The sequence below is a fragment of the Mesoplodon bidens genome (assembly GCF_964165515.1).
Source record: "Mesoplodon bidens genome assembly, contig: HAP1_SCAFFOLD_178, whole genome shotgun sequence".
NCBI lineage: Eukaryota > Metazoa > Chordata > Mammalia > Artiodactyla > Ziphiidae > Mesoplodon > Mesoplodon bidens.
In genome coordinates this window covers 768,904-913,082 of record NW_027671948.1, presented here as the reverse complement: position 1 = coordinate 913,082, position 144,179 = coordinate 768,904, and the positions used below count along the sequence as shown (strand labels likewise).

The 144,179-nt window shown below is 44.0% G+C and overlaps 3 protein-coding genes across 3 annotated transcripts; 1 reads left to right on the top strand and 2 right to left on the bottom strand.

The window, feature by feature from the left end:
• The first annotated feature begins 55,147 nt into the window (after positions 1-55,147).
• LOC308610757 (transcription initiation factor TFIID subunit 7-like) lies at positions 55,148-57,234 on the top strand. The gene has a single exon (XM_081259774.1). It carries the CDS (start codon positions 55,319-55,321, stop codon positions 56,366-56,368), a length of 1,050 nt encoding a protein of 349 aa, XP_081115900.1. The 5' UTR covers positions 55,148-55,318; the 3' UTR covers positions 56,369-57,234.
• Positions 57,235-68,613: 11,379 nt separating this feature from the next.
• On the bottom strand, positions 68,614-89,707 carry LOC308610772 (BCL-6 corepressor-like; the record flags this gene model as incomplete). The annotated part of the gene is given in 19 exon segments (XM_081259783.1): positions 68,614-68,891; positions 70,042-70,208; positions 75,099-75,332; positions 75,336-75,353; positions 75,684-75,704; positions 75,708-75,865; positions 76,349-76,615; positions 76,618-76,695; positions 76,698-76,775; positions 77,130-77,375; positions 83,039-83,225; positions 83,697-83,721; positions 83,723-83,748; positions 84,408-85,043; positions 85,047-85,955; positions 85,957-87,195; positions 87,197-87,250; positions 88,191-88,269; positions 89,589-89,707. Coding segments are annotated over 19 exon segments (4,728 nt in total), but the record flags the coding sequence as incomplete, so codon positions are not given.
• A 1,852-nt stretch (positions 89,708-91,559) lies between these two features.
• On the bottom strand, positions 91,560-124,192 carry LOC308610771 (uncharacterized protein; the record flags this gene model as incomplete). Its single annotated transcript, XM_081259782.1, has 5 exons — positions 91,560-91,932; positions 92,206-92,306; positions 92,843-92,923; positions 109,497-109,862; positions 123,996-124,192. 4 exons carry the CDS (start codon positions 124,190-124,192, stop codon positions 92,216-92,218), a joined length of 735 nt encoding a protein of 244 aa, XP_081115908.1. The 3' UTR covers positions 91,560-91,932; positions 92,206-92,215.
• Between the last annotated feature and the right edge of the window lie 19,987 nt (positions 124,193-144,179).

The window sequence follows — 144,179 nt, the reverse complement described above, 5'->3', positions numbered from 1 at the left end:
CGCCACCAGGGAAGCCCGATCCGGATACTTTAAGGTGAGATCTCCACTGGAGGCAAAGTATATTAGCCCTTTTAAGTTCGAAAAGAGATCTCTACTTAATAGATTAACTTTAGGTTATTCAAAACCTTTTACTTTATTTGTGCATGAAAGGCATAATCCGGCCGTGCAGAACTGTGTGAGCATGGTAGTAAACACAGGCCTATTGCCTGGTATAGCATACAACTTGATTCAGTTGCTTTTGCCTGTCTCAGGTGTCTTAAGGTTATAGCCACAACTGCAAATTTAGTGGAAGCCTTGGCAGATTTGACTCTAGGAAATGAAGTTTATTTGCAAACTCCACACCTTGTCCACAGTCTTCTTAACGCTGAATTGACAACATTTCTCCGCAAGTATCACTGGATTAACGTCCTGTGAAATCCTGCTTTCACCACCTAATCTTTAAACGTCACACCGTTCTCAGTCCTGCTACACTACTACCTCTGCCTCACAAAGGTGAGGGCCGTGACTGCCAGGTAACAGTGTCCCATGGGAATTCCCTGGGAGTCCATTGGTTAGGACTCCGAGCTTCCACTGCAGGGAGCGCGGGTTGGATCTCTGGTCGAGGAACTAAGATCCCACAAGCCACATGGCGCGGCCCAAAACAAAAACAAAACAAACAAACAGAAAACAGTGTCCCGTTTTGTGACACCGTGTCCTGAGTAAAGATGTTACCAAGTCCAAGCTTGCTCTGCTTGCCGCACGACAGGCCATAAATCGGAGATGAGGTGTTGAGGCAAGGAATATGACTTTATTCAGAAAGCCAGCAGACCGAGAAGATGGCAGAGTAAAGTCTCAAAATAACCATCTTATCGGGGTTTGGGTGCCAGTTTCTTTTATAATACAGAGATGGGGAGGAGATGAGGAGGTAAAGTAAGAAGGCCATAAGTTTTGCGAATAGCCCCTGGAATGGCCAGCCTCGGGGAGGAGATGTGTTAATTTCTTCTTAATTGTAGCCATCCACAGGTGGAAGGAGTCCATATGTTTCCCTGAACAAAGGCACTTTGGTTTAACATTCAGACAGAGGGACAGGGTTCCCCGAGGCAGGCCATTATGTACAGGTACAGACAGTATCCTTGTAGTGAACAAAAGCAGCAGAAGGCAAAGGTTAAAGTAAAAGGAACAGATCCCATGTGGAGTCCGATTTGGCTCTTCCCTGTTACAATTCCCTACTGTCAATGTCCATTCCACAGTCTTGTGGATAAAAGGGGGTGACGGCCCTTCTAATTGCTTCATCAGATGGATCTTTCCGGGAGTGTCCACCATTGGTGCCGGTGTTCCAAACGCTGGGTTTTTGGTTTTTTTGTTCCTCTCTGGAAAGTGTGTCCTTTACACCTGTAGCCTTAAAAAAATATTCTCAGCCTAAAAGTTGAGAGTTACGACCTCTTTGATGGGAATTTTGAGGGCTTCAAGCCTGGGAGGCAGCATCTCAAGTTAAGGAATTCAGCACTTTTCCATGTATGGGAAGATGCAAGGGTCTGGGCTCACTGAAATCGGTCATTTGATATGTACCTCAGCTGTCTGGGGCCTGTGTCCTATATTCTCATATCCTGAATTTCGTCAGGGCTCACCGGCTCACGTTGGGGGGCTGCAGTCGCTAATGACTGATGTGTCAGGAAATATTCCATTTCTCAGATCCTCTCCTCTTGGTCAGGATTTTGACCCATATTTGGGAGACGTTTCAGGATCAAATTTTGTCCCACGGCGCTGGGAGGCTCATCCCAGGTCAGGGGAGAATTCTTGATATGCCACTCCAGGTGCTAGTTTTTGGATTAGGCCCTATTGCTAATTAAAGATCTTCTGGATCCTCTATCTAATTATGATCCAGGAGACATTTTCCCTTGTTGCTTCCTCCTGTACCTAGAATCACACTATTACAATTATTTCATGTTATAAATGTGGTCTATTTTCTCAAGATGTTTAGCCACTGAAGTATTGTTGGAGGCCTGGTTCCATACTGGGTACTGTAAGAGACGCCAGTCTTATAAAGTAGACAGGATATAAGTAATGCAGCTAGTAACGTTAACAAAGACACAGTACAGCAGGGAGACACAAAGAGCAAACAATCTGGAAACAAAGAACAATGATCAGTATAACTACTTGTAATCCAATTGCAATAGCGAGCGACCAGAGGTACCATAACTGATTTAGTGAGCCATCCGCTGTTTCAGTGTACCAGCAGTGCGTACTTAGACGTGCATGGCTTAATCTTTGGGACAAGCATATGCTACTGGCAGGATCACCCAGGTAGAGAGAAAAAGATAAATGTTTCAATTCTGCTTACAAGGGTATAATTTAACAAATGACTGTAAATCATAATGAGTTGAAGGGGAGCGTTTTGCTTACACCTGGAAAACACAGAGTTAAAACAGTCATTTTTCAGATAGAAACCATAAAAATTATAACCATAATTATAACCAAAATTATAACCATAAGTATAACCCTTTTACCCAGGCATGTGCAACTAATCGTTTTTGTTAACAGCTTTATGAAGCCATCAGGTTTCCCATTTAGAATTCTTCAAGTTCTTACCCAGTTCACCTTTATGGTTTGAAAATCAGAAACTTGTATTTATGCAAAGGTCCTTTCTATAAATCTTCTTGAAGAGGAAGCATTTTTGCAAAGGCATCAGAGTGAAACCATGACTGTGTACAATGGTGAAAGACTTAAGAAGGCACGTTTCAATCTGATTACAGTGCAATTGAGAAAGTAACGTGGTTACTGCGGTGACATGCAACACTTTCAGACAATAAAGAGAATTCTGACTGGTAACATTTTACCAGGACATACCAGATTTTAGGAACTCCATATAATCTGTAGAATACCTGTGTCATTTGGCATACAATAGAACCTAAGAAGATTTATTGCTTATTTGACAACACTTCCTGTGTCATTCAACCTAATTAGTTAATATCTCTCTTTGGGGTGTTTCAGGGGCCCTTTGAAGCACCCCAAAGTTAGCTAGAGGTCAAAGGAACTTCATTATAATTTGATTTGGGAAGTTTTGTCAAAAAAATAAGGGTTTAAAACAGATAGGATCCCATGTCACTGTGAAACAATAGTTATTCACTTAGCCAAAGTAACAATAAAAGATTTCAAAGGCAAGTACAGAACAGATCTCTTAAAAGGTAGAAAAACTTAAAATCTGGTATCAAAGGCAGTCCAAAATCTTAAGAAACCTTGTCTTCTTAACAGAGAGAAAAGCGAAATTCAAGTTGTGCACCAGCTTACTTTTAAAACGTATTTACCCAATTAAACTTATTTTAAACTTAGTCCTGACCACGTACAGAACTCTTTTTTTCAGGGTCCACTTTCCATAAACCTTCTGTCACTTACTTTAGCACAATTCTGACTTTCAAGTGGTCAAATATCTGGAGAGATTAATTTTAGATAGACCTTCCTAAAAGATAAGTATTTTAAAAAGTTCACCTAAAGCTCTTACCTCATTTGCCTTTTCTTTCCTTAAAAGTTTCTTCACATCAAGTTATTTCCTTGCTGACAAATTTGCAACAGATATAACAAGATTTTATTTAGCTTATATTAAACCTAGGCACAATAAAAGTATTATACTTAATGTTGATGACTCTAACAGCATGTCTATATTAATTAGATCAACAAACGAACGTTAATACCAGGTCTTAATTAATACTGACTATTTCCCAGTTCACATGAACCTGAAGCTCATTTAGCTCAGTTTCTCTTGTATTTAGAATAGTTTGGTGTGTAAGTGCTTACTTTTCTTTAAGCCAATTAAATAGAGCTCATCCACAAATCAACCTCAGCAATGTTATCCAAAGACAAAGACACATACAAGGACACAAACATACAGAGACGTCATGGTTGTCATTTCAGAATTTCAGCACTGAGTCAGGTACAGCCATGTGAAGCCCATCAGTTTAGAAAAAGAGGTTGGATTCAAATTAGGTTTCTGGCAGATGGAACAAATCCAACTCACTTGTCTAGATGGCTGAATTTTTACAGAAAAGACACTTAGGTTTTTGATTTATCCTTGATAAGTCAGTTTCTAAATTACTTTACCCTCTTTCAAAAAGGTGCATTTTAGAAAGATGGCAGAGATGAGAGTTCCTGAGAAGACCAGAAAGGACATTTGCATCTCAAAGATACAGGCAAGTTTTTCCTAGGATGACTTTGTTTCCCCTTTGTTTAATATTTACAAGCCTCTTAAGATAAACAGGGAGGGTTTGGGGAGTGGTATCTATTGGAGAGTCAATCAACTCGTTCCCCACTGTCAAAGTTCCCTGGGGCTCCTGTGGGGAAATTAGAATCGGACGCCTCAAGGCCAAGGGAGTCCCCTGGCCTCTTATAGGATGTCCGCACAAGGGAACTTGCCCTGCTGTGGATGTGGCTCCCAGTCCAAATTGGGTGGCTTGTGGAGTCTTAGATGGTGATACTAAATCAGGCTCCTGTCCTCTGGGGGTTAACACAGAAACTTCTATTTGATCCCCGTGGGTAGGGGAAACAGGAGGTGGTGAATATGATGGCGGCATAGGGGGAGGGTGAGCAGGTGGAACAACTGCCGGTGCAGCTTGCTGTTTTGCAAAACACTTCTAACTGCGAGATCCTATAAAAATTGAGTGAGCCATTTAGGGGCTACCGCCCTTGTGATCTTATATTTTGGGTCCACACCCTATTACAATAGTATACATGTCTTTCTTAGTCATAGGCTCAGGGCTATGTTACACCCATTTATCTACTATAGGCCCCACCCAAAGGGCTCTCCTTCAGGGTTGATGGAGTATTTCCCATTTTGTACACCCAAACGCAAAAGACGCAAACAAATTCTGGCATCAGTGCACACAAAACCAAGACCAAAACCAAGGAACCAGTTCCCAAATCGGTTCTGAGGGGGTGTAGTGGTGTGGAGAGCAGCCGTCTGGTGCAGAAGCCCACAGGCAGCTAGGAGGAACTGTGTTAGTCCAAAGGGTCCGGGACACATAGTCCATTCTCAGCCCAGAAGGAGCAGCCAGGGGGAACCAGTGGGAGGGCTTGACTAATTGAGCTTTGTGCCTGCTATAAAGCTTATTGTTTAGCTCTTGGCCAGTAAACTATGGAGGGTTTGTACGTGGCTGCATAAATGGGTCTAAGAATGATGGACAAGTGTGGTATTCGTTGCCTCCAAAGTGTGGAGAGACCTAAGTAAGATGTGTTGGGCTTGCTATAGTGTGTTGGGGGGCTGAATAGTTAACAGCTGAGGTTTAGCTGCAAAAGGAATTTTCTGGCTTTTAGAGGATCAGTTAATGCCCAGAAATTTAATAGTTGTGGACAGCCCTTGAATTTTATGTGGGGCAATAAATAGCCCACCTGTATGTTATAGATGGGTCACCAACCATGTTAGGGCCTTGTGCACCAGTCTCCTGAGGGGCTGTGGATTAGAACCTCAGTATAGTGCCAGACGGTGCAAGGGGACCCCAGGTCTTGCCAGCAAAGACTGTGGGCAATAGCTGGGCTGTTAAGATAGCCAGTAGGCAGACAGGTTAAAACATACTGGGTGCCTTCTGAAGTAAAAGTAGACTGCAGCTGGGACTCCTTAATAACTGGTACTGAATAGAACATAACAGCTAGATTGTCACAGCAAAGTAATTCCCTGGAGCCCTTTGGATATCCTTAATGAACTGGACAATGTTGGAAATGGGAGCCTTAATAGTGGGGAGCAGCACTTATATTTCGGTAGTTGATTATAAGTCACCACTCATTAATAGCAGGCTTTAATAGCAGCCAAATGGGGAAATTGAAAAGGAGAAATGGTGTGTTTAATGACTTCTTCTTTTCATAAATTCTGAATTATGGGCTGCAATCCCACAGCCCCCTGTCATACATGTTATTGGGGGATATTTACTGTCTTAGGTGGCAGTCTTATGGGCTCCCAGTTTCAGCTTCCACCAGGAAGGCCAGGAATTTGGGTTTGTTCCAAATGGCGTTGCAGTACATCAAGGCATCCATAGCTGTAACGGGAAAGGGTAGGGCCAAAGGGGCTACCACCACTAAAAGATTTCTAATAAAGATTGTTTCAATAGTGACATTCAATGGAAGTTGAATGCTTTCTACTCCCCTGACTACTATGCCTTGTAATCTAAAGTGTGGCCCTTGCTTATAATTGGAGGGGTTCCCAGGAGGCACTGTAATTTGAGCTCCCGTGGTCAATGAGAGCCATAAGAAAATTTGTTTATGTGTGTCCCAAGGAAAATTAGAGAAGTATATGGGCAAGTGTCCCAGAGGAGGGCCACGCTCCAGGGATCTGCCAGGTCCCTAAGGCAGAGGCGTTGGCAGAGGTCAGGGTAGAGGATTCGGAGAGGTGACGGCTACCCATCACTCCAGTCTCCTGAAGAGTCTGCAGCGCCTGAGCAAAAATTTCTAACTTGTGCTTGGGCGGTCTCAAGTTGACATCATTAGGGACCCCCGATCTCCAGAGCTGCCAATACAGGGAGGTCTGTTAGTCATCTCATGAAGGATGGAGCTGTGTGATGGCACCACCCCTTGGTGGAGCTCAGTAAGGGTCCCAGAAGTCCCTATATCCCTTAAGGGTCCTCTGCTGGGTTCCTGGCCAATGGGGCAGCGGGGCCCATGTGCCTTTACTGGCAAGCGAGATTTGGGGCTTCCGAAAACTTATCTTTTTCGTATCCAGCTACAACATGGATGCAGTCCCACGCCTGTTGGACTGTATCTGCCGTTTCTTTGAATCGTAACTGCATGGCTTTAGAATTAGGGGGAACACCCTTCTCCCCCTTCCCTTGGACAAATGTTTTCTAGAAAAATTTGCCTTTCAACCATGGTATAGTTACATGTCTCTGTTTCTTGTTCATGCTGGTCATCTGATGTTTTGGTGCAATGGATGGTGACAGGGAACACCTGGAATGGAGTTTCCTCTTCCTGACTCATACGCTGCCACTTCCTGTTTAGGGTGTCCCAGTCAGCCTGGGTGGGGTCAAGGGATGACTTGCAACAGCAGCAAGAAATGCAGCAACATAGGAGGCACTTACCTCAGCGGCATTTGCCCGTTCAGGGTACCGTGATGCCCCTGGTACAGCTGCCTCTATCATCGGTTAGGGCTGTGTGGGGAACTCTTGGATGTATGTTTAGGGCATAGGATGGTTTGGGATAATAGTAAAGCTGTGTAGAGACTGTGTATGTGTGATCTGGGGAGAGATGAGGGGCATGAGTGCCTTTGTGAGTGTACGGTTGGTGTAGCATGGTGTGGCTGGGTGGTGGGCTGCTTCTGGGTGTTTTGAGGCTATGTGTGCAGGCATTTGAGAAGAGGTAGGGGTATGCATTTTAATGCTTTGTGTGTTGGATCTGTGTGTATTCAGAGTGCAGGGGTTATACACATGCTCATCCTGTAGGGTAAGAGTTCAGGGAGTGTATTTTTGATGTGGAGGAATTTGCAGAGATTGGGGTTGTCAGTGTAAATTGGGGCTGCTAGCTGTGTGTGTATAATCAGGGGATGTGTCAGAGGCTGTTTATAGTATCTCAAGAGGGAGATGGGTGTATGTTTGTATTGGGGGTGTGAGGTCATGATGTGTTCTGGGGGGAGTATTTAGGAGAAGGTTGGAAACATTGTGTCTCTCTAATGGTATTTTGTGTTTGTCTCAGCTTCTGAGGCATTGTACATACGTGGATGTTGACATCTGTGTGGGACTGTATGTGTTCTACTTGGATTTGGGGGGTTGTGTCTTATATTAAGAAGTCTGGGCTTCCCTGGTGGCGCAGTGGTTGAGAGTCCGCCTGCCGATGCAGGGGACACGGGTTCGTGCCCCTATCCCGGAAGATCCCACATGCCGCGCAGCGGCTGGGCCCGCGAGCCATGGCCGCGGAGCCTGTGTGTCCGGAGCCTGTGCTCCGCAACGGGAGAGGCCACAGCAGTGAGAGGCCCGCGTACAGCAAGAAAAAAAAAAAAAAAAAAAAAAGAAGTCTGTGAGTTTGGTTTGAATATATTTGGCTATTGTTGAAGGGTTTGTGTGTTTGCATTGAGGGGTTATATGGGGTTGGGTGGATTTTTGTGGGGTATGAGGATTTAGGTGTTTGATTATCAGGGGCCGTTGGGGGTGTGTTTTTGTATTCAAGACTGTGGCTGTGATTTTATTGGGGTTTGTAGTGCATGTATATTGGAGCAGGAGGGTTCTGGGCACACAGTCAGGCATTTGCTCATAAGTAGGGAGTTTGTGTGTTTGAGGATGTTTGGAGCTCTGTGGGGCTCTGTGATGGTGGCACAGGTGACTGTGGGCAGGTGGAGTGTGTGTTGGGCTGGAAGGGAAACTCGAGGGCCTGTTGGGGACTGTGAGGCACCCATGTGAACTCCCACGTGGACTGACCTTTGTTCCTTCTGATCTTCTGTGGCTTGTCCGCATCCTGATCTTCTGTGGCATCTACTCCCCTGGAATGGTCAGCGATCCTCTGCTCATTCTTAGCCAGATGAGTCAGGAAATGTCACTTCCTCTGGCAGCTGGATGTGCCTTTTGCAAGTGAGTGGTCCTGGAGTCCAGGGTGCAGGACTGGTGGACAGATGCAGAGTGAAGCTGATTCCCCCATGAGCCCTCTCCTCAGTGAGGTGGCCAGGAGGTCAGGGCTGTATCTCCAGAAGGTCAGACCTGGCCAGTCCTCTCTAGAATGTGCTGGAGCGGCCAACTCGTTGAACGCACCCTGCCAGGAGATAAACAGACCCTGAGGACAATTCCTAAGGGAGAAGTCTATACCTACCCATCTTCCACTTTCTCCTTTGGATGGCCTCTACCACAAGGTAAAAGCTAAGCCCCCTCACACGGCCTTTCTTGGCCTGGTCTTACTGAGCGGCCAGTCTCTCCCCACATCCTGGCTCACTATGGGCCCTCTGGTGATACCAGCAAGAGGGCTCCCTGCATGTCAGTTTTCACCTCCTTCCCTTGGCCCATGCTGTCCTTGCTGTTTGTCCTGCTCTTACTCTCCCAAGGCTAAGTCACCCTGTCCAGGTGGGAAGGATCCACTGAAAATGCACATTTGAGTAATTACTGCATCACCTGAGTCTCTAGCATGTACCAGGCACTATGACGCTTGCCAAATCCCTAAAAACCCCACAAAGCGGATATGCTATTAGTTGAACTTTGCAGGTGATGAAGCTGAGGTTCAGAGGTGAGCAACCATGACCAAGTACCCTGTATGTACCAGAATATCAATCAGACTGGTCAACGTATCCAATAAAGCCAAACATTAGTCTGATCAGTACGCCTAGATGCAAGGCTGTAAAGGCGCAAAATATGTCCCAGCACGAGAAAGAGCAGTGCCAAGTACCCCAGCAAAGAAGCAGTGTTCATATCTTGCTTTCTTAATCGAAATAACTGCACATCAACCCACAATTTCCTACTCTGTTAATAGGAGAAAAATACCAATGTGCGTTGTCCTGTAAAACTACCTTAAAAGAATATGTATGATCCTGAGTGCTTTAGTAATGACCCCAAATCACCATCATGAAGTTGGGATACTTCTTAAAACACTGCAAGTCTTACACACTGGCATATAGAATCTGTAAAGTTAGTTCTTTGGGTAATGATGGTAGATAGAAGTGGCCCAGAAGGACAGAAGACAGGAAATAGAGCAGAAACGATTTGTCCAGAGGTGACAATGGGTCATAGCCAAGGTTCAAGCATTACGAGGGAGGTGGTGAAAATAGTAATGGGCATAGAGTGTAATAAGTCAAGGATATCTAATGTAGTTTCTAATGAATGTTTGTGAAAGACATATAACTAAAAAGATAATAGGCTGGGAGGTGAAATAATACAAAACATTTGATATATTTTTTACAAGGATAAAAGAAGATAGAAATGAACATTAAGGAAGTAGGTCTTTAGAAATAGAAATAGAATATAGAAAAACTATAAGATGGTTACTAACCTCACAATATGATGAGGCAACTTAGATTTATTTTGTTTAAATAAATTGGTAGACTATATTTACAGTAGTTTTAAGTTTAAAGAGAATTTTTTTTTTTTTTTTTTTTTTTTTGCTGTACGCGGGCCTCTCACTGCTGTGGCCTCTCCCGTTGCGGAGCACAGGCTCCGGACACACAGGCTCCGCGGCCATGGCTCGCGGGCCCAGCCGCTCCGCGGCACGTGGGATTTTCCGGGATAGGGGCACGAACCCGTGTCCCCTGCATCGGCAGGCGGACTCTCAACCACTGCGCCACCAGGGAAGCCCTAAAGAGAATTTTTGAGCAGAGTATTGAGTTCCCATACACCCCCTCACATCTATTCCCCAAACCACACTTTCCCCTATTATTAACGTCTTGCATTAGTGTGGGGCATTTTTTTACAATTGATGAGCCAATGTTCATACATTATTATTAACTAATATCCATAGTTTACATTACAGTTTACTCTGTTGTATATCCTATGGGTTTTGACGAATGTATGACAAGCATTGACCATTACAGTGTCATACAGAATAGGTTAAGTGCCCTCCGTTTTCCAGGATGTCCTATAGCTGAAATCATACAGCATGTATCCATTTCAGTTTGGCATCTTTCATTTAGCAATATGCGTTTAGGGTTCCTCCATGTCTCTTCCATTTAGTACTCTTATAGCTCAAGCTGCCATAACATAATACTATAGGCTTAGTGACTTTAACAACTCACAGTTCTAGAGGCTTGGAAGTCTAAGATCATGGTGCTGGCCAATTCAGTGCCTGGTGAGGGCTCTCTTGCTGGCTTGCAGACAACTGTCTTTTCACTGTGTCCTCACATGTTGGAGAGAGACAGAAAAAATTCTCTGGTTTCTTCTTTTTTTTTTTTTTTTTTTTTTTTTTTTTTTGTGGTACGCGGGCCTCTCACTGTTGTGGCCTCTCCCGTTGCGGAGCACAGGCTCCGGATGCGCAGGCCCAGCGGCCATGGCTCACGGGCCCAGCCGCTCCGCGGCACATGGGATCCTCCCAGACCGGGGCACGAACCCGTATCCCCTGCATCGGCAGGCGGACTCTCAACCACTGCGCCACCAGGGAGGCCCTGGTTTCTTCTTATAGGGGCACTAATAGAGCCTAATCCTCATGACATCATTTAATCCAATTACCTGCCAAAGGTCCCATCTCCAAATACCATCACTTTCTTAGAGCTTGAATATATGAATTTTGGGGGAACAGAATTCAGTTGACAGTCTCATTCTTCTAACAGTATAAAATATGACTAATAAAGAAAGCTCATCATTAAATTATCTCTTTTCTAGCAATACATAGATATTTACGTGCTGTTTTAAACCATTTATATATATTTTTTACATCTTTATTGGAATATAATTGCTTTACAATGGTGTGTTAGTTTCTGATTTATAACAAAGCGAATCAGTCATACATACACACATGTTCCCATATCTCTTCCCTCTTGCGTCTCCCTCCCTCCCACCCTCCCTATCCCACCCCTCTAGGTGGTCACAGAGCACCGAGCTGATGTCTCTGTGCCACGTGGCTGCTTCCCACTAGCTATCTATTTTACGTTTGGTAGTGTATATATGTCCATGCCACTTTCTCGCTTTGTCACAGCTTCCCCTTCCCCTTCCCCATATCCTCAAGTCCATTCTCAAATAGGTCTGTGTCTTTATTCCTGTCTTACCCCTAGGTTCTTCATGACATTTTTTTTTACATATTAATTGGAGTATAATTGCTTTACAATGGTGTGTTAGTTTCTGTTTTATAACAAAGTGAATCAGTTATACATAAACATATGTTCCCATATCTCTTCCCTCTTGCGTCTCCCTCCCTCCCACCCTCCCTATCCCACCCCTCCAGGTGGTCACAAAGCCCCGAGCTGATCTCCCTGTGCTATGCGGCTGCTTCCCACTAGCTAGCGACCTTATATTTGGTAGTGTATCACAGCTTACCCTTCCCCCTCCCCACATCCTCAAGTCCATTCTCTAGAAGGTCTGTGTCTTTTTTTTTTTTTTTTTTGCAGTACGCGGGACTCTCACTGTTGTGGCCTCTCGTGTTGCGGAGCACAGGCTCCGGACGCGCCGGCTCAGCCGCCATGGCTCACAGTCCCAGCCGCTCCGCGGCATGTGGGATCTTCCTAGACCTGGGCACGAACCCGTGTCCCCTGCATCGGCAGGCAGACTCTCAACCACTGCGCCACCAGGGAAGCCCCAGGTCTGTGTCTTTATTCCTGTCTTACCCCTAGGTTCTTCATCACATTTTTTTTCTTAAATTCTATATATATGTGTTAGCATATGGTATTTGTCTTTCTCTTTCTGACTTACTTCACTCTGTATGACAGACTCTAGGTCCATCCACCTCACTACAAATAACTCAATTTCATTTCTTTTTATGGCTGAGTAATATTCCATTGTATATATGTGCCACATCTTCTTTTTCCATTCATCTGATGATAGACACTTAGCTTGTTTCCATCTCCGGGCTATTGTAAATAGAGCTGCAATGAACATTTTGGTACATCACTCTTTTTGAATTATGGTTTTCTCAGGGTATATACCCAGTAATGGGATTGCTGGGTCATATGGTAGTTCTATTTGTAGTTTTTTAAGGAACCTCCATATTGTTCTCCATAGTGGCTGTACCAATTCACATTCCCACCAGCAGTGCAAGAGTGTTCCCTTTTCTCCACACCCTCTGCAGCATTTATTGTTTCTAGATTTCTTGATGATGGCCATTCTGACTGGTGTGAGATGATATCTCATTGTAGTTTTGAGTTGCATTTCTCTAATGATTAATGATGTTGAGCATTCTTTCATGTGTTTGTTGGCAGTCTGTATATCTTCTGTGGAGAAATGTCTATTTAGGTCTTCTGCCCAGTTTTGGATTGGGTTGTTTGTTTTTTTGTTATTGAGCTGCATGAGCTGCTTATACATTTTGGAGATTAATCCTTTGTCCGTTGCTTCATTTGCAAATATTTTCTCCCATTCTGTGGGTTGTCTTTTGGTCTTGTTTATGGTTTCCTTTGCTGTGCAAAAGCTTTTAAGTTTCATTAGGTCCCATTTGTTTATTTTTGTTTTTATTTCTATTTCTCTAGGCGGTGGGTCAAAAAGGATCTTGCTGTGATTTATGTCATAGAGTGTTCTGCCTATGTTTTCCTCTAAGAGTTTGATAGTTTCTGGCCTTACATTTAGATCTTTAATCCATTTTGAGCTTACTATTATGTATGGTGTTAGGGAGGGATCGAATCTCATACTTTTACATGTCCCTGTCCAGTTTTCCCAGCAACACTTATTGAAGAGGCTGTCCTTTCTCCACTGTACATTCCTGCCTCCTTTATCAAAGATAAGGTGACCATATGTGTGTGGGTTTATCTCTGGGCTTTCTATCCTGTTCCATTGATCTATCTTTCTGTTTTTCTGCCAGTACCATACTGTCTTGATTACTGTAGCTTTGTAGTATAGTCTGAAGTCAGGGAGCCTGATTCCTCCAGCTCGGTTTTACGTTCTCAAGATTGCCTTGGCTATTCGGGGTCTTTTGTGTTTCCATACAAATTGTGATATTTGTTGCTCGAGTTCTGTGAAAAATGCCAGTGGTAGTTTGATAGGGATTGCATTGAATCTGTAGATTGCTTTGGGTAGTAGAGTCATTTTCACAATGTTGATTCTTGCCATCCAAGAACATGGTACATCTCTCCATCTATTTGTATCATCTTTAATTTCTTTCATCAGTGTCTTATAATTTTCTGCATACAGGTCTTTTGTCTCCTTAGGTAGGTTTATTCCTAGAAATTTTATTCTTTTTGTTGCAGTGGTAAATGGGAGTGTTTTCTTGATTTCACTTTCAGATTTTTCATCATTAGTGTATAGGAATGCCAGAGATTTCTGTACATTAATTTTGTATCCTGCTACTTTACCAAATTCATTGATTAGCTCTAGTAGTTTTCTGGTAGCATCTTTAGGATTCTCTATGTATAGTATCATGTCATCTGCAAACAGTAACAGCTTTACTTCTTCTTTTCCGATTTGGATTCCTTTTATTTCCTTTTCTTCTCTGATTACTGTGGCTAAAACTTTCAAAACTATGTTGAATAAGATTGGTGAGAGTGGGCAACCTTGTTTTGTTCCTGATCTTAGTGGAAATGCTTTCAGTTTTTCACCATTGAGGACAATGTTGGCTGTGGGTTTGTCATATATGGCCTTTATTATGTTGAGGAAAGTTCCCTCTATGCCTACTTTCTGCAGGTTTTTTATCATAAATGGTTGTTGAATTTTGTCAAAAGCTTTCTCTGCATCTATTGAGATGATCATATGGTTTTTCTCCTTCCATTTGTTAATATGGTATATCACGTTGATTGATTTGCGTATATTGAAGAATGCTTGCATTCCTGGAATAAACCCCACTTGATCATGGTGTATGATCCTTTTAATGTGCTGTTGGATTCTGTTTGCTAGTATTTTGTTGAGGATTTTTGCATCTATGTTCATCAGTGTTATTGGCCTGTAGTTTTCTTTCTTTGTGACATCCTTGTCTGGTTTTGGTATCAGGGTGATGGTGGCCTTGTAGAATGAGTTTGGGAGTGTTCCTCCTTCTGCTATATTTTGGAAGAGTTTCAGAAGGATAGGTGTTAGCTCTTCTCTAAATGTTTGATACAATTCACCTGTGAAGCCATCTGGTCCTGGGTTTTTGTTTGTTGGAAGATTTTTAATCACAGTTTCAATTTCAGTGCTTGTGATTGGTCTGTTCATATTTTCTATTTCTTCCTGATTCAGTCTTGGCAGGTTGTGCATTTCTAAGAATTTGTCCATTTCTTCCAGGTTGTCCATTTTATTGGCATAGAGTTGCTTGTAGTAATCTCTACTGATCTTTTGTTTTTCTGCAGTGTCAGTGGTTACTTTTCCTTTTTCATTTCTAATTCTATTGATTTGAGTCTTCTCCCTTTTTTTCTTGATGAGTCTGGCTAATGGTTTATCAATTTTGTTTATGTTCTCAAAGAACCAGCTTTTAGTTTTATTGATCTTTGCTATCGTTTCCTTCATTTCTTTTTCATTTATTTCTGATCTGATTTTTATGATTTCTTTCCTTCTGCTAACTTTGGGTTTTTTTTGTTGTTCTTCTTCTTCTTTCTCTAATTGCTTTAGGTGCAAGTTTAGGTTGTTTATTCGACATGTTTCCTGTTTCTTAAGGTAGGATTGTATTGCTATAAACTTCCCTCTTAGAACTGCTTTTGCTGCCTCTCCTAGGTTTTGGGTTGTGGTGTCTCCATTGTCATTTGTTTCTAGGTATTTTTTGATTTCCTCTTTGATTTCTTCAATGATCACTTCATTATTAAGTAGTGTATTGTTTAGCCTCCATGTGTTTGTATTTTTTACAGATCTTTTCCTGTAATTGATATCTAGTCTCATAGCGTTGTGGTCAGAAAAGATACTTGATACAATTTCAATTTTCTTAAATTTACCAGGGCTTGATTTGTGACCCAAGATATGATCTATCCTGCAGAATGTTCCATGAGCACGTGAGAAAAATGTGTATTCTGTTGTTTTTGGATGGAATGTCCTATAAATATCAATTAAGTCCATCTTGTTTAATGTATCATTTAAAGCTTGTGTTTCCTTATTTGTTTTCATTTTGGATGATCTGTCCATTGGTGAAAGTGGGGTGTTAAAGTCCCCTACTATGAATGTGCTACTGTCGATTTCCCCTTTTATGGCTGTTAGTATTTGCCTTATGTATTGAGGTGCTCCTATGTTGGGTGCCTAAATATTTACAATTGTTATATCTCCTTCTTGGATTGATCCCTTGATCATTAGGTAGTGTCCTTCTTTGTGTCTTCTAATAGTCTTTATTTTAAAGTCTATTTTGACTGATATGAGAACTGCTACTCCAGCTTTCTTTTGATTTCGATTTGCATGGAATATCTTTTTCCATCCCCTTACTTTCAGTCTGTATGTGTCTCTAGGTCTGAAGTGGGTCTCTTGTAGACATCATATATATGGGTCTTGTTTTTGTATCCATTCAGCCAATCTGTGTCTTTTGGTGGGAGCATTTAGTCCATTTACATTTAAGGTAATTATTGATATGTGTGTTCCTATTCCCATTTTCTTAATTGTTTTGGGTTCGTTATTGTAGTTCTTTTCCTTCTCTTGTGTTTCTTGCCTAGAGAAATTCCTTTAGCATTTGTTGTAAAGCTGGTTTGGTGGTGCTGAACCCTCTCAGCTTTTGCTTGTCTGTAAAGGTTTTAATTTCTCCATCAAATCTGAATGAGCTCCTTGCTGGGTAGAGTAATCTTGGTTGTAGGTTTTTCTCCTTCATCATTTTAAATATGTCCTGCCAGTCCCCTCTTGCTTGCAGAGTTTCTGCTGAGAGATCAGCTGTTAACCTGATGGGGATTCCCTTGTGTGTTATTTGTTGTTTTTCCCTTGCTGCTTTTAATAGGTTTTCTTTGTATTTAATTTTTGACAGTTTGATTAATATGTGTCTTGACGTGTTTCTCCTTGGATTTTTCCTGTATGGGACGCTCTGTGCGTCCTGGACTTGATTAACTATTTCCTTTCCCATATTAGGGAAGTTTTCAACTATAATCTCTTCAAATATTTTCTCAGTCCCTTTCTTTTTCTCTTCTTCTTCTGGAACCCCTATAATTCGAATGTTGGTGCGTTTAGTGTTGTCCCAGGGGTCTCTGAGACTGTCCTCAGTTCTTTTCATTCTTTTTTCTTTCTTCTGCTCTGCAGTAGTTATTTCCACTATTTTATCTTCCAGGTCACTTATCCGTTCTTCTGCCTCAGTTATTCTGCTATTGATGCAATCTAGAGTATTTTTCATTTCACTTATTGTGTTGTTCAAAAAGAGGAAAAGAGGAGAAAATCATAAATCTTGCTCTCAAAGTCCACCTCCTCAAGTTGGGCTGATTCCTTGTCTATTCATGTATTCCACAGATGCAGGATACAAGTTGATTGTGGAGCTTTAATCCGCTGCTTCTGAGGCTGCTAGGAGGGATTTTCCTTTCTCTTCTTTCTTCGCACAGCTCCCGGGGCTCAGCTTTGGATTTGGCCCCGCCTCTGCATGTAGGTCGCCGGAGGGCGTCTGTTCTTCGCTCAGACAGGACGGGGTTAAAGGAACAGCTGCTTCGGGGACTCTGACTCACTCAGGCCTGGGGGAGGGAGGGGTACGGAGTCCGGGGCGAGCCTGCAGCGGCAGAGGCCGGCGTGATGTTGCACCAGCCCGAGGTGTGCCGTGCACTCTCCCGGGGAAGCCGTCCCTGGATCCCGGGACCCCGGCAGTGGCGGGCTGCACAGGCTCCCTGGAAAGGGAGTGTGGACAGTGACCTGCGCTCGCACACAGGCCTCTTGGCGGTGGCAGCAGCAGCCCCAGCGTCCCACGCCCATCTCTGGGGTCCGCGCTTTTAGCCGCGGCTCGCGCCCGTCTCTGGAGCTCCTTTAAGCAGCACTCTTAATCCCCTCTCCTCGCGCACCAGGAAACAAAGAGGGAAGAAAAAGTCTCTTGCCTCTTCTGCAGGTCCAGACTTTTTCCCGGACTCCCTCCCGGCCAGCCGTGGTGCACTAACCCCTTCAGGCTGTGTTCAGGCTGCCAACCCCAGTCCTCTCCCTGTGCTCCCGACAGAAACCTGAAACCCGAGCCTCAGCTCACAGCCCCGCCCGCGCCGGTGGCCGAGCAGACAAGCCTCCGGCTGGTGAGTGCCGATCGGCACCCATCCTCTGTGCGGGAATCTCTCCGCTTTGCCCTCCACACCCCTGTTGCTGTGCTCTCCCCCGCTACTCCCAAGCTTTCCCCCTCTGCCACCTGCAGTCTCTGCCCTTGAAGGGGCTTCCTAGTGTGTGGAAACCTTTCCTGCCTCACAGCTCCCTCCCACTGGTGCAGGTCCCGTCCCTATCCTTTTGTCTCTGTTTATTCTTTTTTCTTTTGCCCTACCCAGAGTGCATGGGGAGTTTCTTGCCTTTTGGGGGGTCTGAGGTCTTCTGCCAGCGTTCAGAATGTGGTCTGTAGGAGCTGTTCCACGTGTAGATGTATTTCTGGTGTATCTGTGGGGAGGAAGGTGATCTCCGTGTCTTACTCTTCCGCCATCTTCCCCCAGGCCCCTAAGGAGTTTTATTAGCAACTAATCAAGATGTTTTTTCACAAGGCTCCCGATTAGCTGTTGGTATACTAAGAGTGAATCAGAGTTAGCGTAGTTTCTGATTTCTTTACATTGTCTATGTGGATGATCATATTTTTACTGCTGGGGGTGGCGGTGGTGGGGAGTGAGGGAATGTTGCTTTCCTGCTCCTGATGTTTCAGTCCTGTCAAGAGAGCTCGTAGGGTCCTATCAGCGCTGCTTCATTACTGACTCTGCCCCAGGGTGATCAAGTGACTTATATAGAAAGCTTGAAAAGAATTAAGTGAGCATGCTTGCCTTGACTAATTCTGTTCTCTCCCTTGAGAGTGTGAGTGTCTTCTGTTTCTCTCATTCTGTGTATTACTAGTTAGTAAATCTGCCCAATTCTGCGGTTCAGTTATGTGATCATTTCATTCAAACTGGATTCTCAAGCCAGGGTTATCAAGAGTAACAGGAATATTCGGCCCTCCATCTTTTCTCTTTTATCTTATTTCCTAATTTATTCCAAACCAAATGGAATTAAGGCATTGTACTTGCTGAAAGGTAATTAGAAGTTCCTGACACTTGGTGCATTACCTGGGAACACTGAGAAATAAAAAGAAAGGAGCAGACATTTTGGAGAGGAAAATGTCCATGTGGAAAATCTTTTGTTACTGCCAAGGAAGGTAGTCTACTGCCTTGGTCTTTAATGTATGGTGGGATGTTGAAACCTTTGACTGTTTGAAAATATTTAGGTTTGTGCAGTAAACTGCTGAAGCTTAGAAAACGTTTAATGCATGCTGTATAAATGTGCCGTGCTTGCTGGGAGACTAATAAACTTGGAGGCTGAACACAATAGAAATTTACGATCTCACAGTTGTAGAGGCCAGAAGTGTGCTGTCAAGGTGTCAGCAAGGCTGCTCTCCCTACTGATGCTCTAGGGGAGATTCTATCCCTTGCCTCTTTCAGCTTCTGGTGGTTGCCAGCTTCCTTGGCTTGAGGCCACGTCACTCAGTTTTGGTCTGTGTCTTCACATCACCCCCTTTCTGTGTCTGTATCTTCTCTTTTGTGTGTCTCAAATATCCCTCTGCCCTTCTTGTATATTAAGGACAATTGTCATTCTATTTAGGACCCATCCAGCTAATATAGGATGGAAATCCCATCTCAAGATCCTTAATGACGTTTGCAAAAACCTTTTTTTTTCAAATGAGGTAACAGTCAAGGCTTAGGACATGGATATATCCTTTTGGGGGCCACCATCCAACCCACTACACCAGCCATAAGATACTTTGATTTTGGCTGATGGCTGCAGCTTATGGTGTGGGAGAGTGGCTGTTTCTTTCGAGCCACTTAAGTAAAGGTCTGATATAAAGAAAAGGGGCATTAGGGAGTTGCAGGTGACTGAGCAATACCTGGAGCGGAATGAATAAGGCACCTGGAGGGTCTTTAGTATACAGAGACCTTTACCTGGCACTTGACTTGAGAGTGTGCAGGAGTTTACAGGGCAGGAAAGTCTCAGGCAGCCATCCACCTTGCCTTACTCTTCAGGTACAGTTTTTCCCAAGCAGGCTTGACTGAGACAAAGACTCAATTATAAGGAAAACATGTTTTATAGAACTTGTCGGCACTGACACATATGGTCTACCGTAGGCTCAAGTGACGCCCTTCACATGTGGACCCAAGCTGACACTGGATTTGTCAATTATATTGGAGAAAGAAATGTTGTCCTAAAGGCAGCCGCCTTTGGTCTATGTAGTTCCATAGCAGGAGGCAGTGAAAATGGCCATGGCGGCATAGGACTGTCAAATCTACGCCTCAGACCTGGAGGTGTAATGTCACTCGACAGAACCCATAAACAGTTCAGTACTGCAGTGTAAACAACAAGGTCATCAAAGAGGAAGGATAACGCAAGAGTCCATGTGTGACAGATGCTCAGGGCTGTGCACTGCACATGGCAAATTCATAGTGACAAATCAATGTCAAGCTAAAAGTTTCCTCTTGGTTCGAAGTTCGCAGTTCAGAAATTTCAGTTAAATGGCATAGACTAATGGACATTCTAGTGAGGCTAAAACCAAAGAGACTTTATCTTTCTCTCAAATGCCATTGAGTTTCCGCTATGTTCTTTGATCAAAGTCTTTACTGGATTCCGGGAACAAAAATGTGCCTAGTTTCACTCTTCTAAGAGTGGGGGATTGGCTTGCTTTTGAGATTGTTTTTTTTTTTTTTTTTTTTTTTTTTTTTTTGCGGTACGCGGGCCTCTCACTGTTGTGGCCTCTCCCGTTGCGGGGCACAGGCTCCGGACGCGCAGGCCCAGCGGCCATGGCCCACGGGCCCAGCCGCTCCGCGGCATATGGGATCCTCCCAGACCGGGGCACGAACCCGTATCCCCTGCATCGGCAGGCGGACTCTCAACCACTGCGCCACCAGGGAGGCCCTTGAGATTGTTTTTAAATGTTGGGGATAGTGCTGTAAAATCAAATTGTATCTTAGTAACTCTTTAGACTCTTTAAAAGCATGGTTCATGAGAGGGTTGATAAACTGATAAAACAGCCAAGGCCCTGAGAGACCCACACCCGTGTCAGTGACAGAAGTCCAAGCTACAGATACTGAAGGAGCCCTCAGTCCCATTCAGGCAATGAAAGCCCTGTCACTGAGAATGAACCAAATGTACATTTGGGAGGATTGTTTATGGACATTTAGGACTTCGGATTTTTAACCCACAGTAACAAGGAAACTTGATTTCAAAATTGGGATTTAATACTTTGGAACCTTAATTCATAAGAGCGTGTCATGTGTGCCCTTTTAATTTGTCTGTGAAGAATTTGATACTGGCAAAGATGTACTTACAAATTTGCAACATTTCTATGATTTCTGAATTGTATTACTGGATGCTTTTCTGTATTTAATCTTAGTTTGTCATTTGACCTCATCAAATGTCTATGGTTAGCTATGTTGTGGATGGCTGGTAGAACAAAAAGTTGTTTCTGATCATTGGATATGAGTAGCCTTGGAGTTCATTTGAATTAATGCAATTTCTCACCCATATCAGAGACTTCTGGGATGAAACTCTAAGGCATCCACCAGCAGTTCCTGGAGGCCACTCAAACGAGTAGCCCCATAAAAGTGTGAGCAGGGCTGTCCTGATAAAGGTCTATTCTTTCCTGAAGGGAGAGCCATATTCCATTAATTATAGGCTTAAAAGCATCGTTGAGTGGGTTAAGAGATTGAAAACACCAGGGGAGCATTAGTGACAGTTTCCCTTCTCATTCTTACGGGTACCAGCATGTGAAGGGAATTTGATTAGTGTAACTTTTAACCTCCCTGCTCTTATGTTCACTGACACTGGCTAGGTGAGGTGACCTACCTGACGGGCAAAGTTGGGAAGAATAACTGGCCATGCTTTGCTAAGCTCTTCTTTCCTTCATTTTGGGAGTGAGTCTGGTGATAGAGAGACAGAAGTTCTCTGCTCCACTGTGGACATGCCCCTCTCACCTGGCTTTGCCTGGAACCAACTTGCTGCAACAAAGTGGGTAAGTCTGGATAACTCTAGAATTCAGTTGACAGACTCACTTGGCTATGTCATGAAGCCCCATTTTCCAACATGGGCTCTAACGGTAACAAGTGACATAATGTGTGGGCTCCAGTGCAAAATGAAAATATAGTGCCTCTTGTTCAAACTGCAAAGAAAAAGTCTTGTTGAAAGTATTTGCACTGGGGTGCATAGTGTCCTCCCCAAATTCATGTTCACCTGGAACCTGTGAATGTGCCCAAGTAAATTCTTCTTTCAGATAGAATCGAGATAAGATGACATCATACTAGATTAGGATGAGTTCTAAATGGGTTCTGTGGGTTGTTCTCTCTTCTCTTTTTCATACATGTCATCTTTTTCAGCAGACTGTTTGGCTAATATTGGGAAGTAACACGAGTAAGAAAGGATATGATAAGATTCCTTGGACATTCTTGTTTCTTAAAAAACAACACTTTCTTTCTGTGTTAGAAGTAAGTTCAGATTCAAATGGAAAGCATGGCCTCCACATCTGTTAACACCTTCACTTAGTCTTGGATGTGACCAGTAGCACAGAATTCTGGTGGAACACAGCAAGACTCCAAATGGGTACCAAATAAGCATGTCATGGAAAGCACACCATAAGCAGGGTGAAAACTAGATGTGAATGGGGCAGCAGGAATGGTGGCAGACACACATATTGCACACGTCTCCTCTGCTCATGCGTATATTTTATTGTCCCATAAACTTTACTTACAGAACGTAAGTTCAAAGATAAAATCATTAAGAATATTAAGACAGCAATATCAGAGCATGAAACCAAGCAAGTGTGGGGCCCTTCTGAGCATGGTTCATCTGGGACTTGATAAACTGGTAAAAACAGCCAAGGCTGTGAGATACCCACACCATGTCAGTGACAGGAGCCCAAGCTACAGATATTGAAGGGGCCCTCAATACCACTCAGGCACTGAAAGCCCTGTCACTGAGAATGAACCAAAATATAAATTTAGGAGGATAATTTATGGACACTTAGGACTGGATTTTTAACCCACAATAACAAGAAAACTTCATTTCAAAAGAAAGTGTGAGGTCTTCAAGTTTGCTTTCGTTATTGAGGGTCCTTTGTGGTTACATATCAATTTTGGAGTGGTTTCTTCTATTTCTGCAAAAACAGGGGATTTTGATAGGCATTGCATTAAATCTGTAGATAGCTTTGTGTAACATGGACATTTTAACAATAGTTCTTGAACATGGGATGTCTTTCCATTTATTTATGTCTTCCTTAATTTCTCTCAATACTGCTGTAGTTTTCAGTGTACCAGTGTTTCATGTCTTTGGTTAAGCTTATTGCTAAGTATTTTATCCTTTTAGATGGTATTGTAAATGGAATTGTTCTCCTAATTTCTTTTTCAGATTGTTCATTGTTAATGTACAGAAATGCAAGTGATGTGTGTATGTTGATTTCATATTCTGCAAACAAACTTTGCTAAGTTTATTCTAATACATTTTTTGTTCTAATAATTTTTTGTGAAATATTTAGCACTTTCTACATCTTTTTCAATAGTTTCCCTTTCAGCCTAAATGTATCCTTAAATCTAGGGGCCATTTTGACCTCCATCTTAGGCTTTCATCTTATTTCTCAACTTATTCAGTCTTAGTTATTGAGTGTTCTCCTTATTGTTTGCCACTTTGGAGAATCCAACAAAATGTTCTACTCAAGGTGAGACGTCTTTTCTCTTCCGCCTCTGAACCTGAATATCACTTATTACTTACTTCATTCTCTTAGCACTTAGCATTCGAAGTTTAACGGGTGATCTTTCTTAAAGGAGGCCAATATGCTCACCGAATTCAAGACCTCTGGTGAGTTGTGTCAAGTGTATAGGAATCATATTAACTTGTTGGCTGTTAGCACCCCTGGAAACATTTCTAAAGTGGCCTTTGACATTGATATCCAGGTATATTGAGCACCACATTAAAGAGTTTAACAGAATAAGAGTAGGCTGGTCTTTCCTAAAGCAGAGTTTATTCAAGGGTGACCTTTTCGTAACCTGCATCAGGCTCATCCGCATTGAGTCATTGAGTGCCCTCAACCCCCCTAAACTGTAAACTTTTTTTTTTCTTTTTCTTTTTTGTGGTACGCGGGCCTCTCACTGTTGTGGCCTCTCCTGTTTCGGAGCACAGGCTCCAGACGCGCAGCACAGGTTCCAGACATGCAGGCTCAGCGGCCATGGCTCGCGGGCCCAGCCGCTCCGCGGCATGTGGGATCCTCCCGGACCGGGGCACAAACCCGTGACCCCTGCATCAGCAGGCGGACTCTCAACCACTGTGCCACCAGGGAAGCCCCTGTAAACTTCTTATACACAAGAATTATGTTTTATAGCTCTTGTTCCCCTTCCCTATACCTAAACATACCTGGAATAGAAGGTGCCTCTACGAACAGGTGTTGCTTTAGTTTAAACTACATTAAGTACATGTATATGTTCATTTCCCTCTGGGAAAGGAGGCTACTTTCCACAGGATTCAAATATCAAGCCTTTAAACTTCCTTGAACCCATAGATATATAAATAGTTGCATAACTATCCTCCCTCTATACAACTCTAAGATGATCATATCAAAGTATGGTCATTAATTGTTTTTAATTGCAAACAGATAATAAGCAAAGTGTAAGGAATTTCTTCCACCAAAGTAAAGGCCAAAGTTCAAAAAGTCAAATTAATATGGGATTTGTTACTATTCTAAATAGTAAAGAACACTGACAAGAAATAGCACAGTGCTGGTTGCTATTATCATCTTTTCATTTTCCATGACTGTTGTTTATATTATCTTCATGAGATTTCACTGAAATTATCAAGGTTTTTTAATAGTCACTAAAAAACAAAATGCCTTGAAATGCCAATACAAAGAAAAATGAGTCAGAACATGAAAAAGTGTTTTAGACAAGTTGACGACATATATTCTTTGCTCATTTCTCTTTTTGAGACAACTTCCATCTTCTTCACACCCACATGTACAATACACTGAATAAAATACAAGCCCATCACTCGATGGTGATAAGAAAAGGAAAGATAAGCCGGTTCCAGAAAATCCCTCTATTCCTAGTATCTTGTTGCATCTGGCAAAAAAGAGCATTTTGAAATATTCTCTAAAGTTTTGTATTTTATTTTATAATAATTTACTTATTTATCTCAATGTAAATATTAAAAACGCATGAGAAATATGTTAACATTCGGCATTTGACTATTCTTATCTACTTCCTTAATGTTTCCTTTGCCTCCTATGATGATCTTTTGGGATAGACAGCACATACCACTCTCATACTCCCCAGACTCTACAGCCCCATACACATGCAAAATAGCTTGTGTGGGGATGTGTTAACATACACTTGGTTGAGGCAGGAAGGCTGTAGAGTACATCGTTTTTACACCTCAACATTTTAAGAGTTTTTGGAAAGTAACCCTAGTTTGAGTGCAAGTTCCATCGATTTATCAAATGCATTTCAGGTATACCTAGGTATGTCCAGTCAAATGGTAAGGCTATATCACTGGGAGACTATTTACATGCGCAAGTGAAAAGAAATCAGTGAAAGAATATATTATAACCAAGAGTCAGATATAATAGGTCAATCAAATAGAATGTAGATCCCAGGAACATATCCACACATATAAGGACAATTGATTTTTCAACAGAGGTGCAAAGCCAATTTTGAGGAGAAAGGATAGTCTTCTTGACAAATGGTGCTGGAAGCATGTAGTACATGGATATAGTGCCTAGTTCACCATATGCAAAAGTATGACCTTTGATCCCTACTTCACACCATATAAAGAATTAACTAAATGTAGATCAAAACATAAATCTCTAAAACTTGGACACAATCTTTTTGACCTTGGGTTAAGCAAAGATTTCCTAGAGATGACACCAAAAACAAGATCCATAAAAGAAAAAAAGTAATAAATTGGGTTTCATCTTTGGAAGCCATTATTAATAAAAGAAAAGCCACAGGTTGGAAGAAAATATTTACAAATTATATACCTGAAAAGACTTGTGTCTCTAACACGTAGAGAACTCTCAAAACTCAGTAATTAGAAAAACATTTTTTAATTAACAATATGGGTAAGAATATTTAAAAAGAGATCCTGCCAAGGAGATGTACGGACGCAAATAAGCACATGACGTTGCTCAATGTAATCCATTATTAGCTCTATGGAAATGAACGCCCCAGGAGATACCACTACACACCTACTGAATGGCTAAAATTAGAAAAGTCCAACCACACCAAGTACTGGTGAGGCAGTGTAGGAACTGCGCGGCTTTTACATGCTAGTGGGAGGGCAAGAGTGCAGTCACTTCAGTCCGCAGTTCGGCCGTTTCTTCATAAGTTGAACGTACACCTACCGTATGACCCAGCCTTTCTGCACCTGGATATTTACGCAAGAAAAATGAAAGCATATGTGCACACAAAGACTTGTACATGGATCATCATAGCATCTTTATTTCTAATAGACAGAATTGAAACAACCTCGAGCACCCATCAACAAGAGAATGAATAAATATACTGTGGTATACCCATACAGTGAAACACTATTCAGCAAAACAAAGTGATAAACTATTGACACCCACCACAATATGAATTACTCTCCAAATAATTACATTGAGTGAAAGAAGCCAGATAAAAGAGTCCTCAGTGTGTGAATCCCTTTATCTAAATTTCTAGAAAAATGCAAACACGTCTCTAATGAAAGAAAGCATATCAGTGCTCACTTGGGGATGTGGAGGGCTGGAATGTGAGGGGAAAAAAGGGGCTTTATGAATGAGGCATAAACACTTGCAAGTGATGGATATGTTCCTTTTCTTGATTGTGTTGGCAGTTCCATGGGTATATGCATATTTCAGAATTTAAATTGTGTTTTTAAGTATGTGCAGTGTACTGTGTCCATTCTATTTAACAGAGCCATTAAAAAAAGACTAAGAACAGACGTTTGTCTCAACGAATAAATGTAACAAAGAACAGAAAAGTCAACTACAGTATGATCTCTGTCAGTTGAATTTTCCTGTAGTTTATTTCCTCAAAAAATATATCCCAGTTCTTAAAAGAGGTGGGACTCTTAATAAATGGTTAAAAAAACCCAGCAAAGCCATCAGCAGGGTGAGCTCCGGCTACTTTTCAATTGTGAGACACTAGGTGCACAGTGCAGACATGCTAGGGTGTTTGTTCTTCCTGCCCAATATTTTATTTATTTTTTATTTTTTATTTTTATTTTTTTTGCGGTACACGGGCCTCTCACTGTTGTGGCCTCTCCTGTTATGGAGCACAGGCTCCAGATGCGCAGGCTCAGTGGCCATGGCTCATGGGCCTGGCCGCTCCGCGGCATGTGGGATCTTCCCGGACCGGGACACGAACCCATGTCCCCTGCATCGGCAGGTGGACTCCCAACCACTGCGCCACCAGGGAAGCCCCCTGCCCAATATTTTAGAGAGGATATGAAACACCCCCGTTAAATGCCTGCAAGTGATGCCCAGAGTGGAGTTTGGAGAATGATGGCTGTGATCTTTAATATGGTTGTGCCTTTGTAAAGAATCTCACTCAGAATTTCCAGGGTAATTTTGGAGTCCATTTTTTGTGTGTTTTTTGGATGATATATATGTAACTCACCTGAAGAATATACCCACGTAGACTTGAAGTTAGGGACCAGCTGGTGTAAATCTGTGTGGTTATCTCCTGACCTAACCTTTTAGCTTCTTTTTGCTCCTTGATTGTAGTTAAGCTTCATCTTGCCTCAGGGACTTTGTATTCGCTGTTCCCATGTTTTGGAAATATTATTTCCAGAAAAATTTTCCATAACTGATTCCTTTCTATTCTTTGGCACTCATCTCTTAAAGATATTTTTTCCTTGATTGTCCTACTAGCCTAACTCAGTCCCAACTTAACAGATTACCTTACTTCTTTCACAGAATAATAATCAAACCAAATATTATCTTTGGTGTCTCTTTGTATTTAGATGAACTTCTTCCCAAAGAACTCAAGCCCCCCAGTGACAGAGGTTGTTACCTTTCTTATCCCTTATTCTGGGTCTTAGAACTGTGTCTGGCATGTAGTAATCACTCGAGGTCTGTTGACTGTGTAAAGAATATGTGAGTAGATGAAGAGATTTGGAGTTATTTGAGGTCGCTCTTAATGATGGCTGGTGTTGGTGATTAAAGTTGTAGGTTTTAGAGTTGGAAGTGATCTTGCTGAGTCTCACAGTTATGGCAAATCTCTCCCTACTGTAGCATCCCTGACAGATGATCAAGTCTGAGCTTGAATAACTGTATATGAAAGACCCTAACCAGGGCACCCTCCTAGCTCTGCCAGGTCAGATAGAATTTTGGACTATTCTCTTTCTCTTGTAGACAGCCACTGTCATTTGGTAAGCCATAAGCCTTCCTTTGCTTTGACTGTGGTTAGTGTGTTTGCTGGATTTCTAAAATATATTTTTAGTGTTTACTTGTTTAGATTGAAAAGATTGGGCTATATTTTTAAAAGTTTATCCCTCCATTTTGGAAGGCCTTTTAAGTTGAGATATTGCATGCAAGAGAGCTAAGGGAATTCTGGACTCCATATTTTCGTTTTTACCTTTTTTTTTTTTCTCAGACTTTGAACTAACAATGGCTAAGAATGAGAGGCACTCAGACCCGAATATTTTTTCCCTTGTCAAGCACAGAGAATATGGGAAAGAATGAAATTGGGAAATTGTTTTGCTCCTCTTCCTTTCCTCCTTTTTGGTCAGTTACCTTAGTCGTCCACCTCACTTTGTATTTCTAGCCTGGCTTCAGAAGACCTGAATTTGATGAACTACACACTGATGGAGTAGTAGATTGCTAGAAGGAATGGCGGCTTCACAGAATTATTTTCAAGAAGGATGGTCCAGCCAATTTCCTCACTTCCACTGTGAAAGGAGTTCCCTATTCCTAAGAAAATGGACCTATGTCCGACTGACACAGAAGATGGAGATGTATCCCAGTGCATGTATATATGTATATCTATTAAATTTATGTATATATATATAATGCCTAATGGAAACATCTCAGATGTTCTCTTTGGTATTTTTCTTTAATTTTACTTATAAAATTGTGACCATTTTTTAACTCAAAAGAGGAGAACCTTAAAAATTAATTAAAAAGACATCCTCAGTAGTCTAAGGTTCAGAGTGACTTGGCAGAGAAAATTGCTGAATGGTTAGATAATAGTGCTGGTATGCTTGGCTATTGTAACACTTTACATTTGAGTTTCTCTTCCTTGAAATTACAAGAACTATATGACTCAAGAGAAAGATTGATAATTAGGAATATTCTGCTTGCTTTTTTTTTATTATTATTATTTTTGTTGTCGCAGTACACGGGCCTCTCACTGCTGCGGCCTCTCCCGTTGCGGAGCACAGGCTCCGGACGCGCAGGCCCAGCGGCCGTGGCCCACGAGCCCAGCCGCTCCGCGGCATGTGGGATCCTCCCGGACTGGGGCACGAACCCGTGTCCCCTGCATCGGCAGGCAGACTCCCAACCACTGTGCCACCAGGGAAGCCCCTCTGCTTGCTTTTTATATAGCGTATTGAAGAACATTTTAATTATTTGGAGGTCATAGGAAGGAACCTTCATGATCTAAGTTTTGAACAAGTAGTGTTGCAACACAAAGCTATGACTTAAAAAGGAAATTTGAAATGACCTATTTCTTTTGGCATCTCAATCCAGATATCTGTCAGTAAAATGAGTCACTTTTCAGTCAAATGGGTGGTCAGCAATATAATTTTTTATTGGGAAGCTGAAAGACACCATTGCCAAGCAGAGCACCTGCAGTGTTAACATCTATATTTGAGCATCTTTCGTTTTCCCAAGGGGTGCAAGTGAAGAGAAGGCAGGCAGAGAAATGGCACTTGAATAAAGTTTTTCAAGATGGATATAACAGAGAGCATTCCCAGAGGCAGGTCAAGTCCAACCCAAGAACAACTCTCTCAGTGCTTTCACAACTAGGTAAAATACAAGACCAGTAGTAACTCAGCTCTCAAATCAGTGCTGAAATCCAGTGGAAGGTTGTTAATATTGATACGGTTAACATACATCAAATAGGATTACTGAATTTTCTGAATCCAACTGAACTCCCAGGATTGTTTGGTTTCATAGGCTGTTGGGCTCAAGACGCATTTGGTTTTAAATAATCCTTCCTAAAATGTTCAGCTTTCAGTCTAATATGATTGAAACCCAGCTTGAGTGTGTCTTATAATACACTGGACAGGAAAGACTATGGGCATTGAATTATTCAAAACATGGCAGGCGAAGGAGTGATATGTGGGGAGGATGTGATCATAGAAATGAGTGAGACTTGATATGTCTTGTTATCTCATTTGATTTACCTGTTAGAACTCTTCCAAATATTAGAGGAAAGAAATCAATATCAATTTTCACCTGTCACGTTCCACACTTCAATGATGAATGAATGTCAAATTTGACCACAGTTTTCTGTACCACCTGCTCTGAAATAATATTTCTGGGCCTTTATTAAAAAGGTAAAATTTTCATTGAATTTCCAAATATGATTCTGCAGTGGCTAATTCAGCTTGTTTTATTAGTAAGCAAGTTCTGATGAGTAATACTAATTTAATAAGCCTGCATGTGAGGTTAAAGTGTCAACTATTCCTGCCGAAGGTGATGAGATATGACTGTGATGAGGTGGTAGGACACTCACCTTCCTGAACGAACCCTGCGAGCACACAGTTCTTGGGAGAAACCAGTACTGCATATAGTAGCAAATCTGATATCATTTTGCATGTCTCCTGTAGCAGTGGAATGCGCACACATACAAACATGATCATGGGTGAAAAAACACACATGCGCACCTTAGAGGCTTACATTAATTTCTGAATATAGTTCTCCGGAAAGAAAAAGCTTTACTGATGATTTGTATTTTTATAGTTTATTGTTTTATCCATACTAAAACACTTCATGAAATCACTTCCTGTTTTGTTGTCCATGGAATCCTTTCCATTTTGAGATGCTAAATATAAATCGAAATAATGATTATAGTCCTTGTCCATGAAAGACTAAGTTACAGAGAACCCGGTGACTGGAGGTCAGAGCTGCCACGGAATTATTCTCTGCTCCAGAGACCATCAGAATATCACTGTGTACCCACTTAAGGATAGAATGCTGCTATTGAGAAACGAGCTCTCTTTTATTTCTACTAAAAGGAGAGAACAGTAGGGGACCTTGGCTGCGCGAGTGTATGAGACTTTCTCTGTTTTGTACAATAAGCCAAAAACAATACATGAAATAGCCTCACGCCTTTTGTCTTTTGTACCCAGCTCCTTCCTGTATTGCTCCTGATCCATTACACTTAAATCAACAAGAGTTGCTTGAACATTTTGACAGTTATGTTCCCCATACCCTGAAGCATTTTTAAAGGGTTACTGAGATAAAGCTATTTCAAAAATACTCCCTCCAAATTTTTTCAGGGTGGCATCAATGAAAGTAACTTAGAGGAAAAAAACTTGAGTTCCTGGCCTACCCCTCTAAGGCCAGGCAAGCATAAACCTTCATAGCAAAACCTAAGTTTGCTCCCAGTTGAGAATTTGGTTTCCACGGTCTTATATAAAAAGTATATGGAGACTTTAATTCCCTATAAGCCCTTTCCAAAGAGTGAATACAGTTCATCATTCGTAAGAGATGATGAAAGTTACAATTTTGTTGAATAGGTGGAATATATATTACATATAATATACATATTTATTTTTAATATATATATATATAATATATATAAAGTTACTATTCAGAGTCCTAAAACGTGGATTTTTCTTACTTACCAAGAATGAACAGTAACTTGATCTCTAAATAATAAAGCACCTGGTCATAACAGAATCATAACAAATATTTGATATCAGAATGAATTCACTGTTCAGGTGTAAAGAGGGAATAGCTTCAGTTTTCCTCTTTCGTGCACCCCATTATTGCATCCTGGACAGAGGGGATTTTCTTGATTTTAATCTAAAGGAGAAATGGTCACTTTTGTTGAGATGGAAATTGACCACCTCAGTAGGCAGAGGCACTGTTTTTATTTGGCTGAATTCATGTTTCTAGTGATAATTCAAGGTGTAATAGGGTTTTCTCAGCCACTCCAAAATCTGAAAATGATAAGCATCTCACCAGAGTTTCAGGATGGCCCATTACCTATTCTGTGGAAAGGATATTCAAAATACCATGCTTCATCAATGTCTTCTTTGACTTGTTAATGAATGGACAACTACTGAGTTAAGACAGTGTCTTATCCTTGCTTCAAAAAAATAAAAACAGAAAACCCCCACAAACACAAAAAAACTGTTAACAATGAAAACTTATTATGCCAGGCCTTAGTATGGCCTGACTTGGAAATTTAGTTTCAGAGGCTTTTGTGAATATACCAAGGAAAGAGGACCTAGGTGTATCTTATTCCCACAGGCCGCCAATAAATATTTGCTTAACGGACAAAATATGAATATATAGTGTAGGAGAGAACCTGACAGATGCTTCACATTATTGAGTGATAGCAATGCCCAAACTCATCTGTGATCAAACACTATGAAAGTATCCTCCTAAGGATAAACTTATTACAAATAAGAAGTGAAAATTCAATTATGCAGATACTTTCAGTGTCAGCTCTGATATGCAAAAAGCATGGAAGTTGTCACTGTATCTTGTCCTTACAAGATAATGCTGTACAAAATGAAAATCAGTGACTTTTCTCAGACATGATTAATAAAACATGTAACTATGAAAGAATTTTCAAACGGTAATTATGTATGTGTATATATGTGTCTCTGAAAAATCTGGTCAAAGAAAACTGAGGCTATCAGTATAAACTTCTTTAACTTCTATCTCTTCTTACCTTTATTTCCTCCCAAACTTACCAGTATCCATCCAGCTCGAAGGATACAAGTGATTTTTATATACTGTGCAAGGTTTTTTTCTTATTCATATGTCCGTGTTTCCCCAATTCTCTAAATTATTATCTACATCTTCAGGATCTCCTTTATTGGTTCCTTCATTTCAACATATAAAATACAAGTCCTTCTCATTCTAAAAAATTCTTTTTTGCTAATTATTTTCTCTTTTCATCCACACTCCTTGAGAGCAGCCTATTCCCACTGTCCTCACTAGCCCCGCCTGGCCCCGACAGGCAGCCCTACACCCTCAGTTTCTTGCCATCTGGCTTTTTGTCCACCACTTCCCTGCACTGCTCTCAGGTCACTGGGGACCTAACTGCCCAAATCCAATGGACACTCACAGTCTCTGAAGGACGACGCTGGCATCTCCTTCCTCCTTCTTGAATCTCTATCACCTCTCTCCTTCCCAGAATTCTTCCTCTGCTTATCACTTAAACGTTGTCAGGACTCACAGTTCTCTGACATCTCATCCATTTTCATGATTTTAATGACTGCTGATATGTGCTGAGGACATTCAAATTTTTATCTTTCCATGTCTTCACGTGCATGTCCAGTTATCTACCAGTTTGTCTTCTGAATTCTACAGGTGCTTCAAAATTCTACATGTCCAGAACTAAAGTCTTTTCCCCACTTCAGTTCTTTATCCCCTATTTCCAAACTCAATGATACCACCACCCAACCTTAGTCACACAGATGGGGGTTCAGCCTCCGCCTCCTACTTCTTCCTTACTTCCCAAGGTCAAGTCTTGCTGGTAATTTCCTAAATACAATTAGAACTTATTTCCTCCCTTCATTTATACCTTATTTCAGACCCCTTTCTTCTTGCTATTACCTGGTCTAGAAGTTACGAAATTGCTCTTCGGTGGAACCAGTTGTTAGACATTCTATTAAAAAAGGACTCTAGGGTCAAATAGCTTTGAGGATGGCTGTGTACCATACGCCTGCTGTGACGATCCAGAATGAACATTAGCCTACAGCAGCCCCGAGAAGCTGTACAGTAAAGGAACCTGATTAACTCTACTTAAGCCAGGTTCTCCCTTCTGCCGGCCTATAAACCTTTCAGTAGGGATATTAGAGGAGGTGGCAGCGTGAAAATCCCACTTGAAAATATAAAGCACTGCTCCTCAGAAGAGTGGGGCATAATTATCTCCAGGCTTCTTCAGATTCCTCATCCATACTGACGTCAGTGGTCTAAAATGCCACCCGAACTTGTCCTTTCCATTCTTAGCTATTTTCTGAGGAAACCAGCTCCACGCACATGGTTGGTTAAGACATGCTCTCCTCCTCCTCGCTGCCTCCTTTAGGGGCACTTGCCGCTGCCTGGGGACACTGCACTGATCCTCCAGAGCCTGTGCCTGTGGCTCTGTAACACACCCCTCGCACACTCACGGCTCTGGACTTCCGCTGTCCACTCTGCCTTGAGTATCCTTGCCTTTCACCGGTTGACTCACCAGTTTCTCACGAGTCCTTTAAGACTTAGCTTAGGGACTGCCCCTTTTGATGACTTTTCTTTGCCTCACGGCTCCCCCTCTTCTTCCACAAACACTGACTAAACGCCCTGAATATGCCCGTCACAGCAGGTCACGTGCAGGATGAGACATCTGCTGTGCGTCTTCCCCTCTGACTCCACTGCTAAAGGGCCAACACTACATCTTGCTCATTGTTTCACTCCTCTAACACTCAACCCATGACTAATGAACTAACTAGTACTGTAGTAGCCCTCTTAGTAACAATCAGGCAGGACCTTCTACAAGAAATCTGACACTCCAGCTTTTCTCTGATCTCACCTTTCACTCTGATTGAACTAAAGACTTATCTGTACATGTTTTACCAGGGAGACATAATTTAATCCAGAGATGTGTCATCACATACTCTTACATACTCTGCCGTTTAAAAATTCTGCTCACAATGGGGGAAGGAGACAGGTGTGCTTTCTGACAGCCCCACTGTTTTTGCACTTCTAGTGGTCACTGGCTTCTCTCTGTGCCTTCCTTAAACCCTTCTTAACAAGGGAACAGGATAACAAAGTAATTAAGAGCCTGGTTACAGCCTATGTGTGAACAGAAACATAAACAGGGACATAGAGAATAGACTAGCGGTTGCCAAGGAGGAGGGGGTGGGAGAGGGTTGGATTGGGAGTTTGGGATTAGCAGATGCAAACTGGTGTATATACAGGATGGATAAACAAAAAGGTCCTACGTGGGACTTCCCTGGTGGCGCAGTGGTTAAGAATACGCCTGCCAATGCAGGGGACATGGGTTCAAGCCCTGGTCCGGGAAGATCCCACATGCCAGAGAGCAACTAAGCCGGATGTCACAACTACTGAAGTCCAGGCACCTAGAGCCCGTGCTCTGCAACAAGAGAAGCCACCACAATGAGAAGCATGTGCACCTCAACTAGAGGAAGCCCGAGTGCAGCAACAAAGGCCAAACACAGCCAAAAATAAATACATACATGCATTTATTTTTAAAAAGTGCATGTATTTAAAAAAAACCCAAAAAGTTCCTACTGTAGAGCACAGGGAACTATATCCTATATCCTGTGATAAACCGTAATGGAAAAGAATATGAAAAAGAATGTACATAAATGTGTAACTGAGTCACTTTCCTGTACAGCAGTAATTAACACAACACTGTAATTCAAGTGTATGTCAATAAAAAATAAAATTTAAAAAAATTGCCAGAAAAATAGTCACATAAGGGGAACTTCCCTGGTGGTCCAGTGGTTAAGACTTTGCCTTCCAATGGAGGGGGTGAGGGTTCAATCCCTGGTCGGGGAGCTAAGATCCCACATGCCTTGAGGCCAAAAAACCAAAATATAAAACAGAAGCAATACTGTAACAAATGCAATAAACACTTTAAAAATGGTTGACAGCATAAAAAATCTTTAAAGAAAAAACTCACATAAATCAGAAACAAATGAAAGATAATAAAGTCCATACATTAAAAAAAAAAAAAGAGCATGGGTTCGGGTCACATTGCAACTTCCCACTTACTTATAGCTGTGTAATTCTGGGCAACTCACATAATGTCTCCTCAGACTGTTCATCTATAAAATGGGGATGGTAAGAGTTCCCTACCTCAGAGCGTTGCTGTAATCCATAAACACGGTTAAGTGCCTTGGTAAATGTTTGAGGCTCTCTGGTTATTATGAATTAAAATATGTCAATGGCTTCTGGCCGTGTGATTTATAATAGTTTGATGTTTAACCAAATGGTAAAACTATTCCATTTATTATTCCCATCTCTTTTTAACCCTTAGCCTGCTTTGTTGTTTATGTTTTCTGCCACCACAGAGTGCTAGTTCCAGGAGAGTAAAGGCTTTATTTTGTTCACTGCTGAAAGCAACAGCACCCAGAAAAGTACTGTACATATGAAGCCCTCAGTAAACACTAGCTGAATGAATGGTGCAAAGTGTTACAAGGAAAAGTACACCCAAACTTTCATTATAATAAAAAAGTATAGATAAAAAAATCTTTCTCTAATGGCTTCCAGTCAAGTAACTGAAAACACCATATGCTATAATAATAACATAAGTAATTTATGAAAATTTGAAGGCAAAAACATAATTTTAAAAGATTTAGACCTACGTTAGGTGTGATAGAGTATGGATGCTTTCTTGAAATTCACAATCAGATCCAAGAGTATCACTTTCAGACTGTTCTAGTACACTGAGTTTACTTTTAGTTGTCTTTGATGACACAGTCACTATTCTACTCTCTTTCTTAACAGAAATGTGTTTTCTCGAAGACTCACTTTTAATTGGTTTATTAACCAAAGAATTATTTTGCCCAATTCCTTTGCTTTTCTGCTTTACAGGTGAGTCAGAGCAGGAATGCAGGTCCTTCCCAGGTTGTTTCTTAGCAGAGTAGTTTTTGGTCTATTCACCTGCTTTGCTCATTTTCTCTGAAGAAGACCTGCTATTTCTAGATAATTCCTCTTCTTTTCTTTGACTTCCAGTTCCAGAAATGACGTCTGCTGAAGGAGAATATGTTCTAGCAATGAAATCTTCAAAAGACTCCTGCCGCTGCTCTGTGACTGGGACCCCCAGGTTGTCTTTGGAAGTTTCTAAGGCCTCCTGAGTAGACGCTGGGACACGGAAGGAGTCGAGAGGCAAAGGAATCCTAGCATCACCTGTAATTTTCGGGAAGTGGAGGGGAAGACAAAAGACAAGACAAAAATTCAGTGATGAACAAAGCCAACCATTAAAAAGTAGAGTTCAAAACTTCAGTGTTACTCTGTAATCTTATTATTAACACAGTCAATTGATTAATCAGAAGATTTCAGAGCCAGTTTTTTTTGTAATTATATCTTGCCAAGTGATTCTCAGCTTAACCTAGCTATATCCAAGGCTATGTCCGCTACGTTTTCAGACTTTGGTGATTGGGGTAGTTATTACCCATTTCCTTTCCCTCACTAAAAATAAAACCCTATTCTGTAAGGTAATTAATGTCTTTTCTATCCTCCAGGCACATGTAAACCGTATATAGTTTGTGACCAGACTGTGTTCTCAAGCTGTCAGTTCCCAAGACCACTCTGAGATGGGCTGATGGGGGCTCCAAGTGAGGCTGGAGGAAAAGCTGACAGGTTTTCCCCTCCCATTCCCATAACCAGGTGATTCACTCTAATATGTTACCTATTAGCTATGTCTGGACTACTTATTTTAAAAATTATATCAGTATGTGTACCTTCATTAGTGTTCCTTCATTGTAAGCTGACTGCATACAAATAGAAACCTAGATAAAATATGAACAGAATAGACATTTATACAATTTAAAATCTGGATATATTTTCTCTAATGTCTTCTTTCTTCATTAAGGATAGTTTGCTTTAACTCATAAATTTTCTCAAGAACTTCCAGTCTCCTTATTTACAAAAGTACAGTATCATGAAATGGGCCCACATTTACTAATCTCAGATTTCGAAAGGATTCCAGAGTCTTCTAGCTCCCGGGCATGTGAACTATTAGAGACTGATCGTTATTGTTTTCTCGCTGACTTGGTCATTTCCTTTTTGCTAATCACTCTTAGAATCATTAAGTGCTGTTCTGTCCATTTACTTGGCTATTTTGCATTTGTTATGGGGCACCCTGTTTTGATTCTGATTTTCCTTCTTCAAGTGCCTTCTTTTCTTCTTTAGGTGGACTACTAACAGGAGAATTCATCTGGGGACGACCTAGTAAATGAAAATCTGACTGATCTATACCAGCCATTGTGGCCAACTGCCCAAGGCTAGACGAGAGGAGGAAAGGAGAAAAGACAAAGGTTATTATAATCACAGAAGAGCAGTTTAGATTTCCCCAGACTTACAATCATGAAATACTTCTAAAATCTTTTTTTTTTTTTTTTTTTTTTTTTTTTGCGGTACACGGGCCTCTCACTCCTGTGGCCTCTCCCATTGCGGAGCACAGGCTCCGGACGCGCAGGCTCAGCGGCTATGGTCACGGGCCCAGCCGCTCCGCGCCATGCGGGATCCTCCCAGACCTGGGCACAAACCATAGCCCCTGCATCGGCAGGCGGACTCTCAACCACCCCGTCACCAGGGAAGCCCTACTTCTAAAATCTTAAAAGCTAACATCCTACTCCAGACTACAAGCCTCTCTCTCCCCCAAATCCTCAGCCATTTCCAGATTCATCCTCTAGGAGACATCCCACTGTCTCACTAGAAGCTTCAATATGTTCCATGCACCCTGTCCACTGCCTGTCACACCTCCATTCCTACACTTCTTTACCACCTTTCCTCCAGTTTCCAAGAATGTGTTTGTTCCTTCCTTCCCAACACCAACACCAATTCATTCACTGACAAAACACCACTCCATCAACTATCAATCTCCATTTCCCTCTTTCAGCAAAATTGCTCCCGGTTGAGAACCACTGACCTATATCTCCCCTGCAGATTAATAATCATTTTTATGTCTAAGGCAAAGATAACTTTAATTCAAACTTATCAAACAAGCAAAAGAAGTGAAAGATAGGAAAATTCTTATGCATTCCCGACTATTTTCAATGAAAACTGCCTTTAATTTAGTCTTTACAAAACAACTATACCTACTAATTACTCTGTCTACAGGTTACTCTTTTATACTGGGCTCCCCACTCTACCAAAGCAGGCTTCCCTATTTGCATTTCTTAAAAAATTTAATTCCTCATTTTAAAATGTCAACTATATTACCTATAATTACACTAAATTTGGCTAAATATAGCCACGTAAGTGATGAAAATTGCTCCAGTTCCTCAGCAAACTACCATTAGAGTCGCAAAGAGAAGAATGCCATGAAGAGAAATGAACTAACCCAGCATCTTTAAGGAGAACCAGGAAAGCATGGAACTTCTGAAAAGAATTCTCAGTGCTGCCCCAAACACCTTCATCATCCAGGATCATGCTTGTCAATGAGTGGGCATGAAGGGCTTCAGACAAAGAGAAAGTTGTGTTTCTTAACTGGGCATTTTCATGTTCCAGCTATACAAGAAGACTGAAAACGTCTGACATGATTTTTTCTCATTGTCATCAAAAGTAGTCTTGCCTTGGGCTTCCCTGGTGGCGCAGTGGTTGCGAGTCGCCTGCCGATGCAGGGGACACGGGTTCGTGCCCCACTCTGGGAAGATCCCACATGCTGCGTAGCGGCTGGGCCCGTGAGCCATGGCCGCTGAGCCTGTGCGTCCGGAGTCTGTGCTCCGCAACGGGAGAGGCCACAACAGTAAGAGGCTCACATACCGCAAAAAAAACCCCAAAAAACAACAAACAAAGAAAAAGTAGTCTTGCCTAGTTTCAAGGAACAAAACTAAAACACTCAAAATGTAATTATTTTATAATTAATGTAACCCTCCGCCAGTAAAGACAGAGACCATATCACATAATAACCAAAGCCCACAGGCACCCAACAAAGTTTCCTATATAACCCTTAGGTGGTATATAAATAAACCCAAGTTACCGTTTTATTAATGATCTTTCACAAAAGATCACATTTCTAACTGGCTCAATTCATAATGGAGCCTCATTCCACATTAGAAAATGACCTGCTTTAAGTTTCCCTTAAATTAGAAAGTGAATTATAGAATCTGATTTGAACAAAACATATTACAACTCTGATGAATGTTAAGAATTAACTTTAGTGAGTAAAATATCTAATGCTTACGTTTAAAAGTCCTAAATCATACCCAACCCAATTTATTAAATGTACGATCACCAATATTTTCTTTGGCTTCTTCAACATATTCACCCCCGTGCACTCTTCCCCTTCCGCTCAGCATCTACGCACTTAAAACCCCCTGTAAGCTCAACTCTCGTATTTCTCAGAAAGGCCGTTAATGTTCATGATGCCCCTTTTGCCTTACATGAGCAGGTGTTCAACATTTATTGAATGAGTGTCTGCCAATCCAATGGATGCACTTTCAAAAATTCCTCCCTACACTCACCCTGTGATAAATTATATTTAGATAGAACTTTTTAGATTATGCCCTGCTTTCATGCACATTACCTAATGTAATTCTCATAGTATATATTTTTATCTTTCATTGCATTCTTAGAAGTTTTCCAATATCTTAAATTTATTTAAATGATTCACTTTCCTAATTCATTGCCAGGAGAGTCTCATCATGTCTTTTATGTTACTGTATATACAATACATGCACAGAAAGTGCCTTCTTGAATCAAAGAATCATGAACAGGAAATAAACTAATGTCATATAAAAGCACACACACACATACACAAAACGAGCTTTTCACATCTTTAAAAACATGCTTTCTGGAATATAGATCATATGATCACTAAATACCAGTAAATGCAAAAGTCCATATGATACCACCGATTTGCAACATATTACAGTTTTAAAGCTTACAAAATATGTGTATATGGCTTAAAATCAAATCAAAATAAACCAAAACACTCTCAAAAGCAGATGAAACGTGTTTACCTCACTGACTCATCTATCAGCCTTCAGTCTTATTACTCTTTCCTCCTTTAACTGCTTTAGGCACTCCTCCAGGGTTTCCTAAACAAACAGAGTCAATATTATAAGTAATTCATAGTATAATATCCAAAAGCCTTTCCAGCTATTGGTCTCATCAGGATTTAGGGGCAGAGCCAGAAGTGAACTCAGATTTTAGTCTGCTACTGGTCATATTATACCATGCCAGTGAAATGAATGATCAAAATCTATCAAATTTGCAAAGATTTATTTAAATTCCACTCTTTCCAACATAAATTTGTGGCAGCCCACCATAAAAGGCATATGCATATAACATAGTAAGTCAGAAATAAGAAATTACGACCAAGAAAGAAAAATTCTATTTTTATTTGTGGGTCTCTTTATAGCAGGAAGTCCTATTAACGAACCTGCTTAGCATACCTGAATTGCATAATTGCAGATTCAAAAGCATGTTTTAAAAAAGTAATCACTTTTAAAGCAATTTACAGTCAAGCACTGTTCCTGGAGTTCCCTGGGTATTAAATAATCGAATCATCAAAACCCTAAGAGGGGGCTTCCCTACTGGCACAGTGGTTAAGAATCCGCCTGCCAGTGCAGGGGACACGGGTTCGAGCCCTAGTCCAGGAAGAACCCACATGCCGCAGAGCAACTAAGCCTGTGCGTCACGACTACCGAGCCTACGCTCTAGAACCCACGTGCCACAACTCCTGAAGCCTGCGCGCCTAGAGCCTGTGCTCCGCAATAAGAGAAGCCACCGCACCGCAACGAAGAGTAGCCCCCCGCTCGACGCAACTGGAGAAAGCTGGCGAGCAGCAACGAAGACCCAACGCGGCCAAAAATAAATTTATAAAACAAAAAACCCTACGAGGAAAGAACGATCACTAACTCCATGTTATTTTACAGATGAGGGAAACAGAGGCAGAGAAGTAGAGTAAGTAGAGCAGCACAGCCAAGGTCACACCACTAAGTAGCAGAGCCACACTGTGGACTCAGGAAGCTGGCTGCCATTCCTGCTCACGGCGGTGGTAGTCTTCCCTTCACCAAGGTCACTGAAATAAAATGAACACTGATAAACTATCTTAGGAGTTTTAGGAGCTAAGACACTTCGGTCCTTGAAGTGGGGACACTGCTTGCAATAGGCAGAATTCTGACAGAGCCTCCAAGATGACCACTTACTGAAGTACACAAACCTTCCACTTATCCAATCAAACTCTAAATGTAGGTGCTGTAGTGAAGGGATTTTGCACATGGAATTAAGGTTCAAAATCAGTTGATCTTTTAAGATAGGGAGATTACTTTAGGTGGATGTGGCCTACTCAGGCACCCCACGAAAAGGACCTGAACTCTTCCTGAATTGAAGTACAAAAGGGACAAGAGGGAGACTCTCCATTGCTGGCTCTGAAGAAGTCCAATGCTGCGGCAGAGAAGGCAAGCGAGAGGCCTCTAGGAGCTGAAACTCTCCCCCGACTGACAGCCAGCAAGGAAATGGGGACCTCTGTCCTGCAACTCCAGAATCTGAATTATGCCAACAAGCCGGAAGAAGCCTGTAGGCATTCTTTCCCAGAGCCTCTGGACGCTAACACAGCCAGACTGACATCTTGATTTCAGCTCTGTGGCCCACACAAACTATGGTGAACATCCAACGTTTGGGGCTCAATATCTTACACTTAAATTTCACGTGCTTTAACACTCTCAGGAGGGAACCCACATGTTCCCGTGTGTATCTGAGCAGGAAGCCCAGTCACGCTGTGCCTGGACTTCTGACCTACAGAACTCTGAGCTAGTCAAATAGGTATTGTTTTCAGTCAGTAAGAGTGTAGTAAAAGAATTAATATTCTACTCAACCTCCAGGTTCGTGAACAAAATAAATGATTGTCATTGTTTTAGGCCACTGTTTTGGGGTGGTTTCTTACGCAGTGATAAACAATCATAATACCTATACTTATGAAAACAGTAAGGTATATTTATACATGTTAACTGCTTTGAACAATCACTTAAAGAATGAGGAACTCTATTACCTGCCATCATTGGGAGAGGAGCTGGTATCACTTTCTGGAGAGTAGCTTTTGGTACCTAACAACAATCCTACATCAGGAGTTTACCCTAAGGAAATCAAAGATGTGGGCAAAGATTTATCTACCAACATGATGTCATAAGATTGTTGATAACCAAACCCTAGAAGAAAGCTAAGAGCCTCCGAATTGGGACTGGTTTAAATAAAAAGAGCTCATCGTCTGAAGGAATGCTCTATGAAGCCACTAAGAATGACAAGAGGTCTCAACCAGAGTTCATGAATGGGCTTCAGGAGTGCTACATTCAAAATATATCTGTGCGTTTTTCCTGGGAGATGATGCATAAGCTTAATCAAATTCTCTGATGTAGAAGAGTAGTTAGTGACATGGCAAAATATTTCTGATACTTTTTTAAGACAAAAGAACAGATTAGGTGTGTGTACATGCAGAGGTGGCTTTTATTTCCTTCAAGAAGTTATTCATTGTTTTCAAACATTTGCTCAATGAACATATATTTTTATATTCAGAACATGTTTAAAAAATTGACAGTCTAAGAACTTCAAATTCTTTAATGTTTCATTACTAAAGCCAGTCAAGTTTTCAATGGGGAAAAAGGGGAAAAAATTGCAAAATTCCTCTACTTTTAATATAATGGTTTAGTCAATCTTCTAAAACTGATTTCAAAGAAATTCTAAACAAATAAACAAAAAAACAAAAAACCCTCAGCACGGTCAGAGGAAAGTAGACTAAAATTCCTGACTGGTTCTAAATAGCACATCAAAGTGCAATTACATGCAACAGTTTCTCCCTCTAATGGAGGGAATTAGAACACAGTGTTCAATTTTTGTGAAAAAGTGTACCCTCCTCCTACAAAATATTCAGAATTCATGTCCCTTACATGGAAATATGGAACCAAAAAAGTTAGAAAGTAAAATTGCTTGATATTCTATTACTTAAGTAAGACTAATGATAAGGCTTTGGAATAATTTTCCTTCCTTCCATCTGCTCTCCATTCCACCCTTCTGTACACCAGCTAGGGTGATTTTTCTGGGGCAAAGCTCCCATCATATTGGATATCAAATTTTATGTTCAACTTTTCTCCATTTAACATTGTAATCAATCATTTCTCATATAATCAGGGGATTCATAACCTTGATTTTTTTGTGTGGGCTACAAAATATTCCACTGAGTGGGTTTACTGGTTAACCATTTTACAGATTTAAATTCTTTCCAACTTTTCAGTATTATCAGACAAAATAACCGTTTTTATGCATGAAGGCTTTTTTCCATATTGAGAATAACATTCTTACAATAAATCCATAAAAATGAGTTTGAGATCAAAGCAAATGAACATTTTTAAGGCTCTGAGGTACCTATCTCCAGACTTCTTTCCAAAAGATTTCTGAGATTTTACACTGCCATCAGCGATGTATCACTTGGTATATAACCTCTACTGTAACTGTTGGCTTACTTCCTCACTTAGAGTGCAAGTTATTTGAAGATAGGGGGTGTATTTTATTAAGTGTTTATCCCCAGCACCTGTGCCTAGCACAACGTAGACGGTCAATAAATAATTGCTTAATAAGGAAAATCCCTGCCACACACGTACATATAAGATGTACGTGTGTGAAAGACAGACTGTGTGTTTTTCTCTAACTGGATAGATGAAAACTTGTCATCTTCTTTAATGTGCAATTTTTTTGCTTATAATTAGTAATTAAATTTCTCTTTTAGATTATATTGTAAATATTCAGATTCTCTGAGGCAAATGGGCCTGGCACTACCCATTAGCTACATAACCTTGGACAAGTTGTATAACTCTAGGCCTCAACTTCCTCATCTATAAAATGGACATAAGCTCCCATATTACAGAGCTCTTGTGAGAATTACATGAGTTAAAACACATATAAAATTAGAAGAGTGCTTGGTACATAGAATATGTGCAATTAATGCTGAATGAATGAACATGCGAATGCAAACAGTAGTGAAGGGCTTAAAATGAAACGGTCTCATCCCACTCCCACATCCAGCACTCAAGAAGCGACCGATTCTTTACGCAGTTTTTAATTGTAAAATACGATATGGGTACTGAGAAGTGCACAGAACAAAACTGTCAATGTGACAAATAAAAAGAGAATACTTACATAAGCACTACTCGAATCTGTCAGCATCGCAAAAACCCCCCATATCCTTTTCTCATCACAAGCTCCTTCCCTCTTCCCGGTTAAACACCAACCTCATTTCTTGACAGTCATTTCCTTTAACCTGCATGCATCCCTAACAAAAGAGTTTAGTTGTGTCAACATCTAACTTTATGTACAGGATCATAGTATATGAAGTCTTTTCTATCTTATTTCTTTCTCTCAACATTGGTTTAAAAAATTCATCCACATTGCTGCCTGTAGCTCTAGTTCATTCAATTTTATTGCTGGATAGTTTTCCCACTGTACAAATACACATCATTTATTTAATTTTTGACTCTTAATGGACATTTGGTTTGTTTTCAGTTTGTGCTAATGCAAATCATGGACAGGAATCCTGCTGTACCCGTTATTCTGGTGCATTTACACAGGGCGGGGGTGAGGGCTGCTGGCTCACAGGCTATTTATATACCTTCAGTTGATGGAGAGTGCTAAATGCTTTCCAAAGTAGTTGTGTCGATTTATACTCCAGTATAAACAGGGTAGAAGATTCCCATAGTACTTCAGGTCTACAATACCTGATACTACCAGACTTTTTATTTATGTATTTGTCAATCTGATTGACATGTAGTTTCCTTGGTTTTGACTCACTTTTCACTTATTACTTCATGAAGTCGTACACTTTTCTGTGTTTACTGGCTGTATGGATTTCCTTTTTTATGAGGTTTACATCAAATATTGTTATTTTTTATTATTTTATTATTATTATTTACTTTTGGCTGTATTGGGTCTTCGTTGCTGCGTGCAGGTTTTCTCTAGTTGCGGCGAGCGGGGGCTACTCTTCATTGCGGTGGCTTCTCTTGTTATAAAGCACAGGATCTAGGCGCGCAGGCTTCAGTAGTTGTGGCACGTGGGCTCAGTAGTTGTGGCTCACGGGCTCTAGAGCACAGGCTCCGTAGTTCTGGTGCACGGGCTTCGCTGCTCCGTGGCATGTGGGATCTTCCCGGACCAGGGCTCGAACCCGTGTCCCCTGCCTTGGCAGGCAGTTTCTTAACCACTGCGCCATCAGGGAGGTCCAACTATTGTTATTTTGAATTCTTCTCCATGTCCAAGTAATACTCTTACATGACTATTTTCTCACTAAATTGGAGGCGTTATCAGTTCACTTTCTAACTTACTAATAAGTAAGGGTTTAGTTCCTCTACACTCTTTCCTATGTCCACACTGCTCAGTAAAGTTATGTCATCATGAGTTATTCCACTGCTCATGATCTCTTTGACTTGTAGTCATATACTTAAAAACCTACATTGTTGATCAACTAGAAGCTCTCTCAACGTCACGCTTTGTAAAATGAGGACATTCTTACCATCTTCCCTTTTTTCTACCTCCTGTCTACCTTCCAAACCCAGCTGTTACGTTGTCAAAGTTGAAATTTATATTCTGTTCTATGTGCAGTTAAGTCTTCTGTTACTTGAGAGTCAGTACGGAGTAAGGTTTAAGAGAACAGGCAGAGAGCCTAAACTCAAAGCCTCGATCCAACCTTAAATTAGGTACAGCCTGGGCAAGTTCCTTCCCTGACTTAGCTTCCTGCTCTCAAAAGTGGGAATGATATTAGCACCAACCTCATAAGGCTATTCAGAGGATTAAATGAGTTAATATATGCAAAAACACTTAGAGCCTAATATATGCTAAGTACATACTAGTACACAATACATTTCAGTACATACCAAGTTAATACTAATACATACTAAGTATAGTTTACTTTAGTTATTTGTGATTACATGCAAGTTGGCAATAAAAGCTGCAAACCAAGACAGTATTGCCATTATTACAATGAAATTAATATTGCCCACTGCAGATGTACTGTGTCTCTGTGTATAGACTATACCTCGTTCCATACTGTGCCAGTGTCACTGCCCTTGTGCAGGGTGACCACATACCCCAAGCCGCCTTGGGCTGTTCCAGTTTATACCTGTTGTCCTGATGTTACAGCATTAGAATGCCTCCTTACACTATTGAAGTGTAAGGAGTTTGGACAAGTTCCGGTTTCGACAACAAATTAGATAGGTGGTCATTACCCCTGTGTGTCACTGAAAAGGGGGACATCTATAGTGTCAAGTTGAAGTGGATTCTTCCCTTCCTCACCAATAGTAGGTTAAAAATCAACCATGGTTCAGTGTGCTTCAGGTTTATGTCCGTATAGCCTTTTCTCCTCTGGAGTTCAAGTTCCTTCTCCTCTTCCTCTCCCTCCTCCCTTCCAACAGTGCCTAACACCTAGTAAGTACGATATGCCTCAAGGTATTTCTAAGCTCTCAATCACACAATCAATAGAAGCCTCTCCACTCTAGACTAGCTGCAATCTGCACTGAATCCCCTATTACCTTCCTTCTTGGTTTATTGCCTCATTTTGCTGGATTATGTCTATAAATAGCTTAAGGTGTAGCACAGGAGGTCAATTTTTCAAATTTCTTTGGGTACAAAATATCTTCTTCAGCCTCCACGTATGACTGATAGTTTGGCTGGATACAAACCCCTAGGGTGAAAATTATGTGCCTGAAAAACTTTGGAGGTATCTTTCTAATGCCTTCCAGGATCCATGGTGCTCATGACAAGTATGATAAAGTCAGATTGTAACCTTTTTTTTTAGGTGACCAGTATTTTTCTCTCTGGAATGGATGTATCCTCTCAGTATTTTATTCTATTTTAATTTATTTTTTCAGTATTTTAAAGTTTCACAATGAAGGGTGCCTAGGTATGAGTCTATTCTTACTCATCTTGCATAACTATTTTCAATCTGAGGCCTGATGTCTACTTTCAGCTGTGGGGAATTTTGTTGCCCTTTGACAGCTTCCCTCCATTTTTTTTCTGGGTCTGGACTTTCTAATAGTAACATGTGGGATCTCCCAGATGCAGCCTCTCTAACATATTTCTATCACATTTTCCATTGTGTCTTTCTTTTTTATATACTGAGAAATTTTTTAAATTCCTACTGAATTTATTTCAGCAACCATATTTTCATTTCCAGGAGACCTCTCTTGCTTTCTGACCATTCTCCTTTTCATTAATACCCTAGTCTTATTTTATAGTTGCTAGCTCTTTTTAAACCTCTCTCAGGATGCTAATTAGGGTTTTTTCTTAAATTATTCTGTGCCCTAAATTGTCCCTGGTCCTACTAGGATATGTTTGCACTCTTTCCCCCTCTCTCATGTTGTAAGCTTTACTCAACTAACAGGCAAATGACAGTTATTTTCTATTTAAGAATGAGCACAGAAAGCTCCCTGAAGTCAACGATTGATTGGCTTCTTATGCAGGAAGAAGCGGGGAGTAACTGTAACAGGATCTCCCCCAAAAACAGTTTTCTAGGGTGTAAAAACTCACAGTAGCTGCCCCAGTTCTCGCCAGTTTCACTGTCTTCAAAATGATATCATCTCATTTCAGGAGGGTTAGGGCGGGGCAGGGAGTCCACTCCTCCAAACACATCCCTTCAATGAGCTCCCCTATTGGTCACACTTTTAACTAACTCCACCCTCTCTCCTATATGCGCACCTGAGCATGGGGCTACTTTTTCAGGTGGGGTCAGAATCCTCCTCAGTTGCACGTGGTCCCTGTGCATATTCTAGGTGATGCTTTTCCTCTGTTCTACTGCTTCAGTTTCACACTCTTCCACCTGTCTTCTTTCAAAACTATGTTGAAATCTCTTGATAGTTGTGTGCATATATACTTAAACACTTTGATACCATCATTGTAGTGTCTTGTCAAAACAGAGAAGAGCTAAAAGGGTTCTCAGTGCATTCTGAATCTGCTATTCTGTGGTCCCAGTGTTTAAACTTCTTGGACTTCCCCACTGTCTATTACTGCTTTTACAAATACAATCTCATGGTCTATTCGTGAAGGAAATGAATACACCACATCTAAAATAACAAGGAATGCGGGTTAGATGCTCTAGGGTCTAGTCATACTCTGCCATTTACTAATAAACCACTTACGTTCTACAAATTGTAGGTGCGCATTTATAAAACGAAAGGGAGTAACTCTACATGAACTATAGATTTCTCCTACTCTAACATTTCATAATTTTCTAAGTTATTTTCTTAAAATTTCTCTATATTATCATTAATTTTAATTAAAAAATAAAAATCTAACTTTCTCTTTTGAAAATCAAAGAGTAGTTCCCGTAGTCCTACAATAATGGGATAATTAGTTCTGAAACCTGTCAAGTGTCATGTTTCATACGAAGAGAAAATCATATTAAATAATTTTAAAAAATTAAACATGGACTTTGTAGCACAAAGACAAGGTCCCCCCCAAATGGTGTTCCTTTATTTACTAGAAATGTTCAGCTCTGCATTAAAGTTGAAATAAAATAAATATATTAATTTTGAGGTGCAAAAATTTCTTATAAAAATCAATTTTTCTTTTCTGTCCATACAAACAAAAGTATGGAATGACATTAGAGGTCAGGTTTATTTGGCAATAGAATGTAGCTTCTTGATATTTTTGATTTTAGGAAAGGAGAATATCAACATCAAAACTTTTTTCAACTTTACTTTTATTTAAAATGAGGCCATATTTTCCTCTTATAAAAAGAGAGTTCAACTAGAACTGTCTATTTTCTCATCTGTAAAACAAGAGCACTGAATCAGCTGACTGTATTCATTCAGAACTCAATTTCCTTATCTTATGATCACTAAGCTTCTCCCTAAATCTAAAATACTAAGCTTCTAAGCAAAGAAAAATATATTACTAACGACATGTTTTGATTTTAGTTTCTTAGAGTTCAAATGTCCACCATTCACCTTGGTCTAAGCTTAAGGAACCATTCAAGGGGATACAACGCAGATGGGAGGAGAAAACAGAACCCTCACACAAGCTGTGCTGTGTTGCAATCAGCCTTCCGTTTGAAAAATAATCTTCTCTAGAGCTTTAAAGTGATAACTTTGTACCTGCAATGCTTCTTGTTTCAAACGGATTTTCTCTGGCTCCTCCTGAACACGTTCTGAGGAATCATCGACCTCTTCGATTTCTGAGGAGGAAGGACTCTCTACTGTCACAGTCACAGGAAATTCTGATGGACCTGAGTGTCACAGGAAGATAGGAAACCACAGAGTTGTTACACTAAAGTGCAAAGAAAGAAGACAAGATTGTATAAAAGACAACACAAGCCAGATACCAAATATCCAAATATTAGAGGACATTTAACAAAAGTGATCTGAGGTATCATTATTTATAAATGTCTCTCACTGCTCTTTAGTGTAAAACAGGCAATGACTAAGTAAAAGTACAGGAACTTATTTTTGCTATGTTACTGTACAGACCTCTGTTGTACGTGGTTAGGATTAGTAATGGGAATTGCCCATATTATTTTATTAAGTTTCTTTCACAGAAGCCAAGTGAAGATCCAAGGTAAACATTTTTTCTCAGATCAACTTTATACTGCAAATGAAAAATTTATTCTTCACCATCAGACAAAAACAGTCTGGAAGAAAATGTAGTTTTTCAGAGGAAAATACATCAGTAAAGGGACTGATGAATAATCAGGAAGTCAACATATCTAAGCTGTGAATAATAGACATTAGAATTTAAAAAAATAAATCACATACACATACACAACTAAAACTGACCCATCAAAAATTTCATCTTCTCACCACCCTTAAGCCAAAACTAGGGCAACAATTCTCCCAGCAAGCTTCACTGCCACTGCAATGTTGTTCAATAGGACATTTCCAAACATTTAAAAACTGACCTGGCCACAACCCCATAAAAGTCTACAGATCATAAAGAACTGTGCTGGGATTATAAACCACGCAGAAGACAAGTCACTAGGACATCATTTTGACAACAAGCAGCAAACCCTGCAGCATAGGAAAACCCTAACAGGAGAACGAGGTGCACACCCCTCTCTCTGGGAATGCAAGGCCAGGACTGACACCCAAGATGCTCTTCTCTCAACCTCAGCAGTGGTGCCTTTCACAGAGCAACTATGCAGTCTCCCAAGACCACTGGGAAGGAGAGTCTGATACTGACAGTATTAGCTTGCCACGAGGCCATAAGCGAGGGAATGTGTGTGGTCTTGGTGAGAGAGCAGAGGTTTGGGAGATGTTGCTTTATATTGGCTTTCAGATCAGGAATTTGTACATATAGCCCGCAAACAACGTTTCTTGAAAACGTGAACATTCTTGAGTATGACAGCTCCATGTGAGGGGTCAGAAATGGCAGTCAAGTTCGTTTCACTGGGTAACAGCTGATTTGCGGACTGGAAAACAGGCTTCCTTGTTTACAGACATCACCACAAGGCTGCCCGTTGTGTGCCAAATCCACACAACTACACAGTTGCATTGGGAGAGCAACCAAACATGTTTTACATGGATTTATTTCAGAGAGGGAAATGCTTCATGTAAGGCTCTGTCAGTTTAAAAAGCAAGAAGAATGACCATCCACCTTTCCCAATTCAAGCCCTATATATCATAAATATGATAGCTACACACCACCAACTGATTACATACATCACGAGCTTTGATGAATAGAAAGCCCCTAAAAAGATAGCAACAAAACGAAGTTAGATCTTCATGTAAATACATCACCAGTTAAACCCAGTTAATACAACTATTTAGTAGTATGAACAGTATCCATACAGAATTGTGTATAAAAATAAATAAGCTCAAAACAAGGACCTGGAGGGCTCTGCTACGGAGAAAACAGAACAGAATTCAGCCTACTGGCTTGGTAATCACTCTCTGAACTGCTGAGAGGCCCCTTCAGCTCCTATGTTCAGGATGGTTGAGATTTCAGTCTCTCTTCTTTAAATGGTGATATTAATCGTTCTCTAATTTACCCCCCTGTGTGAGGAAGATGGACCTGCGATTAAGTGTCTCAGGAAGAAGACAGGAAACCACAGAGCTGTGAAACTCAAGTGCAAACACTGGGGATTCAACACTATAGTTTATGCAACAGCAATTCACATTACCATTTGCAAAAAAGTAGTCGGTTGTCCAGTGGGGATTAGAAACATCCATTTAACATGAGCAACTGAACAGATATTTTACACAGTAACTACTTCAAGTACTATTTAAAATCAATTCTCTTTGTTTTCTTAAGCAATTGTTAATCCCCAATTTCCTGATTACTACCAAGTAAGTCACCTGAAGATCATCTAGAGCCATCTATTTCACTTAGCAAGCCTAAAGCTATAATTCAACCATTTTATTTACTGTTCTGTGACAAAAATTACTATGAACAGCTATCCCCTGGATAAGAAATCAGGTAATGCTGGTTTGACTCACTAAATCTGATTTACTGAGTTAATAAGCCAGTTGATTTAGAATAGGTCTAATGCATATTTTTCATCCATTCTGCATTAAACTATTTCCCATGCCTAAAATGTCTTTTTTCCCATTCGTACGTATCCAAATTCCTACTTCTGTGCTGTAGGGCTTCACTCAACTACACCTGCCTTTAATGAAACTTTCCTCACATGCACAATTGGTGATCATTTTAGTCTCCTCAAGACTCCCACGGAGTTACCTCTGTTGTGACACCTGAGAAACAACTTGAAACTCCCAATTACTTTTAATTTTTCTTCCTTAGAGGGCTCATTAGGCAGAAGCCATGTGTGAGTTACCTTTTTTCCTCTACACAAAATACCAGAGACCACCCACATAATACAAGTTCCAAAATAAAGAACTCTAAATGACTGAAAAAGACAGGGAATGCAAACAGGTTACCTGTTGCTTTTTGCACTTTCTGCAGGACACAATGGCCGGAAACCAGACACTCCAGGTGGTAGCGCTTCAGGAGGGTAACATTCTTTACCAGCAGAGTATTTCCTTCCATTACTTACAGGCTTCTTTGCGGCCAAGACTACGTTTGACAAAGCATGAAAACAAGGAATCAAGATGCACCAAAGGTCTACAGAGCAAATGTCACACGTGCACACGTCGAAAGGAATCAAAAAGGCACTTGACAACGATGCCAAGCCCATTAAAAAGAGGATCGGTTTTGTACAAAGGTTTTCCATAAGCCAGCATTTTTAAAAAACATAAGTTCTCTACAGTAACAAGTTATTTTAACTAAAACAAAAGTATTGAGATGTGCAGAAATGCAAAAATAAAAGTTTAAAAAAAATCCCAAAGTATGATACATTTTATGTATCATGCAGAAACACTCAAGTTTCCTGAATCTTAGGACACCTTTGGCATTTCTGAATCTCAAGGACACAGAAACACAGATACACCCATGACTTCTGCCAAACAGAATCTTCAGAAGTAGACCAAAAGTTAAATTTAAGATGAATTTTTCTATGTAAAAACAATACAAGTTATAAGGCTGCAAGTTGCTGGGGGGTAGGTGAGTCAATTTTACCCTCCTATAAGCCTGTCAACCTTCACTGCTCCTTTGATTTCATATAGAAAACGCACAAAAAAACAAATGAAACCCACTGGATGAAAGAGTGAAATGTGGAGACTTACCCTATATTTCAGTAGTAAAGAGGCAAGTATCTTTATAGGAAACATTTGGTTGCAAAAACTAGACCTACGTGTTAATATTTTACTTAGAACAAGCCATATATTAAAATTCACATTTAAATATTTAATTTGAATTTACTGAAAACAAACATCATAGGTTAAAATGGTTATATTTATCCTTCAAAGCTACTATATTTTATGTTATTTTATTTATTTATTTTAATAGATCTTGATTGGAGTATAATTGCTTCACAATTCTGTGTTAGTTTCTGTTACACAACAAAGCGAATCAGCCATATGCATACACATGTCCCCATATCCCACCCTCTTGAGCCTCCCTCCCACCCTCCCTATCCCACCCCTCTAGGTCATCGCAAAGCACCAAGCTGATCTCCCTGTGCTATGCTGCTGCTTTCTACTATATTTTAGCAGCATTAGGATGCAGGGTAAAATGGAGTGTATTCGGTAATATAGGACAAATATTTCATAGAGTGTAGCTTATTGATAATCACCACACGATCCTCTGTGATTTACATGCCTCTTAAAAATATATAGGAGGGCTTCCCTGGTGGCGCAGTGGTTGAGAGTCCACCTGCCGATGCAGGGGACACGGGTTCGTGCCCCGGTCCGGGAAGATCCCACATGCTGCGGAGCGACTGGGCCCGTGAGCCATGGCCGCTGAGCCTGTGCTCCGCAACGGGAGAGGCCACAAAAGTGAGAGGCCCGCGTACCACACACGCACACACACACACAAATATATATATATATATATATATGTATTAAAATTTTTTTAAATTACACTTTTCTTGTTAGGAGATTAAAAAATTTCTAATAAAAGTTCCCATCTTTTATTAGGCATACATAAGTACAATATAAATGTGACACAATTCACACCATTATTTCACCCCTATACTCCCCTGGATCTAGGTATATACCCAGATACTGATTTGGCTTACCTCTATGTCTCCAAATAACTGAGGCAAATACAAAAAAAAAAGCCCAAGAAATAAAATTACTCTTAAAAGAGCTCAATGAGCTTGTATACTGCAGTTACATTTCCACTTTGTTTAATCATGCTAACTAAAAAAAAATGTTTAACTGTTCTCATTCCATGATGCCCTATTATTCTGTACTAATTCTACAGAATTCCAAATATGTTGTACATATACATGTTTTATTTATATATCCTTCCATTTCTAATATCATAGCAAAAGTCAATGTAGCTATTTTAAGAATGCTTTACATAGGATATAAATTTTTAATAATAATATCTAATTAGTGTGATATCACAAATCTTAACTTCTTTGAATGTACTATTTGATTATTAAAATATCACTCTCTTTAGCGGAGGGGGTAGCGGAGGCGCGCGGGAGAATCCATGTCCTTCTTAGAACCGTTCCCTCTAAATACTTTTAAACCAACAGCTCTTGGCGAAAGTCTTCATCCCTTTAAGCCTAAGTTCTCGCGAGACAACAAGACGCCGGATAGCTTAATCGCACGTTGTGCCTGCGCGCGCTGGGGCAGCTCGCACTTCCGCCCGAGGCGTGTTGCGACTCACAGCAGCTGCCGGTCTCGCGTGGTGACGCAGCTGTTTTTTCTCGGCTAGGTCTGCTGTAACGGACGGAGGCCGCCTGAGCTGCGGAGTTGCAGAATCTGGCGTTCGGAGCTGCGGTTCTTGGCGAGATTTCGCGTTGCCCGTCCTCAGCCGTTTCACCGATAATCAGCGGATCGCTTTGCCAAGTGCCGGGAAGAACAAAGGAATTCGGAAGGAGACTCTCGGCTCCCGGCCGCCTTTCTCTGAGTGGCTTCGTTTCCCGCTCGCGCCTGTCCGGAGAAACTGGACTTATAACCGTCACTGGATTGTAAGTACCCGAGGCGAAGAGAGCTCACTACGCCCCGCTTTTTGCGTATCTTTGTTCCGGGAGAGTTTGTGGATTGGGAGTATCTGCTGAGCCTTACTTTCTGTGCCGAAAATCATTCCGTAGGAGCCGCCATTTGCTTTCCCTGCGTTGTCCTGCAGCGGCAGGACAACCTCTATCTAGAGGTTGGAACTTGGCATTGCAGCTAACAGATTTAAATGGACCTGAGTAAGGCAATGCGTCATTAACGACTGGTATTGTCACAGCATATTTAGAAAGACTTGGAACTTAATTCCGAATAGACGCTTAGTTGCTCTTCTACCTAGAACTCTTTGTAATTAAAGACGTCAATTTATAAAGAACTGGCCTTTCTGTTGAAATAGCTGAAATTTTTTAGTGCAACAAGTGGTTATTAGAGAAAAACTGAGTCACAAAGAAGTAAAGATGAGTAAGAGCAAAGATGATGCTCCTCACGAAGTAGAGAGCCAGTTTATCTTACGCCTACCTCCGGAGTATGCCTCTACTGTGAGGCGGGCGATACAGTCTGGTCATGTCAACCTGAAGGACAGACTGACAATTGAGTTACACCCTGATGGGCGTCATGGAATTGTCAGAGTGGACCAGGTCCCATTGGCGTCAAAATTGGTAGATCTGCCATGTGTTATGGAAAGTTTGAAAACCATTGATAAAAAAACCTTTTACAAGACAGCTGATATCTCTCAGATGCTTGTCTGTACAGCTGATGGTGATCTCTATCCTCCTGTTGAGGAACCAGTTGCCACTGCTGATCCCAAAGCAAGCAAGAAAAAGGATAAGGACAAAGAGAAAAAGTTTATATGGAACCATGGAATTACTCTGCCTCTAAAAAATGTCAGAAAGAGAAGGTTCCGTAAGACAGCAAAGAAGAAATATATTGAGTCTCCAGATGTGGAAAAAGAAGTAAAGCGGTTGCTGAGCACAGATGCTGAAGCTGTCAGTACCCGTTGGGAAATAATTGCTGAAGATGAAACAAAAGAAGCAGAAAGTCAAGGCCTTGATATCTCTTCCCCAGGAATGTCTGGCCACAGGCAGGGCCATGACTCATTAGAACATGATGAGCTTCGGGAGATATTCAATGACCTCAGCAGCAGCAGTGAAGATGAAGATGAGACACAGCATCAAGATGAAGAAGATATAAACATCATTGACACTGAGGAAGATCTGGAAAGGCAGCTACAGCACAAGCTAAATGAGTCAGATGAACACCACCAAGAAAACGAGGGAACTAATCAGCTGGTTATGGGAATTCAGAAACAGATTGATAACATGAAAGGCAAGCTCCAAGAGACCCAGGACAGGGCAAAGCGACAGGAGGATCTCATCATGAAAGTGGAGAACCTGGCTCTCAAGAACAGATTTCAGGCTGTGCTGGATGAACTGAAACAAAAGGAAGACCGAGAAAAGGAGCAGCTCAGCTCTTTGCAAGAAGAGCTAGAATCACTCCTAGAGAAGTGAGGAGAGTTTTGATACTTAATTTCATTCCTGACAGTGGTCAGCCTTGAAAGAAAAACTTTGTTTTCATCACCTGGACTAGACAGTAAAACTTTGCAGTAGTTCCCAGTTTCCTCCACTGCCTTCTATTGGATTTGTTTTATAATTGTGAATTTCTATCTCATTTGTTTTTTGGAACCACTTCGGTGGGTGTTTGTCCTGTAGTAAGTAGGAATGTATAGACAGATAAATGTAGGGAAGTTGTAGGATTAGTGGAGTGAACAGTTCAGTTTGGTAATTAATCACAGCTTCACTGCAGGACTTTGCTGCTGTTTCTCCGTTTACCAGAAGCTGCCATTGCTACTCTGTAATGCCATCTGAGATAAATTAGTAGATTCTAGTTTGGTGGCAGTGAAGTTTGTTTACATACGTTTTCCCATGCTGTAGCTATTTTCCCAGTTATTCAAAGCAGTTTTCCACATTTTGCATTGCAAATCATTTCATAAAGTTGTTTTAACAATAAATAAAAGCAAGTAATTTTCACCTTAAAAAAAATAAAATATCACTCTTGAAATAACAATTGGCAGACGATCATAAGCTTTTTTTTGACTTCATAAACACTCTTAACAACTTATTTAATACACTATTGTCCAAGCAAGTTGATTAATAGAGAATCAAAAACATACAACTTGAAGTAGAAAAAAAAAAAAGCTGTATTTATGAAGATGTTTACAATAGTTTATTTGAGGTTATTTCCAATTTTTCACCAATTTAAAAAATTGACCTACTCAATGAAACCATGTGAATGCAATGTTAAAAAGTATAACTATGAATCACAGAATTTAAATTTAGTATGAAAAGATAAGAATGGCAAATTATATTGAAGCTATGTGGAATTATGTTTATAGACAGCAGGAAGAGAAAATTAAAATGTAAATATTGCTTGATAGGATAATGGGATTAGAGGTGGTCTTTTAAATTTTTCATTTTTATGCTAATACCTTTATAAAACCCAAAAATCTTCAAACAACACATTTTTTAAAAATTGTGGTAAACGACACAAAACAGAAAATTTATAATTTTAACCATTTTAAAGTGGACCGTTCATTGATATGAAGTCAACAAATTTTTAAAACTTTCAGAGGGCACCTGAATAAAAGATGTGTTGTCCACTGGTGATTTTAATGTATCTGGTATATAACTAAAGTCACCACAAAACCCTTTCTGGGAAATTGGCAGATCATAAACATAAAAAATTTATTTTGCTTTTTATTAAACCTTATTGTTTTGCTGTTTCAATATTCAAATTTACTCACAAGAAAGAGTCAGTTTCATATTAGATTTGGTTTCACAAATGCTGCTCCTGCTATTCATTCTTATCACCAAAAAAAAAAAAGACTATTTGTGACTAACGATAATATGTTACAGAAAATAAAAAGTTAAAAGGTTTTCAATCTGCATATCTGGGAACCTAAATTAAAGCATCACACAACATTTTCAAAAACAGAAAAGCCATTTGATTTGACTAAAATCTTAGTTTTAAGATGGCAGAAAGTACCTTGATAATTTTCTTTTAAGAAAGAAAGAAAACCAAGCCATTAAAGAGAAATTCTTCCAAGAGAACTGAAACATGCTATATACCTCTGACTTGGCACTCCTTCTATCTGGAGAACTTGTTTGGTAACTGTTTTCATCACAGAATGATCTAAAGTAAAATGAATTGAAATTAGAGTAATTATTTTCCAATGAGTGGCTATTTCCATTTAAAACCAAAAGCCAACTAATTATTGCTTTTCCCAGACATTTAAATATGAAATCTACATTATATAATTATACACTTATTTCCCCCTTTGTGTATTCTAATTTCTTCCTCAGAAACCTAAGATGCCATCTTGCAGACTGCCCACAGTGGCTACTATTTTGGCAGCAGCAAAGGTCAACTTGAAACATTTTGCATCTGAAGTGGCTTTGGATACCTTTGGATACAAAGTACAGTCTGAGCACCGTCCAGACGCTTAGATACCTAAAGAGCATCTAAGATATCAAACCAGGGCATCCAAGATAACAAACCAAGTCCTGATATTCCCTCAAAAGCTGCTCCTCCCATCAGCTCCCTTCTTCTAAGTGATACTACCCAGTTGCACACATAATCATCAACGACTTGTCTCCTTGTTACTATTTCCTTCATACCTCACATCTATCTGCAGGTCTTGAGAGCTACACCCTCAAAACACAACCTGAATTCAACCACTTTTCATTTGCTGCAAACTTCCAACCTAACCTAGGCCATAAACATCTCTTATTTGGAGCACTGTGATAGTCTCCTAACTGGTCTCCCTGTTCCTCTTTTTTATTTTTTATTTTTTTTTTTTTTGCTGTACACGGGCCTCTCACTGTTGTGGCCTCTCTCGTTGCGGAGCACAGTCTCCGGACGCGCAGGCTCAGCGGCCATGGCTCATGGGCCCAGTCGCTCCGCGGCATGTGGGATCTTCCTGGACCGGGGCACGAACCCGCGTCCCCTGCATCGGCAGGTGGATTCTCAACCACTGCGGCACCAGGGAAGCCCCCTGTTCCTCTTCTTTATCCTCCCAAGTCCCTTCTCTATACCAGGTCACCTTATTCAGATACGATTTGGATCATGCCTTTTTCCAGTTCAAACCCCTCTACTCATTTAGAATAATCCACATCTTTACTCTGGCCTTCAAGACTTTACAAGAGCAGACCCCTGGCTAGCTCCTTGACCTCATGTCATACCACACTCTTCTTCACTCGGTACTCTGCCCAGATTGGCCTCCTTGCTTTTCCTTAAATACTCCACCCACCTACATGCCTACATAGTCATTGCCTCCTTGTCCTGGAATGTGCTTACTCCACATCTTCCATGGCTTGCTCCTCTCTTCATTCAGGTCTCCGTTCAAATGCCACTTCTCCAGTGAAGCTGTCCCCTAACAAACCTATCCAATGGAGTCCTACCTGCTCTCCCTCACTCTCCTTACATTAAGATAGTTTTGCACTTCCTACTCTCTAAAATTATATGACTTATCTGTTTACTCATTTCTATCTGATGTCCTTCACTAGAATGTAAGTTCCATGAGGGCAAGACTTTTGTCTGTCTGGTTCACTGCTTTATCCCTAGTCCCTAAACCCGTATCTGGCACACAGAAGATGATTACAAAATTACTTGTGAATCTGACAAATGAATAAAGTACTCCTGGCAAGAATTCAGAGGCTGCACAGGAAAGAAAGAATGCTCTTGGTGGAAGCAGGCTTAGTATCTAGGTTCACCTCTATTCAGAGTAGAGATAAGAAAACTTGACAAGTATAATTCACTTTAGTTAGTACAGTAGCTGCTAAAAACATAAGGGAAGTGCAACACTAGAAAAGTACAGTTGAAGCTTGAACAACATGGGTTTGAACCTCGCGGGTCCACTGACACACGCATAGTTTTCAATACATATGTACTATCGTCCTACATGATCCAAGGTTGGTTGAATCCACAGATGTGGAACCACTGACTATAAACTTATACCCAGATCTTGAACTGTGTAGGGGTCGACACCCCTAACCCCACGTTGTTCACGGGCCAACTGTATATGATGAGGAAAGTTAAACACATTAAGTTTTAAAAAACTGTCAATACCTGAACAAATTCTTTTTGTTTTGCTATGTGTTCATCAATTTAAAAAAAGTGACCACATACCAACAAGCAGATTTTTTCTTATATCCAGAACGAGCAGAGTTCTGTTGGTTTCAGGGGCCTTTAGTAAAGCCTTTGCTCCTTCACTGGTGAGGCCGCACTGCTGCAGGTCAAGTGCTTTCGATGAAAGACAAACGTCACTTGCTAACTCTACAGATTTAACATATAGACAACTCTCATTTTCTCACGTGTGGAAGAGTCCTGCACAAGACAAGTCATGGCAGGTTTGTAATTTTGGGTAAGGAAAAAAACAGAAACATATATGCACACACATAATGCATAATCCAATTTAAAAACCTCTTCTTGGATGTGCAGTGATAACCCTGGCTTTAGTACCAATAAATCATACAACGTATTTTACAATTACAGAACTGAAGAATAACTGTATATAACCTATGAGCAAAAAGCATCACAAAATGAATCTCAGTTCATAATTAGCAAGGGCGGCAGGGGCATGTAAACCTCACAAGCAAAACCTGGTGGAGCTCAGAAATGCACTGCATTCTTTTGATCATGATCTTCAGCTCCAAATCACACTTGAAACTAGTTCAAAGGGGAAAACAAAATAGAAGAAATGTAATAACTGTTAGTTTTAGAGGAAAAAAAGACAAATCTAAGAGGATACAAATAATAAAAACTTTCAACAATGTGTGAATAGAGAATACATACTAAAAACCTATCATGAAAGTAGGATGGTCAAGAACCCTCGCAGTAAAAGGTCAGACAAAACCCAGAAAAACTGATCATGAATTCTAGTAGTTCTGGGGCTGAACAACCTACTCATTTAAACCAAAGGGATCATCACTAAAGCACAGGGATTAAAAAATATTACATGAAAGGAAACTATCATGAGTCTTTTGTTTAAGTGTTGTGTGGACCATCACATTAAAATAACTGGAGTCTTTCAACACCCCCATGACACATAGAAATAGCAAGTCAGACATACGGATCTGACAGGATATGATACAACCCTTACAAACTCTCACTACAGAAGAATGGACACAGGGTATAATTAACCAAATAGCCAAATTAATACAAACAGCCAGTAAACCTCACCAGTCAATCAAATGAATACAAAATAAAACAAAATGTGGTTATTGTCCTATCAGATGAAGCCAAGATTCTGTAAGAAAAGCCTTTAAATAATGTCTATACCCTTTGGATCCAACAACTCTCTTTCTAAGAATTTAACCAAAAGAAATAGTCAGAGATATAGGTAAGGATATATATCAGAGTACTATTTGTAACTGAAAAACTGGACAAAGCTTATATACAAGAATGGATAAGCTATGTGCACTGTGGCATATTCGTATAATGGAATACTGAACAATCACAAAAAATGATGTAGGAGATGCAAATTTACTGACTTGCTAAAATGCTCATACTAAATTAATTGAAAAAAGTTATAAAATTTGGAGTAATCCCACTTGCATAGAAAATGGAGAGGTACTCATTTTTGTAGTTTCACATTTTTTTACAAGTGCTACAGGCCAGTGTTTGTGAGAGGCAGGCTTCCCATCTACTGTTGGGGTGGACTACAAATTGGCATAGCCTTTCTGGGTGGTAATTTGGCCATGTGTATCAAATGTCTTAAAAATAGGTCACACTTAGTCATTCCACTTGTAGTACCTTATTCTACAGAAGTAATCCCGATGGACACAGAGATGTATATACAACGTATTCACATTGTTTCTGACAGGGAAAAGCAAACTGTCTAAATAGAATTGCAAAGAATTGATTAAACTATGGGACATCAATACGACGCAATACTACATGATACATCTTTAAGTGAAAAAAGCAGGAATGTGAAATAGCAAGTATACTACAATTCTATTTTTGTAATCCCTAAGTGTACATATATATTTGTAGAAGAAAAAAAGACTGAAAGTATATACGCCAAAATGAACAGTGATTATATCTGGGTATTAAAATTATAGGTTCTCTTGTAACTCTGTATTTTCTGTAAAGGATATATGCAACTCTTAGAGAAAGTTTAAAAGCAAAATAAAAGCTATCAGTAAAATGAGGCTTTAAAACATCCTATCACAATAGTATCATGCCAAAAGCTAAGCATATTAAAAATTCAATATTTTCAATTTTAGAATTTCCCTCTAAGCCATAAATCCTCACTAAGAGATTCTGCCAAAGCACTTGCACCCAGGTCACCAATGAGCGTGTTGCAGTTCAGAGTGATGCGCCTCAAACCAGCCATGCAGTCAAGATCACGTCTCCTGGAATGAAGACTCTCAGCCCAGGTTTCTTCATGCCTTCTGGTAGTCTGATACTTCAAAGATTTAATGGGATGAAATTAAGATGCTTGAATAAGGAAACAGGGTGTGCCTGAGTATGGCTTCTTATGTCAGAGATTTACACACACACACAGATCAAGCATATATGCCAGGAGCATCAACCTGAGAACTTCAACAGTCACTTCTGGTTTACGAGTCCAGTGAGTGACCCAGATTCTGCTCGGTCAGTGATTAGATTCTAGCCACTGCATTTCCTGTTTCTGAACACTTATGTAAAGTTGGACAACTCAATTACAGTCTATGAATTATTTTCCTTATCTTCTAAGTCAGGGAATTGGTTCTAAATTCTATCTTTGCTGAGGCCCTATATTTCATCATCCTGTCCTCCAATGGCCTCCAAACACCTGACTGGGCAAATCATAAGAAAACTTTTTAATATGCATCTTATTTATTAACAAATTATATACACAAAGTTCCATACATATAATTTATGTACATGATAAACTACACAGATTTTAAAAAATAATACAAAGGTAAAAATGTTCTAATATTTTCTTTTCCTAACTCCTAAGGCATTATTTTATTTTACTTATTTTTTTATAAAGATTTATTTATTTATTTGCTTGTTTGTTTGTTTGGCTGTGCCGGGTCTTTAGTTGCAGCATGCCGGATCTTTTAGTTGTGGCATGTGGGCTCTTAGTTATGGCAGGCACGTGGGATCTAGTTCCTTGAGCAGGGATCGAACCCAAGCCCCCTACATTGGGAGCACATAGTGTTAACTGCTGGACCGCCAGGGAAGTCTCAAGCATTATTTAAAAAACTATATTTACAAAATGTATCTCACATGCTACCTAGGGTGTGCACACAAGCTTTAGAGGCCTGGACTATGCAGAGCCAGTTTGATGTGCCTTGGGAAAATAATGGTTTGACATTTAAGCAAAAGTACTGTCTTGAAGATATTCAATTCTTTATATTCATAAAGTAAATTTTGGTAACAGGGAACACTGACTGTCAATGAAAAAAGTCTTATTACATTCCTGAAAATGTAAAAGACTCAAAGTGCCTTTGTTACTCTATAAGGAAAATCATTAGTGTCATTTTTCTATTAACAATAACTTATTAAAGCTCCAAGCAGAAACAACAGCAATCACTTACACAGAGCTTAGTATGTGCCAGGCACTATTTATACAAATAAGTGCATTTAAACCTCATAATGAGGCATAGAGGTTAAGTGATTTGCCCATGGTCACTAGCTATGAAATGGGAGAAAGGGAATTTGAACCTAGGCCATTTGGCTTCCGCACCCAAGTTCCTGTTTTCTACCTCAGGGGTCAATGGACTTGCCCTGTATAGGCTCAAAGAAGTTTTCAATTTTTAAAATCTAAATTTAAACATTTCCAGATTTGTGGGCTATACAGTTTCTGTTGCAACTACTCGGCCCCACTGGTGTAGGGTGAAAGGAGCCATAACTACCACGTAAACAATGGGTGCGACTATGTTCCAGAAAAACTTCCTTTACAAAGCCAGGCGACGGGCTGGATCTGGCCCACCAGCCAGAGTTTACCTATCCCTGATCTGCACCATCAAACTATTAAAAAGCCTTCATGTCAAATTATTAACTAACTTTAGGCCTAAATACAGTCATTATAACCACTGTAAAGTTGTTAAGGCATTATTTCAAAAACTGTATTTACAAATTGCTGATGTACTGACTTTTATTAGTTTAAAAACTACAACAGCTAATAAACACTTGATTCATTTAAGTCTTGAAGACTAGAATGGCATAGTTTCTTCACAGTATTACAATAAATGTTTTCAGTAAAAAAATACATAAAAGTATTATTAGGTATTATATATTAAATCTCTTATTTCTAAAATTAAGTGGACTATCTTTCCTAAATGGTAGAATCCCAAACTGAAAACTGGTCATATTCTTTCAGCAAAATGAAAGCTGCGCTCACATGTATCAAAAGGCAAAAATTAGGGCTTCCCTGGTGGCGCAGTGGTTGAGAGTCCGCCTGCCAATGCAGGGGACATGGGTTCGTGCCCCGGTCCGGGAAGATCCCACATGCCACGGAGCGGCTAGGTCCGTGAGCTATGGCCACTGAGCCTGCGCGTCCAGAGCCTGTGCTCCGCAACGGGAGAGGCCACAACAGTACCACACACACACACAAAAAAAGACAAAAATTAACTGCCCTCTGTATCAATATATTAATGTGTTTCAATCACATATGTTTTCATGAAAGTTTAAACATAAAATCACCTTTAAGATCTAGGCCATGGGATCTGCTCCATGCCATTTCAGAATACACCCCGTGACGTTTACTTAACTTGTCTTAAGTGTGATAGAATTCTTTATACCTTGACAAATAACTAAAAGGAAAAAAAAAAAACCCACACACACAAAAGATGAAGAGCCTATACATTTGTCAATCTTGACTTATTTGCTTTTCTTGAGTCAGTTGGAGGTTTATAGCCACATTCTCAAAATCATTAACTACAATCTTCCCAAACAGGTAATTGACGAACAGATGCATTCTAAAACTTGTCAGTAACAAAGTGCTATTCCACTTTACAGCAACAGTTTAATTCTATTTAGATACTAAAACTGAATACACTGAATACTGCAAACTTTATTCCCAACCACTCAGCAAAGTACTACATACCTTTTCAGATATAGGAAAAAAAAGAAAAAAAAAAAAGCATACGATTCTTCCTATTTTCATTTCCAAAGATACATCCCAATCTTAATGATCAATCAGCGATTTAAACGTCAACTGTAAACCCAGTATACTGCTGCTATGCAGTGTACTAGAGCAATAGAAGAGAGAGGACCACAAACCCTCTGTTCCCTCAAATTCAAAGGCAGGCTTCCTGACCCCTCCAGACCACTACTGGACACAGGGAAGGCACACTAATGTTTCAGGACCCCAACCAACAGTCACCTGCTTTGTGATTACTTCCATGACACACCCTCACCAACACCAGAGTTTGCTGCTCCTACGGGACGTTACATGTATTTACTATTTTAACACATACCACAGTGCATCATAATTATGATTGCAGATAGATGTTCTAACAATTGAAAGAGAATGATGACTTTTTTGCTCTTTACATCTTGCTATTTCCCTTCCCATAATTTTTCTTGAAGCGAAACCGTAAAATATAGACAAACACAAAAAACAGATAATATACAAAACGTGTGCTTTGCACCTTAACACAAACTTAAGTAAAATGAGTTCTGACAGTATCCGGCATGACAAACTTCCATGGTACAAATGAGAATGGACCAAGGTTTGAGCAGGTACAGGAGATAATCCAGGCATGAACAACACCAAGGAAAGGTAGACAGGAAGTAACATGGTGTGTAGGAAATCACGAGACCAGTCTGATGGGAAGAGACTTAAACAAGACTGAAACTCACTTCCTAAACCTCCATCTCCAACTGGACAATTCGCAGGACACAGGTGCACCAAAGTGGCCAATTTATTCAATCCCTTTAATATGGAGGAAGAGTTTAAAATTTTACTGGTTTAATTTGCCCCCAAAGCAACTCTCAACAGTTATGGCCTCTGTCGTCGGAGCTTTGTATGAAATTAAGTCAAAGTGTGGAGCTCCTTTGCCTTTTTTTTTTTCTCCTTAAAAAAGAAAAGAAACAATTGTTCCGAGTAAAAACAAACATATTCCGAAGCATGTGTACATTGAAAAGTAAAGAAACTTTATTAACAACTTCATAAAAACTGACTTAAAATTTTAAAAAGAAAGAAACATGTTTCAAAGTCCTTCCGACTGGAGTCGTGTCTCATCGTGTCCTTTCTTTACAGAAATAGTCGTATTAGGACACATATGCACAAGGATTAACACCATGACACACTGTACACGGCGGGCCCCGGCGAGCTCACCAGGCGTCGTCTGAGTCCAGGTCTCTGGGGAGGATCCACTCCATGGATGAGCCCAGCAGAGTCTGAAGCTCGTTCGTGAACTCCACCACATCTAAGAGCTCCTTACTTTCCGGATTAAAGGACTCCAGGTCTTTGGGGCAAGAGAATAAGAGACTTGCTGACACTTGCCGGTAGAACTCGGCCTCCGCGATGGTGACAATTTCCACATTTGGAAAATTGCAGCGGAATATGCAGGAGGACATTTGCAGTTTCTTGAGCAGGTCTGAGAGCAACAGCCAGTTACGAGGCCTACACCAGAGAAAGGACAGTGGTTTGAGTTTCCGGCAAAATTAGAGGCGCTCCCAACTATAAACTACCCGTCTCCTGGCGGTGAAAGGGCCTGCTACTTCCACTTTGATTACCCCACCCCCACCCCACTTCTCACTGTCCTTAGAAGATCTACTATTTTTTTTTTTTTAATTTAATTTATTTATTTATTTTTGGCTGCATTGGGCCTGTTGCTGTGCACGGGCTTTCTCTAGTTGTGGCTCGCGGGCTCTAGAGTGCAGGCTCATTAGCTGTGGCGCACGGGCTTAGTTGCTCCGTGGCATGTGGGATCTTCCCGGACCAGGGCTCGAACCTGTGTCCCCTGAAATGGCAGGCGGATTCTTAACCACTGTGCCACCAGGGAAGCCCGGAAGATCTACTTCTAGCGGGGGAACTCTGGACTCATGTGCATGTGTTAAGAGACCACCTAGGGCAGATCAGCCAACTTAGACAAAAGCAGGAGCAGCGCCCCTGAACCAGCCTCGTTGCAGGCCACCCCAGTGCTGCCTTGGCTCTGGCCACAACTCAGGTCACCCCTCTCCAAGTAAGTGCACCCCGTTCTAGTCACTGGGGAAAACCAGTCTGTATGCCAACCCAAGGGAGATGGCAAACACCTCTTTGACCTCTCCTCTCCTCCGGCCCTCACGGAGAGAGCATGAGAAACACTCGAGGTCACCTGGCTTTCCTTGCCTTTCCCACACCTCCAACCCGCCCCTCAATGCTGCCGGGAGTGAGGCTTTTTCGAGAAGGGAGGTGGTACAATCCTTCCTGATACCCTGCCACGTTTTATCATCTCTATCCCGAATACAATGTCACCACAAAGGCAGACACGGTCCCAGCCTCAGAGTCCAAGGAGGATGCTACTCCTTAAGCACCGGGGTCAACACACAGCAGAGCAAGGTTTCCTGATGTGTTCACTCCGAAGGGTTGGTCATGGGGCACAGTGGCCCGACTGTGGGGACAAGACTCGATCTAAGCAAATCTGAAGACACATAAGATCCCAGGTGCCACATACGGCTTTCTCTAATCTTATACGAGAAGAGGGTACACATCAGTATTGTCCCGTGGACCTCACGCGCCTTGGAAGGCCCCTATGGTAGCCGTTTGGGGAGGATCCCTTCCCCAAGAGTTTAGTGACTGAAACTGTGCAATTGCAGTCGCTGACTCCCGTGTCCTTTGGGCTCTAGGGGTGTGTTCCAATGAGGGCAGTTGGCTGGGGAGCCCTCCCATCCCCCAAACTTTTCTGGAAAAGTTCCACTGCATTATGTGAGGTCGGTGGACACTTGGTGAGGAATTCACTCACCCCCCAACCCATCCACCCTCATCTGCTGAAGGGGATTTCTAACTCCTGCCACCCCACAGAGCAGCTGGGCTGGCTCTCGACCACACGCTGGCCACGCTCACCCCTGAGCGACGGACACCTGGACGTTATAACACGGCAAAACGGGGTCTTCGGAAAATTCAGATTCCAATAGGTCACCATAGGCCTCGTTGCTGTCATCCTGGTCCTCCGGTCCTGGGGGATTTGCTAAAACATCGTAACCACTTTCATCATCTGGTTCTAACCGGGGGGGCAAACAAGAGAGAGGTCAGTAAGCTGGAGCAAGATTCCAGCTGTTCTCCAAAAAGGACCCTGGAAAAATTCTTTCCCAAGCAAGCCCTGCTCACAGCACCACCCCCACCCCCACCCCCACCCCCACAAGCCCAACTGAAACGAACAAGGCTGCTCACCACACACACAGCTGCCAGAGAACTCCGAAGAGCAACCGGGGTTACCGTCGTCAGGAGCCTGCAGGTTATTTCAACAGTGTGGAGAGAGAGGGGGAGAGAGAGAGAGAGAGAGAGAAACAAGATAACGCCTGCTGGTAAGAGGCAAATGCTGCTGGAGTTCGGGAACATCTCACGCTGGGGCTGGTGTCACCTCCTGACAAGTCCCACTGCACACGCCTCCAGGTATGTGACTGAAACCTCCCCACGCGTCCACCCGCCTTCCTGAGGGACTGCCCGCCTCACCGCCCCAGCCTGCCAAACAAAAGCTAGCCTGGCTAGCTAAGAGTTTTCCAGCCCCCCACCTCGCAAAACTCAAAGTATGTATCTCTTCTTTGACAGACTAACGTTGGGCCGCTTTTCCCAGTAAAGGGTCACTTAGAGTAAACGGGGGGGTGGGGGTAGGGGGAACCCAGGTGAAAGGCTGTGAAGTCACCGTCTAGATGCTTGAACAAGACCGTGTCTTGACCTCTGCCGTACCTGTTAAGAACTTCTCCAGAAGTTCGCTGTGGTTCACTTTCTTGATGGTTCTACCTGAGTATGTAGCCAGGGTAGGAACAGCACCGTAGGAGAGGAGCAAGCGGACAATTTCGAGATGATCATTCTTGACAGCATCGTGGAGAGGCCTAGGAGAGGTGCGGGGGATTACACCCGTGCACGCGACGCTTGCTTCTAAGGACACGGGGCAAAATCGAGCGTGTGCGGCCAAGCCTCGTAGGCGCGCTATTTCACCGAGGAGGTGAGTGTACGGTCGCTGCGACAAATTACTCTGTTATTTCAACACATAACCCTTTACGGGACAGGTGAAGGGACCATCTCAGGCCTAATTCTTCAATGCAAATCTCTCTTAATGCATGGCCCAAGGAGGAACTCAGGCCTAGATGAAAACGTTTCCAATGAACTTAAATAGTGACAGACTGTAAGAAGGTAACGTACGGAGGGGTGGGGGGAAGAATCCCAGCATCACGGAAGCAGATACGACAAGCCATTGTTATACCATTACAAACAAAACCCAAAAAGTGCAGTTTGTCAAAGAAACTGGGGGCAAAGTGGAACCTCTCCTGAAACCAACTTGGAGATGAGTGATCAACCCTCTCGCCCAGAAGCAGTCGACAGGCAGGGCGAGTTCTCAGGAGGATACAGAGTCCTCCTGCCCGTGTCCGCTGGGGTCAGGAACACTGTCCGCAGTCCCATCCAGAAAGGATGCGATTTGGAAACCACGAACCACCAAATACCTTACGGTTTTGCTCATTTTATGACCGTCAGGAAAGCCCCAGTGCCCTGCCTCGTGGTGGCATCCCAGGTACAACCAGGAAGATGCTTGGGCTGACTCAGACCTGGGCCTCTGGCCAATAAACCGAGGTCAAGGACAGAGTGGGGGCCAGGCCCGGGGATGTGGGTGGACACGGCAGGTCCTATCAAGCCAGTTGCCACTGGACCTGTCTGTACTCCTGCAACTTTCAACTCACATATATGTTCAAGAGTGAGATTCAACAGACGCTGGTGAAGAGTCCAGGGTCTTAAAAGAGAACACCCCTGATTATTCATGCAGGCTCAACATTTTCAGGGACCTCTGTCCATAAGAGTGTCACAGAGTTTTAAAGTTCTATGTAAATTTGCCAGAAAGATCTGTCCGATTCCATTCTAGAGGACTCCACCACCAGTGTGCTTACATGGCACTCACTCTCCATCTTTCCTTCTGGGGTTCCCCGCACACCCTGAGAACCACTGCCTATGCCCCAGCAGGGCCAGGCCAAGAGCAAGACCGCCACTGACCCGGTTCCATCCTGGGCACTGCAGTTGACATCGGCGCCATATTCAAGGAGGTGTCGTACGATGTTGAGCCAACCTCTTGCACAAGCCTCGTGCAGGGCACAGTAACCCGCATTGTCGCGGTGGTTCACATCACAAATCTTGTTCTCCAGGCAGTACAAGACCACTTCCTACGGGGAGAGGAGAGGAGAGGAGAGGAGAGGAGAGGAGATACCATCAGACAACCATACAGTGAACCTTGTAAGGGTGACCTCCCCATAGCTTGGCGGTGCCCACTTTCAAAGGCATACATCCTTGGGGCCAAAAGCCCACCATAGCGCGGGCAGGCGGCAGGCATCCTGGTCGGGGGTGAGAGTGTGTGAGAAGGGCTTGGAGATGCAGACAGTGTTGTCTAAGGCTCTGCTGCACCAGTGGCCTGGCCATGGGCAAGTTACCCTTGAACTTCTCCAAGCTTCCACAGGGCTGCTGAGAGGACGCATTCGGATAGCGATGAAAGCCCTCAGCCCAGGGGCCGACGTGACCAGTACAGAAGTGTCACAGCTGCTAACATCTTAGATGACACATTGCCAAGCACAGACCATTCTCACTTGATGGGTCTGTTCAGTCAGTGGCAGTGGACGATAACACAAGTTTAGATCAAAGTATGGATGACCAACACTTAAAGAGAGCTTAAATCAGCCAGAGAACATTCCCCAGCTTAGAGAAGCAGGGACACACAGGTCAGCTACATCCTCGCGCCCCCTGTTAAGACCCCAAATCAGAACCTGGGCCTCAGATGCTCTTGTCTGTACGTTAAGTAGAGTTAAAGAGAAGCTCTCTCCCTCCATCCTCGAGGAATGACACAAAATGCCTCCAATAACCCCACCCTCTATTTTGCCTCACTCCACCCTCTCGGGGCAGAATCAGTCTAATATTCTCATATTTACTCAAGTTAATGACAGGAACCTGATACACCACAGGCTGCAACCTCCACATTTCAAGAATCAAATAAAACATTCACCCCCGCCCCCGGAGATGTTCTGTGTCAACACTGTGCATTAGAATCACTGTTATTAACCTTCTTTCTTTGGCTTGTTAAAATATTAATATGAACCACTCCCAGTAAGCAGAGCAGGAACTTATTCAATGTTTTATTACCTTAAGAAAGTTTTCAGACACATCGAAAGCATTTGCCACCAGAAAACACATTATACTGTTTATACTGGGTAAGTCGTGCCCAGCAGAGAGCCGTCAGGTTCTGAGAGCTGGGAGTAGGCAGAACGTGCATGTGGCCCAACACATGGTCTGCTGGGTAAGGGGGGATGGGATGGGGTCAGAACAGGCCTCCTTGTGACATCTCTCAGGTAACTCATCTGTTAAACCTAAAACGGGGGTCATTCTAGCCGCCCATAAGTGCGAGATGGGTTCTGTAAAACCTTTTATGCCCTTTGGAGGACACGCCAATCAAAGGTGACCACTCACTTGGGAGCGAACTAGAATGTTCCATTTGCTTACCACGTGAACCTAATGGGGCATGCTGGTAAACCTGGCCATTGGTGCCCTGTTACTTCAGGTCACTGCAGCAGCTCCCTTCCAAAACAAGAGGAGGAAGAGAAAAGGCACGCCCACGAATGCATTTCTCCGTTTACATCCCAACCTGCCAGAAAGCCCACAATCCTCTGGGCTCCCAGGCCACCTGCCCCGAGCCCTGGTATCCAGGATACCGCATGAAGCTGCTGCTCTTTTAGCAGGCCCTCACTAGCCAGACTTGAGTGGACGGCTGCAAGCTAATGAGTTGTGTGCGCCAGCCACGGAGAGGCCCTGTCACGTGGCTCTGGGATCAGGTCTGAACGCCACCAACTGCTGTGCACACATCAATTTACTCAACCCAGGGTTTATTTGCTGTGACAATCATGGCCTTCACCTGGAAACCTTCATCACTACTAGGGCAGATTCAAGGGTACCTAGAAATGAAAGGCCGTCCAAGCTGGTGGGTAAGTCAACTCTCTTCTCCTGGAAGATGGCAGCAAAGGCAGCAGTAGCCCCACGGCCAGGTCAGACTTTTTGCCACGGGCTGTCCTAACTCAACCACGTTGATCCCACTGTTTACACAGTGCTTCTCATTCCCCAGATGAGGACGTCTTCTGTCACCCACAGGAACCCAGGAGCTACCAGGAAAGGAAGGTAGTACTATCCTCATTCAACACTTGGAAACTGAGGCCCAGAGATATTAAACCCCAAGTTCAATTAACATGAAGTACTAGACCTATAACTCAGGTCTTTGGTACCTGGTCAGCTGGGAAGATTCAAAGGGCCCAAGAGGGCCCCAGTTAGAGGGATGCAATCCAGCTGTGACGAGCATCCCACAGGCCTTCTCTGTTGGGGGTCAAGTGGGCTAACTACACTCTCCTAGCTAGGAGGGTGATGGCCTCTAAATGGATGGCAACCGTCGCCACCAACACTTTCTCTAACTGAAAGGTGAAGAGGCGGGGCGAGTCTGTCGACGCAACACATTCCTTGGTTTATTTTCTCCGCTAGAAATAAACGGGAGTGTCTGAAGGGCAGCCCAGCCATTCCCGAGCAAAGTCAAACTGCTTTTGTCGGACAGCTCTCTGTTCAGCGGCTATAAGCCGAATGCCACTACCCGCAAAATGTAACCATAAAGGCCATAAGCCCGACGTTGTGAGTTAATTAAATGCCTCATTAACTTTTTTAAAAACATGACTTATTCAATTCATAGAAAATTTAACCATCACCGCTAAAGGCACAAGCATGTGGTTGCACACTAGCGTTTTAGCCTAAGAAATAGAAGCCTTTTTCCCAGGAGGGAAAGGTTTGAGGTCTTTGGCCACGCAAGTGATCTATTTAACACGGATCTGAAGCCAGAGTGTGTTTCTAAACTTCCAGAACCACATTATCATGACATAAAGCTCAGACAGCCTTTATACTGCACATGGTATCTTTGGCTAAGCAGAAGAAAATAACCAAGAATGCTGAAGACAAAACTTCAGGAAAACCCTCCCAAACCACACCCTTATCTGCTTAAGCAAACTGTCCTTCAATTTGAAAAGGTTGAAGCTGCCACATCTCCCAAATGGGCCATCATCCCAACATTTAAAATTCTGCCCAGAGAAATCCCAGAAAGTTGGATTCAAAGTTGAAAGCGTTCATCTACTTGTCACAATGTTCAGCATCAACACTGGTGATGTGTGGAATCTACATATTGAAATTTACATTTGAAGAAAAAAACAAATCCGACCGTAAACATTCCCAAGGCTTCCTGTGCAATCAAAGGCCAGGTAGCCTAAAAAAGGATGGATCAAGTGCCCCTTGGTCCAGGCCTCAGAGCCACCAAACCAAAATGGAAACTGTCTTAGAGGACCAACGAGGGTCTTTTGACCTCTCTGGTCCCAAAGGGAGGCTGCTGGAAATGATGCCAAGTTCACAGGTGGGGCTCGGAGCCCCGCCCTCCACGGCGGGTGCAGCAGCACCCCGCCCCCCCATCTCCAGCATTTGCTGGAAGCGGGAGGCTACTTTCTCAACCCTAACCCAAAAGTTGGGGTTAGGGGTCTCCCCCCCACCTCCAGCGTTTGCTGGAAGCAAGGAGACTATCTTCTCAACCACGGGGGGGTCTAGCTCAACACTATGTGCAACATCTGCTCTGTCCTCCTAGGCGCCCGCTCTCAGCTCTTGGGAAACCAACTGGGTGCTCCTTGGACTTCACCTGCAAGTAACTGCGCTAACTACCAGAAAGTGCTCTCTAGCTAATGGAGAGGTCTCCAAGAGACGTGTAGATATAAACAACAGCACATTCAACCCACAACAACAACAACAAAACACCCCAAACTAAGCATAGCCCTAGTGCTTCCAACTTCCCACCCACAGTCATGCCTTAAGGCCAAGGCAGGCACACTTCCAAGGGCTCACGGCACTATGGACCGGGGTGGGGGGACACGACGGGAGACGGGGGACAGGGGCACAGAGCTGGCTGAGGGTGTGGGCGCCAGGGCTCCGGGCCAGCCTGGGTCCTGCCACCCCAGTGCTCATCCACACCTCCACGCTCAGCCTGCTGAACCGCGTTTTACTGTCACCATTCAACTCCCAGAGGGCTGATGCCAGCACAGAAAAATGCCTTTGCCCTGTGGGCTATTACATCACAATTGCTACTGACAAGTATGGTGGGGGAACTGCACCCGGCATGGAGAGTCATCTGTCTCACAGAGGTTTTGAACTGTAAAAAGGGCAATTCCAGTGTGAGCCAGTCTTGCTGAGGAGCGTGGTGGGCTGTGGAGCACTGCTGGATTGCTACCTGTACGGGTATCAGCTAACCCCTCTGAGGCTCAGTTTCCTCATCCGAGAGTGGGCTAGTACGCGTTACTCCCAAGTGAAGATGTTAACAGGGTGAAAGGAGTTACTACAGATCACACGGGCTTAGGCAGATATCAGCTATCTTTCTATGTTGCTCTAGCAATAGAGGCCATCACTGTCATCAGCTGTGCTGGGTTGGGATACAGCAGTGTGGACAGGGAGTTTTGTGCAAGGCTCAACCCCTGCTCCCCGCCCATCAGCCCTCGGCTCCCGTGCCCTCTCAGAAAGAGACTGCTCAGGTCTGCCCCACTCCCACCCCTACTCTGCACAGACACTTCCCACCCGCTACCCCACAGGGGCATCACTCTGCCCCAAACAGCACAAGTTAGTAGAGCTAATAACTACTCTCCTTCTTGCTATTCAGAATCCAAAAGGGCTCATTAAAATTCCCCTGGTCGCCAAGCCCTGGGTTAGGTCAGATTTTATATCAGAGATAAGTGAGCCAGACTGGCCGAAGCAGCCTGCCTGCCTGAACGGGAACGGAACATCAGAGAGGCCTGCCTTTCTTTTCACACCACGACTGAACAAGCCACCAAAGAGCCCGCAGTGTGAGCGGGAGCCAACGCAAACACCCTGCTGGAACACCCAGCCCAGCCCGCCACGTGGAGGGGGCTGGGCTCTGAGACCCGCCCCCCATCCCCAGCCAGTGTGTCCCCCACCCAAGGAGCAGCAGCCGGTGGATCCTGATCCGGGGCACCCACAAGGATGCTCACCTCGTAGCCAAGCCGGGAGGCCTGCTGTAGGAGGGTCTCGCCCGCGTTCTTATTGACAATAAGTCTCCGCGCTTCCGGTGGCATCGGGCGGGACTGGGTGGTCTCTGGAGGGGAGCTTGACCATGTCAGCTGCGAGGCCTGGGAAGCTGGTAACAATTGCTGCAAACAGTCCAAGGGCTTCTGGTCCTGCTTGGCCGGCGAAAGATCATAGCCGGAACTGGGCTCAGGCCGCTTTCAAAATCTCCGGACGGTCACCTATCACGAAACCAGGCAGCGCACACATTTCAGGCTGTCCTTCCTCCACCCGCCTGGTTCGCCTCCTCCCTGAGTTACAAACCTGAGTGGAGGAAAGCACTTTTCCTCCTCTCAGTCTGGGGGAGGCGGGGCGCGAGGAAGGGGTTGCATTTTTACTAGCTGGAAACTTCACCACCACCCAGGAGACACGTCCCCTAGGAAGGGGCAGGGACGTTTTGGGGGGAGGGGTTCAGGAAAAGGAAAGCTTTGTCCCCAGAAGCAGAGAAGCAGGCAGGCGGGATGTGCCTGCATGGGCCCGGGGGGCGGGGGAGAGCCAGGGGCAAGAGGTACCTTGCCATCCGCATTGTCCACCTAGGAGTCCCCTGGCAGCGGCAAGCCCCGCCTGGGCTCCTGAGGGATCAAATGCTTGGTTTTGCACGGTCGCTTCCCGGATGGTTTCTCGCTGTTGTCGGTGTATTTCTGCGGCAGGGGCGAAGGCTGCCAATCCATTTCTTCGTCCATGCACAGCACATCTGTCAGGGGGAGAAGCAGCGGGCGTTACACAGTTGTAGCCGGTGAGGAAAGAAAAGCCCATTGTTAGCACTGATCGTTGGAGCAGCTTCAGTTTTTAAAGATATACCAATTATGTTTTCAAAGCGCTAATATGTTAATCATCCCACATTCAACCGGCAAATAGGCTAACCCACGAAACGCCAAATGGCAAGTCGCTTCAAAGGGCCGCAAGACAGGGCAGAAGCCAGCCCTTCGTGCGCTCCCGTCCCCACCCGTGGGGGGCCTGGGTGCTCGGGACAGGGCGACTGGGGACAGCCTGAGGCTGGAATGACGGCACTGACAAGCGCCCGGGGTCACCCAAGATTTCCCTTCCTGCCCAGCCGCGGGCTGGGTGATGAGGAGCAGCCCAGGAAGTCGAGCTCCCGCCTCACTGTCCATTCCATAAGGAAGTGTGCAGGCTGAAAGGACCTCAGGAAGAAAACTCCCCGCTCGCCACACGCTACTCTTGTCAACTTGGATGGCGCTCAGGTCCCCTCCAGGGCCGTTTCCCACAGAGGGCGGGTGATCCACCCTCCAGGAGCGCCCCCCGCCCCGTGCGTATCCTTGTTCATTGTCACTGCATTTAAGGGACTCCTCCAACCAGCTGCTGTTGCTTTTGGCCTCTGCCCTTTTCCTGCCAGGTTTCTCTTCGGAGATGCTATTGCCCTGGGGGGTGACCGCAGGCTGAACCGCCTGGATCACTTCCTTCCTGCCCTGCCGGCCAGGTTTGCTCTCTGCTCCCGCCGTTCTCTAAGGTGCAGCAAGCGGCGCTGCTTTCTGGGATGGAGCCCTGTTAATTCAATGCACACCTCAGGTTGGTCAGCTCACTATAATGTGGCTCTTCTAAGTGGTTAGAGGAACTGTTTGTCATTTCCCTCTCAGGCCAGTCAGCTAATGGAGAAATAACTACAAATTAATGAAGAAGCCCCCCGGGGCGGGGGTGGTGGTGCGGGGAACAAACTGTCTTACACATCACTAACAGGGGTGGGGGAGGGGAGGGGTGTGGTCACTGTGTTGGCTGGAACTTGTCACCAAGTCTCGGGAGGCGGTCTATTTGCCTTTGGCCACCTTTGGGCTCCAGCCCCGCCACCTGGCTTTGGGGGCGTGGGGGGTGGGATGGGGGTGTGGGGTGGGGAGGTGTGAGTGGCTCCCCCCAGGGATCCAGGGTGGGACTGGAACTTTCCACTGCTCCGCTCCAGGACTTCCGTAGGGTGCCCTGCGGGCCCGAAGCCAAACCGAGCTCACCTTTGGAGACCCGTCTCCGCTTGGCTTTCAGCAGAGAGTCCTCCGGGAGCACAGTGGTCTCAGTGTGGTTCCTATTGCCAGACACCTTGCGCTTTCTGTTCAGCCGGAGGGTGGGGCTGCGTGACGCGTCCGGGGCCGCCTGGTCCGCGGGGGACTCTCTGGGGGGCTCCGTGTCCATATCCTCAGGAAGATCACTGTCTTCTGGGGCTTCAAAGCGGTCAGGTTTGCTTCCATCATAACACTCCCCTAGGGGAGGGGAGACAACCCGGAAAGGAGGGAACAAAGGTCACCAGGAGCAGGCAGGACCCCCACGCCCAAGGCAATCTGCTACCAACAGACCACCCCCCTTTGGAGACCAGGGGCCTCACACGCCGCAAGCACAAAACCCTCAGAAAGACGTCCCAAAGGAAGGACAGCTGAACACAACCAGCAAAGAAAGCAGAAAATGAGGTGCGTAGCCCACTCACAATCCATCCTTCAAGGGTCAAGGTGAGGCATCTACACCATCCGTCTATAGGCATGTGAGATCACTCCCTAACTGCTTAACTCTCCAAGGTGGCTTACTTTTAAAGGGGGGGTGAGTGACCTCACAGTAAGATCCAACCAATCAGGGCAGAGCTACAACGGGGGGTGAGTGACCTCACAGTAAGATCCAACCAATCAGGGCAGAGCTACAAATGACTATGGAAACAGCTGCTAGTCAACAAAAAAGGCTGATGTCATCAAGAGACCAAATAGCCCCCAACTGCCATCTACACAGACATAGCACCAATGTTCACTTGGGTCAGCAGGGGCGAGGGTGAAGAAAAAGGGTAGGGAAAGAATGGTGGGAGGCTGGGAAGCTGGGAAGCTGGGGAGACCAAGGCAAGAGGAGCCTGGCAAAGGGAAAGGAAAGGCTTCCTGGTGCACACACAAGGGTCAAGGGCAATTTCAAAGAACTCAACCAGATTGCTACAAGTCCGTCTGTCCTCTTTCCACACCCGTGGGGGGAAAGCATTTCACTGCCATCGAGGGGCTGCTCCTATTTCCTGTCTAGGAAGAAGGCCCACAGTGACACCAGTCACCCACCTGGCACGTCTCCACGCCTTCCTTCCCAGGCAACAAGCATCTAAGGACATTTCAAAGACAAGACTCCAACCCCCTTCGTGGGGGTGGGGTGGGGGGGTGCGGCGGGCAGGGCTGAAGTACTCACACCTCAGCTCCGCCTGTGTTGCTCCTGCCCCTCTGCTCAATCTAGCATCCACTTAGGGCTTTTCCTCCAATCACCCCAGCCTAACATCACTCCTCACTTTTGCTCTAGCCAAAGAAACAGTTCAACTGCTTTGCTAGTCACATTGTTTCTAACACACAAATAATTCCATAATGATCACTGTGCTGTTAAAGAGTTCCCCGAAGATGACCCTGTGTCCATCACCGGCCGGGGGTGGGGGTGGGTGTATGAGTTTGGTATTTCGTTAACACCTGAGCTAAGCTCCCACAGCCCGTTTTTCTAGATGAAATCATGGACACACCCCTCACATGCTGCTCGCATTCCTCCTCCTCTCCCTAGACCACTTCAAGTATCACTCCCACTTCTGCTCAGCAGGCTGGTCCCCTGATCAGCCTCTCTTGGGAGCATTCCCAGCATTTAATGGCAGCCAGTTGTGGGGATGAACCTCACCCTGGCCTGGGCTAGCCTGACCTGTGTTCTCAAGGGTGGAACACACTTAGCTTTTCTCCAAGGGTATCCCAAGGTGGGAGAGATCCCCATCTAGTCTTGCCGGAATGGTGGAATCACCCCAACCGCGAGGGTCTCCTGCCATGGCAGCAGGAGAAACACCAAACTCCTGGCCTGTGCTTACGGGTGATGCAGCACAGGCTACCGCAGGCCCGGTGAAGACGGCGTGCTGCAACTCTCACTCGGGCTGCTCTGTGACCCTCTTAAACACTCGGGCAGGAATGGCGCCGCTTTACAACTCGGCCCCCTTCACTTGTAAAGTGGGAATGTTGGGTTTCCTTGGTGGCGCAGTGGTTGAGAGTCCGCCTGCCGATGCAGGGGACACGGGTTCGTGCCCCGGTCTGGGAAGATCCCACATGCCGCAGAGCGGCTGGGCCCGTGAGCCATGGCCGCTGGGCCTGCGCATCCGGAGCCTGTGCTCCGCAACGGGAGAGGCCACAACAGTGAGAGGCCCGCATACCGCAAAAAAAAAAAAAAGTGGGAATATTACTGCTAGCCTCCCTCCAGGGTGGGCTTCATAATCACGGGCCGGGCTCAGCACAGAGAAAGGCTGGAAAAATCCCTTTAACCAAAAGATGCCAAGACTTTCAGACCAGCCTGAATCTCAGGCCTGAAATGTAGGAAATTTTAAGAGGTGAGCCCTGCTGGTTACACCATTGGACTTCTCTGGTCCAATCAGCCTTCCCTAAAAGCTCCGTGGGAGGGGATCCATGGAGGGATGGAAGGGCTACCTTAAGAACCCCCATGTCCAAGTTGAAAGTTTCTTTTTCCAAACTAGGTCCATCCACCCTTCCCCCAACCCCAGAGCCTTTTAGGGCAAAGATCTCAATTCCCCTCAGCTAAGGCCCACCAAGACCTTACGCTAGTGTGACCTTACCCAGGCCAGTAATAACCCTGAAGGACACCCACCCCGACTGCCCAAGATGCCCATGGCCACCAGCTATGGGGTAGAGGCTCCGTGTCACTTGGAGCTTCTCAAAGACTGTTCTAACCACGACCCACACGAGGATGACCCTTGAGGGCAAAAGAGATGGGGAGATAAATAGATGCACGGGGATCCTAACCATCAGGCTTTGCCATCATTGCTACTTTTGGCCCTTCTAAAAGTGGGAAGCCATGTGCCCTTGGTCACCCAGTCTAAGCAAGATGTGAACGTGGTCCCTGCAGCATGGTCCTATGACTCACAGCACATATATCCCAAATTCATTATGGTTGTACCATAGCATCACCTCACAGAAGCATCACCACAGCAACATTTACAAGTCACTGTGGCAACAAAGCACCCTCACCACTGTTGAGCCATGCCCAGTGAGGCCTAAACAAGGTGAGAGGGTTCTGAGTCGCTGCAAGGCTCCCCAGGATTAAAATCCCCTTCTCTGTAGCTTAACTGTAATAGCACCTCCAGTCAGGGCTAACCTTGTTCAAAGTTACACCCGCTACAGAAGGAGTGCAGGGGATCTCTGTTCCAAAGTAGTTTACAAACGTGCAGGTGCTCAGCTGGAAGAGAAGTTCCCTGAGCAAAGAAGTTTCATGAAGCCCCTTGACTGAGCCTTCCTCCAGCTCCTGGCCAGGCACTGCCACTGAGCAGGACCTAGGCCTGTCCCAGCCAAGTGGTTCGCAAGGGAGATGGTTACTCCAAGTTTGAGAAGGAAGGGACCAATGCCTCCTTGCCCCGCCCCATCTTCAAATGCCACTGAGGGTTCCTAGTGATGAACTTCCAAGTCTGAGGAACCTCCAAACTCATTTGGTGAACTTCCAAAATAAAAATTTCACTCAGCCACCCATGTGATCATAAAGAATAAATGAGTATCTCGGCCACTGTGTTTTCAAGTTAATTCCTTTTTTTAAACAACCCCTAGCAACAAGATGCACCCGCGCCAGGACAACCAGGGCCGTGCAAACAGCACCCACCACCTTAGAAGCTCCTGGGCCCTCCATGGGTAGGGGCTGCCTCAGAAGGGGGAAGGCATCTTGAAGGCGTCCTGGACCCTCTCTGGGACCCATGCCCGCCCCAAATCCCCGTCCCAGCTCCCATGTGCTCACAGCTCGGCTCTCGGCCACACCGACACCCATGAGAAGGACCTGAGCCCATATCAGCTGAAGACGTGATGGCCCAAGAACAAGAAGGCCCGTTCATATCCAGCTGAATGGAATGAACACCTGCTGGGCCTTGGACGTGGAGGCTGCAGTAAGAACAGTGGCCCCTTCAGGTGACCTTTCCTGACCAGCTATTTACAAACCCCACGTCTCTACAAGACAGAGGGTGGGTGGGGAACCCACCTCCATTGCCCCAACCTTTCAAACGCAGCCCCTCACCTTCCCCAACCCTTCTGCTGCCCTCCCATGGTGGCGATTCATGGCTCACTGGGCCACGTCCCGGGTGCTCCAGGAAGAGACCCGTCGGTCGGTCTGAGATTGGAGGCAGGCGGTGGGGGGAGGGGGCTTTCGGAATCATCTGGGGCTCAGGCCCTGCTCCCCATCAGCCACACCGAGTTCTCGTCTCCACGGTCAGCAGGAAAGACTGGGAAGGACGCACACTAACGTCTCTGGGAAGAAGGGTGGGTGAGGCCACTGAGACATGAAGGGCAGCAGCCACCCTGGGTTTGGCCACGTTGCTGGAGAAAAGGGCGAGAAGACTCGAGGCCGGTTAACTGCCCGCTCCCTTCCTCCAGCCTCCCTCACCATCCACCCGCAACAGGCAGATTCCCTCCTCAGAAAAGTGCATCCCCGTGAACTTGGCCTTGCCCACTTTTACCACATCTCTCTGAGAAACTTCCCTAGGAGCTGAGTTATGAGGCCACTCAGGAGGGTAAGGGCTGCGTGTCAGCTGTGAGCACAGGCAAGGAGGGAGGCCTTCTTGCTGCTTCACTCCAGGGTGGCCTGGACCCTCCGTTTTTCATTCCAATCCCGAGGGGGAGGAGCTCGGAATCGTCTACTCCAGGCACATCAAGAGCCCCATCCCTCGGGTAAGGCCGCCACTGACTAGCCCCAGAAATCCCCTTCTACGGGAGCCACGTGGGACACACCGGTCCCGGTGTGGCTTACCCAGAACCCTGGCCACAGGCCTTTGTCTGACCCCAAAGATGAGCTGGGGGAGGGCAGTGCTCCAAGCAGCAGAGAGAAGCACACGCTGCTGCTGACCACAATTTTCCCGAACTGCATCAGGCACCCACGACCTAAGCGTGCGGGCCAACGCCGACCCTACGACTGGGTCCAAGGGCCTGGGCCTCCCAAACGTGCCCACCACCCCCGACTGTCCCGTCTCAGGAGGATTGCACGCCCACCCTGTCCTCGACGTTCACCTAGGTGCCCTCACTCACCATCACCGGTGAGGTTTCTGGGGTCCGGAGCAGGCTGCAGGCCACAGGCCACAAGCACGCACACTGAAGAAAGTGGGAGAAAGACCTCCACTTGCTGCCAACGCATCTCATTAGCCCAGGAAGTCTCGAGGGCAAAGCCCGAAGTCAACCCCAGTGGGGGAGCAGCCGAGGGGACCGCAGAGTGTGACTCGAGGCCAACACGAGCTTTCTCTCCAGTTCGGCCTCCAGAACAGAACACAGCCGTCTGGTGGGAAGAACGGCCTCGCTGATCCCACGGCCTGGGAGCGTGGTGTCAGCTCCTCATGACTGCAAACGAGCCTCCACAGAACACAATGATGCTCATCTCTCTGGGGCCTTCATCAGCCCTCATCGCACGTGAACGAAACCTCTGCCTCTGGAGGGAGAGTCCGAGTACTCTCCACTCCCTCCCACAGGAGACTGTCACTCTGGAGGGTCTGGCTCTGGCTGCAAGTGCCATTCCACTGCTACCAAAAACCCGTGTCCGTACCTGCTACAAAACAGAACACATACCTGCTACGCTGGAGGTCCTGCACTGCCATTCCTCTGCTCTACTGTATCAGACTATTACTAACTACAGGACTAGCATTGCTCCGGAAAAAGGAGACGCGTGCCAGGGAACAGCATTTCATAGGTGCTTCACTCCTGGATGTCGCAACGCTCCAAAGGACAACCAGCCTTGCAATCCACAGCTGGGAAGGGTGGCCAGAGCAGCCCGTTCTCCGAACAGCCAGCACCCAGACGCTGGGCCGTCGGAAGCGTACTGTTTCCTCTCACCTCCCTCGGCACTGGGAGCGGAAGCGCCCCGTTCCCACCGACGTGGTACCACACGCGAGCCGCCTGGGTTCACTTACATCTCTCACTGTCGTTCTGGTCGGCAATGGCCTCCTCTGGGGCAACCGACTTTGGCTTTTTGTCCTGACTTCCTTTCAGCCTTTCCCAGTCAGCGGGGCTAAATTTGCGCACCTCGGAGTCTTTGGTCGTGGGGTGGCCGCCTTCTCGCTCTTTCATCTCCAACTCTGAGAAGCGCATCACTGCACGCTACAAAGAGAACGGAGATGGAAAAAAGACACACCTTACCACCAAAGCTATTTCACTGCCCTTACCTTAAAGGAAGGTATCTTCAAAGAAAAGTTTGCCCAAAACCAACCACATTTTATGATACAACTGAGATATTTTAAAATTGAACGATAAAAACGTAAGAGTGTCTATGTGTAACTAGTCACACACTCTTTATTCCTAAAGCCATATGTATGTAGAGATATATGTGGTGTGTATGTATAGCCATACATACACTGTGGCATACAGACAGACATTCTCTTTCGAAGGTAAATAAAACAAAACAAAAACACGACGCAAAGAAAGCGAAACAAAAACACAACAGAAAAGAAAACAAATGCACAGTGAATAAAGACGACCATGGCCCACAAACTTCCCTTTGTATATTTGGAAATGAAATTTAACTCAAAAGGTTTATGGAAGATTCCAGTAATAAAAATTTGAAGAACTGACCTCACAGTAAGCAGCGGGTAGACAAAATACTGTCCTCTTGTAATCCTTCCATGTATGTAATTAAAATGGGCACTCAATGGATCATTTAGATAACTTCATCCATTTTTATAAGCATAAACCAATTGTTTTCTTAACATTGCAAAACAATTTGGCTTTATTTGTCTTTTAATTAAAAGTAAAATATCTTAAGGAAATTCCTATACAACATCTATCATTCACTAGCAAGTTAAATACATACTCTATCCCTTTAAGCAAGGTTTGTGTTTTTGTTTTGTTTGTTTGTTTGTTTTTTGGGTGGAAAAAAAATTGCACGAATCTCACAGACATGCGGCCGCTACACACCTCCACCAAGTATCACGTAAGGCACTCTAAGCAGCGCTTTTAGGTATATTTGTTAACGTACAGTAACGGCAGAGAAATCAAAGCGATTGATAGGTAAATGTCATGCAGTCTTTTAGACATCCTTCGCAATAATTAAAACTTCCGTTGTCAGCATTCGAGTGGAGTTCGCTTAAAATCTACAGAATAACTTAAAGTATCCACTTACGTCCCCTTACTGGACACATTTCAAACATTTAAATTATCCTAAGCTTCATTAACCAAATCAGCCCGGTGTCCTGCCCTATCATACCCCCGGCCCCCTCCTCTTCACACATTAAAAAAACCTGACAACTGGTCAGGCTCCTGAAATTCGGGTTGGGGGGGGCTCACATGCAATGCCCGCTGCTCCCGGCCGAGCTGACTGGAGTCTGCGTACAGTCCGGTAGCGACACACTTGAACCGGTCACCCACGTAACCAGCGGAGTTGGCGATTCTCTTTGCCAGCTTAGATGGCTTCGGGTTCAGAACTTTGCCATCGGTTGATCCTGCCTCGTCAGCTCCGTCTTTGGTGTAGGTGGGGGTGACGTCCACACTCGGTGGGGCACTGCCCACGCAAAATGGTTTGGGATCCTCTTGGGTTTTCCCGAACGTGACCGCAGAGCCGTCGCTCGCCAGGGTCGGCTCCAGGAATGGAGTCGAGACCGGCGTCGCCAGGTTCTCCTTGTTGGTTACCGCTGGAACATTCTCCTTGCTTAAGCCGGAGACTGGCTGGCCCGGAGCCTGTTTGAAAGTATAGGCTTCGTGGAAGTCACTGATGCGCCCCAACTCCTCTCTCAGGGCAATGAAATCCCGGTGTGGCTGTAGAGCCGGGTCAGGTGGGGGTTTGGTGGGCTCGGCACTCTGGCTGACACTCTCAGCTGTGAAGCCGGGTTTGGACACGTTAGCGTCGGTTTTAGCATCTGGCTCTTCCCCGAGGAGGTCTACATAGACAAGCTTGTCACTCTTGACAACGGTCTTCCCTTGATTTCAGCTGGTGCTGGGCTTTAGGTTCTTGTCCGCGGGGACTTCTGGATGTAACTTGGTGCTGCCGGCTTCCAGTATCTCAGAAAACCGGTTCCAGAGGCTTGGGTCCTCGTAGCGGGTCCTCTCGTGGGACCGGTACCTCCTCTCCGGCTTCTCCTCTTTAGTGATCTCGATGGGCGTATGAGGTATCAACATGGGATGCACCATGCCCAACCCCAGCGCGTCCTGGTAGGTCACAAACTCCGGCCCGCCCATGGGTAGCCCGTAGGGCAGTCCCGGCTTTGGGGCGAGGTGCCCAGGAAAGAGACTGCCATTGGGCAACACCGGGTGAGGGTAGACAGGGCCTTTGCCGTGTAAGGAGAGGGGACTTATGGCAATGCCCTTGGGCGCTGGGTAAGGCAGGTAACTCCTGGGGTAGGGGATTGGTGGGGACCTGAACGCCTCGTTTGGTGACAGAAATACTGAGCTCGGCGGGAGGCCATTCTCATTCGCTTTGAAGCTCGGCTCTGGGTTGCTGGCTTTGGCGCCCTTGCTGCCGGTGCCGCCGCTGTGCTTGGCAGGTGTGGTCGAGGGCTGGCCCACGTGCTGGATGACGGATGGCGTGGTATCCACGGAGCTCCTGCTGGTCTCGCTGCCCTCGGCGGTGGCATTTGGGGCCGGCGACGCAGAGGCTGGGCGGCCGGCGCTCGACACCGACCCCGAAACGTTAGTGACCACGGCGTCGGCGGCACCCATGCGGGGACACGAAGAACTGCGCTGCTGCGGGATGGCCCAGTCCAAGGCCTTGTTTTTCAGCGGCAGGCCTTTGCCATTGTTCTCTTCGTTAGGACTTGGCCCGGGCACCACCCAGGACGAGGGAGCCGTGCTAATGATCTCAGATCTATAGATAGCACAGCCATTTCCTGGAGGAGACAAGAGTTTCTTTCGGAATCTCACTTCCGGAGAGCACTAGGCCGCTTCCAGCTCTGCTGTGAACCAGGACGGTGGGAGCCATCTTTTTCACGTGGTCAGCTTTGGAAGCATCTACATCCACCACTTTAGAGGACAAGTCTAGTGGCTTATCGGTGACGCCTTTGGTAACCGTCTGCTTCTCCAAGAGAGGAGGTGAGCTGCCACCTTTTCTGTCTTCACCTGCTGTTTTCCGGGTGTGCCCGGGAGCTGGCTGGGTGCTTTCGGCTCCTTCTGGAGCCTTTGGATACTTGCTGCTGCAGAGCCTGGCCGCGGGGAACTCGCTGCTGACCGTCATGTATGGCTTCGACAGGGTGACCGAGGGCGAGGTGGACATCCTGGCACAGTGCTTATGGAACGCGGAGTAGGTGTCCGCAGCGGGCTGGGAGGGAAGGTGGACGCGGGGTGAAGGCCGAGGCGAGGGGGGCAACAGGAGAGCCGTGTCCCCCGGCAGGCCGCTGGTGACCGCCTTGGCAGAGGGCACCCTCGGCTGCTTACTGTTCTGGATGTGGGGATACGAGTGGGAATCGACCGGGTTCCCAGGACTGACACCCATCTTCCAGGGCAGGCTTTTGTCTGCGCAGTGGACCAGAGGCGGGATGGCTGGTGAGGCCGAAGGCGTCGAGAGTCTCATGGGCGAGGCCAGGGATGATGGGATGTGGGGACTGATGTGGTGAGGTGGCGGCAGGTAGAGAAATCGCTCCCCATTGGTACAGACCAGAGAATACAGCGGCTGGGCCACGCCGTAGGACTGCTGAGGTAGCAAGGCCTTGTACGTGTTCAGGGAATACTTCTTTGGCGAGTCGAGAAAAGGGTAGATGGCTGGCGTGGCCCCCTCCATGTAGGGATTGACCCAGGGCAGCCGCAGGTAACTAGCACCATTGATGTTGAGCGGGCTCTGTTTGTCGCTGGCAGGTCTGTCCAAGCCCAGTGTTTCTGCCGTGGGGACAGCACTTTTTTGTATTCCGGGTGGCGTTTTGTATATAGCACTGAAGCCATCTGGGGGCTTTCCGGAGACAGCGGAGGCCTCCACCATCTCGGGTGTATTCGGTTTGAACTGCATCTCTGGGTTTCTTTCGGAAGAAAACCCCAGACCACCTATGGTTGTGGCAGCCTCCCGCCCTTTCTCTGAGCCCAGTCCACACGAGCTAGAATAGACGATGTTTCCGGGGACACGCAGCCCTTCCCGGATCAGGCCGGTGCGTGCGGTCCATGCTCAGCGCTGCCAGGCCATCGATCCGATGGGCCGTGGTCGCGTCCACCTTCGCAGAAGAAGAATATGGGTATTACCGAGGACATGCCTTCAAAGCAGCCCATCCCAAAGAGAAACCGCGGACTAGCTCAATCGGACATCAGCCTCAACATCTGAGCCGAAACGGTTAAAAACTAAAGGATTCACAAGGTCTTTGCCCCCCGCTTATCCAGAACCCTCCTCTGCCTGCCGCCTCACCGTTGTCCAACTAGTGTCCTCAAAGCACGGAAAACGTTGGTCCCCTTAGACTTGAGGCCCCTGCATTAATCAGTCATCTATTAACTCTGGAAGATCCACCTTCTCAGCAGAAATTCTTTGCTGCAACTGAGGTGATACCAACTCCACTGCTCTCAGAACCACCCTCATGGGGTACAGAACTCGGACTCACCCTCCCCAGGCCCCAGTCAGGTTAGGGCGGGGCGATGTGCACTGCGTTTTCCCCGGATGGAGCGGGGAGGCATTCTTTAACATAACAAAAACCAATCTTCAGGGGGACAGTAAGGAATGAAGGACTTGAGCTGTCTCATTTCTAAATCAATAAAGAGGCCATGGGTCAAACTGTAGTTGTGTCTTTTGACTTCCTCTCCCTGGTATCTGAAGACAGCTCTGTTTCATATTTTACTGGGAAGGGAAACCCTAAGGGTCTACTTGGAGGCTACACATTTATCCAGCTGGGAGCACTGATGTGGCACGTAGCTTATCGAAGAAAAGGCGGCACGTATCCCACCAGTCACCAGGGGACGAGGACGTAAATGGAGAGCACAGCCAAGAAAGCGAGCCAGGAAGAAATTGGGTGAGGCTTCGTCCTGCGGCCTAGGCTTTCTACTCAGCCCTGCCCTGAAACACCCCGCCCCGCCCCCAAAAGGCCCTTTAATGGTAGGCAAATGAATGCACGATTGATTACAGATCACTGATACTCAGCACATCAACAGAAGCCATTAATCTCTTACCACGTTGTGATTCAAGGGGTTGTCTTCCCTTAGTTCCAGTACGGCCTTTGAAGTGTCACCTTCGTTTACAGGAATTTTCCTATTTAGAAGGACACACCAACTTCATGAAAGCATTCCTCACTTAATCCATCTTTCATAGATTGCCCCAGAATAGACCAGTTTCTAATAACTCCGTTTTTCCAACTGCCCTTAAAAAAAAAAAAATCCTCCCCAATGGCCCATATTGAAAGTTGTCCCCGAATGGTGATTCAACGGGACTGGGAAAAACAAAGGAAAGGCAGGGCAACAGGGATGTGAAATCACAGATGCTACGTCCTCGAGGTGGGTAAGGCAGGAAGTCTGCACAACCACGTCACCCTCACAATTCTTCCTCCAGAGAGGCCGGGCAGGACAGTCCGGGCTCTGCTGTCCTAGCAGACCCTTATAAGCTCTACCTGAGGACAGGAATGAAGTAATACAATGTCCAAAGCCAAAGTGGGGACCTCAAGGCTGGAGTCTGCGAGCTGGCTACATCAATCACTTCTGTGTTACCCGTGAGGACAGGCTTTCAAAACTTTTCCCCAAACAAAGTTAGGTACCATGTCCTATGAAACTGGTTTCCATGGTGATAATGAAGCCATATTTGACTGCCTCTATCAAAATGATGGGGGATAACACACTAATATCATACAAATGTCAGCTGCTCCAGGGGAAGCCACACATCTGTGCCAGGCTGCTTGCGGCTGCCCCTGGAACTTGTTATCAGAGAGCATCGATAAAGAAAGTGCTTGGTGCCAACTTCCAAATCCCCAGGATAAAATCACTGACAAGCGGCAGAGAGAAGTTTCATCATTACCCGGAAGAGCAGCTTCAATTATCTACTGCTTAGCTGCCTCTACCCCGCACTCCAAAATTACTGATGAGGAAGCATAACAGAGCTGCCGGGTGACTGAAACCAGGAGCCAGTGGCCTCGCTTAACAGGTGGCGGAGGACGCAGAGAAACCCTGGGCTTCAATGGTGTGAAGGGTGGCTATCGTCCCATTTATTACTGAGCAAACTATTTGTTTTAAAAGCACATCGAAGGCCGATCCACCTGGGCCCACACTCCTGACATTTAGAGTTAAAGCAGCATATAGACTGGGATTAATTCTCCTTCGTAAATATGAAATAATAAATTAAGGACGAAAGTGCACTGAAAGGCCGCTTTAGGGGCTAACCTCTTAAAGGGCGGCAATGCTTCGCTGAGCCAGGTTGCCTGTTAAAACTGTAAATCAAGGGCCACCAGCTAGGCAGGAGATCTCCCCCCTACCCCCTTAGGGCCCACTCTGGCTGTGAGGACATGAAGGGGGGGCTCTGCTCAGGAGCCCTGAGGAAGGACCCACGCTCTCCCCAGGCCTCAGCCGGACACGCGCATTTACCTGTTGTCGCTGATCCCACACATGCGGACCCTCTCGCTGTTCATCCAGCTGTGAACATTCCCATATGGGGCGGGGGGGGTGTGTGCTGAAAGCACGTCGTCTTCTTGGATGGCAGCTTTTCTTCAAGCGTCTAGTCTGTTTAAAACAAAAAGAAGCCCAGGAGGTTGAATAAAAAAGGAGCCAAAGAGGGAACAAGAGAAACCCTCCTTCTAGGCACTTCATACAGAATGCACTTGGGAAGGCAGACCCTGCTCCACGTTCTACAGATGGCCAGAAGCAAAGGAACACACCTGAGCCAGAGGTTCAAGGAGGGAGGTGGAACTTCCCTGGCAGGAGGCGCTGGGGATGCAGAGAGTTCAAGAGCCACAGGCCACACCATTCAAGGTACAGCACATGACACCCTTAACCTGCCCTTCTCCCTTCTCCCTTCCCCTTTCCCAGCCTTTTGGAGAACACACTTGGATCGAAAGTGGACGGTGCTAGATTCCAGGGAGCCCCACATTGACTCTTCTTGTGGCTGAAAGGATTGGGGACAGGGGTGGGGTGTGGGCTAAAAGGCACAACAGTCCGGTGTGGTGGCCCAAACTACGACTCACTTCCACGGCTGCGGTGCGTGTGACTTACAGATGGAGGGGTAAAAAGAGTCAGTGCGCTGGCGAGCCACCCCACCCGAGCCCTAGATTAGATTAAGCCCCAAACCTGGGTGGTTTGGCCTGGGAGCTGCAGAGGGAGGGGGCTGAGTAATTCAATGACGCCTGCTCGCTGGGGACCAGCAATCAGGAGCGAGTGCAGAAATCGGAGCAGCCCAGGCTGCCGGGCTGGGGCTGGGGCTGGGGCTGCAAGATTCCGGCCCACAGGGAGCAAGCAGAAGCCACCCGTTTTCCGTCTAGCGGGAGGAGGGGGGAGGCTGCTGAGGCACAGGGGAGAGCCCCGCCCCCTCCTTAACTTCCCGGCCCACCAGCCCCACCCACACCACATTCTAGTTTGCTGCATGAGTGAAGGGTCAGGACAAGCTGCATTTTATTCACAGGATTATCACGGTGCGTGATTTATCCTCGTGCAGGATTTTAATTGCTCTTTGGAGGTTGAGCCGTTTCTTTTGACTGCGCTTCAGCTCCATATCCTGCTGTTAAATGCTGGGTTAATAAGTAGGGGAGCCTTTAATGCCTGGGACCGATGGCCCTAGGCAATTCCCCTGCTCAGACTCCCTTGTCCGGGGCAGGGTGGCGGGGGAGGGCCCCCCCCCAGCCACGGCCTCTTTACACAGGACCCAAACCTGAGTGTGAAATCACTGGTGTGCAGCTCATGGGGGCAACTTTTCTTTCTCCTCCCTCACACACCCACCCACACAGCTCCCGAAAGCCCAAATGTTCCCCAAGTCGACACATTTCCTTTGTTAGCAGGAAAAAATACGCAAATGCTTGCTTTTACACTTTAGCACACGGAGCTGACTGCCAGGTCTGTTGGGTGGGAGCCACCAAGGACTGGGGACTCTTTTTCCGAGAGTGACTAGGGGTGGGGTCGGGGAGCACCTGGGAGACCTGAATCCCAAAGCCAGCCAGGCTATCCCTCTGCATTTCTTTGTCCTAACACAGGCTTTTGTCCACCAGCATCCCCCATCGGCCCCTATACAGAAGAGAACACCATCTGTTCATCAAGAGCCCCACGCCGCAGACACACGGCGCGTAGTTAGAGCTCAACGATGAAGCTGGAGGAGAGGCAGGGATCTCCCAGTTGTGTCCGGCCTGGTGGGATTCTAGAGAAGCTATTTCTTTAGGAAGCGTCCCTTTCTTTAGACAGACTGGGGCATTTCCAGTGGCTGGCCACAGTGCCCCGAAAAGGTGGACTCAGATGGACTTGGGCATCAAGGAAGGTTCTGTGGGGGGCTCACGGGCTGTTCTTCCATGTTTCGAACATACAAATCAAGTTGGGGGCAGGCCACCACTAGTGCAGGGCCCACCAGAAGGCACGTTCAACAAAGTGTCCCCTCCCTAACCCCTGCAGCCCCTTCTACAAAAGGAAGACCAAAAGGAAGATGTCCAGGGAAGCCTCATCTAAAAGGTGGAGGAGCAACATTCCTCGGTGCAAGTGTCCTGGCCGTGGCTGCAGCGGGAGGACCACACCATGCCACCCCCTGGCTGGGTGTCATGATGAAATTTGGACATTATACCAGAAGCCAAAGGGTCACTCCATCAAACCCTTAAGAAAAGGATGAGGGACGAAGCGTGTGTGCCCTCGAAGCCCCAATCTTCTTCTGGTGCTCCAGTCTTCAAAACTTACACAAGCTGCCTCTTACATGTCTCCTTCAGTTGTCACCTTGGGACAAGGACCTCTGAGCACCTGACTGAGGAAACAGAAAGGCCCCTGCCACAATCATCCTACTGAACCCTCTCCCCTCCCCTCAAAAAGGGCCAGCAGTCCCCTTCCCTTGAAAGGGCTTTTCTTTAGAAAGGGCGGCCTGGACTTAGCATGAGAGGGGAATGCACTTTAGAGACACCTGGGACCATGGGGTGCTTTCAAAGCCTCTCCCCGCCCTTCCAGGTCTTGACTGGTGGGGTTTTCAATATTAACACCGCACAGATAAATAACACCCAGTGGCAGGATGAAGTGTTCTTACGTGCACAGGGTCAGATGGAGGGTTGAGGCCCCGAGCGTGGTCCGTTGAGGCCCCGAGCGTGGTCCGGTGTCACGGGAGTGGAGGCGGGGCGGGGCGGGGGGCTGGCCGTGAAGAAACAAGAGGAGGAGGGGCAAGGCTCAGTACTGGATCCTGCTGACTACACCCACACACACACACCCACACCCACACCCACACACTTATAAACTTTAGCTGCCCCATGAACTTTTTGTGAACTGTTTAAAAGTGGAGGTCTGTTGAACAAACAGCGGCGCCACTGCCAGCCATAATTTCATTGCAACGAGCTAAAGACTTTTAACTCTCTTCCGGTTCCGGGCCAAAGATGGACCTGAGTGGAAAGGGCCAAGGAGCCGGGGGCCCTGCCTGGCGTGAGGCCCTTCTCCAGAGTGACAGCCCAAATCCTGGGCAGGAACACCCTCATCCTGGGCAAAGGCCATACTGCGTACACCCCACCATCACTGAAGAACGGGCCCACCCCCCATCTCTCTGGGATGTAGAACTAAACTAACTAAGGGGATCGTGGGCGCAAGGGACACAGAGATAGGGTCAGAGACACCGCCACGCTCACCCCATTCCTCTTCTAGAAGCGGCTATTGAAATAGTTGGGGGTCTTTCTTACTTTCTTCTTCTTCTTTTTTTTTTAACCTCCAAGGAAAAGTTCTTCAAAAGTGACTTCCCTGACCCTTGGCTGTGGGTCATGCTGCAGGGGGCAAATGACGTGATTTAGATGACAGACACAGCAGGCGCTTTGCTGCTGTATATAAGAGGCTCATCTGCCCTTATTTCTCAACGACCCCCCCCTTTTCTTCCACAGGTGGGTGATGCTTCTGGAAGTGCCAAGATGTGTGAAGCCAGTCATGAAAAGCACTTTACAAGCACCAACCTGTTTCCAGTGGGAGCTGCTAAGCTACACCCTGGCTCTGGGTTTTAACCCTTTTTTCCAGCAGTGGAGAGAAGGGGGCAAGGATGTGGGACAGGGATGAAGAGGGAAGGTGGCCAAGAGAAGGGGTCAGCCGGGGAGACGGAAGAGCGTCTGGTTTCTGAAGAACAGACCAGGAATTGTGGTGGCTGCCCGCTGAACACCCAGTTCTGCGAGAGACCCGGCTTGCAAAACGCAGACTTGCCGCGTGGTCTCCGGCTTTCGGTCTGGCCCTAGGGGCAAGCACAGGAGAGCTTGAGTCTCCCTCGACAGACTTGGGCAGTCATCTGGTCCGGGAGCCAAGAGTTATGATTAGCATCCGAGCTTGGCCTGGACGCTGGGGAGAAGAGCCTGATTGGCAGAAAGAGGTCAGAGGGACCAAGATTAGGAGCTGTCCCCCCAACCTCGGCATCCCTGAGCGAGGGCACTTTGGCCCTCTGTGAAAAGACACGAGGGGGCACACGGGTCCCCAGCTGCACCCACCACCGTTCTGCCGATTCCTGCCATGAAGACACCATTATGGAATGAGGAGAAGGAGAGAACGTTTGTTTTGTTCTTTTTCTTTAAAGGCGACTTCCCTTGGCAGGCAACAAACAGGCTGCAAAGGAAGGAGCAGTGGCCGTGAGAGGCTGGCGTGAGCGCAGGGAGGAAGGCAGCACCAGGCCACTCCTGCCACCTCTCCTTTCTCTCCACCCCAGCTCCTCCTGGCACCGGGCCACTTTCCACTGCCTCCGCCCTTGAGGCGCTGATGGATTGGTTCAAGTCTGCACAGCACGCTTGTCAAGTGACAGCGACGGAATGGGAAGCAGTGCCACCAAACCATCCCAACTCCACTCCAATACGAACGGTGCCCCTTCCTAGGGCCTCACTCTCTAGGCACCCCATGCCGCATCAGGCATTTATCCAGTTAGTGACCAAGAAGACCTGGACGGGTTTTGGGGAGCTTCCGGCTCAGAAGGCCGGGCAGACGGCAGGGCTCCCAGCCAGCATGCCATGTGCCACGGTCCTCCGTAGGCTGGGGACCTCTTCGGGGAAGGGGTGTCTCTCGCTGCACCGGCATGGCTGGTTCTCTGTGGAGGACACGCGCGCGCGCGCGCGCAGTCACCACAGCCTCCCAGCTCCCACTCTCATCCACGGCGTGTCTCTGGGCAGGTGGCCGGACCTCTTCAACTCTGGCCCCCTCATCTGTAAATATTTGGCACCGTGTTTTCCAGAGGATTAAACTGCACTATGGACTTGAGTTCTGCCTGGCAATAGCTGGTGCAGGCCACATCTAACCCATTAAACAGCATCTGACTCCACTAAACATTCTACGTAACAAACCAACCCCAGAATGGCTACATAGTTTCCTTGCGGCAGAGGGAAGGCTGAGGCAGGGACACAGAGGGGGCCAGGGAGGGGTGACCTTCTGCAGAGTGTGTGGCTTTCATGGAAGCCCAAAGCTCATGGCGCGGGAGCCCTTCCTGGGACTGCTCCAAGCGCAGACTGAGTCACACACAGACACTTCTCTACTGGTGTCAAGGAAGGGAGGGAAGAAGAAGTTCCTATTTTAGCACTGGGGGCCGCGAGGAGGTGGGAGATGAGAAAAAGCGGTCCAGGGTGTGCAGCGTTGGGGCAAGTCCTCCTGGGATGTTTTCCCCAGTATGTGTAGCAGTGGGGAGAAGGGAACCCCAAGGATGCCCCCAGGTCAGGGCGAGGGTCGCAGGCTTCCTGGGGTGTGGCTGAAGGAGGTCGCCCGACGGGTCCTGCAGCCGGGCATGGGTGCTGGGGGGGAGTGAGGAGTGGAAGGAGTGATCCAGCCTGCCCAGGCGCTGTCTCTTGGCACACTCCAAGTCATGGCTGTCGCCGCCTCCAGAGGCGTCCCCACTCACGACCCAAGTTTTGCATTAGTAACAGAGCTGCGGAGCAGGAGTGCGGGTGTGACGGGGTGGGGGACGGGAAACTCACGCGGCTGGCCCTGACCTTTTGAGCAACCAGAACCTTCCCTGCCTCCTCCCAGGGCGCCAGGATAGCGCCGCGAGCCACTCGGGTCAGTCGGGAGTGAACTTGGCCCGCAGCAGCAGCGGCGGCGGCGAGTGGGGGAGGGGCGCCCCCTCCCCCGCCTCAGCCCCGAGCACGGATCGGTCGGCAGCAAAGGGATTTTCTCTCCCACCACACACACCCGCGCTGCCGCAGGCTCCGCGCCCCTCCTACGCCAGGTCCCCGCGCGGGGCCGCCCCCCCACACGCACCCCCCGCCCGACCTTCCAGGACCCCCGGCTCTCTCGGCCAGCCCCCGACCCCAGCTCACCCCGCCCGCGCGCTCCTCTGGGCTCCCCCTTCCCAGGCGCCTGCCGCTGAATCTCTGACAAAAAGCAACTTTGGGTGGGTTCACGGAGAACCCAGGATGTGCGGCGGCGCGCCCCAGGGGAGTGGGCACTGACTGGAGACCGCTCCGGCCCATCGTCCTGCGCTCCCTTCGGCCAGTCTGGAGTGTTCTCTCCGTGGAAGCCTCCCCCACCTTCCCCGATTCAAAGATGCAAGCCAGGTGTAGCCAACTGTAAAAGGGGGCTCGGGGGCTTGGGGAGGGGGGCACCAGCAAGGATCGACCGGGAGAGCCGCCGCCAAACCGGGGCTGCCCGCCACACACCCCCTTTCCCAAAAACAGAGCCGTGGCCCCCCGTCAGCTCTTGGACCAACCTCAGACACTTCCCCTTCCCCCCGCCAAACCCCCCTCCCGACGCCAGGCCTCGGCTTTTTGTTCCTTTCACTTTCTTTCACGGTTGTGCCACACACAAGCACGCGTGTACGCAAGAGGGGGCCCCATTTGGAAGCTGGTGTCCCTCAACAGGAGGCAGCAGCCCAGGACAGGAAACCTCGGTTGAAAGCAATCAATCAACCTGACTCCTCTCCTCCCCGCCCACCCACCCTCCACACCCCCTCGGGTCTGGTCCCTACAGGCTGGGTTCCCACTTGGAGTCTACACAACCTGGAGGCAGATCCAGAATAAACGATCCATAGACCACGACTCTAGACGGGGTGTCACTGCACTGCAGCCTCCATCAGGGCTTTGTAGAAATAAAGTGAACTCACTGCAAACTCCTCCCCCCACAAGGAACAAGCTAGACCAGAAAGCTATTAACGACAGCTATCATTAGTACACACAGGAAGCACAAAGGAACTTTTTACGAATAAAAGATGCATAAAACACAGGGTCCTGTGACCTGCACCCGGCTTCCCTGCTGATTGTGTGCAGCCTGGGAGTCCTGGGAAGGCTGGGGATGAGGGTCAGAGGAGGACAGGGGCTCCCACTTTCTTTACGAGGAACAATAGGAACCCCACGTCTGTTCATCTTGGAACCCGGAACACCCCAAACAAAGCTGTGGGAAAACTGCGGTAGACGTGGGGGCCCGTGAATTTTTCTAGCTGTTCAGAGCTTAATTACTCCTCCTTGACCCGTGGGACCAGACACGACACCACCAAGGTTAAAATGCCCCAAACAGCGCCCAGCAGATGTGAGCGAGCTGGCAGACGCGCCAATGAGACCTGCCTGCCTCGGAGCACGATAACAAGTGACTCATACGTTGCATATCGTTGAAAGAAAATTATTTTTCTCTAATTTGCATTTGCTTCGGGGGAAAAAAAAAGCCAACCAGAGTCCCTCTTCACAAGCACGAGTCTAATCCTGGAAATGCAGCCCGGCTGCTTTAAGAGAGCTGGAAGGAGGGAAAGACTGCCAGCGCTTTGGCGTTGCAGGCTTGTTTATCTTTCCGCCTTTCCTCCAAGGCGAAACTCGTTTTGCAAGCAACATTCCTACAGAAAATGGCACACGTCCTAAAAAGAGACCAATTTATAGAACTGGCACCGAAGTTCATGTATCATTCCAGAAGCATCTCCCAGCTCCCCACTAGGGAACCCAACTAGATGTAGAAGTCCACATTATAACTCAGAGAGTAGATGTGGGGGCAGGGGGGAGCGGAGGTGGACCCGTAATTTGCAGATATCCTGCAAGCTGTACACTCAGGGGCCGAAATCACACAGAAGGGCAGGATATAGAATTAAGTCAGCTCTAAATGATCCTCCAAAGCCCGGGGGCCAGGGTTGCGGAAGCCTTCAACCTTGAGGTTGGGGGGAGTGGTGCTTACCCCCAGCTTGCCCCAGGACAGCCCAGGGGCAGGCCCATCTTCTGGACCATCCTGAGGACCATCCTGAGCCTGCCAGCTTGGACCGGCCCAGCGGGGTATTGCTGCCACCCACCAACTGTTCTCCCTCCCACCCTGGCGCCTCCCCGCAGTGCCTGGCAGAGGACCAGGAACTCAGAGAAGGCCGGGCTGTGGGCATCTCGTTGATTAAGTCACAGAGTGGGTGGCGCTGTGGGCAGACCTCAAGACAGCACCGCTGGTCCTGCAGCTGAAAGGCAAGTGCGCTCTTAAAAACCGGGAAGGCAAAGGGAGGCGGGTGATCAAAAGCCGACTTGCACCCCTCCCCACCCCCATTCACCCCCCTTCGGGTCCTGAACCTACACACTTGTGTTTCCAATCCAGGAAACGGGGCCGAGGGCATAGAACACAGCGGCCGCCTGTCTCTTGAACTTATCTGAATAACAGGGCCATTTCAGAGGAAGAACAACGGCCTTCAGAGCCTCTGCAATTTCCAGAAAGCCTTCAGTTAATACATTCTTTCCAACAGGCTTGCTTTAGGGTGGAAAGTTACTTTCCCAAATCTTAACAACCCGGTCACAAGCCACTGAGGCCCCAGGTCAACAGATCCCGGCCAAACCCCTCCAGACAGTTGACACTCATGACCCCGCAGGCCTTCTCCTGCCACCTCTGCCTAACAAGTTCCCTAATCCACAACACACCAACCAGCGCGCACGTCCACCACGATCCCAGGAGCCAGAAAGATGCGTGTCGCGGGGTGCGGGTGCCGCCGCCGGAGGGCTCTCTCGCAGCGCATCCGAGGGCTCCCGGGCCAGCAAGGGGCGGCCACCTCTGCAGCTCTCCGTGGGCCTGCACAGTGCACGCATTGTGTGAGCGCCGAGGAGGCACAGCGCTGCTCCTGCACCAACAGCTGTCACATTATTTGCACTCGCTGTAAACAGCCTTCACATTCCCCCCTTACCACACAGTTAAAGCCAGACTAACAATCCAGTTAGAGATCAAACCAACAGCAGCATTGTGTCTGCCTTCGCACCAAGCCCAGCAGCTGGCAGGTTTCTCCAGAACAAGAGACCCCCCCTCCCCCCACCCTTCCAGGCTCCAGCCAAGGCTAGCCTAGACAGCAATGCGTGTGTCGCTGCTGATTGTTAAAGCAAGAGAACACAGCCATTTCGCGCAGAGTTCTGTGGGGTTCATCAGCTCTCTCCCAGAGTTTCTTCCTCTCAGGCCCCCTCCCCCATTTCCTCAGCTGGGAATAAAGGTTGTTCAGACTCCCAGGGTCGGTTTCTCTGCTCAGCAAAGCGTGGGTCAGCCTGCCCCGGCCAAGCCTGGGGTCCTGCAGCCCTCTCTACCGTGGTCCCAGAGGCTAGGCAGCTTGGCACTTTCTGCAGCCCAAAGCCTCGTGTTTCGGAAAACCGTCCAACTCCCTGAATCCTTCCTGGTCGCCCCACTGATCAAAATGTCTCCTTTTATGATTTTTGGTTAAGTCGAACATTTCCATCATCGTCATTATTAGCGCAAATTACACGCCTAATCGGTCCTTAAATAGATTTTAATTAAATAATCATACAAGGCTCATTTTATGACTTAAGAAAGGCATTCGTTTTCCTTATAAACTTTCCACCAGGATATAGAAAAATGATAGCAGACAAATACTTATTCTTTGAAAAGCACCAATAACTGATGGGCAGAGTATTGGGAAAGCAGACCCTGCTTCACACCTTCTGGAATCCAAGTGGAGACTAGACAGACCACATCTGCACAACTTTCCTCCGGAGAAGGGAGAGGGGATTTCTTCCTCCAAAGCATTACTTTTGTCTTCTCTTTGGGGCCAGGAGAAAGGAACCCCAAATGTTCCTTTTCCTTGCCCATCTGAAGAGATGTCTCCAGCTTAGAAGTCTCTTCTAGAGACCACTCCTCGCCACCCCCATCTGTTTTCCACCCCTCAGTCTGCTGAGAGCTGTGGTGGAAAGCAGGCAGGCTGTGCTTGTTAAATGCTCTGTAAAATGCTGTTAATAAAATAATAAATACAAAGGATGGAGGCTGCTGGTTCCATGGGTGTTTTGACTGGAAATGCCTTGGCACTTGTCATGTGTTTACGGGAGGGCAGACAACTCTAGGAATTACATAGTTTGGACATCTCTGTACTTCATTTATTCTTTCCTAATTGACGTAGGCCTAGAGCTATGTCAAGTTTGCATTTGTACAGAACTGTTAAATGCCTAAGAGTTTCTCCAATTAAACCAAGTTTTAAATCAGACCCAAGGCTGGAACGTACTCTCGGCCTCGCCCCACTCCACCCCTCTGCCTCTGTGGCTGGAGAAAACAAACAGACCCTCAACAAGATCCCCTGTCCTTGCTCTCCCCACCTTCATCACCCCCACCCGCGGGGGGGCACCTAGGGCAAAGGTTAAGGTGTCTTCAGATTACAGGCAAGGCCCTGGCTACACACACTGGAAAGCACTGAAGTTGGGCGCATCCTGGGCATACTCGAACCTCTAAAATAGTGAGCTAAGATCGGGGGAAAACTGCTGGCCTGGTAAAACCCACTGTTCACAAAACAATGTCAGCAAAGACTGGAAGGCATTCTTTAGAGAGGTACCAGGGACTCATGCCTACTGAAGCTCTTTCAGCACAAAGGCTTTTAGGGGAAGAAGGGAAAAGGGGGGTGGGGGGGAGGAGAGAAAGGGAGGGCTCCTGTTTCAGAGCAGGCATCCCCAGAGAGTCAAGAACCAAGTGTAGCTTCAATCAAACGCTGACTTCCCCTCTGGGAGTCTAGTAGGAAACCTGATCACAGTAGCTTACTACCGGCCTGGATCCATACAGGTCTGGTTTTCTTCTCATGCTAGTAAAGTTTTTAAAATACATATCCATAGAAAAGAAGCAATCCCTGACAGACTTTTATTGAAAACCACACTGAGACCTCATAACATCCGGACTTAATCCCTATCAGACAAACCACAGCACCTCTGGCCTCTGCAGCGGGCCAGACCCTTTCACCTCTTCCCACCAGGTCTCTCCCCTCCAGCCGCTGCTGTTCCCTCCCCCCGAAAGAATGACGGGAGGACTTGCCAAAGAGCACCTAGATACCGGTTCTGGAATCAATTCCTAACCATATAAATGATCCCACTTAGGGGGAGAAAAAAAAATCCCAGCCTTTTCATATGGATTCCTTTAAAGCCCAGAATGCAAAGAACTGTAACAAAGGGAAAGAAGGAGGAACCCACGGAGGCAGACCTGGAGGAATAGCCTCAGGAATACCCTTGGAGGGGAGCTTAACCTGCAGGTTGGTCCCCAGACGCTGGCCTACGCAGGTCTTGCGGGGGGAGGGCGGCGGGCATCTCAGGGGCAGCAGGGAACGGAGAAGCAACCTATAGGAATCTGACCAGTCATTCAAAGCAATTACTAATCCTCCGGGCCTACTATGTGCCAAGTATTCTTTGATCCTAAAGGTGGAAAATTATACCCAGTCTGACAAATAAGAAACTTACTGAGGCTCAGAGGCCATAAATAACCTGTCCCCAAGGTCACACAGCTAGTAAAAATGGGCCACGGTCAAACTCAGTCCTGGAGTTGCGGAGAGGAGCCAATTATCGGTCAAATTGTGCCATCCCGAATCCCCAAGAAGTTCGGAAGGCTTCCTTAGCCCTTGTACTCCAATACAGAGTAAAAGGATAGCACTTAACACCTATGAAATTCGGTCCACAAGGAGCCCGCATCCTAGTTTCTCCTACACCCAGAAATCTCTTGGTCCATGTGAAGTCTTTCGAAATTTCTGCCAACATCCTACCCATCTCCCTACACTGGAACACCCTGCTGTGAGGCCAGGGATTCCCAACAAGGCTCCACTTTCCCCTCCTCCAGGAGCCCAGAACAGGCAGTGGGAGGTGGGTGCTACTCTTAGGTCTCTGGAAAAAGTGCTGACACCTGGAACTACAAGAAGGCTTGCCACACTAGTTTTGCCACATAAAGCAATCAATCAAATTATCTAGACAGAGCAAAAGCCCTTTGGAAAGACTGCCTACATCTACCTTTCCTAGGACTTTAATGAAAAACCCAGGGACCAAAGTGGGCTGGGGAGGCAACTGAGGGGGAAGCGGCTTGCAAGATGCTGGACCCTCCTGGACTCCTGGGGGTCCCCACAAAAAGCCAAGTCCCGAGACAAGCCGGAGGTTGGGGTTCTCTCTCCTCTCCAGAACTTCTCATCCCAGCAGCGCAGGGTCAGCGCTCAACATCCCCTCCCCACCCCGTCTTCAATTTCCTGGTCTGCCCCGGGCTTTCAGAAGCTCCGGGAACCATCCACACCCGATGCCACAGACGCCACAGGCTCCACGACCCAGGGCCGTCTCCAGCTCAGCTCGGTGGGAAGGGGAACGGGCAGGAGCGCCGGACACTCAGCCGCCCCTGCGGCTTCCCGGCCCCGGGCGGGTGGCTCCTCCAGTGGCCGAGGCTCCGGATGCGTGAAATGGCTCCAGGAGCGCCTGGGGCAAGCCAGGGCCTCCGCAGCGGGAGGGACCGAGGCGATGGCGGAGCCGGGTCCTCACCCCTCTAGTCAGCCAAATACGCCCCGGCGGCCCGGCAGCCCCTGGCTTGCAGCCAGTGGCTTTCTCTCTTTTTTAAACTTTCCGGCCTTGGCGATCACCGCCGATTGGGACAGGATTTCCAGCCCCCGCCTTCCCTCCTCCACACCCTCCGTGCAGGCCCTTCCAACCTCCAGGGAGGTGATCCCCCCACCCCCGGCACCGTGAGTCTCTGGCCCCGGCAGACCCTCCCCCGCCCCCGCCACTTGGGCCACCTGGAACGAGCCGCTTCCCAAAGCGATCGGCGTCCGGCCGAATCTGGGGCTGCTGCTGCTGCGTCCGGGGAGGAACTCCCGCAGCCTCCAAACGTCTAGGTCTGCCCGCAGCGGCATGCAGAACCGCCCCCTACTCGCGGGGAGGGGGGGGAGGGGGGCGGGGAAAGTTTAAGGCCTGTCTTTAAAAAAAAATGTAACTCTTCAGATGCAAGAATTTGGGTGCCCTTGGCACGGTTATAAGCGCTCGGGTAGAACAACAGAAATGGGGGGTGCCGGAAATGGTGCAGGAAGACCCCTATAACCCTATAAACCTCTCCTCCCCCCTCGCAGTTACTATTAGCATTAAAAGATCCCAGTGCCTTCAATGCAATAGTGCCTGTTTATAACTTTTCCCTGCTGGGTCCCCATACCCTAAACAAGCCCGCTCCTCACGTTTTGAAATCACCAGGGCAAAGATCGCTCCCAAATCTGTGACCTCCCGGAGCTCTTGGGCCTCTCACCTGCTCTGCCCCTGGCACCCTGACTTCACTCACCCTCTTCCCCCCAGTAGTTCCTCTGGTTTGCACCTAGACAATAAATTTAGTTTCATTTAGCTTCCGGTCTTTAACTTTAGCAGGTCTCCTTTTTGCATGCAAATCAATATGGCAATGACCATCTAAAAGCTCGCCCGGCCCCGGGTCAATGTAAATTGATCATTGTCCGCCTTCCACAAAATAACACCGGGAGTCTGTGATGCATAACGAGATTATACTGGAAACTGTCTTTTAGATCAAATTCTATTTAATGCTGTCAGGATCTTCTCCTAGCGGACTTCCCCGCTAGTCTAATCACGGGGCGCCGGAGCCCATGGGTGCTGAGGGGCGATGGCTGGCCGGGGAGACATGGTTCTAAGAAATAACAAAGTGCGGGGACGCCCCCACCCAATTCCAACACCCTCGAATAGGGGCCGGCGGAAATGAGCCTGCGCTGGGAAAGGGGGCCTGCTACAGAAACGTTGCGGGGGGCGGGGGAAGCTCATTGGTTAATTCCCATCCAACAGAAAGTCAGCTATCCCTTCCGGAGGAACACATGGCGGGCAACCAGCGAAAGCCGACGGGCCGGGCTGGAGGTTGGGAGACGTCCCCGGCCAAGTGCTCGGGGCACAGGCGGCTTGGCTGCCACGGGGGTGGCCTGAGAAGACCTTCCACTCCTGCCCCGGCTGCTTCTCAAGCCAGCGCCACCATCCAGGCCCCGGCAGCGCAGCCAGCCTTGCAAACAGACGGAATCCTGCCAGCCGTTCACTCGGGCGAGGCAGCCCGGTCGGGATAGGCCTCCCCTCCCCTGCCTGGGCGAGGCCCCTCCAGGCCCAAACCGTGTGAGCCGAGGGCTGGAGGCCTCCAGCCAGGAGAAGGTCCTCCCGCCCCTGCGCGGCCCCCAGGGTACGGGTGTGACCCTGGAGCTTAACAGAGGGCCTTCAGAGCTCCTTTCGGCCTCGGGCTGGCGGGGGAGCGGTGGGGCTGGCGGGGGAGCGGTGGGGCCAGCGGGGAGAGGGGCGGTACGGCGGCCCAAGTGGACCCGTGAGGCCCCACGCCCCGCCGGGCTGGGTCTGCCGGGCCCGCCGCCCTCGAGGAAACCACCGAGGTGGCATTGCCGGGGCCGCTGGGCACTCCCGAGGACTGTCCTGGGGTTCGGGCGGCTCGGAGGCCGGCGAGCCTCCTGCCCAGCCCCGGCTGTCGTGCCCAACCCAGCGCGGGCTCCACCCGAGTGCTGTCTTCCCAATAAAAGCTGGAATTCCCGGCTGGGCTCAGACAAAGAAGGACCGCGGCAAACCGACGCCACGCGCAAACCAAACCCAAGCCGAGTTTACGCGCGCGTCTGGGGTCACAGAGGCGCCTGCTAATCCTCTCTACGCTGGCCGTCCCCGCACGGTCTCCTCAAGGGGGAAAAAAAAAAGGGAAAGTAAGCATACCTCCCCTTGATTCCGCCCAGAGGCCGAGCTTCGTACTTCTTTCGGTTCAGTCTCTCTCAGTTCACTAGGCCCTGCGCCACCTTAGCAAACAGGGCTTAGAGGAGCGCAACATCCCTTGCTTCCGACCCAGAATGCAAAGCTACTCCTTTTTCCTCCACCATCCATCCTCTCAGGGTCCAGAACTCAAAAATCTTTCAGAAATCCTCCTACCTGCTCAAGACATACTCTCTTCCCCACTCCAGATGGGAAGAAACTATAACCAGAAGCAATCTTAGTAACCAAGGGCCATCCACCCTTAGCTAGGCACCGTCGCCCTCAGTTTCCCTCTAGCCGAAGACACAGTATTTCCCAGTGAATGAGTGTGCGAATGTGGTTGTGTGGCCCACACTTCCGTGCCCTGCTCTGTCTCACCGGGCAGGAAAATCTTCATCAGGCACTGAGGAGTTTTTGTCGTTCAGCCTGTGTATCTAAGCATGGATGTATGCATGTGAATGCTTTTTGTGTTTCCAGGTGACCCTCTTCACACCTTTAAATGGGCTTTTGTCTCTCGAACGAACTTACAGAAATTCTGCTCCAGTTGCCAGCTCAACAAAGTCTGGGATTTTCTCCTAGGATCTCGCTCTAGGTCTCAGTATTTGCATACCCATGTTTACATTCCTCGCGGCCAGTTCTTTCTCTCTTCTCTATCTCTTGTTCCATGTGGGCACCAGAGCCCAAGTGTCTTGATTTGTCTCAGCACATGTCATTCAGGCGCACATCTTAATCTGTGCATTCCTGTCTAACACGTACACCTCCCCACGACTTACATTCTTGCTTTGCCTATAATGGGGCTCGTTCCCAGACCAATATGGGTTTGCAGTTTAATGTAACTAGAGGATCCCCTAAGACTACAAACCCTAAAAGGAAGAGGAGGGGGAAGGAGAGAGGAATGTGACTAATGATTCATTTCTCTATAGGGTAACCCACCTACCTCAGGGGTCTACCTCAGGGAAAGAACGAGACCAATGCCTGCAGAGTTGTATTAAATTTTTAGACCCATTCAATGTTGACCCCATGGATGTGGATACAAATGATCGATCTTGTACACATCGCTGTCCAACTCCTGTTTGGAGGCTGCCTCCCTGCACATATCTTATTTGAACTCTCCACAAGTTCATGGTTAAAAGTGTTTTTATTTACATAGACAACTCAAGGACCCCTTTGCTCTCTCCGATGCATACCTGTACGCAGTGGACAGGCATTTCAGGCTTGGGTCTTTGGTAGGCAACACTCTCGGTCAGAGGCCCCACTGACTAAAGCTCTGAGCAGACCTTCACATACTGGGCCGCTGGGAACGGTAAGGTCTAACCTCTGCATCTCCCCAACTCACTTCCTTAAGTGAGGGTGCCCACTGTGTGTGTTCACACCTTCCCCATTGAGAAGTATCGGGTCAAATTAGATCACCTAGCAGCTGCGTTTGGTTCCTCGAAGAATCCAGCCCAATGTACCAGGATGTGAGATTGCATACACAGAAGAGAAAGGAAAACCCTAAGCCCAGACTCCCGCCTCCTCTCCCCAGGGGGCTACTTTGCCTCCAGGAATTGCTACTACACTCCCCACCCCCACTCTCCCTATCGTCTTTAAAGGGTTAAGAGAAACCCTCGCAGCCTTGCCTCCACCCTGGTCGCTGGGCCCAAAGGCTCGCTCGCTCACGGGAGTCTGCCGCCGCCTCCGCGGCCCGCCCCCAGACAGACAGAACGCTGGAGCGTGACCGCGCCTGCAGGGTCGGGGTGGGACTCTACGGGCTCGGGCTGCCCCGAGCGCACAGCGGGTCCGCCCCGGCCCCGGCCCACAGTGCTCCCGCCAGCCCGGCTGCCGGGGCACAGTCACAGCTCTGCGCGCTGGGCAGTCCGATTTTTATCTTGTCTAATCCCAAACTGGGCGGGGAGCACAGGCGTCGTGCTTAGAGAACAAGAGATAGGCAAGGGAGGCGGGGAGGAGCAGCCAGGCAGCGACGCGAGCGGGAGCGAGTTAAAGACACAGTCGAGGCGACCGAGAGCAGGAAGAAAGAGCGGGCTGCGCGGGCCTCGAGGCGCCGCACGCAACGCGCCGCCCGGCCAAGTTACACTCACCTCCCGGTCGCCCCTCGCCGCCCATCCCTCCCCACTTCCCAGAGGCGCTCTCCGCAGCCCGGGCCGCGGGGTCCCGGCCTGTGTGGGAGGCACAGGCCCGGCCGGCCCTGCAAAGGGCTGGAGAGAATCGCTAATAAGCTGTGCGGCCCATTGATCCGGAGAACACTTCCTAATTAACTCTCAGTCACCTACTGGTGACAGTGCCTCAAAGCACAGCGCTGGGGCCGTCCGAGCCCCAACCCCGACCTGCCCGCGGAGCGCCTGGCGCCCGAGCCCCGCGCCCCCCCCCCACTACCCCAGGCAATCCCGGTGAGTGACGGCGTAAACCCGCACACTAAAGGCCAGCCTCGGATTAAACCTGGACGGCATATTAATCACCGCCATCTCCCCGCTTCCTCCTCGCGGTGAAATCATGCCCATAATAAACACGGGAACCGACACTGCAAAGCCCAGACCAGATAACGGGTCGGGGGTGGAGTGGGAAGGGTCGAGAAGCAAATGTGTTTTCCAAGTGTCCACGTACAGGAGTCTCAGAGGCCGACAATTAAAATGCCTTCCACACAAGCAATTCTGTTGGCCAAACCGAATCCAACACCTCCTAAGGATTAATTTCGGCCCGCGGTGTCCGTTTCCAGTGCCACAGCAAGTGTCACATGGCTACAAATACCCAAGTCTGTCTGCGTTCACCACCCACCACCTTCTGGGGTGGGCCATTTCCTCCTCGTTTTTATTCCTAAGTCATTTTACGGATTTTTCTCCAGAGACTACCCCTAGAAGCAAATACCACTACCCCTCCTCTGGCCTTCTCTCAAAAAAAGAAAAAAACAAACAAACAAAAAAGCAGCTAAAACCCTGAGCTGTCTACTCTAGACACAAGAGGCTGTACGAATACCTATTTGAAGCGCGCTGGTTTCTTTTTTTAAGGTTTGTTTTTAAATACACATAACCCTCCCCCCTCCTTCGCTCTTCCATCCCCGCAACCCCCCAACCCTTTAGACGCCGGCGGCGCGCGCCCTCGCGCGCGGGCACTCACAGCCTCTAGCTGGAGATCGCGGACTTTCTGGAAAAGATTCATTAACTGCAAATTAAGCCTCGCCCCGGCTTCGGCCTACACGCGGCCAGGCTCAGCCGTCTCAGGGACCCGGGGACGTGCCCACTCGAGAGTGCAGGCGGCGCGAAGCCCGCCGGGACCACGCGTGCCTCGAGCCGCCCTACTCCGCACACGGCGCCCCGGGGCTTGCTTGGTAAACAGCAGGAGCACGTCGCCGCCGCCCCGAGCCCCCTAGTTGGCGGAGGCTCTGCAGCGCAGCCGCCCGCCTGCTCCGAGCGCGGGCCCCAAGGCGCAGCGGCGCCTCGCCCTCCCCGCCTCGGCCGAGGATCGCGCCCGGGTGCGCAAGTTCCTCTTCGCCCTCAGCCTCTGCGCCCCACGCCCTCCGAGTGGGACCAACTTCCTCCGGCCGCAGACTCGCACACGCCCTACAGGGCTTTCCACCAGACTCCACGCTACCCAGAGGAGGACCTAGGTCTCGCGCCCCCGACCGCCGCCGCCCCCGCCCCCGCACGATCTACCCCCACCCCTGGGGTCTCACAACTTAAAACCAACCCCACGACGTCGCGGGGAAGGTGGGGGTGGACCAGGGTGGCAGATTACAATTTTAAAAGAACATTTACAAAACAAAGCGTCTGACCTGACTGGCTGGCTGGCGGGCGGGCAGAGTCGGAACCCCTCGCTCTGCTCCATTTCCTAGTATTTTTTTTTTTAATCCACGTGATTCACGCTTTGGAGCAAGCCAAAGAAAGCCAAAACAACAAAAAACCGGGACTCCCCTCACGAGTCGCGCGGCAGCGGCGGCAGGTCGAGCTCGGCTCGGGGCGCCCGCCACACACACCCTCGCGCACGCACACGCCGTCGTTCCACGAGCAAGAACGAGCTGCCCCCGGAGAGGCGAGACGAGGCAGCGGCGGCTGGGGGTTTTTACAGTTCTTTCCTGAGTCGAAAAAGAAAGCAGACGGGAACCCGCCGCCCTCCCTTTCCTGCTAGCGAGCTAACGACGAGCCGAGCTTCCCAACTTCCAGCCCAGCTCACACCCCCGCCCCCCACGCCCGACTCGCGGCACTCAGCGACGACCGCGCTCCCGCGCACACAGGCACACACTGCCTGCAAACTTCCACTCCGCGAACTCCCTGCTCTCCTCCCAGCCCCCAGGGGGGCGGCAGTCCGCCCCCGCCGCGCCCCTCCCTCCCCGAAGCCCACGCCGGGCCGCTTAGGTTGGCTGCATTTTTAATAACTTACAGCTAGGAAATAAAAACGAAAGCGAGAAAAGCAGCCAAAGTGAAGCGCGAGGCACAAACTTCGAGGGGTACGCGAGAGTCAGAAGAGCCACCCGCCGCTAGTCTGGGCCCCGAGGGAGGGGGCCGACTGCAGCCCGCCGCACGCACGGCCGCCAGCCCGCGCGGCCTCCGCGGGGAAAGGTGTTCCGGGCACTGACCTGAAATCCCCAGCCGGGGAGTAAGCAGGGAGCCTGCGATCCGGCGCTTTGAAGTTTTCCCCGGAGCAGAGTCGAGGCGGCGAGGAGGAGCGACAGGAGGTGGGGTGGGTGGGGAGAGGTGTGCGGGGTTGGAGGAAAGTGGGGTGGCGACATTGGCGATGGGAGAAGAGGCCGGGCCGGGGAAGCGCGGCGAACAGCAAAGTTTGCCGCCCCCCGCTGCCCGCAACCCGCTCGCCTCCCTCGCTGTCTGCTGCGGTCGGCCCCGCCGAGGGGTGGGCTCTGGGCCGGGTGGGGGCGGGGGCGGGGGCGGGGCCGGGCGGGGCGGGCTCAAAGCTTCCGGGCAGGTGGCGACAGCCCCGCGCTCGGGCAGGAGCCCCAGCGCCATGTTGAGGATTAGCCGCGAGCGCCAGCTCGGGCTGGGTGTGTGAACGTGTGTGTGTGAGTGTGTTGGCCAAGTCTTCCCTGCGCGGCGACAGCGCGGCTTGGGCTCCCCGCCCGGCAGCTTGCGGGCTCCCCCTCCGCCGCCGCTGCCGCCTCGCTCCCGCTCTCGGTCGCGGCCTGGGCTCCGGCGCGTCTTCCCCGCTGCCGCCGAGCTCGGTTCGCGTTCAGCAAGGAGCGTAGCTCCGCCTCACCTCGCCGCTGGGAGCCCAGGCTCCGTCTGACGCCGCGCGCCGCTATCCCAACGCGTCCCCCCTCCCTGGTTCCCTCCTCTTCCTCCTCCCCCTCCCTCCGCCCTCTCGCTCGCCCTCCCTCCCTCCCAGCAGCCGCCTCCCCTCCCCCCGCAGGCGCAGCGCTCGGGCGACAGCCGCCTGCCCGACGCCTCCTCCAGCTCTCGCAAGTTTGAGCTCCCCCAGCCTCCGCTCACCCTCCGCTCACCCTCCGTTGCAGCGCCTGGGCGGTGGGGTGTCGGAGGGGTGATTCCCCAAGAAAGGTTTGCCCGAGTTGCCCCAGCCGTCATCGATTCCCGGCGCGTTTCGCCTAGCTGGGTCCGAACCCCAGACCACTTGGGTGGCGTCCCCCTCGCCCCATGTCCTCCCCTCCCCCGCTTGGACCGAGTTGGCTGCGCACACCCCGCCCGGGCGCGCGCCCTGGGCGAGTGAGAGACCGACTTGGGCGGCGGCGGCGGCGCGGGCGGCCCGTTGATCCTGAGCCGAGGGGATGCGGGGCGGCGGGGGCGGCTCTCCCAGCCGCGCGCCGAGACCCGGAGAGTTACAGAGCAGGCGTACATTGGAGAGAGCTTTCCTATATAGGAGAGCCAAGAATTTGTTACTTCTTGAGGGGGGAGCATGAAGGTAGGGGACCCTATAATGAGAATCCCAGGATTGCTTCTAGATTTCTAACTTGGATAAATGACAGGACGGTACTCTTTGGTGAATACTAAAGGAACAGTAACAGCAGCAAAAGTCTAAGAATGGAACTTTAACATATCACAATGCCACCTTTAAAGTAAATTTGGCATTCTCCTCCTTTTTGAATAAAAGAAAATGCATTAATTAAAGACATACACATTCACACACCTGCTAATATCTGCTCTTCTGCAATCATGTGTTTTCTGTATAGTGTCTAAATATCTATTCCAATTGAAGTAGTGCTTGAACACTTCAATATGCCTCTTTCCATCCAAAAAGAAAAACTGTCTATGACTGTTTCAACGTATTTTAAATATATGTATAATCATTGCCAACTTATCTGCTTTGCAGATTCTCGTTTCCTATACAATATTCAATATCTCCCTTTATTGAAAATGTCATTGCTCAGTATTATGATTGTTTTTCATTTTTATTATATGTCTGAATGTTAGAATTATTGATTAATCTCTTTATTAATGGAATAATCTCAGCACAATGTTAAATACACTTCTTCTCTACCATTATATGTTATTTTAACGATTTTCCATACAGTTACTTTAAATGGGATTTTCAGAGTTTTCAGGCTTTTTGAAGTCAGTGGGATAGGCTCCAGTGAGTAAAAGAAATGCTGAAGAACAACAATATGAATTAAACAAATTTAAGTAGTTAAGAAAGCACTAATCTAGTCATTGAGAAATATATACTAATATTTACATAGTATGTATATATAAATCAATAGTTTCAAAATGAGATAATCTACTGAACAAAATATCTTAAAATGTGAATGAAAAGATGTTGTAAAATCGCTATATGATTAAAGTACAAACATTTTTATAAGCTTGGAATATCAATAATAAGTGCATTTTTGTCTGGGAGACAAGTTGTTATCTGGGAAACCTCAAGACATTTTGTAGATTATCGAAATCACTTTACTATCAATCTTGAGCATTTCTCCTATCAACTCTATAATTAGTATTGGAAATTAGCATGATGACTCTATTTCACCATCAGGAACATTGAAGAAACTATTTAAAGTGCTAAACATTGGTTTTAACAAACAAAAAACAATTCATCTGAAGAAGATGTTACAATGAACTGAGGAATTAAAAGATCTCAAAGTAGAGAAATTTCACTGACTGCAGTATAAACAACTTGAGGGTAGAGAGTGTCTGTTTTTCCTGTTTGCCCTCCAAATTTGGCAACAGTGTTATATGCACGGTGCAGGGTAATAAGCAAATATTTAACAAATGAAAAGTACTGAATTCATTACCTTGTGGTACAAATTAGGATTTCTTTTGTACTGTAACTAGAAGATTTTAACTTCAGCATTATGAATTATTAATGTCTTTATCTGATTCCCAGTTCTGTGTCAACCAAACTTATTTGAGTGATAATTAGAGGACTTCATGTTTATCCTATCTTCTAGGATTTCACTTTTGCATATCTGTTAATTCATAATTTTGACATTTTTATAGCACAACCAAAGACTATAAAAACACAGAGCAAGCACTTGCCAAAGAACTCTAAATAAAACAGGTCTCAGATATGAAATTAGAGCCAAGCTTGGTTATACTTCTAAGTGCTTCATCTAAAGAGAAACGTGGGGGGCTTCCCTGGTGGCGCAGTGGTTGAGAGTCCGCCTGCCGATGCAGGGGACACGGGTTCGTGCCCCTATCCCGGAAGATCCCACATGCCGCGGAGCGGCTGGGCCCGCGAGCCATGGCCGCGGAGCCTGTGTGTCCGGAGCCTGTGCTCCGCAACGGGAGAGGCCACAGCAGTGAGAGGCCCGCGTACAGCAAAAAAAAAAAAAAAAAAAAAAAAAAAAAAGAGAAACGTGCAACACTGCTGCATGAATTAATCACCTAGGGTGACTTTTAAACCTATCAACAGCTCGCCCCTCTATCATATCTGATTTTATTCAATAGTCTAAGTGATAATAATTTTTTGATCAAGAACTTTGTTTTACTGGTTGTAAAGGTGCGCGCATGCACGCGCACACAATCCCCAGTGCTTTTAAAAATTGTGGGACAGAATTAATCATAACTATTGAGTTTAAATATCATTTATCAACTTATTAAAGTGCAAGCACACAGGGAAAATAAGCTAAAGACAAGACTTTCGTTTTTCAATTTATTTTTAAAAAGTCTTGTAGAAATCTTTATGAAATTAACACAAAATGGTGGTACCAAAAATCTTTTTGCTTTGTTTATTCCCTAGTCTGTGGCAATGTAAACAGTGGAAGTTAACCCGGAATTTAAGTTAAGGAAAGCTATATTGTATTAAGTTTAGCCAAAATTCTCTAACTTGCCATCATATTTTTTCCAATAAATAAAATTTCTATTCTCTTCCCTCTCTCCTCATCTCCCTTAAGGTATGTCAACTCTAACCCCGACCCCCCCCATACACACACCTTGTTGCCTCTGACATTATCTCTTCTACTAGACGCGCTTTTGTACTTATTGCTACACAATAGTTCAAAATAAAATGTGATAAATGCAGGCAAAGGTGTTTCAAGAAAGAAGGTAAATGTCCTTACACATTTTCAACATAGAAACAGAATTTTTCAAAAATGAGTTACTAAACAGCAAAATTAAAAAAAAATAGTTATAAAGTTTGCAGATAATGTTGTCATCCCTCTTAAAAGAAAAGGGATAAGGCACAGAAGAAATGTAGTGTTGAGGACAATGAAAATCAGCAGTTATTGCAATCTATTTATGCTGCATTCAATGGATTTAGAAGACAGAGGCTTGAGTGCTGTCGTTACTGCTTGTTTGCCATTTGATGGTGGGCAAAATATTTAATTTCATTGGGTTTCTCTTTCTATGCCTCTAAAATGTGGATTCCCAGGCTAAGAAAATATTTCAAATCTTTTCTAGGTCTAAAAGTCACAGACCTTAGTGTACCCTTTATAAAGGCCACATTTTCACAAAAGATAGCATTCTTGTAAAACACCTTTATAGAAAGAAAAAGCTATATTTAGAAAGTCCACTCAGTGTCCAGGGTTTTCTGAAGTCGTACTGCTGTTTATAACCAGGTGTAGGCCAGTAGGACAACACATTTGCTTTAATAACTGTCCAGATTTCTTGGAGTTAAAGATAAGTTTTTCATTATTCTAAGTGTTGACCTAAGAAATTATTGAAAATAAGAATTGTTCTTATTTACTTCTTGAATTGCCCAGTTCTTACATGGCCTGACATGAAAGGTGATTTAAAAGATTGCATTTAAGTTTGGACATACAGCCTTCATCCTGCTGTTTCATCACAGACCTCTTACAGGATAAACACGTGCAACCATTTTGAGTTTCTGAATGGGAGTGCTCCTTATAGTATTTTCCCCTTATAAATTTCTTGCCAACTTACTCCAATTTGAATGCAGGTAGAAATTTATAAATTTCTCCAAGAACTTATTTTTATTTTTATGAATCTTACTGATTTTGTGTTAATACCGAGGACTTTATCAAATTCATAGACATTTGATAGAATAAAAAGCAAAAGCATAATTAGGAAAAATCCAAAAACCTCAAATAGAAAATAAGATGCTATGTTGTTAGTAACAGAAATTAGCACAAATAGACTGCAAAACTGACCACCATTGTAAACTGAGCTTTTAACTATGGGAGTCGCCAGGAAAAGGAGGGTTACCTGACTCAGGGGTCTTCTCCTTTGTTTGACTTCTTTTAACAATCTCGAAAATTAAAGAAAGGTTGAAATGACAATAAAAATAATTTATTTCCCAAACCATTTGAGAGTAGTTGCCAACACAATGCAATGTCTCCCCCAAATCCTCTAGTATTTCCTACAAACATATATCCAACTATAATCATGAAAATCAGGAAATTAACACTGACACATGACTACAGAGCTACTAATCCTCAGACCCCTTTCAAGTTTTGTCAATTATCCCAATCATGTCCTTCATAATGAAAGGATCAGCCCAGTGTCGCATGTTGCATTTAGTTGTCCTGTCTCTTTAGTTATTTATTTATTTATTTATTTATTTTTTCTTTGTGGTACGTGGGCCTCTCACTGTTGTGGCCTCTCCCGTTGCGGAGCACAGGCTCCAGACGCGCAGGCCCAGCGGCCATGGCTCAAGGGCCCAGCCACTCCGCGGCATGTGGGATCTTCCCAGACCGGGGCACGAACCCGTGTCCCCTGCATCGGCAGGCGGACTCTCAACCACTGCGCCACCAGGGAAGCCCTTTAGTTTTTTAATCTGGAAAATTTTCTCAGGCTTCCCTTGAATTTCATAAACTAGAAAATTTTAAAGAATATGGATCAGCTATTTTGTAGGATTTAGCTGTTTGTATTTGTCTCATGATTATTCAGGATATGTGTAGTTGGCAGGAATAACACAGTGGTGAAGCTCTGTTCTTCTCACTGCTTCCTATCAAACAATTTCGGCAAACTTTTAACTTGTAACCTTACTGGAATATTATTTTACTCATTTGATTAAGGTGTATATCACCCAGTCTTCTCCATTGTAAAGTTATTTTTTTCTCCTTCATTATTAATAATTTTTGTGGTAAGGCACTTTGTAATTATGTAAATATCCTGTTCCTCATCAAACATAATTTATTCAATTTAATTATTTAAATCAGTATGAACTCATAGACTCCTATTTTATTCAATTGACTATAATACGTTTCTACCATTATTTATTTTGAGGCTTAGATTGTTCAAGATTTGTCCAGTGGAAACCCCTTCAGTTTGGCTTCTATATCCTTTGATGTTTCCCAATTATTCTTTGATATCTCCCTTCTTCTTCTTTTTTTTAACATCTTTATTGGAGTATAATTGCTTTACAATGGTGTGTTAGTTTCTGCTTTATAACAAAGTGAATCAGCTATACATATACATACATCCCCATATCCCCTCCCTCTTGCGTCTCCCTCCCTCCCACCCTCCTTAACCCAACCCTCTAGGTGGTCACAAAGCACCGAGCTGATCTCCCTGTGCTATGCGGCTGCTTCCCACTAGCTATCTATTTTACGTTCGGTAGCGTATATATGTCCATGCCGCTCTCTCACTTTGTCACAGCTTATCCTTCCCCCTCCCCATATCCTCAAGTCCATTCTCTAGTAGGTCTGTGCCTTTATTCCTGTCTTACCCCTAGGTTCTTCATGACATTTTTTTTTTAGATTCCATATATATGTGTTAGCATACGGTATTTGTCTTTCTCTTTCTTACTTCACTCTGTATGACAGACTCTAGGTCCATCCACCTCACTACAAATAACTCAATTTCGTTTCTTTTTATGGCTGATCCCTTACTTCTTGAAACAATAGTATGTTCTAGGGTCATCTTATATTTTCCCTGTAGTGGTTCTAGAATCAGCCATTTCTCCAAAGACCTTTAGTTCCTTCAGTTGGAGAGCTGTATTTAGAAACCAAGATCTGGACACTAGGTGTATTCATTGCTCTTGGGAAGCAGTGGTCCCAGGTACTCTCAATAGGCAGAGCTAGGGGATTTATGTACATATATACATACACACATATGAAAACACATATTCATAACCATTTACACATATTCACAAACACATTCATAAACATATGCATACATATAGTCTATGTTTATTTCTATAATGTCTCTATATTGAAAATCATATGTTCACATTAACATCCTCCATTCCCTTTCAACACCCTTTCATTCTAGTTTTTGCCCTTTTCATATTTTAACTCCCTCCACAGATATTAAAATAACACTGATTACCATATTCTTAATATCCTTAATTATTTGATCAATCTTCCTGTATTTAAGTAAATTCTTGTAGCTGCCACTTTCCCATCCACACATTTTCTCCACCTGGCACGGGTTATGACAATCTGTACAGAGTGGTTGCCAAGGCCACTTCCTCATGTGGATGCCCTTTCACACGAATCAGATTTCAGCAGTCAACTCCAGGCTCCCTTATGCAGACATCCTCTCCCCTTTCTCAGACTCTGAGACCCAATGCCAAGTCATGTGGTTCCTTGAATGCCCACCTCCCCCATGCTGACAAAGGGTTATTTTACCTCACTTAATGGACTAATTTGTTCAAGAAGGGAAGGGATCACAACACTATAAAGCAGTTATACTCCAATAAAGATATAAAAAAAAAGAAGGGAAGGGACAAGGAAGGGGATGAAGAAAGGGAGGTGGACAGGGATGAACAGGCATCTTTTCTTTCTAAACAATATTTGAAGAGGTCCTTCATTTAGAAGTTGCAAAGACATTATGAAGTATCAGCTGAAGAACTGAAACAACGACATATATTTACACATCTGTATCCCTACATCTATGACACACAATGTACACCTAATTTTATAGCAACCAAAATATAATTTAACAAAACTTATGATGCTTAGCCATACACTTTAATACTCAGCAACTTAAAAAAGTATGCAGTGCCATTTGGCTGTTAACTATCATCCATTTATATGAATGGATTTGTAAAACTCCTAGCCACGAGTGCTTGGGATAGCGTCTCTACTGGTCCTTACTGGATCCTCTTCTTCTTTTGTCACTCTTTTCAGTCATTTGTTGATTCTCGATTGTATCTCATTGGTGACTTGCATGACCATTGGTAATCATATCTGGGCAAATACCCCAGCTTGGTGTCTCTCAAAGGGCTGACTGAAAACCATCTGCAACAGAATCAACTGTGGTACTAGATAAAATTCAGGTCCACAGGCCCTGTTCTGATTTCCTGCTCAGAAGCTCTTTAGAGAGTAATGAGTATTTGGAAAATACCTTAGCTAATTCTCACACATTAACACTGAAACCATGGTGTAGTTTGCATGTCTACAATTCCTCAAAGTTCACGGTTTAAAACACATAGGTCTCACCAACTACAGTTCTTTTATTTTAGTTTCATCAATTCACATTTGTTATTTAACCAACTTGGAAATTGCCAGATGTGTGAATAGCCGCCAAAGTAAAATGTATCAATCTTCTGCAAAAATGTCTTCTACCAAATGTCTCTCCAAAATGAAAGGTAAATACCTTCTAAGATCTTGCTTGGAGGAATCTTACAGATTTTTAAAATCTTCCAGGTTTTAGGGAATAGCAAGTGCAAAGGCCCTGATGTTGGGAAAGCCACTGCAGAAAGAAAATCTGGATGTGTGTGTGAGAGAATAGTAGTAGTAAACGAGCTTGGAGAGTAGGGCAGAAGAAATACTGAATAAAGCATGTGGGACAGGTAAAAAGTTTAATTTTTATTCTAAAGTGATGGGAACAGGTTTTGGGAAATAATGTAATATGATTCATGGTTTTTTTGTGATTATTCTGGCTATTGTATTGGTTAGAGACTATAAGGATTGGGGCAAGAGGGGAGGAAGCAAGGAGGTTGTGGAAGAGGCTGCCTATTGCATTAGATGAGGCAAGCAATGATGGCTTGGAGTAAGAAAAGACGGCAAGAGTAAGGTGAGAGGTAGGTGGATTCAGGAGGTATTTTCAAGTTAGACTGGCAAGAATTTCTGATGGACTGGACATAGGAATTGTGGGAAAGTGAGAGTTTAAGGATGAATCTAACATTTTTGGCCTGAGCAACTGGATGAGTTATGGAGCCAGGAAAAACTGGAGTGCAATGGATGGATCAAAGCAAACTATTTAGTTTTATTTGCTAAGTTTGAAATGTCTATTATGCATAGATTGGAGATATTTAGTGGGAAATTGGAATTAGGAGTCTGGAGGTTAGGTGAGTGCTTAGGGCTAGAAGTATGAACTGGGGAGTCATAAGTCATCTTCCCATTAAAGTAATGGGACTAGATTAAAACTCATGAGTAGTTAAGGTAGATGGAGAGTGAAGGGGGCCAGGAATGAGCCTTAGGGCATTCTAACAGACGTTGAGGGATGGGAGGCATCACCAAGGGAGGCTGCCAAGGAATGGTGAGTGAGAGGGGAGAAATCTAGGAGAGGATGGTGTCCTGGTAGCCAGTGAAACAAAATATTCATTCTGGAAATTATGAGGTTCATTTCCCAAAGTTTCTTGAATTGATGATCATTTGAAACTTGGTATTTTAAAAAGAGCTTTAGCAAACAGAAAAGAGAATAATTTTCTATCATGAGTGATTGATTGCAGTAGCATGGGGAATGGAAAAGTTGTGAAAAGGGAATCAAGAATCTATGTAAAAGACAATTTTAAACAAAAGTATTCATTTAAAAACAAGTACACAATATTTAGACATTATATTTTGTCTTTGTGTCAACAGCAGCTACAGCATGCTGTTAAGTGAAAGATGAAGGATTACAGTTTAATATCAAATCAGGGAAAAAGGTGAAATAGTTGAATTCTTTGTAGATTTTTAATAGATTTCAAACCTCTATTGGTTTTGAATAATGTCATATTTCAAACATAATTTTCTAAATAATCATAACAATTTTAGAATCAGAATAAACCTTATATAACCTTATATAAAACTTATTTAAATGCACATATAGTTCATTTTTATGGGTAAAACTAGGACTCTGGTCTTCTGATTACCAGTACTATTTCTTATTGCAACACACTGTTTAAAAGTATAGATGACTGAAAAAAAGAGCATACCAGTGATCTCTTAAATGTTTTACAAAATATTAAGTAATTAAAATTCGGGGAAATAAAGCTCATGAGGATTAAATTACAGGAAGAGTTTATAAGAGGGCAAACAAGTAGGAGATGTATTTCCACACAGATAAATATGAGGTTTTAGTAGAAAATGACCAAAACTGCATTTATAAGGTCATGATACTAGCTAAATGAAATAAAGACAACCATCATGGGAATAACATATAATTTTGAAGGTGAATTTTGAATATGGAGACTGATACAGATTAACATCTGATTATAATAAAAATCAGATAGGCAGGGTAACAAGGTCTTCTTCATCCAATCACAGCTTATCAGGAATAAGGGAACCTCTTGATACTTTGGTATGTGCCATTTTAGGACAATGAACTTGCTACAAAGTGAACACATGACATAAGAAATAGTTTAGAAACATAAATATGATTCAAGAAATTCATGGATGGTGAAAGCTATGTTGGATTATTTCAAAAAGTTAGGGATGACTAGGTTAAGTAACTTCTCTTTTTAATAACAGAATAACTGTCACATGAAAGATCTCACTATGCCATTGACAAAGATAAAATCCCGGGACGCCATGGCTTCACAGTCTAATAGTCTAGAGATACAATGTCCAGTATAGTGTCCACTAGTCACAAGTGGCTATTAAATACTTGAAATGTGGGCAAGTTTGACTTAGGAACTGAAATTTTAATTTTATTGAACTTACATTTAAAAATTTAAAAACACATGTGAGTAATGGCTGTCGTTTTTGACAGCACTAAGAACATTTCCATTATCATGGAAAGTTCTATTGACCAGAGCTGACCCATAACCTTTTTATTTAATTTTACATTTATTCCTCTTTGCTAAGAAAATCCTCTCTTACTAAAAAACAATATTAGCAAGATGGCTAGATATAAGCTCAAGATGCAAAAATCTATTGGATTTCTATAATCCAGGAACAAAGAGAGAGCTTAAAAATTATTTAAAATGGAAAAAAAAACTACCTAGGAATAAATCTAAATAAAAATGTGCAAGACATTTATGGAGAAAATAAAACCTTATTGAAAGATATTAAAGAAGTCTTAAATAAATGGAGAGGTACATCTTGTTTATGGATAGAAAAGACTCATCATAATGGTGTAAGTTTCCCCCAACTTAATTTATATAGTCAATACAATTACAATAAAAATACTTAATAGAGGTTTTACGGGATTGCCAATTCTGAAATTTATGTGAATGGTCAAGAACAGCTCAGACACACCTAAAAAATCCATTCATTCCAAAATGGTCCTGGAAAACTTAATTATTCATAAGAAAACAAAGAAATTGGATAATACAGACAAGTCGATTGTAAGTGCATTAATGGCTTGAATATAAAACAAAGATACACTAGAACTTTCAGAAGAAAATATACTATATCTGGGTAGCATTAAACTAGGGAAGGACATTTTAAGTAGAACAAAAAGACACTAAGCTAAAAGATAAATTTGATTTCATTAAAATTGAGAGCCGCTATTTATCAAAAGACAACATTAAAAAAGTTAGAAGGTATGAAATAACTTATTTGTGTCATATATAGCTGACCAAAGATTATTTGCTTGTATTTAAAAAACAATACAAATAAGTAAGAAAAAGATAAACAGTAGAAAAATGGACAAAAGATATTCTCTGGACTTCACAGAATAGGAAACATAGGCAACTATTAAACAGATGAAAGGATTCTCAGCCTATCAGTAATTAGGGAAATACAAATTAAAATTGTTATGGACTGAATTGTGTTCCCTAAAATTCGTATGTTGATGCCCCATCTCCCAATGTGGCTGTTTGGAGACAGGGACTTTAAAAACATAATTATGGTTAAATGAGGTCATAATGGTGGGGCCCTAACTGATATGACTGGTGTCCTTGTAAGAAGAGAAAGAGATAAGAGGGATGTATACACACAGAGAAAAGGCCATGTGAGGACATAGCAAGAAAGCAGTGGTCATCTGCAAGTCAAGGAAAGAGGCCTCAGGAGGACCCAAAACTGCCAACATCTTGAGCCTGGACTTCCAGCCTCCAGAACTGTGAGAAGATAAATCTCTTGTTTTTTAAGCCACTGAATCTGAGGTATTTTGCTAGGACAACCTGAGCAGACTAATACAAGGAACAAAAGACTAGAATGGCCATTCTAACTGGTGAAGCTATAGAGCAAAAGGGCTGAAAATTGATGCCATAACTTTGGCAAACATTTTGACATGAATTTTTAAAGTTGAATATTTGAATTCCCTACAACTCAGCAATTCTACTCTTAGTATGTCTACTCTTTTACTTATGCTAAATCTTGCACATGTGTACCAGGAAACATTAAAATAAATGTTCATGGAAGTATTGTCCATAATAGGCCCCAAACAACCCAAATATCATTAATAGAATAATAAACACATTTTCTTGTATTTATACAATAAAATATTATACAGTAGTACAAATGAATGAACACTAGTTAAAGTAAAGTGGATGAACCTTAGAAACATAATGTTGAGTAAAAAAAGCAAGCACAGAACACTAAAGTATGATATCAATTTTATAAATCTCAATAATAAGCAAAATCAGATAAAAATTATGTGGATGTTGAACATAAAGCTAAGGTCAGAGTGATTTCTTTGGTGAAAGCAGGAAGGTGGGATCAGGGTAGAGAACAGAGAGAAGACTCAGCAGTTTTGATTCTACTTCTTAGTTTTGGTGGTGTGTTTGCAGGAGTTTTTTATTATTTCTCATAACTTACATACAATTAAATATATTCTTCTGTATATTATCTAATAATATTTAAAAAATCAAAATCCATTATATACCAAAGATAACCCCTAGACATTAATTATAGAGAGTCCACTTTGAAACAACATACATAGTTACTCATAAATCTTCTGTAGTTGAAAGCTTTCAGCTATGAAATTCTTCCCCCTTCATATGAGGACTTTATGTTCCATAATGAAGGGAAATTCTTCCTACTTTGGGACAATTTGCCTTCTTTATTTAAGTGATACTAGTCCTTTGGCTGCCTAGAAATTTTAAGAACAACTGATAACTACATTTACTGCCTGCAAGAGAATAAAGGAAAAGGAGCATAGGAGGCAATCTCATACATTATTGATAAACACTACAAAGACAATATTCGTACAAAGCTATTTCTCCATATAGCAACTCTGAATTTTATTAATAAATACATATATATATATATCAAACATTAATAAAAGAATAAAATCTAATATGAGTACATTTGCTCTTTTTTTTGCAATTAGTTCTAGGATTCTATTTCAGATTATTACTTCATATCTGCGAGAGTTGGGTGTGTGTTTGTGTGTTTGGTTTTGTGGAAGTTGCATTGTGCTAAAGTTTACATTTCTTTCTTGAATTAAATGGCTTTTGTTATCCCTTGGGAATACTGAAGATAGCAACAGCAGATTACTACCTACCGGTGGAAAAGTATAAATAGCAATTTTAGCTGCTAGTGATTCTGAAATTGCCCTTAACTTTGTCCTTCTAAAAATGCTCCAAGAATTACGTTTTGCAAATCCACAGATTTACTATCCATATTCAAGTCATTTACGTGGACAAAGAATGTAGCCTGCGGTATCAGTAACAAAGGATGTTATAGCCATCAAGCCATCAGCCACTGAAGCCAACCCCAGTGCTGCACCCTGAGGGGATTCAGGATGGAGAAAACAGGATACTGGCCCTAGATAATTAAAGTGCATATCAAGGGAATGATTTCCATGAGACCAGATTCTTGCATCTCACCATATATAGAAAAGTACTAAATTTATTAACTTAAGATGTCTAGTTTCTTTAATTAACAGTAATCTTTTGATGTTCCAACTACCTGGGTTTTTTTTTTTTTGCAAGAACCCCTAAATATCCTGTGCCCTCCCTTACCTCTTCAGAACAGTCGCTCAGAGCTATCTGAGAGGCTGTCTCCTGATTTAAGTCCTCAGTATGTCCTCCAAATAAAACATAATTCTCAACTTTTAGATTGTGCATTTTTTTTCAGTCAACATTTAATTGTATGGCTCACGTAGGTACTATGCCTAGATGTAATGGGATGAGCTGTAAATTATTAAAACTAGATAAATTCTGTCAGCTCTACCACTAGCTGAGATCAGGCTTTCTTCTCTGGATACTTCTGTCATAGACCTTGGCAGATATGGGGTCGGTGTTGGTCTTAAAATTCTTCTTAGAATTCTGGGGACTCATTCATTCTTTCAGCAAATTTTACTGCTTATATTCTATGTGTCAGTTACAGCGCTGGGTCTTGAAATACAGAAGTCAACACACGAAAATACAAGGATAAAACACGTTTTCTACCATATTAACTTTTTTCATTCATTAATTCATCCCTAAGTCATTCAACACGCATCTTCTTATTGAATACTGATGAGGGGTCAAATGCTATGCTAAACACTGAGTATATAACTGCAAATGAGATGTATAGGCCCTGATTTTGATGTCACTGCTATCTTTTGTCCTGCCATATAATGGGACAGCTTCATTATTCCCTTTACCCTAAGTTTTTATCACAAATTGCTAATGAAAATAAAACTGTTAGTGGAGTTTCAACATGCATAGGTAAATGAGAACAGAGAACTCCCCTTTCGCATGTCCCATTCTTCTCCTTCTAACTCCCTATGTGAACTCACTTTGTGCCAAGACCAAGAATTTGTGCCCCAATAAGAACCAAGCTGATTTCCTCACACTGACTGGGGCTATTGCTCACTTAGAAGACTTGATGCTTAATTTTGATAAGCAACTAGAAGACCATGGAGACAACCTATAAAAATGATTTGTCTTGGGAGAAAATACTAAAAAGGGTTAATGTGCTGTTCCACATGTCTAACCTCCTGGGATTAAACCACAGGCACCAAGATCACCAAGTGTACGTGGCAACAATGAGCTAAAAATGAAAAGAAAAGCATCATACTGTTATTGTACTCATCTTCCCCCAAGGCACTCTCTGATAAACACCACAACCACTAAGGGAATTGAGAACAGCTTCCTTGTGGGGCAGGTTATATATGCATCTTTTTCCAAGAAGTTAAATCATATCCAGCTATCAGCACACCTTACTTAAGGTGATTGTAATGTATGAGATTAAATGTTCCTGACTGGAAACCTTCTTGTCCTCAATTCATTGGCTATACTGGATTTTTTTCTTGGGTCAGACCTTCAGACTTCTACCAGAAATCGTTCCTTTGGGGAAACCAGGCCTTCCCAGAAACTCAGGAAACTGAAATGGAGACAGCAAGAGAGAAGGAAATTATTTGGACCTATAGACCTCAATTGTTTGGTTTTAAGTAAACGTCCCAGCAAACATCTTCTAAATGGTATAATAACTTTAGGGAAATTCACGGTTTATAAGTTTGTGTACTGATAAACTGAACATATTATAAGAGTACAGGTTGCATTTTGTGTCTTCAACTCAAGCAAAGACTTCAAAAAAGTCCCAGTTATCCTTGTTCATTAAGACACAAAGAGAGGGCCCCGCACCCCCGCCGCCGCTGTCGCCGCCTCGGCGTCCCCCGGCTCCAGTACCTCTCCTAGGACAGCGCCGCCGCCACCGCTCGGCCCTGCCCGCCGCCTGCGCCGCGCAGCCCTTACGCGCTCCCGGATGACGCCTTCCTCCCCGGACCGGTTTATAATGTAATAATTCAAGAATTTTATCATACAGTGGAGAAGCTTAACAACTGTCTATGTGCTTCCCATGATATGTTCTCAACATTATGAAAAGCTCTTGGTGCTGCAGCCAGGAGTCGGTGCTGTGCCTCTGAAGTGGGAGAGCCAACTTCAGGACACGGGTCCACAAGAGACCTCCCAGCTCCACATAATATCAAGCGGCGAAAATCTCCCAGAGATCTCCATCTCAACACCAGCACCCAGCTTCAGTCAACGACCAGCAAGCTACAGTGCTGGTCACCCTATGCCAAGCAACTAGCAAGACAGGAACACAACCCCACCCATTAGCAGAGAGGCTGCCTAAAAACATAATAAGGCCACAGGCACCCCAAAACACACCACCAGACGGGGACCTGTCCACCAGAAAGACAAGATCGAACCTCAACCACCAGAACACAGGCACTAGTCCCCCCCACCAGGAAGTCTACACAACCTACTGAAACAACCTTAGCCAATGGGGACAGACACCAAAAACAACGGGAACTACGAATCTGCAGCCTGCAAAAAGGAGACCCCAAACACAGTAAGATAAGCAAAATGAGAAGACAGAAAAACACACAGCAGGTGAAGGAGCAAGATAAAAACCTACCAGACCTAACAAATGAAGAGGTAATAGGCAGTCTACCTGAAAAAGAATTCAGAATAATGATAGTAAAGATGATCCAAGATTCTATTTCCAAGATCCAAAATCTTGGAAATAGAATAGACAAAATGAAAGAAACAGTTAACAAGGACCTAGAAGAACTAAAGATGAATCAAGCATCGATTAAAAACACAATAAATGAAATGAAAAATACTCTAGATGGGATCAATAGCAGAATAACTGAGGCAGAAGAACGGATAAGTGAGGTGGAAGATAAAATAGTGGAAATAACTGATGCAGAGCAAAATAAAGAAAAAAGAATGAAAAGAACAGAGGACAGTCTCAGAGACCTCTGGGACAACATTAAACGCACCAACATTCGAATTATAGGGGTTCCAGAAGAAGAAGAGAAAAAGAAAGGGACTGAGAAAATATTTGAAGAGATTATAGTTGAAAACTTCCCTAATATGGGAAAGGAAATAGTTAATCAAGTCCAGGAGGCACAGAGAGTCCCATACAGAATAAATCCAAGGAGAAATAGCCAAGACACATATTGATCAAACTGTCAAAAATTAAACACAAAGAAATCATATTAAAAGCAGCAAGGGAAAAACAACAAATAACACACAAGGGAATCCCCATCAGGTTAACAGCTGATCTCTCAGCAGAAACTCTACAAGCCAGAAGGGAGTGGCAGGACATAATTAAAGTGATGAAGGAGACAAACCTGCAACCAAGATTACTCTACCCAGCAAGGATCTCAATCAGATTTGATGGAGAAATTAAAACCTTTACAGACAAGCAAAAGCTGAGAGAGTTCAGCACCACCAAACCAGCTTTACAACAAATGCTAAAGGAACTTCTCTAGGCAAGAAACACAACAGAAGGAAAAGACCTACAATAACGAACCCAAAACAATTAAGGAAATGGGAATAGGAACATACATATCAATAATTACCTTAAATGTAAATGGACTAAATGCTCCCACCAAAAGACACAGATTGGCTGAATAGATACAAAAACAAGACCCATATATATGCTGTCTACAAGAGACCCACTTCAGACCTAGAGACACATACAGATTGAAAGTAAGGGGATGGAAAAAGATATTCCATGCAAATGGAAATCAAAAGAAAGCTGGAGTAGCAATTCTTATATCAGACAAAATAGACTTTAAAATAAAGACTATTAGAAGACACAAAGAAGGACACTACCTAATGATCAAGGGATCGATCCAAGAAGAAGATATAACAATTGTAAATATTTATGCACCCAACATAGGAGCACCTCAATACATAAGGCAAATACTAACAGCCATAAAAGGGGAAATCGACAGTAGCACATTCATAGTAGGGGACTTTAACACCCCACTTTCACCAATGGACAGATCATCCAAAATGAAAATAAATAAGGAAACACAAGCTTTAAATGATACATTAAACAAGATGGACTTAATTGATATTTATAGGACATTCCATCCAAAAACAACAGAATACACATTTTTCTCAAGTGCTCATGGAACATTCTGCAGGATAGATCATATCTTGGGTCACAAGTCAAGCCCTGGTAAATTTAAGAAAATTGAAATTGTATCAAGCATCTTTTCCGACCACAATGCTATGAGACTAGACATCAATTACAGGAAAAGATCTGTAAAAAATACAAACACATGGAGGCTAAACAATACACTACTCAATAACGAAGTGATCACTGCAGAAATCAAAGAGGAAATTTAAAAATACCTAGAAACAAATGACAGTGGAGACACAACGACCCAAAACCTATGGGATGCAGCAAAAGCAGTTCTAAGGGGAAAGTTTATAGCAATACAATCCCACCTTAAGAAACAGGAAACATCTCGAGTAAACAACCTGACCTAGCACCTAAAGCAATTAGAGAAAGAAGCATAAAAAACCCCCAAAGTTAGCAGAAGGAAAGAAATCATAAAGATCAGTGCAGAAATAAATGAAATAGAAACAAAGAAAACAATAGCAAAGATCAATAAAACTAAAAGCTACTTCTTTGAGAAGATAAACAAAATTGATAAACCAGTAGCCAGACTCATCAAGAAAAAGAGGGAGAGGACTCAAATCAATAAAATTAGAAATGAAAAAGGAGAAGTAACAAGAGACTCTGCAGAAATACAACACAGCCTGAGACTACTACAAGCAACTCTATGCCAATAAAATGGACAACCTAGAAGAAATGGACAAATTCTTAGAAAGGTATAACCTTCCAAGACTGAACCAGGAAGAAATAGAAAATATGAACAGACCAATCACAAGTAATGAAATTGAAACTGTGATTAAAAATCTTCCAACAAGCAAAAGTCCAGGACCAGATGGCTTCACATGTGAATTCTATCAAACATTTACAGAAGAGCTAACACCCATCCTTCTCAAAGTCCTCCAAAAAATTGCAGAGGAAGGAACATTCCCAAACTCATTCTATGAGGCCACCATCACCCTGGTACCAAAACCAGACAAACATACTACAAAAAAAGGAAAATTACAGACCAATATCACTGATGAACATAGGTGCAAAAATACTCAGAAAAATACTAGTAAACATAATCCAACAACACATTAAAAGGATCATACACCACGATCAAGTGGGATTTATTCCAGGGATGAAAGGTTTCCTCAATATACGCAAATCAATCAATGTGATACACCATATTAACAAATTGAAGAAGAAAAACCATACGATCATCTCAATAGATGCAGAAAAAGCTTTTGACAAAATTCAACACCCATTTATGATAAAAACTCTCCAGAAAGGGGGCATAGAGGGAACCTACCTCAACATAATAAAGGCCATATATGACAAACACACAGCAAACATCATTCTCAATGGTGAAAAACTGAAAGAATTTCCTCTAAGATCAGGAACAAGAAAAGGAGGTCCACTCTCACCACTATTATTCAACATAGTTTTGGAAGTCCTAGCCATGGCAATCAGAGAAGAAAAAGAAATAAAAGGAATACAAATTGAAAAAGAAGAAGTAAAACTGTTACTGTTTGCAGATGACATGATATATATACATAGAGAATCCTAAAGATGCTAACAGAAAAGTACTAGAGCTAATCAATGAATTTGGTAAGTAGCAGATACAAAATTAATGCACAGAAATCTCTTGCATTCCTATACACTAATGATGAAAAATCTGAAAGAGAAATTAAGGAAACACTCCCATTTATCACTACAACAAAAGAATAAAACACCTAGAAATAAACCTACCTAGGGAGACAAAAGACCTGTATGCAGAAAACTGTAAGACACTAATGAAAGAAATTAAAGATGATACCAACAGATGGAGACATATACCATGTTCCTGGGTTGGAAAAATCAATATTGTGAAAATGACTCTACTACCCAAAGCAATCTACAGATTCAATGCAATCCCTATCAAATTACCAATGGCATTTTTTATGGAACTAGAACAAAATATCTTAATACTTGTATGGAGACACAAAAGACCCCGAATAGCCAAAGCAGTCTTGAGGGAAAAGAAAACAGAGATGGAGGAATCAGACTCCCTGACTTCAGACTATATGACAAAGCTACAGTAATCAAGACAATAAGGTACTGGCACAAAAACAGAAACATAGATCAATGGAACAAGATAGAAAGCCCAGAGATAAACCCACTAATCTATAGTCAAATAATGTATGACAAAGGAGGCAAGGAGATACAATGGAGAAAAGACAGTCTCTTCAATAAGTGGTGCTGGGAAAATTGGACAGCTACATGTAAAAGAATGAAATTCAAACACTCCCTAACACCGTACACAAAAATAATCTCATAATGGATTAGTGACCTAAATGTAAGACTGGACACTATTAAACTCTTAGAGGAAAACCTAGGAGGAACACTCTTTGATAGATATCACAGCAAGATCTTTTTTGATCCACCTCCTAGAGTAATGGAAATAAAACCAAAAATAAACAAATGGGACCTAATGAAACCTCAAAGCTTTTGCACAGCAAAGGAAACCATAAACGAGATGAAAGACAACCCTCAGAATGGGAGAAAATATTTGCAAACAGATCAACGGACAAAGGATTAATCTCCAAAATATACAAACAGCTCATGCAGCTCAATATTAAGGAAACAAACAACCCAATCCAAAAATGGGCAGAAGACCTAAATAGACATTTCTCCAAAGAAGACATACAGATGGCCAAGAAGCACCTGAAAAGCTGCTCAACATCACTAATTATTAGAGAAATGCAAATCAAAACTACAATGAGGTATCACCTCACACCAGTTAGAATGGACATCATAAGAAAATCTACAAACAACAAATGCTGGAGAGGGTGTGGAGAAAAGGAAACCCTCTTGCACTGTTGGTGGGAATGTAAATGGATACAGCCACTATGGAGAACAGTATGGAGGTTCCTTAAAAAACTAAAAATAAAATTACCATAGGATCCAGCAATCCCACTACTGGGCATATACCCAGAGAAAACCATAATTCATAAAGACACATGCAGCCCAATGTTCACTGCAACACTATTTACAACAGCCAGGTCATGGAAGCAACCTAAATGGCCATCAACATACAAATGAATAAAGAAGACATGGTAATATATACAATGGAATATTACTCAGCCATAAAAAGGAACGAAATTGGGTCATTTGTTGAGACGTGGATGGACCTAGAGACTGTCATACACGCGTATGTGGAACCTAGAAAAATGGTACAGATGAACCAGGTTGCAGGGCAGAAGTTGAGACACAGATGTAGAGAACAACGTATGGACACCAAGGGGGGAAGCTGCAGGGGGGTGGGGGTGGGGGTGTGATAAATTCAGCGATTGGGGTTGACATATATACACTGATGTGTATAAAATTGATGACTAATAAGAACCTGCTGCATAAAAAAATAAAATAAAATTCAAAAATTAAAAAAAAAAGGAACTGCCTGCCAATACAGGGGACACGGTTTCGAGCCCTGGTCCAGGAACATCCCACATACCGCAGAGAAACTAAGCCTGTGCACCACAAGTACTGAGCCTGCGCTCTAGAGCCCGTGAGCCACAACTACTGAGCCCATGCACCACAGCTACTGAAACCTGCAAGCCTAGAGTCCAAGCTCTGCAACAAGAGAAACCACCACAATAAGAAGCCCACACAACACAACAAAGAGTAGCCCCTGCTTGCCACAATTAGAGAAAGCCTACGCGCAGCAACAAAGACCCAATGTGGCCACAAATAAAATAAATAAATAAATTTATTTTAAAAAATAAATAAAAAATAAAAACCACTGAAATCTACTATATATTGTATGTTTGCAATCTTTCCTCCAATTTTTTTAAAAAGCAAATTTAGCATGATGAACCTTCAAAATTTTCAGAGTACAGTGCATCAGTACCAATATTTAGTGGATCTGTATTCAGTGGACTAAAAAACTCCATAAGATCTACTACTTATTACACCATTATTATTGAGCCTCTGGGAGAGAAAAATCTGTAATGGAAACACAGACAATATCTAAGGTTCCTTTTCTGCTGTTTTTAGAGAGACAAGACAGTTACTCTTGAAATTAAATAAAAATTCAGGACAATAATATAAGAAATGTCTAAAGGCCATATAAATGTAGCCCTTGATAAGCTACTTTTTGAAGTTTAGTTCCTCTGTCTCAAACTAATCTTCAGGATTTATTGATTCCAAAAGCTATTCACATGCTGGAAATGTGCTACCTACTAACACTTCTACAAGAAAAAATATAAATGAGATTTCAGTGACTAGCTGGAAAAGAAAAAAAAAGAAAAAAGGGGGGAAAGGTATTATGTTAGCCTTCCAAACTCACAACAGAAGAACCTAAAGTTTAAAAATGAACTTGAGTTTTTTCATAATGAATAGACTACTTTATCAAGGTCAGTCTTTTAAAAATAATTGCTACCACATATTAATTGAAGCCAATGAGCTAAGTGTAACATTAGCATCATTTTAAATGAATCATCTAACTTAATACTTATAATATATGGTATTATTAGCCCCATTCTTCTGATGAGTAAATCACTATATGCAAGTTCACATAGCTTGGAACAAGCTTTCAACTGAGGACTTTTTGACACAGAAGCCCAAGTCTTTCATATCTGCAAAAGAAATAAAGACTGCTTATTGCATTCATTTTGTACCTATATATCTTAAATGAAGGAGCAGTACACTGAGAATATATATAGATCATGAATTATCTCAATTCCCAGGGCTGCTATTTTATCATTAAGCTATTATTGTTAACTTTCTGCTAACTACCAGAATATTGACTATTATAACTAAAATTAAAAAGAGGACTTCAATTTACAGACAAGTGAAGTCACACAGTATATGTGTGTGGTGACATCTCAAATTTGGGTATTGACTTTTACCTTTTCAGTATAACAGTTTATCAAATGACAGCATGGTGCTTAAAAGGTTTTACTTATAGGCTGTTTTCAAGAGGCAAATGTCTTGGGAATTTTTCTCACTTCACTGTTCTTTAGCATAATGTACACCCTATGGCTCATTTTCCTAGTTAATGATCAACTTGAGCAATATGTCTTTTTAATGTGAATATGAAATTTGTGTTCTGCAAGATGATGATGACAGAACACAGCAACAAGCTTTTCATTCATTTATTTTTGCTAGCCTTTTTAAAATTAAAGTCATCTTACCAATAGTTCATGAAATTATTATTTAGAGCAAGAACTTTATTTATTTACTCCTGGGTAAGAAAATGAAAAAGTTAATAAAGTTCATAAAACTCCATTACCTAATGAACTCTAGTTCAATAATGCACAATAATGCACCACAGACTTACATACAAAGGGCCTTGCAAACACTTAACCATGAGTTAAATCAATCAAAATAAATACAGTTGCAACCACAAAATTGACTACATTGAAAATATTTATAACATTTCTGAGAATGTTTTGTCCATCCTGCTGGGTAAAAAAGTCACTGCTGTAAACAACTGTGGTTTTTCCTGTAATTTGGCAGCAAAACAGTCAATATACAATACAGCTCTTCTTATTACAAATATATAGGCAGTCAATACATATGTTGACTGATTGGTTTTACTTTTAAAAAGCTATTTCTGTTGCCCACTGTTGATCTGATTATAATAAATTTTATACCAGAAATAATTTTAACACAGTGTTTTTTTAGACCCTGTCAACAGTTAGTCTCCAAACCGACAGATCTTGATTGAATACTGTTTTCCTAATAGTGATAAGGAGGAAAGCTAAAGTAAACTTAGTCAAGCCTTCCTGTAGTACTTTAATTCCCTTCATTTAATATAATTACTATCATCTAGAAAAAGACAACCAAACTTTAACCTGTCACCAAAATAAAGATGTGATAAATTAGTTTCAAAATCCTGGAGGAGGAAATGAAATGGGCATGGAGGAAAAAATGATATTCCCTTGCTCCTATCTTCATAAAGTACTTCTTAATTTATTTATTTAATACAAAGATATTAGAAATTTCTAATACTATACCAGACTAAATTTAACAAAATTTGATTGTAAAAAATGTATTTCCAATGCTGTATATTCTAAAGTGACATGGTTCCATTTCTTAAACTGCCCTGTGCCTTAATATGTTCTTTAATTTATAAATATTTTAGTAAAATAAATCTGAAAAATTCGCCCTATAAAATCACTTCTTAAGAGTTTCCCAATGCCCATGAGTTCATTAAATGCCATTTACAATAACGGATTCAAGAAATAAATTTAATATTTGTTAAGCGCAGTGTTTCCTAAACTCATTTGACTTTAGAAAAGATTTGTTTTTCAAGTAATACCTATTAAACTCTCAAATATCAAGTGGAACATCCTTTGGAAATACACCAGGTAAGAGAATATTATCTGTGTTTACAATTCAGAATAAGCAAGTTATAAAAATTAACACAATATTACATTTATATATTATAAATAAATAACTAAAATACTATTTCTGGAATTTAAATCTTCAGTATATGAACTGAATAATGCAATGAATCAGACAAAAGGGAAATAAAATTGAGGAAATACTACAGAATGTTAAATAAAAGTTACAGTGATTAAATATATGAGGGATAATTAAGAAATATGGTGATTAAGTCCAACACAAAACTAGCAGAAGTTCTAAAATCAGTTAACATAAGAAACAGAGAAGAAATCATCAGAGACATCCCTTAGCTGAACAAATATCTGAGTTTTCAGACTGAAATAGGTCCACAGAGTAATGTACAGAGTTCAAAGTGTTAAAAAAAGATTCATAGCGAAACATACGCTGATGAAATTTCAGAAACTTAAGTATAAGGCTTTCTAAAAAGATGTCAGAGCAGAAAAACAAGGGACCTACTAAGGAATCAGATGTACATCTAACCCTTTACCAGAACTGCTGGATACTAGACGTCAACAGAATAATGCCTGATAAAAACTATTTTATACCAATAGTTTATACCCAGTCAGATGACCAATTCTGTGAAAAAAGAAAAAAAATGCAAATGCGAAGAAAATTTTCCCACCACATGTTCATATTTTTAAAATTCTATTAAAAGTATTATTACAAAAAACTATTGCTTCAATTTATGTCAGAGTGTTCTGCCTATGGTTTCCTCTAGGAAGTTGTATAGTGTCCACTCTTAAACTAAGGTCTTTAATCCATTTTGAGCTTAGTTTTGTACATGGTGTTAGAGAACATTCTAATTTCATTCTTGTACATGTAGCTATCCAGTTTTTCAGCACCTCTTATTGAAGAGACTGTCTTTTCTCCACTATATATTCTTGCCTCCTTTGTCACAGATTAATTGACTGTGAGTATGTGGGTTTATTTCTGGGTTCTCTACCCTGTTCCATTGATCTATGTGTCTGTTTCTGTGCCAGTACCATACTGTTTTGATTACTGTAGCTTTGTAGTATAGTGTGAAAACAGGAAGCATGACTCTTCCAGCTCTGTTCTTCTTTCTCAAAATTGTTTTGGCTATTCAGGATCTTTTGTGTTTCCATACAAATTTTAAAATTATTTGCTCTAGTTCTGTGAAAAATGCCATTTGTAATTTCATAGGGATTGCACTGAATCTGCAGATTGCCTTGGGTAGTATGGTCATTTTAACAATATTGATTCTTCCAGTCCAAGAACACGATATATCTTTCCATCTGTTTCTGTCATCTTCAATTCCTTTCATCAATGTCTTATAGTTTTTGGAGTACAGGTCTTTGCCTCTTCAGGTAGGTTTATTCCTAGGTATTTTATTCTCCTTGATGCAATGGTAAATGGAATTGTTTCCATAATTTCCCTTTCTGACATTTCATTGTTAGCATATAGAAATGCAACAGATTTCTGCATATTAATTTTGTACCCTGCAACTTTACCAAGTTCACTGATGAGCTCTAGTGGTTTTCTGGTGACACCTTTAGGATTTCCTATGTATAGTATCATGTCATCTGCAAACAGTGACAGTTTTTACTTCTTCCTTTCCAATTTGGATTCCTTTTTTTTTTTTCTTCTCTGATTACCATGGCTAGGACTTCCAAAACTATGTTGAATCAAAGTGGCAAGCATGGGCATCCTTGTCTTGTTTCCCATCTTAGAGGGAATGCTTTCAGCTTTTCACTGTTGAGTATGATGTTATCTGTGGGCTTATCATATATGGCCCTTATTATGTTGAGGTAGGTTCCCTCTATACCCACTTTCTGGAGAGTTTTTATCATAAATGATGTTGAATTTTATCAAAAGCTTTTTCTGCATCAATTGAGATGATCATATGGCTTTTATTGTTCACTCTGTTAATGTGGTGTGTCAGACTGATTTGGGATACTGAAAAATCCTGGCATCCCTGAGATAAATCCCACTTGATCATGGTGTATCATCCTTTTTTTTTTTTTTTTTTTTTTTTTTTTGCTGTATGCGGGCCTCTCACTGCTGTGGCCTCTCCCGTTGCGGAGCACAGGCTCCGGACGCGCAGGCCCAACGGCCATGGCTCACGGGCCCAGCCGCTCTGCGGCATGTGGGATCTTCCCGGACCGGGGCACGAACCCGTGTCCCCTGCATCGGCAGGCGGACTCTCAACCACTGCGCCACCAGGGAAGCCCTGTATCATCCTTTTAATGTATTGTTGGATTCAGTTTGCTAGTATTTTGTTGAGACTTTTTGCATCTATGTTCATCAGTGATATTGGCTGGTAATTTTCATTTTTTGTAGTATCTTTGTCTGGTTTGGGTATCAGGGTGACGGTGGCCTCAAAGAATGAGTTCGGAAGTGGTACTTCCTCTGCAATTTTTTGGATTAGTTTCAGAAGGATCAGTGTTAACTCTTCTCTAAATGTTTGGTAGAATTCACCTGTGAAGCCATCTGGTCCTAGACTTTTGTTTGTTGGAAGTTTTTAAATAACTGATTCAATTTCAGTACTGGTAATCAGTCTGTTCATATTTTCTATTTCTTCCAGGTTCAGTCTTCAGAGATTGTACCTTTCTAAGAATTTGTACATTTTTTTCTAGGTTGTCCATTTTATTCGCATAGAGTTGCTCATAGGAGTCTCTTAGGATCCTTTGTATTTCTGTGGTGTCCGTTGTAAGTTCTTTTTCATTTTTGATTTTATTGATTTGGGCCCTCTCTCTTTTTTTCTTGATGAGTCTGGCTAAAGATTTATCAATTTTGTTTATCTTTTCAAAGAACCAGCTTTTAGTTTCATTGATTTTTTTTGACTGTATTTCATTTATTTCTGCTCTATTTTTCGGATTCCTCTCCTAAAGTAAAGAAAATATAAGCAAAAATAAACAAATGGGACCTAATTAAACTTAAAAGCTTTTGCACAGCAGAGGAAACCATCAACAAAATGAAAAGACAACCTATTGAATGGGAGAAAATATTTGCAAATGATATGACCAATATAGGATTCATATCCAACATGTATAAACAGCTTATAAAACTCAACATCAAAAACAAACAACCCAATTAAAAAATGGGCAGAACTGAATAGACATTTTTCCAAAGAAGAAATGCACATAGCCAATAGGCATATAAAAAGATGCCTAGGGCTTCCCTGGTGGCGCAGTGGTTGAGAGTCCGCCTGCCGATGCAGGGGACACGGGTTCGTGCCCTGGTCTGGGAAGATCCCACATGCTGCGGAGCGGCTGGGCCCGTGAGCCATGGCCGCTGAGCCTGTGCGTCCGGAGCCTGTGCTCCGCAATGGGAGAGGCCACAACAGTGAGAGGCCCGCGTAAAGCAAAAAAAAAAAAAAAAAAAAAAAAAGATGCCTAACATCAGTAATCATCAGGGAAATGCAAATATTGGGTGGGCCAAAAAGTGCCTTCAGTTATTAAGGAAAAATAAAAGACACATCTTTCATTTTCACCAAGAACTTTATTGAACAACATATTCACCCATTTGTTCCACTACCTTCTGCCATTTTTCAGGCAAATTCATGATTCCATCTTCCCATAACATTTTATCTTTTTGAGCAAAGAACTGTTCCAGGTGCCTTTTACAGTCTTCCGGGGAATTGAAATTTTTTCCATTAAGAGAACTTTGTAAAGACCAAAATAAACGGAAATCCAAAGGTGCAATGTCTGGTGAATAGGGCAGATGAATCACAACTTCCCAGCCAAGCTGTAACAGTTTTTGCCTGGTCATCAAAGAAACATGTGGTCTTGTGTTATCCTGGTGGAAGATTAATGCATTTTCTGTTGACTAATTCTGGATGCTTTTGTTGACTGCCACTTTCAGTTGGTCTAATTGGGAGCGCTACTTGTTGGACTTAATCCTTTGGTTTTCTGGAAGGAGCTCATAATAGAGGACTCCCTTCCAATCCCACCATATACACAACATCACCTTCTTTGGATGAAGACCAGCCTTTGGTGTGGCTGGTGGTGGTTCATTTCGCTTGTCCCATGATCTCTTCCATTCCACATTGTTGTACAGTATCCACTTTTCATCACCCATCACAATGTGTTTTGAAAATGCAACGTTTTCATTACGTTTCAGTAGAGAATCGCAGGTGGAAATATGGTCAAGAAGATTTTTTGCACTTAACTTATATGGAACCCAAACATCAAAGTGAGTCACATAACCAAGTTGGTGCAAATGATTTTCAGTGCTTGATTTGGATATTTTGAGTATGTTGGCTATCTCCCACGTGGTATAATGTTGATTGTTCTCAATTACTGTTTCGATTTGATTGCTATCAACTTCAACTGATCTACCTGACCATGGAGCATCATCCAGCGAGAAATCTCCAGCACGAAACTTCGCAAACCACTTCTGACATGTTCAATCAGTCACTGCACCTTCTCCATACATTGCACAAATCTTTTTGTGCATTTCAGTTGCGTTTTTACCTTTCTTGAAATAATAAAGCATAATATGCCAAAAATGTTGCTTTTTTCTTCCATCTTCAATATTAAAATGGCTACACAAAAATTTACCAATTTTGATAAGTCTTTCTTTATATGCATGCTGATATGACAGCTGTCACATACAATCTAACAAAATTGTTTTGAAGAAAGTTAAAGACAACTAAGTGCTACTAGAGCCATCTTACAGAAAAAACTGAACGAACCTTTTGGCCCATCCAATAAAAACCACAGTGAGATATCACTCCACACCTGTCAGAATGGCTATCATCAAAAAGTCAACAAATAACAAATGTTGGTGAGGATGTGCAGAAAAGAGAACCCTTGTACACTGTTGTTGAGAAAGTAAATCGGTGTGGAAAACACAGTGGAGTTTTCTCAAAAAACGAATGGCAGAGATACCATGTGACCCAGCAATTCCACTCCTGGGTATATACCAAACAAACAAACAAACACTAATTCAAAAAGATACATGCATCCCAATATTCAAAGCAGTGTTATTTACAATGCCAAGGTATGGAAGCAACCTAAGTGTCCATCAACAGATAAATGGATGAAGAAGATGTGATATATATATATATATATATATATATATATATATATATATATATATACACAATATATATATATACAAATATATATATAATGGAATACTACTCAGCCATAAAAAAGAATGACATTTTGCCATTTCCAGCAACACGGATGGACTTGGAGGGCATTATGCTAAGTGAAATAAATCAGACAGAAAGATAAATACTGTATGATATTGCTTATATGTATCATCTAAAAATACAGCAAACTAATTAACATAACACGAAACAAGCAGACCCACATATATAGAAAACAAACTAGTGGTTACCAGACATGAGGGGAAAGGGGAATATAGGGGTGGGGGAGTGGGAGGTACAAACTCTTGGGTGTAAGACAGGCTCAAGGATATATTGTACAATACGGGGAATATAGCCAACATTTTGTAATAACCGTAAATGGAAAGTAACCTTTAATATTGTATAAAAATTTTAAGTACTTTAGCAAAATAATTTTTTTTTTTTTTTTTTTTTTTTTGCTGTACATGGGCCTCTCACTGTTGTGGCGTCTCCCGTTGCGGAGCACAGGCTCCGGCTGCGCAGGCTCAGCGGCCATGGCTCACGGGCCCAGCCGCTCCGCGGCATGTGGGATCTTCCCAGACCGGGGCACGAACCCGTGTCCCCTGCATCGGCAGGCGGACTCTCAACCACTGCGCCACCAGGGAAGCCCGCAAAATAATTTTTAAATGAAAGAATAATATGAGAATTTTAAACAGTGGTGATACCATATGATCTGTAAGAAGAAAATAAATCTCCAAAGAAATAAAAATAAATACATTATGGCTGCAACTAGAGAAAACCCGCATGCAGCAACAAAGACCCGACATAGCCAAAAATAAATTAATAAATAAATACATTTTTAAAAATAAAGAAAATAAATAAATAAATACATAAGACTTTGGAAACTGAGACATTTACCTCTTAAGCAGTAGGTGATTAACATCACAGATTTATATTTGTTACTCTATAGATCCAATTGCAATCCTTGATTTTTCCATGAATAATAACAGTTAGATTTTTATCTCTTTTATGGTGCTTACAACAATGCCCATGAAAAAGCTGTTTTCTAAAGATTTGATTCATCTTGGATTATTCTTTTATCACAGTATTTTTCATGACAGAATTAATTGTTCTAAACATGTTTATTAACTTGTCAAGGGAATATTTATCATTTCCTTTGTTAGATGTAGCTGAATGATGTTTTCTACCTAACTAACAAGTATGCCTTAGTTTCTCCTTGTGAATGAGGAATGATAAATGCCTCTTTTGCCTCTGGCTCTTCCTCTGTAAACTGGACACAATATAGATTCTTTCTAAATTTCGTATGAAATCAAACAAATGGGTTATTTGTAAATCAATATAATTTATGTAACATGGTTTTGCATGTTATCTGTCTCAGAATAAGCATAATATTGTATAATTGTATTGTATAATAATATTGTATAATTGTATTGTATAATAAGTATAATATTGCTATTTCATACAGTATAATTATAATTAGAAAACAGAAGTAAACTATATTCAACGCATAAAGGGGAAGCAAAAGTCATAGAGATCTTCTTATATCTCACAAATATTTTCATTTATTTATAGGAATATGCTTTAAAGTCTCAAGACATTTAGTAGATTTCATGTTTATTTATATAGTAAGAGAATTTTCATAAGGGTATAATTTTAGCTTCCTTACTTAGAAAAATTCTGAGGAACTTATATAAGAGCCAATGTTTCAACCATTCCCTTTAATAATACTGTAACTAGCAAGCTAATGAGTATTCACTTCTCTAAAATATCCTAAAGTTCAACTGGGCAGCTTCAAAATTTTTCATATGACTGTTGATTAAAACTTTTATTTGTACCTTGTATCCATTTCATTTTTTTTACTTTCCAAAAGAATATATTGTATAAAGGACTCATATCTAGGATATATAAAGAACTCTTAAAACTCAACAATGAGAAAACAAGCAACCTAACTTTATATATGTGTGTATACACACACACACACACACACACACACACAATCTATAAGAACAAAAGAAAGAAAAATACATATACACATATTTTTACCAAAGAAGATATACAGATGGCAAATAAGCATATGAAAAGATGCTCAACATCATATGTCATTAGGGAGATACAAATAAAACCACAATGAGATATAACTACACACCTATTAGAAGAGCTAAAATCCGATAACTGACAATACCAAATGCTGTTGAAGTGCAACAAGAACATACATTCATTGCTAGTGAGAATATAAAATGATACAGTTATTTGGGAAGACAGTTTGACAGTTTCCTACAGAGCTAAGCATAGTTTTACAATAGGATCAGGCAATCATATTCCCCAGCTAATTGAAAACCTATATTCACACAAAGGCCTATACCCAAATGGTTATAGCAGCTTTTTTTATAATTGTCCCAAACGGGAAATAATCATATCATATTATCCTTCAACAGGTGAATGGATAAACAAACTTGGTATTCGAGATGATGGATACTTCAGGGGATAAAAGGGAAGAAACTATAGATTCACAGAACAACATGGATGAATCCTAAATGCATGTTGCTAAGTCAAAGATGCCAAATTCAAAAGTCTACATATTGTATGATGCCGTTTATTCAACATTCTGGAAAAGACAAATTATAGGGATGGAAGACAAATCAGCATTTGTCAGAGGTTGGGAGTGAATGACTACAAAGGCCACTCACAGAGAATATTTTAGGTTGATGAAACTGTACTGTATGGTACTAGGCATAAGATACATGACTACGCATCTGTCAAAACACGTAGAATAGTACATCAAAGGGTGAACTTTAATGTATGCAATTTTTAATCAGAGTATCCTGGATGTAATGCATACTGTGACAAATAAATTTAACTGTATTCCCAATATATGATAAAACGGCACTGAAGGGGGTGGAGAAAAAGGAACTGACATAAGTGACTTTGGAAAATGATGTTCTGATTGGTAAATCTAAGACTAGGTGCAAAAATAACTGTACATAAACACCATTTTAGTTGGTAAGTTTGTTTCTCACAGGAATACAGTTAAGAAATATGAAAACACATTTACACTAGTGTAGAACAAATAAGTAAATAAATGGTAAATAATTTGAGTCAGGTTTCTCACTGTTAGTAAAAGAAGTTACAAATAAGCAAGAGGCAAAAGCTAGAATGAACCATGTGATACTGGATTAGAGTCAGACATTAGTATGAACTCACGTTTAGTTTAATAGGTATAGAGATAGACACCTATAGAAAGGATTATAGATATGTGTATACATTGGTTAATATACATGCATATATTCCATAACTCTGCGGACAGACTAGAAACAATGACACCAAGTAGCAACAAACACATCTAGCATCCAGGCCTTAGTTTCTAAACATGGTTCTCCAAAATAACAAAAACCAGACATCCTTGGAGAAATGACTAATTCTAGGCCTGGGGCAATGAAAACACAAGATGAGCCTGGAGCATTATGTAGGGCCAGGAAATAAGGCAGCACTCAAAAATCAAAAGGATAGAGGCAGATCAAAGGGACACAAGAACCCAACTGAAGGAGCACCTGATGGCCTAAGCTGGAACAATTTGAGTCATAAAATTAATTAAACTTTAAAGTTATAGAGAAATATAAAATAAATATTCATGAGTCCATACTGATAGAAATAACTGAATACATAGATAAATGGGGAAAAAGGTACAAATCTTTCTTACAAAGAATTTCAAATAACATATGTAAATACTCTTCCCTCCAGGAGATGGGGCTTAAACTCCCTCTTAGGAGTACTGGCTGGATTCCAAAAAATAGATTATGGAAAGGGAACAATAGTAACTTCACAGTGAAGAAATCTGGCAGACCTCACCTTAACCAAGTGACCAAGGTTAACATCACCAGTAAGTCATTACTGACACAAGGTGATGAGAAAGACATTTCACCTCTATGGTAATCTTCCCCAAAACCCCCAAAACCCTGGTCTGTCTAATCATGAGAAAAACAGCAAACAAAGCCAAATTCAGGGCCATTCTACAAAAGGCTGGCCAGTACTTCTCAAAATTATAAAGGTCATGGGAAACAAGGAAAGGCTGGGAACCTGTCAGAGACCATAGAAGAGAGATGATAACTAAATTCAATGTGATATACTTGATTAGGTCCGAGAACAGAAAAAAGACATAATTGTAAAAAAAAATCAATAAATCTGAATAAAGTCTGGAGTTTAGCTAAAAGTAATGCACCGCTGTCTTTTTAGTTTTAACATATGTACTACGTAAAATAGTAACATTAGAGTAAGATGCGTGAAGAGTATATGAGAACTCTCTGTACTATCTCTGCAACTGTTTGATGAATCTAATATTCTCAAAAAAAGGTTTAGTTTTTGTTTAAGTGCATAGTTGCGTTGCATTATGATGAATCAACACAGAATAGCTATTAAGCATAGTAGAAACTGTAGCTCCTGTAAAATGCAGATTTGCAAAACCCCCTCTCTCCATATAAATTGTATCAGAATTTTCTAGAAATGGAGCCAAGCACCTGCATTTCATATAGCTATAGGTGAATCTTATGCACACCAAAATCTGAGGATTCCATTTCTAGAGCCCTGTGCCTTTTACAGTCCCAAAAGACTTTTAAAGGCTTTAAAAACCAAAGTAGTAATGGTATTATCCAAGGTAACCAAATTTGAAGAAAGTCAAAATTCAGCATATGCAAGATAGTAAGGAAAGATAATATGTATATAACTGGTGGGCACACAGGATAACAGGGTCATGATAGTTTGGCAAGTGGATTCAAAGTATGGTAAGTATCCAAGTGGCAGCTCAAAGACTAAAAGTGGAAGCAACTTGCTTATTCAATCAACCCTTCCTGGGTTGAAGAAAAGTGATATTGCTATGGAGTGCAGAGAAATTACAACGGGCCTGTTCAATCAATAGGCAACAACTGCCTTAGTATGAAGTGATACTACTCCAAAAATGAATAGTGCTGTACTGACAACCAAAACCAACACCACTAAGCTAATATACAAATGCTCAAGCAAGTTGACAGGCTCTGACTGGAGTGTTCTATAATGAACAGATGAACAAGGGAATGAGAATAAACTATGAAAATCAACGTGATGAAACTCACTGGTTAAATGAAGCCTAATTGGTCTCAAGTATGACATCCTGTGTGTCTCTGCCCACCCTCAGTTGCCTACCACATTTACTGTGGTAGAATTCATGCTGGCTCAGGGCACCAGTTTTGAGCCCCAACAGATTCAAGTAGTCCACAACCTTGCTGCCTCCTCCACCCACACAGCATATGCCAGCCCTCCTCTGATACCCAATCACATTCCCTCTGAATGAACCCACTTCGGCATTCTTCTGCCTGCATCAGCTAGCCCTCACTCATGTTTACCATTTATGATGGTTAATTTTACATGTAAACTTAGTCTATGGTGCCTGGTTCTTTGGTCTAGAAGCTGCTGTGAAGGTGTATTTTACATGTGATTAACTTGTAAATCAGGAGACTTTGAGAAAAGCAGATGATTCCTCCATAGTGTGCTGGACGTCATCCAATCAGTTGAAGGCCTTCAGAATGAAGACTGAAGTCCTCCCATGAATAAAGAACTATGCCTCCAGACAGCAATAGAGAAATTCTGTCTGAGTTTCTAGCTTTGGGACTCAAGACTGCAACATGAACGTTTACCTTAATTTCCAACCTGCTGACCTACCCTGCAGATTTCTGACTTGCCAAGCCCCAAAATCACATAAACCAAAGCCAATAGACAATTCCTTAAAAGAAATCTCCCCTCCCCACATATATACATTTGATCCTTGGACAACATGGGGGTTAGAGTGCAGTTAAAAACTGCATAATCCGGTTCTGCGTCTGCAGATTCAACCAACCACGAATCGTGTAGCACTGCAGTATTTACTGAAAAACATCCGTGTATAAGTGGACCCACACAGTTCAAACCCATATTGTCCAAGGGTCAACCGCAATACGATAGTTTACCCTATTATATAAAATACAATAACCTATTATATATCCAATCCAATCCAATATAATATAAATATCCTATTAGGTCTGTTTCTCTGGAGAACCCTAACTAATACACTATTCTGATCATTTTTCTACCAGTAACACTGTAACCATCTTCTCTTATAATGAAATACACTGCAGCTATTTTACCATTGCTACACCCAATGATATTTTTTCTTAGTAAGGTATGATATTTAGATAAGTTATAATCAATACATAGACTGAGAGATTCCCATTTTGTTCTTTGCATCAAATAGCATAGAATCAATATTCCATATCCTGGCTGAGTATCAGAATCACTTGTGGCACTTCTTAAAAGTACAGTTGATCCTTGAACCACACGGACTTGAACCGGGTGGGTTCACTTAATCTACAGTACTACTCAGTCTGGGGTTGACTGAATATGAAGATGTTCAACCATAGATACGGAAGGCCGATTGTAAAGTCATACTTGAATTTTCG

Coding starts and splice junctions, on each gene's coding strand:
- LOC308610757 (XM_081259774.1), top strand. CDS start 55,319: ATGAGTAAGAGCAAAGATGATGCTCCTCACGAAGTAGAGAGCCAGTTT.